Source organism: Gymnoscopelus braueri, assembly GCF_963280865.1.
Source record: "Gymnoscopelus braueri genome assembly, chromosome: 20".
Taxonomy (NCBI): Eukaryota; Metazoa; Chordata; class Actinopteri; order Myctophiformes; family Myctophidae; genus Gymnoscopelus; species Gymnoscopelus braueri.
Window position 1 is genome coordinate 26987481 of NC_137622.1, and position 114592 is coordinate 27102072.

Sequence of the window (114592 nt, forward strand, 5' to 3'; positions counted from 1 at the left end):
AGTGTTGTTGTCTTAGTTTGAATACATAGGCATCTATTTTTGCTTGTGTGCGCGTGCATGTGTTCGTGTGCATGTTGTTGTTGCTGGGAGTAGGGTCGGGTGGTGAGTTTTGGTATCAATGTTCAAAAATATTCATCTCTGCTTTTAAGAATCATACTGCAGGAATACTGTGTGTGTGTGTGTGTGTGTGTGTGTGTGTGTGTGTGTGTGTGTGTGTGTGTGTGTGTGTGTGTGTGTGTGTGTGTGTGTGTGTGTGTGTGCGTGTGTGCGCGTGTGTGTGTGTGTGTGTGTTAAGGTAGAGCCTGTCTTTAATAATTTCCTGGCGGTCGAGACTCACCTGGTGGCGGCGATGGCGCCATGCCCACCTTCTGTTGATGTTTATTTCTAGACTGCACCCCCAACCCTTCCACCCCTTCCCCCATCACCCCCCACCCTCCCCCTTTCGTCATCACTCCCTCAATCTCTCCACCTTCGACCCATCCTCTTTCCTTACTCCCTCGTCTTTTGCCCTCTCTTTCATACCCCAGTCCAGAAGTCCTTCCCTTCACTCTCTGTTTCTCCTGTCTCGCTATCCCTGCCTCCTCTTTCCCTTTCCCTTGCTTCCTTCCTCCTTCTCTCTCTTCGCCCTATTGCCCAATTTTATCTTATCTATCTATCTATCTATCTATCTATCTATCTATCTATCTATCTATCTATCTATCTATCTATCTATCTATCTATCTATATCAATTTTCTACACATTCCACCCCCAACTCTCTATCTCTCTCTCACCATAAGTCATGTTGTGTCTGTCCCCCATATACAATGTCAGTATGCTGTACCTTGGCCTGGATATGTTGGGCTGCATGCCTGAGGGAGGATTCTGCTCACCATGAACACCTTCTGTTTCAACTGTAGCAGGATAGTTCATCTGTGGTGAAAATACAGGCACATAAATTAGCAAGTAAGGCAGTACATGTCAGAGTGAATTAATGCATGAAGGGAAATGAGCAAAAGAGAGAGGAAGTGAGAGATAGAGGCAGATAGAGAGTTGTTTTGAGTTAGTTTGCACATTTCCAGTGCAAATATACATTTCTGTGGCAGAACCGCGCACACAGCAGATTCCCAATCAGGAAATTAAAATGCAGGGAATTCTATCATGGCTTCATCTGCCGCTCTCGCTTTACATAGAACAAACATGTCATCTGCTTCTGTCTCATGACATCTGATAGAAATTTTAATTACATCCCTACTGTAAAGACAAAATCTCCTTAAATTCCCCACAGCTCCTGCAGCAACCGCCTCAGGGGCAATTTGTGGAAAGACATAAATGCACTGAGCATGTGTGGCGGGTCGTGTTTACATAACAATAACACAAAAGCTTGACTTAAGGCTGTATAAGCAGCACCACCACAAGCCACAATATTTAATTAGTCAGCGGCATTAGGCTGCAACAGCATATGTGCTTACACAGCAATAAATAAATACAAATCAGGCTGTGAATAAAGTTGTTTTTCTTTTAATTCAACTTAATTCAAAATTTGTTTCCTTAATCAAACCTTTTAAAGATAGAATCTGGAACTTATTTTAATAATTAAAATGTTCTTTTATCCAATCCAATCCACTTTATTTATAAAGCACATTTTACAAACACAAGGTTTCCAAAGTGCTAAGCATTCTGTATGGTAGAGCATGCTAATACAGTATACAGTAAGTAGAAAATCTGCAGTGGTTGGAGGTCATCTCCTTACTATTCCATAGAGAGTAGTTTGCAACTAGAAACTCAGTATAACCAGAAGCATACCCTTCCTTGTAATTAATAAAAGAAAATATGGGAGCATAATTTACAAAAACACATATCATGATAATTGATCATAATAATTGAAAGAAGACTTTAAACTAGCCACTGAAAACATGTAATATAGGTTATTCATGAAAATGTTTACTAAGGTAATAAAACCAAGTGTAAAGTCCGGTCAAATACCCATTGACTTTAATAGAATGAAAATGATTCTGCAACCAGCAGGATGGGAAATAGGTCCTTCAATGTGTGATTAAAATTTGGGGAAGGCATTCATGATTTCAGATAAGTTTTTTTAAATAGGCCCCTACCGCAAACTTTGGAAATCAATCATAGCCATTAAAGATTTGAATATGAAAAATCTGAATTAAGCCTATGAGTGTGTTCAGAAATGGGCATGGCCTATCTGGTGAGTTGTGTCATGATCTAGAGGTTACGAATGTAACCCCGGTTTTAGTAGGTTCGGAGTTTACTACTCACTATGGGATATCAGCGCCCTCAGGCGATGAGACAGAGCAACACACACGCTCCCGGTGCCAATACTGATTGGCTAAGGGTATGTCACGAGTCCGGAAGACCCGGGAGTATAAAGCTCCCTCGTGACGTAGGCTCTTCCTCTTAACATTCTCCTCTCTGCATGCCAAATGCGCACAGAAAGGGGTGTCTGGTGAGTAGTAAACTCCGAACCTACTAAAACCGGGGTTACATTCGTAACCTCTAGTTTTACCACGGTTCTCCGTTTACTACTCACTATGGGATTCATAAACCCCCCTTGAGGTAATGAGCCACACAACCCTGACAACCCCGCACGCCCCTCAGCTCCTAGGTCACGTCCCCCCCGGACGTGACCTAAGACCCCCAGGCCATAGGTCCACGACCTCACGGCCCCTGGGCGCCCCCCCAGCCCACCGGGCTGGGGTGCGGGATAGATAACAAGAGTAGGCCCTGACAGACTCTAGAGTCTGCCTTATTCACTAACAGGCAGACACAGTCCGCCTCATAATAATGAGGAGCAGGGCCCTATCCCCAAGACACAGCCCTGCTGGTCCCAAGGAAACCTAAAGAGGAAGTCGGAAGATACGGAGAAAAGGCCCCAAGCCTACTCCCTATCCTCCACTGACCTGGAGGCAGCAGCCACACCCAGGACAGCGTGCGCCATTGATGACGCCGCCACGTCCAGACTGTAAAAAGCCGCAAAAGTCGACGGTGACGACCAATTTGCAGCCGCACAAATCTCCTGGATCGAAGCTCCCTTGTAGAGAGCCCAGGACGTAGCCATGCCTCTAGTAGAGTGGGCCCTCAGACCCCCCGGGACAGGGACACCACTACTCACATAAGCCAGCTTAATGGCATCACGGATCCATCTAGAAAGCGTCGCTTTGGTGACCGCCTTCCTCTGAACCCCCACGCCAAAAGAGACAAAGAGTTGTGTCGATGAGCGACTGGCCGCCGTCCTCTGGCAATAGAGCTTCAAGGCTCTCACCGGGCAGAGGCAATGTAACCGCCTGTCCTCCGCCGAAGCGAAGGGAGGCGGATGAAAAGCCACCAATTCAACCGGATCTGGGGCCACCACCCCGGTCTTTGTAACGAACGCCAGGTTTGGTTTAAGCAAAACCCTCCTGTCGTTGTTCAGAAAATTCATGCACTCCGGGCTCACCGAGAGCGCATGCAAGTCACTGACCCGTTTAGCCGTGGACAGGGCCACCAAAAGGACCGTTTTTAGACTAATGACCTTCAGGTCCATAGACTCAAAAGGCTCGAACGGGTGACGGCACAGTGCCTCCAGCACCACCGTCAAATCCCAGACTGGGAACAGTGGCCTGTTGACCGGTCTAGCTCTTCTGGCGCCGTTCATAAATCGGCGCACGAAGTTATGCTGACCCACCGTCTTGCCATCGTCGAAACCTAGGTGGCAAGCCGAAATGGCAGCCAAATATACTTTCACCGTCGAGAAGGATAAACCCTGATTTAGCCTTCCCTGTAGAAAAGTAAGAATGCTGCCCACCGGGGCCTGGACAGCCACCACCACTGGTGACTGCTCCAGACACCAAGATGCGAACATATTCCATCTGACCTCGTAAGCTTCCCTTGTGGACATGGCCCTCGCACCCTGGATGGTAGCCACCACGTCAGGGGGGAAGCCACATGAATTCAAATTCGCCCTCTCACGGGCCAAACCCATAGGTCTAGGTCCTGAGGGCGCTCGTGGAACAGCTCGTTCCCTCCCTGCCTCACCAGGTCTGCCCTGGGAGGGAGGGGCAGAGGCGTATCGTAAAGGAGCGGAGCTATCTCCGACCTCCACGTGCCCCATGCTGGAGCCACCAGCAACACCGACAACCCCTGGAGCCTGACCCTCTCCAAGGTGGGGAGGATCAACTCCATTGGCGGGAAGGCATAAAGCAGTTCGCTCGGCCAACTGTGTGCCAAGGCGTCCATGCCCATGGAACGGTCCCCCCTCTTCACTGAGAAGAACCGATAACACTTCGCGTTCTCTTCGGAGGCAAACAAATCGACCCGTGGGTGACCGAATCTGCGCCAGATATCCTTCGCCACTACCGGGTGGAGTGACCATTCCCCGTACCGGAGACCGCCCCTGGACAGCAAGTCCGCTCCGAAGTTCAGGAGGCCCGGTACATGAGACGCCCGTATGGACGCGAGCCGTGACTCGCACCAAAACGTTATCTTGCGTGCTAGACCATCCAACACCAGGGAGGTCAAGCCTCCCTGCTTGTTGATAAAACACATGGTTGTCGTATTGTCCGTTCTGACCGCGACATGACAACCCAAGATCTGTGCCTCGAAATGTTTCAGAGCGAGGAAAACCGCCAGCAGTTCCAGGTAGTTGATGTGAGCCGACTGCAGTGTCGGATCCCACAGTCCCCTGGTCCACCTGCCCTCGTGGACGGCACCCCACCCAGTCAAACTGGCGTCCGTGGTGATGACTTTCCACGAAATCACAGCTCCTATACTGACCCCCTGGGACAGAAAGGCTGCCAGTGACCATGGTCTGAGTGCCTCCACACACCATGGAGACACCATCACAAGCCGACGACCTGAGGTGGGTGGGATCCGAAGGGCCCTCAGCCACCTCTGAGCGGGTCTCATGTAGAGCCTGCCTAAGCGGATTAAGTGAATGGCTGAGGCCATGAGACCTACTGCTTGCATGCATTGTTTGTAAGTAACCTTCCGCCCCAGGCGGAAAGATCTCACACAAGCCAAAACGCTGTCTGTCCTCTCCTTGGATAGACGTGCTCTGAGCGTGTTCGAGTCCAGCGAGATTCCCAGGAAGGTGGCCCGCTGGGACGGAAACAAAACGCTCTTCTTGACGTTGATTGTGAAACCCAGTGACGTCAGATGGGAGATGGCCACGGCCGTGTGCCGTGCCACCTCCTCCTCCGAGCCTGCGGCTATCAACCAGTCGTCGATGTAGGTCGACAGACGGATTCCCTGTCTCCGTAGTGGAGCAATGGCCGCGTTGGTACACTTCACAAACACCCGTGGGCTCAACGACATACCAAAAGGGAGAACCATGTACTCGTACACTTCCCCTTCGAAGCCGAAGCGCAGGAATTTTCTGTGCGGGGGATAAATTGGGATGTGGAAGTAAGCATCTTTCAGATCGATACTTGTCCACCAGTCGCCCTGACGCACCGTGCGTAATAACTTCACGGTCGTTAGCATTTGAAAATGAAAAACCTCCAGGAACCTGTTGAGTCCCTTCAGATTCAAAATGGGTCTTACGCCCCCCCCTTTCTTTTTCACCAGAAAATATTCCGAATAGAACCCCAGACGGTTCTGATCCGGAGATAATTTCTTTATCGCGCCCTTGTCTAGAAGGGAGGCTACCTCCTCTCTTAAGGTTTTGGCCGCTTGGCCCGACGCTCGAGTGTACAATACCTTGTCTGTCATGGGCGGCTTCCTGGCAAACTGCAGTCTGTAACCCTTGTGAACGGTGCGCAGCACCCAAGGGGACGGCTTGCAAAGTTTCCATTGATCCAAGCATTAAGCGAGAGGCTTGTTGCTGGATGCTGCCGTCGTTAGTTTCACTGGTCGTGAAACCGTGACCATGGGAACCGGAGACGCTAAAACTCTGCTCAGCGGAGCTACAGCTGTGGAGCTCGCTAGAGACAAAGGAGGTCGCGTCGATCCTGACGTTCTGCGTGAAGAGATCACGTGGCCTAGTGCGGAAGTGTTCCACACTATCCCCTTGTTGCCTACAAGGTCCGCCGCCATCTTGTCTAGGCCCCTCGGCCTGACTAAAGGAAGCGACGGATCCGCCTCTACTGACGGAGGCACTCTGTTGCCCTCCAGAGGCTGGCGTGACACGGTGCACGGCAGGCTGTAAACATTGGGGTGACCCTCGGCCCGCGCCGCCATTTTGTAAACCTTCCTTTTCACAGTGGGCCTCTGGCGCCCTCTGCTGGATGGATGGTAAAAATGGAAATTTTGGCGTGACCCTTGTACATTGGCGTTTAGAATTAGCAATGGATTTAATACCTTTGTCTTGTTCATAGCATGCACAATATTCATCCCAGCAGCGCTTGGACAGTCTCCAAAGGGACTGTCCAAGCGCTGTGGGCTTATGGTTGGAGGGCATTGATACGGAGGGGCCCCCCCAAGGGGGGTCCCTCCGCATCGCCGCTCTGAGGCGGGTGAAAGAATGAGAGGTTTTGTATTTTTCAGAACATTTATTTGAAACACACTTGACACACAAACACCCTGGCAAACAACATGTGGACAAGTTAAAACAGCAGAGGCCTGGCTCTGTAACACTGTTACTTTCTGTCGCTTGTTTTCCGTCGGGGCCATGAAAAGGCCAAGTCTTTTTCCCGAGGTGACCAGGGGGGCTAATCCCCCCCCACTCCATCCGTGTGGATGTGGGGGGGGCAGCCGAACAACCGGTAACACCGGGGGGCAAATGTCAAACACGCTGCCCGCGACCACGTCCTCTCCCGCCGCCGCGTCGAGTGGATCTGGGGGAAGAAGGGGGAGGGGGGGAGCGGAGGTCCTTGCGACGGACGTCGCCGACTCCCAGCGACATGGGCCCTTCCACTCTGGTGGGACGGGCTGAGGAGTTGCGGGAGCTGCCGCTGGCGCTGGATTGGCGAGGCGAGGAGAGTCTCCCCCTTAAGGCAGACCTCTCCTGGCGGGGTCTGCCAGGTTGGGGAGACCTCGGGGCCAAAAGACCCGCCGCTGCCTCTTTCCGGGCCCTCGCCGACTCCGTGGAGTCCTTCAGGTACTTTTCTGCCCCGCAGAAGAGGTTACCTGCTGTGAGTGGAAGGGCCAGCAGCTTCTTTTTTGCGTCGATTTTCTGCGCGACTTTTGTGAAGGTGGCGAGGTCGAGCCACCGCACCCTCTCGATGGTCGCGCAGTCGTCCAACACCCGGCCGGTCCAATTAATGGCGTGTTGGGTGCAGGAGATGGTGAGCTGGTTCAAGCGATGCAGCTCCTTCGCGTCATCGCCCCATTTTTCCTTCAGCTCCACGAGCCGCACGGCAGAGGAGCCCTGGAGGATGGTGACGGCGTTGAGGGTCTTTGCGACCTGTCCGGCCGCGGCGTAGGTCTTTTTCAACGCCGCGGAGGATTTTCTCAATTCTTCATTGTAGAAGGACGGTGTGGCGCCCCCAAGCACCACCGTACCTGACTGCATGTCCTCCAGTCCTTCTGCCAGCACCGGGTCCATCGGAGGGACTTCGATCAGCCCCAGGTCCCTGGCGGAGATTAGGTCGATGGGGAAGGCTAGCCTTTGCAGGTCTTGATGATCCCCCCAGGAGCTCATCAAGGCCGTCTTGAACCCCATTGCTTCAGGGAGCTTCTTGGACTCCACCACCCGTGTTGGTGGAGCCTCCAAGCCCTGGAAACCTACTGCAGTAGCGGTGGCGTTGCGGCTCTCCACGGGCTGCACCAAACCGCACCTGGCGATGGCCCGCTTGAACACCGCCGTTACCGGTTCGACGACCACTTCTTCGACTGTTTCGGGGTTTTTGCCTACCCCGTCGGCGCTCGCCATGGACACCTCTTGGACCTCCTGGTAAGACGCGAGGTCCAACTCGTCCTCCAGCTCCTCGAAGGCCAGTGACTCCTCGCTGTCGGCCAGCGAAGCAGCCCAGTCGTAGTGTCGACGGGGGGAGGTGGAGGCGCTGCTAGTTAGCTGCGGCGGCGATATATGCGCAGCGGCAGCGGCGGAGGGTGGCGTCAGCGTCGTCGCCGCTAGCCGCTTCATCTTCGGCGTCGGCACCGGTGGGGGTCCCATGAGTGTCTTCTCGGGCGGCACTCCTGGGGTCCCTGTGCCGGTGGCGGCGGAAGCTCCGGCTGAGTCTTCCCTGACCCAGCGGACCAGGGTCTCTACCCTGTCCAGCCGGGCGTCGAGCTGCTGGCTTGTGAAGGACGAGCACCCTTGGCACTCGTCCCTCTCGCCCTGGCGCTCCTTAGCGGTGAGCGCATGGTCGACCCCCAGGCAGTAGATACAGACGCGGTGGGGGTCGTCTGCGGCGACGAGGAGGCTACAGCTCGGTCGTCCGCAGGACCTCGGTGGTTCCATCTTGGTCCTCGGTCTGGGAAAACAACAGGCTAAAGCCTAGCCAGTAGCGTAGCCTAGTAGCTGCTAGTATTAGCCTAGCCACTGAATGAATGAATGAGCTAGTAGCTGCTAACCGGTGTTAGCAGCTAACCGGCTTTTTCAGCTAACCGGCTTTTCCAGAACAGACCAAGAATTAAGGAAAACTGAGAGGATAGGTAAATAAATAAATACTTAATAATAAGTTCCGGGAGAAAACTTATTTGCAAGGATTTTCCCGTGGGGATATACTCTGTATTCCCGCTTTGGGTTAAGTTGTAAAATGTCTTGCTTCTTGTGTGTGAATTTCTGCGCATTCGCTTGCAGAGTGGAGAAAAGAGGAAGAGCCTACGTCACGAGGGAGCTTTATACTCCGGGTCTTCCGGACTCGTGACATACCCTTAGCCAATCAGTATTGGCACCGGGAGCGTGTGTGTTGCTCTGTCTCATCGCCTGAGGGCGCTGATATCCCATAGTGAGTAGTAAACGGAGAACCGTGGTAAAACCAAGGAAAGGGAAAACATTTTGATTGTACGACCTATGGTTCAAGAAATTTGAGGTGTCTTCTTTGGTCTATACAGGGAGTGTGCATGCAAAGTTTGACACACGCGCACACGCACGCACGCACGCACGCACGCACGCACGCACGCATGCACACACACACACACACACACACACACACACACACACACACACACACACACACACACACACACACAGACGGACAGGGGTGATTACTTAATCTCTGCCTTGTGGCCCGGCGGAGATAATTGATTTATTTAATTCACAATTTATTTTCCAAATTTAAGCAATTGTAAATTGTACCAGGGACCCTGCGGTCTCCTGCATGAGAGACCAAATTTCTACCAATTATTCAAGAGGCTATCCCTGCTTGGTCAGGGGAGATTCTGGGCTTATGAGCTTGAGGCAGCTACAAGTACTACTGGTCAATGTAGGACATATGTGGGACATAAACATTACAGATTTCAGCTTTAAGTTTAAAATAGGCTAAAAGGAAAGTAGTTGAGGTCAGGCCAGGTCACCACTTGCTGAGGTCAGGCCAATAATCGATCTCCATGTGAAGGACAGCGTCAGGTTTCACTGTCACTGCTACACTACTCCAGACAGTCATCACATCATATACAAGTAAGACGCGCGAACGCGGTAAGCGAACGCAAAAATTTTTAAATAAATATGAAAAAGAATATTTAAAAAAAAGTAACCAATATTTTTTTTTTTCTAAATACAAAATAATTCTGCGTTAAAAGGAGCATCTTAGAAAAATACAAATTCACAAAAAAAATACTTTGAATGTTTTTGAACAATTCAACAAAGTGTTTGAAGTGCCTGTTTCACCCACTTCCGGGGGGCGGAGCCAAAATCCGAGCCCGAAGTATTTGTTCGTAGACCCCCACTTAGGGGGGGTAGAAAAAGTTTCGGAGCGATTCGGGCACTTTTCATTTAACATGGGGTTTCAATGGGGAGTTTTTAGGAGCCTTCTCCGGGGCGTGGCTTCCGGGGGAAGGGGCGGGCTTAAACGCAACCTTGACAGGTGTGTTCAGTTTTCAAAGACCTTTCATTTGATGTATGGTACGTCTATATTGGACATTTACTTGGCTGCACACAGGGCTGAGGATTAGTGCACACAGAGACACAGACAGAGAGATATGCACACAGAGACACAGAGACACAGAGAGACAGAGACACAACCCAGGCAGAGTTACATAGTAAGCTCCACTTGGTCGGAGGCGCGGCTTCGCCGCGCCTCCTCCCGCGTTCGCAATCATTTACTGACGGGAAGGGCTCCCCAAGTGGCCGGATGGAATAATTGCACCTTCATATTACTACTGTGATGTTGCACAACTTTTGTTAGCTGAGGTAAGCCTGATTTATACTTCATCGTATGACGGAGTCACACACCCAACATGGCTGATCTACAAGCTTACAACGCATTGCATCGCGATGTGTTGTGAACTTGTAGATCTTTTTTTCATTCATTAAGCAGTACTCAAACTCAGATTTTGGCGATTTTCCCCTGTATCTCATAACTGAATGCAGGATGCTAAACTCTGCTTACAAAATTGTGCTGTTCAGGGGTTCCATGTCTTTTTTTCTGTGCATAAAAATGATATACCCAGTGGTTCTCAACGTGGGGTCCAGGGACTCCCAGGAGTCCTTGAGGGTTACCAGGAGGTCCCTTGCAGCCAAATGTGTTAATATAGCATCAAAGTCAGTTTAACAACTTTAACCCTATTTTAAACTTTGGCTCTTTGAAAATAGCTGATTCTGAATAATTATGTTTTTAACAACCCAAATCTTCTCTTATGGCGGTCCCTGGTACAAAATATTTTCAGATGGGGTTCCGGCGCGGCCAAATATATCAGTTTGGGGGTCCACGATATGAAAATGTTTGAGAATCACTGATATACCACAGTATTTCCAAACTCTTCTGTTTTACTGTCAAACATCCAAGCTCTCAGCAGAGTACTGGGGAGGAGTATTTCCCAATCTTACCAGGATAGAGGCATCAAGCATGTTATCTCAATACAGGTACACACGCACACACACACACACACACACACACACACACACACACACACACACACACACACACACACACACACACACTCACACTCACACGCTGGTTGTACTGTCCTGGCGTAGGCCCAAAGGCCCCAGCCTATGGGGAAGACAAGGGGGAGGGTGCATGTAGCCCACAATCTGTGCATGTGTGTGTGTGTGTGTGTGTGTGTGTGTGTGTGTGTGTGTGTGTGTGTGTGTGTGTGTGTGTGTGTGTGTGTGTGTGTGTGTGTGTGTGTGTGTGTGTGTGTGTGTGTGTGTTTTTGGGGAAGAGAAGGAGGGACAGTGTGTGAGAAGTGGGAGGAGATGGTACGGCTGAGAGAGTGTGTGAGGTGTCTCTCCAGCATTTTGGTTCAGAGCCTCTGAAAGGAATGCTAAGTCAAGTCAGTGGCAGCTAACACACTACAAATACACTGCATGTGTGTGTGTGTTGTGTAGAAGTTACGCTAAACAACCATGGGAATTCCATGTTTGTCACACTCCTGTCAAAGGAATTACAACGTTCCTGAAGCCTAGGAGGAAAGGCGAGAGAGGACACAGAGAGAAAGACATACAGAGAGGAATACCTGGCTGGAAGAGTAACTGAAAGGACCTCAGGTAGGGAAAATAACTAATGACTTTTGAGTGTCATTGCACTGGCTGTGGAATTAAGCTGCTTTACTGGCTACTACTGGTGGAAAATAAGCTTAAATCCTAGACTAAACATAGAACTAAATACAACTTAATAGTATAGTGGGAAATTGCATTGTGCTGCAATTGTAGTAAGTATAATGGCTGTGTGTAAGAGATGGCCATTGCTTAATGTTCAATTATCATCATATGTTTTATTGAAGTGATTATTCAGCATTGACTTTTGACAGTCTCCTGTCAGTTTGGAGGGTTTTCATGGGGAAGGTGAGGTGCAGTTGGAAGCTGCTGTACATGTCAATGCATGCAGCTGAGCTGTTGAAGTTTTGACTCTGTGAGTCACAGAGGACAGAGGAGTGCCGCCCCCCTTGCCCCATCTCCAAGCTTTGATATCTGAGTCACAGCATCGCCGTGAAGTTGTTTCAACGTGTAAATGCTGTGTGCATCGCCATACCTTACTTGTGAACAAATAATGAATACATGGTTAAGACAGGAGTCTATAGTTGTAAGAGTCACCATACTGTGAAAACATAAGAAACGGCTCCCAGGTTCAATTCCTCTGGCAACCACGTGTTCTGAGGAAGTGATTGAGCAAGACCTCTATACCTGCATACTCAGAGCAAGTCACTCCAGATAAGAGCATTAGATGCCAAATGCCTTGGAATGGATGTAAATGTAATGTAGGATATATCAGAATAATCTGCATCGCTGTATACTGTAGTATGTTTTACAGCACATCATTCATTACTTTTTAAGAATACCACACAAGCTGCAGAACCACAATTGCCAGTGGGTCGGGTCAAGTGATAGTCCCCTCTGTTTAAGTTTGACCCCTGTGCCATCGGTCATGTCAGTAACATATCGCAGAACCAGATTAACACCTGCCTGCCCTGCGATGCTGTTTAACTTAAAAGATTGCCTGTGTGATGGGTGTGCGCAAAGATAACCTTTAGGAACTGACAAATTCATTATTATAAAGTTGACTTTTCATGCCAACAGACCTTCATAAAATAGTATTGGCATTTCATTCTACACAATGAGGTGGTTGTTCAGATGGACGTGTGGTACAAAACAACATATTCATCTTCTTGAACCATGAGCTAATGAGACATCGAAGAAGACAAATAGGAGGACGGAGTGCACTGGTGGGGTCTGATCTTAAGTCAGTTAAGGGTGTGTGAGGCCTGGAGGCGGAGGTCTTCACCAGTCCATGTCTCCCCCCCAGTTTTTTGTTGTAGTTTTGTTCGTTTTTTTATGAAAGATGGGATGCTCTGCAGTACACAGATAAAGTATAACGTGAATCATGTGATTCATTACCTACTCTCTGGTCTGTGGTTCCGTCATTATTTGATTCATTTACAAACATCCTGAGCTGCATGGAAATGATGTTAAATTGCTTGATGACCGATGCAAATGTTTACCATAGAGGATGCACAAAATGCCCCTCAAAACTGAAAATATTTGCATTTTGAGGTGACTGACTGACTGACTGACTGACTGACTGACTGACTGACTGACTGACAAACCAATTGATTTAACGAGTGTAGAGGGCCTCAAAAGATATAGGGTGCAAGGAGAAATGGCCACATATGTGCACATCCTAAACAAAGCTCTTACAGCCGATTAGATGTTTTTCATATGCAAAATAGACCAATAGCAAACAATTAATGTGGTGATAAGGCCAAAGTAAAGCAGTAGTTCAGCAAACATTCATTAGAATCTGTGACTACAGACAGACTACAGAAGCTGTACATACCATACAACCAGGCCCCAAGAAAACGCACATAAATGGTGCATTTATATAGTGCCTTGGCTTTACAATGATTGTGCATTACATTCACCCATTCACCCACACATTCATACACCGATGGCAGAGGAAACCATGCAAGGCACCAACCTGCTCATCGGGAGCAATTAGGGGTTCAGCGTCTTGCCGAAGGACACTTCGACACTAACTCTGGGGGAGCCCGGGATCGAACTGGGAACCTCCCGTTTCCCAAGCGGCCACTGAGCCACTGCCGCCCACACATGAATGACTGATGGGCGGTGAATAGTTATACTGGTCAGCTATTACGGACCTGCCCGGTAATTATGGTAATTTAGTGAGGCTTGTGTGACTCACTAGGTGGGGGGAGGCCTGCAGGATCACTCCCCATTTTCTGCTGCAGTCTGGGGAAAAAGAGGAAGAAAAGTCTCACCTTTTCAGACTCCACCTCCACCCCTAGCACTCCCCTTTCCTTGTATCCCTTCTTGTCACCTATTTTGATAGATGCTAGTTATACTATGCAGATGTATGTTGGTTGATTGCTGACACAATGATATTTAAATAGACTTACTGTCAGGGGCGTGCTGGGACCAAAATTAAGCTCTGGGATTTTCCGAACCGGCCCACCGTTTTATTTTGTCAACGGGGGGGGGCGGGGGGGGGGGGGGTTGCGGCGTTTTAACCCAGCAACCCTATGTAAATTGCGCCACTGCTGATAAACGTCCCAGCCCAACAGTAATGTAACTAATAATTGGGCCGCGCGACCCGGAAATTACCGTAATAATCCTAAAACGGGGGCAAAATTTTTTTTTTATAAAAAAAAAAATATATATATATATATATATATATATATATTTTTTTTTTTTTTGGGTGGCCCACCGGCCGTCTGGCGGCCCGTAAATGGCGCGGCCGTTCTGGAATTTTCCCGAATTTCCCAGTGGCCAGCACGTCCCTGCTTACTGTATACTGGTTGCTTGACCACTTAGTGCTAATAATGTTATCCAGATACCTTTTTTGTTCGTTTTGTAGACCGTATTAAATTCAGTTTTAGCTCCATCCAGCTGATGGCTGCCCAGATGGGCATGATGAGTGATGGTCGGGTGGGGGGGAAGCCGTTAGGGGTTAAGTGTCTTGCTCTGGGACATTTCGACACATATTACTGGGCGGGCCGAGAGGCGAACCAGTGACGTTTTGTTTACCAGACGGTCTCTCTACCCAGTAAGATACGGCCGCCTCTAAGACGTTACGCTAGGTTGGTCCATGTTTCTTTGAAGCACTAAATAGTTTTTCTTTGCGCTCTACTTATGTGACCATTTTACCCTGTCATTTGGATAAGGGTGTCTGCTAAATGTCTAAAATGTAAATTGTAATTGTAAATTGTAATGACCTAACCCTGCCCATACATCAGAGCAGAATGGAGTGCAGTAGAGCATGCAGAGAAAAAAAAACAGATCAGTGGCCTTGCGTCCGCCCTGAGACTGGGAGGTCAATCCTCAGCCTAGTCTTACCAATGGCTAAACCAATGGTACCCAATGCCTCCATGCTTGGCTCTCAGCATCAAGGGCTGTACTGGGGGTAAGTCTCTGCGATATACTAGCCTCATGTCCAGCCGGTGTACTTGTACATCAAGCTGCCTCACACTATAGGAAATTAATTGATTGATTGAATACAGTTTGCAAAAAAAGTACAGCAAAGTAAAGTTCAATACAAGGTCTGCTAAGAGGATTTTAAACCCAAGAAAGCTTGTTTCCATTGGGGTCCTTTGTACTCAATTCATCGAAACATTTAATGACAGACAAATGACAAACCTATATGCCACACCATTGCTCAGGCTTACTACACAGAGCAAAGAAATATAAAGCAAAGATGACTGAAATTAAGTGAATTAGCATAGTATACCACAATCATTTTCTCTGAGAATTATTATTCAAAATGAAACAAAAATCACATGAAATCCCAAACAGTAACCTACATTAACCTAATTCACTTTTTGCTAGTCTTTATAGTCATCATTAATAAGTATAAGGCCAGCATGTATTTGCATTCATGCTATCCCTGGCCATATAATTTATGTGATTGCTCAGAAGAATTCTGGATTTGTGTTTGCTGTCAAAGCATGCTGGTAAGGTTAAACGGCGAGTAACTTCAAAAGGAGAGTAATAGGAGAGTGGAATCCTGATTTAGCTTAACAATATAGCTTAACAACTTCTGTCAAGGGATAAATCAAGGGGTAACCAGTCCGACCAGGGTCCTGGCCTGAGGTTGTGGGAAAGGTGAGATTTGAGGTCACACACCCTGCTTAACCTTAGCCCTCTACAGCAATGTCCAGTTGTTCCAGTGTAACATTACCCCAGCTGCTAGGGTAAGGTTATGTTAGGGCCTAAAATAATTTATTGAAGTCTTGGCTGGAATTTGTACCAATATAGCAGTAAACCTCTGTGTATAGTAAACCAGATTAACTGGTCAGAAGGGAGAAATATGCTGAAAGTTTCACACTTGAACTAACCCACAGTGCAAAAACGAGAGGCTAAACATATCTCAGAATATCTTCATATGCTTCAATATACGCAAAAATGCCAAACATTTAAAAGTAAATAAACAAATAAAAATGATGGCAATTTTATTACAAGCAAGGATGTATTTTAAGTGCCTGTGATATATCTATTTTAATAATAATAATAATAATCATCATCATCATCATCATAATCATAATAATATAATAATAATCATAATAATAATTCCACAATACCTCTGACACAGTAAAGTGCTGAGTGTTAAACCCACTCGAAGACTATACAAATGGAACCAAATGGACCCTGGGTCCAAATGGACCATTTGTACACTCTTTGAGTTAAATTCACTCTCAGTATTGTAGAGTGTACCACTGGTTGTAAAGCTTCTGGCATCTGGAAAAAGAAGCATCAGCTAAACAGTATGTAAAAAAGTAGAAATATTATTATCAAAATGCAATGGCAAATGTGAACTTCAGTAGATGTACTGTATATTATTGGACTTGTGCATTTACTGCGTGGTGACTGTTGCAACATAGACATGTTGGATCATGGACCCTGATAGCTGTCGATCTGGCTTCATAAACCCTCCAGCACTTTGTGAGCAACAAGGCAGGAAATGCGGTTAGGTTTGCATGAGTCGTCCGCGCACAAGGCTCTTTTTTTTGTTTTTTTCCTGAGCCTAGTGGTGTTTTTTGCCTGGGCCTAGTGCTGTTCCAGTAGTAAATAGACGGTTGGTGAGTCAATATTGATTAGGAATCTGGTTTTTGGGGTGGGATGCATGTTCAAACTTTTGTTTATTAAATTTGAATGTTAAAACACGTGGGCGTAAAGTATATGTCCAGAGAGATACTGTTGTGTTAAGACCCTCGTCCCTGGAACCATAAACAGCACTGAACTCTCAGCTTGAATCCTGTCATGCAGTGTGCCTTCTCTCGTCTCATATGCTGCCTCAATGTATGCTTTACACTTAAAGCATACTTTATACACCACGGCAGGGTATAGTGCCAGTATAGTGCCAACTAGAACAGATTTTCAAGTTGTTTTTATCTTGAAAATCGATAAGCGAGTATAAAGTATTAAGCATAATCTGTCTCTATGAAGAAAAAACGTCCTCCTACACATGCACACTGTCTCCTACCCCCGCACGGCAAAATCCAAAAGCACTACGTCAACTCTGCAGGTATAAAAATTTACCGGTCAGTCTAGTTTTATGCTTAACGCTCAGGATGTGCACTTAATTCATCCCTCTCCATCGGTGTTTCCTGCTTTTTGTGTCCTGAATCAGGCCTGGCGCTTGTCTTGTGTTCTCCTTTTCAATGCCTCTATACCTGCTCTTGGAGGTATAGGATTTCAGGGTACGGGGTAGAAAGAGGGCCTTGTGGGACCGTTGCACACAGCGGCAATGAAAAGAATAAAAACAATGAAAAGGGCTGCCGATTTTGCAAAAAAAAGAAAAGAAAAGAAAGCCTGTACTGTGAGTCGCGGGTGCATTGTTGAAACGTGATCTGGGGAACAGGACTTGAGCGTGTGCCTACAGGTCGCCGTACTGATACCTTGAGGGTTCGACTGAGGCAAAGACAAGGACACACTCAGGGGGGGATGTGCACTGTATGTACAGTACGTATGTATAGTTTAAGAGTGTGTGTGTGTGTGTGTGTGTGTGTGTGTGTGTGTGTGTGTGTGTGTGTGTGTGTGTGTGTGTGTGTGTGTGTGTGTGTGTGTGTGTGTGTGTGTGTGTGTGTGTGTGTGTGTGTGTGTGTGTGTGTGTGTGTTCATGGGTTATTTGGGGGGCAGGGGGAGGTGTGTAGCCTGCTGTAGGTGTATTTACATTGTATATACACTATATGTTTGTGGAGGACTTGACTGTACAGGTATGTGTCTCTGTGTGCACTGCAGCATTCATGAAAATGTGTTTCACATGTCTATGTGAATGTGTGCGTGTATGTATGTATGTTTGTGTGTCTGTGCAAATGTATGTGTTTACTAAGCATAATTATTGTCATGGTTGCATTATTTTGTGAAGAGACATATTAACAACTTAACCACTTACAATTTGGTGTCCCTATTTTTGGCATGTCATAATATGCGAAAGTTTTCCCCCAAATAAATAAAATAATAATAATAATACAAATAAATAATAATAATTTAAAAAAAGTAATTGTGAGCTTGCACATTATTTTTCTATCTACAATGAAGTATATATATACCTGTAGGGCTTAGGTGGTTAAAGTTTGATGCTTTATAGTGACACATTGTTGTGACAGCATGGCTTAGTGGTAAGAGGGACCTTTCCTTAGCACTCACATGTTTAATTCCAACAACCATGTTAAGCTTAGTACTATGTAATGTAATGTACCGTATAGAGCTGTGTCCATTTGGTTGGTGTCCTCACACATGTTGTTGGAGTGTCCTTGAAATACCAGACAATGAATCCCTACCGGCTCATATTTGGTTAAAATCCTCAAGCTAAAGTCATGAAATGTAAATGTAATCTGTGCTCTTGTGTTGTAGTCTGTATGTAAAAGAGGGAACAAGGACAACATACATACATACGTGCATGCATACATACGTACATAGATGCATACATGCATACATTCATTGCAAAAGGAAAGAAGAAGAGAAGTGGCAGGCAGAAGTTTACAATACATACAACTGGTAACTCTAGAGCTATGGGGTATAGTGTTATTATCACATACATTAAATCTACAAGCTTTATGAACAAACTGCCTAATTGCACTTTTAGTGTTATGAGAATGGGAAAACAAACTACTTTATCTTCATTAAGTAGTACTGTGTGCTACATTACAAGGTTTTGTGTCATTGTGAATAGATGCAGATTATTGTAAATGACTGCTGTAGGTAATTTCACTAAGTAGCACAGTTGATTTATTTTTTTACAGTTGATTTATTTTTTGTGCACATACCGAAACAAAATGTGCAGCACTAAACAGCATTATTATTATTATTGTATGATCAGTGGAATTGTGAGAATTAAGTGGGCTAACCGGAGGATGTGGTTTGGTTTTAAATTACTGAGCTGCACTTTGTACAGTAACTTTTTTATAAAATTCAAATTAGAGCAAAAGAATATAGCTAAACCTCCGACAAAACAAACTGTAATGAGCATCTCATCAACGTCCAAGGCAGGGTCAAAACTCTCAAGATATTTGGAGGAAAGTGCACCCTGAAGCAGAGCATTACAAATTATATTATAGAGCCCCATTAAAAAAAGTAAGTGTACTGTAAATGTATACTGTATATGTGAAAAAAATTATGGAGGAAGTTCTGTGGCTTACTGGTAGAGTGCATACAAAGTTTAAGGTTAAGAATGGATGGTCCCATTTGATATGACATGCCCCTACTGCGTTCATTTCCAGTAATGCCACTTATGCCAGACATGTAATTAGATGGTAATTACACCGTCTTCCCCAACATTCCTCATGTACAGCTCAATACTGTAACTCTAAATAAAAGTTAAAACTGAAAACAAAAGTTGATAGTTTAAATAGTTTTTGGTCAGATCAGTGAACCATTGGATACGAATTTCTATTTAATGAATTTCTATTCAATTCAGGCATTAGAATAGTGTTGATCCTGCCTAAGAGTTAATTTAACATTCCGGATTTCAGCAAAACTGACAGTGCCGAAAATTTGCATAGAGTTGGATTAGCAACTTTTTCTTGTGGCTTAATTACATGTACTCAATATTGTCCATTTATTTCAGAATCTGGATGAACATTTTCTATTCTATCGTCCAGGATCAAAAATGTATTTAGCTTATTCTTATAGACTCAATATGTGGGCTATTGCAATAATAAATATGGAAAATATCAATAGATTCTTTTGACTCATTTGGATCTTTTTGTACTCAGAGTTACAAATGCATAATAAATGAACACTGAGTTTTTTACTGTGTATAGGTTACATCCTACTGTAAGTAGACTAATTAAGCTCATGCTAGCGGATAAGAGAGGCAGAAAGATGACTGAAAATTAGAGAAGATTGTACTATGCGTAAATCCCCTTCCTCAAACCCAGACAGTGACCAGATTACTGATGTAATCTCATTATGTATGACCAAGATGTAGAAGTTAAGATAATACCACACATACCTGTCACCCTCCACTGAGACCTCAAGCCCTCAAACCTCTCCGGAGATGTGAAAATACATCCCATACATGGGGATGATGTTTCCATAAGCCCCTATCAATTATGAGATAAGTTATGCACACAGGTATTCATAACTTTTTACCGCTTACGTGAAATCATGCTTTGCCTATATATTCTTTTAGCTTCACTGTGATTTCCATTTGTCCGACATGCCTCCAGCAGCTTAGAAGAATGGCGATTTAGTATAATGTTTATTCCATAATCGGCTTTAGGAATATTTATAGGACTGTCTCACGTGTTCAGACAAGCAACTACTTCCAGCGTTCATTTCTTAAAGGGGGGAAGTTTAGTGGATGTGACAAGAAGTGATTAGCATCTCTCGTCACCTATCTAGTGGAAAAGAAAAAAGATGTCTTGCCATTGATAACGGACACGTTTGTTTGCCGTGGATGGCGGTGACAGATGCGGATAAGAGCAAAGTGTTCTGCTAGAATAGGGTCTTTTCAAATTGAGAGGGCGTGTGCCCCTCAGATCTGTATTAGCACCTTATGATTGTAATTGTGTGATGGTTTATACCGCATACCATAAGACACCCCTCCTGCCTTGTGTTCATGTATTTTCCATTTACAATGCAGCTATCTTTAACATGGCAACTCCATGTGGTCATCTGTCCTCTCTAATGACGCTTGAACCTTTTCCTCCAATTATTTCTCCATAGTTGTTGTCACATTTAACAAACTGTGAGCTTGTAGATATTCTATTTTCAGCCCTGAGATTTTGTGTAGGCCTGTAGGGGAATAAAATGAGGGGTCCATGGATAGAGCCCTGAAGGCCAACGAAGTATGTAGGGTGTAAGTGGTTAAGCAACCATTGGGCAGCAATAGATCAACTGTGCTCTTTCACATGTTGATGGATTCCATGTTCCTGTACAAGGGCTGATTACGGGTAGCCTGGTAAACCCTCCCTCCGGAAATCTTCTATTCTATTTGATTCCAGGAGTGAGTCTGGCCTGATCGCCCATTCTGCAATATTGGCTGCAGGCTGAGTTGGGCGGAAGTAATACCGTTGACTGACAACCCCTTCAGCCAATGATATTTTTTCCCCTTCAGCCAATCAGCAGTTCACCAGTCTAATGTGACGTCAACGGGACTTTTGAGACAGCCAAGCCCAAAATGGGTTGCCTTATTCGGGTACATGGGTGTCACTGCCCACCCCTACCGGTTCTCTAAATTTTTATTTTTAAATAGGCTTTGTCATGATTAATTGACCACATATATGAAGTTAAACAACTAAATTCTATCCAAACGATATCTTATAAGTAAATTCCGTGCCTCAAAATAGAAGTTAGAGAGCTTTTTGAAGTCAAAAAATCGCGGAGATTATAGCGGACAGAAAAAGATGGCTGCCGTTCGTGTTTTGGGCTCACTCGAACTCGCCACCTGATTGGCCAACTGTCGCTGTCAATCACAGAACGATGTGCGACGACGCTGATAGGCTCGGTTAGCTGGTAATTCCACTAGAAACCCCCACAATGGGCTATCAGGCCAGACTCACTCCTGGAATCAAATAGAATAGAAGATTTCCGGAGGGAGGGTTTACCAGGCTAGATTACGGGTTCCCACTTCAGAAAATGAAACTGCAGCAAACCATTTATTAGAGCTTATCAACAGTAAAAAATAGCACCCTAAAGGCACACGGATAACAAAACCTCAACATTGTATGCAAAGCACATTGACATATTCAATTTACATACGGTGGTGGAATTAAATTCAGAAAATCAAAACATGCGGATGTCAAACTGGAGACACATGAATGGCCAATTAATTACAGTACATTACAGTAACATGTAAAGATTTCAGTGAGTTGTGTATGTAAAACTATACTGAAATGGCTCAAAAGTTGCAATGAAGTAAAAAAAATATATATACATTTTTTGATGTATTTCCTTCTTGCAATGTTTCTTTTTGAGAAATTGTGGAAATGAACGACAGATTCACAGCCTTATAACATAAAGGGAACAGTATATAAAGGTCCAGGGGCTTGTTTTTGTTTTCCATCACTGTACTAGTGATGTAAGCTCGCCTATATCTTTCATACCACTCTAACATGTACTGTTCATTATCCCTTGAAAGCCTAGCAAACCTGTACAAATCTCACATGAAAATAGGTCAATTTAAAATCAAAGCAGAGAGTCCCCGGGAGACATAGTTTGATCATATCAAAAATGTCATGGTTGCTAGCATGGAAATATGTGAGGGGCTATATATATATATATATATATATATATATATATATATATATATATATAAGTTAAGATACAAATAGTAAGCCTAAAGCGGAGATAAAGTTGTACTTTCACTGGTCACATTATAATGAGAGTAAGAGAGTACTGTACAGTATAGTAGACAGCAGTGGTGGTTCCCAAACTTTTTAGCTCAAGACCCAAAAGAGAAATCAGATGCCCGGGACCCAAACTAGTGAATATAGCAGATCTACAAGCTCACAACGCGTTGCTTCGCGCCGCGTTGCAAGCTTGCAGATCTGCTATTTTCACTACTTCTTAAACATGTGTTTTCTACTTTAGGGAATTTCTTTGATTATTTTTAGTTTATTCATGAAATTATTTTTTTAAAACGTTTGAATTTGTTTTCAACGACATGAAAATGTGTGATTTTTGTGGAAATCTTTAGAAAATATTAGTAATAGTAATAATTAATTATTTAATTAATTAATTTAGAAACTTGAAAATAAAGGAATATTTACTGGCGACCCACGAAAATGGATCCACGACCCACAAATGGGTCCCAACCCACTGTTTGGGAAACAGTGGGTCTACAGTATGGAAATGATTTGTGATTGGGCTGGACATTTCTTGAGTTGGAACCCGAACAATTAAAATGGATCATACCCTTCATCATGTGAATTATGCTTGCATGCATTCAGACAGCATACACAAGGATTGTGAAAGCGACTGGTTGGTGGATTATGCCTTTAGGGACAGCAACACAGTTAAAGCCATCAGCAGAACAGACATACAGACATACAGTTGCATCCATTTACAATTGGATCAACACTGAACCGCCCATGATCATCAGAATAATACTAAGTCATGGAACTACAAATCCGTCTTTATCGCCCCATGCTGACAAAGGCTTATTTTGATTAGTAATTGTTATAGTATTCTTCAAAGGAGTAATTATGGGTATATAAGGGTTTGGTTTCCACCTGTCTACAACAAAAAAACCTCAGGGCCAGCTCTCAAGTGCTTTGCTTGGTTTTACTTTGGTCAAAAGCATGTCAGGACAGGAGACAAATACCTCTCTTGTTAGCTTTCACTCCACTGTTGTGTCATTGCGTTGTTGTGTGTCCATATTGCATCAGGAACTTGGACTATGCAGAAAATGAATAGGCTATTCACAACCTAGTAGGGGGGCTAGATAATATCAGATTCAGCTTTATTGTCCTATCACAGGTTAAAAGATGGGTGAAAAAGGAAACAAACACACAAACATGGAAAACATCTATCTCAGATGTGTCAAAGTATTTCTAATATAATATGAGTAATGTCAAATATATATATAATGTCCATGTTTAAATAGTTTATTTTCAAATAAAAAAATAGCAGTTCAATTGCAATAAAACAAGGCAGTTAAAATAGCAGCAGATAGACAAACACAGTCTCTTGTGTGTATAGTCTATCGTGCAGGTGAGACAACACTTAACTGCAGATAATATATATATATAAGTGCAACCGCCGTAATATACACAAAATGTGTGTATATTGGTTCTTGTGTGGTGTACAGTGTGTGAACAGGTGTCAGAGTTACAACAGAAACATGTAAAAGTTAAAAAAAATTATCAAAAGAATGAAGCTATTCATAATTTGTATTTCATTGAGTAATATTGTCTCTTTCTCTCACTCTCTCTAACCCTCCCACAGTTTCTGAGGATCCTCATGGACATACTGAAGATGGCTGCCTCCAAAGCAGCCCTCTTGCTCACAACAGCTGTGCTCCTTATAAATCTGTGCAGATGTCAAGGGGGAAAGCACAGCACACCGCTGAGGTTTACGCACCATCTTTACAATGTCACCATCTATGAGAACTCAGCTCCACGGACATACGTCGAGACTCCCGTTAAAATGGGCATTGAGGTGGCCGATGCCTACTGGGATATCAAGTTCGACCTAGTCTCGGGTGATGAAGATGGGCTCTTCCAAGCAGAAATGGTCAGCGTTGGAGATTTCTGTTTCCTGCGGATCAGAACGCGTAGCAGCAACTCTGCGCAACTCAACAGGGAGGTGAGAGACAGTTACATGCTCACTGTTGAAGCCACCGAGAGCACTTATTTCTTTCAGGCAAAGACCAAGGTGTCAATCCAGGTTCTTGACACCAATGACCTTAAACCTCTCTTCTACCCTGCCTCGTACAATGTGGCAATCAGGGAAGATGCACCGTTGAAATCGAGTGTGGTCAGAGTGAGTGCTACTGATGCAGATGTTGGCAGCAATGCTGAATTCTATTACTTGTTCACCAGCAGAACTCATCCTTTTGCAGTGGATCCTTTCACGGGCACCGTGGATCTGATTAAGAAGCTCAATCACACCCGAAATGACAGATATGACCTCACCATCTTAGCAGAGGACAGGACAAAAAAGATATCTGGTGTTCAGAAGTTCGGCAACGTTGCGAGAGTTGTTGTGAACGTGCAAAAGATGCCCTCGGCCTCTCCGGTTGTCACGCCCCCCATGAGTGCCATAGTTTCTGAGGATGGCAGTAAAATAACCATGATAGTCAATGTGGAAGCAGGTGTTAAGTCGGTGGAATCCTTGAGTATTGTTGGAGGGGATCCCCACAAGTGCTTTGAGATCATCCCCTCAGGCATAAGTGGCAGCGACTTCCAATTGATCTCTACCAAGAGGATTATCTGGCCTCAGGGCCTGTTTGGCTTTAACCTGTCCGTCCGAGCCAAAGACAGGAGCACCCCACCTCTACTCTCTCCGGTTACTCAAATACACGTTCCCTCACAACATTATAGTCCATTACGATTTCTGGAGGACACTTACATTGTTTCACTCAGTGAGTTTTCACCCGTTAAAACTCACGTGATCAGGGTTTCTGTGACATCGGTCCCCTTTAATGTTACCTTTGCGTTCATAAATAACCCTGACAGCACTCAGTTCAAGATAAACTCTAAAACAGGAGTGATCACAACCGCAGCGGCATTCGATTATGAGCAAAAGAATCGGTATGAGTTTGATGTAATGGCCAACCAAGGTGAAGCAGAGACTCACATAGTTGTTGAGATAATAGATGAAAATGACAACAGCCCCAAATTCACCAAAGCCTCTTACCAGGCCACGCTGGAAGAAAACACCCCGGTAGGTAGTGCTGTCTTGACGGTAACAGCCATAGATATTGATAAAGATAATAACGGCTATGTAACGTATTCCATTGCCAATGCTGGTCCCTTGCCATTCACCATTGACCCGTTCTCTGGGGTGATCTCCACTTCTGAGCACTTGGACTACGAGCTGATGAAACGTTGGTACCACCTCAGGGTTTGGGCCTCGGACAGTGGGAGCCCGTTCAGTCGTGTCAGTGAGTGCACCGTAACGATTACCATGAGCAATATCAATGACAATGTCCCTTTGTTTGAGAGGGTGGAATGCAACGCCACAGTACCACTGGATTTTCCCATAGGGCAAAACATTGTCGAGCTGAATGCCATTGACCTGGATGAGCTGCAGCAGCTGAGCTACACCATTGAGTCCGGGAATGAGCTGCAACTGTTTGCAATCAACTCAACAGGTGCTGTCACTCTCAAGCAACAGATACCCCCTGTGGTTTTAGCAGACAACAAGGTGGTTACATACACTTTAAGGATCACTGCTACAGATGGGAAGCATCACTCCGACCCATCTTATGTCACCATAATTGTCATGGACAGAGGCAACGATGCCAAAGTACATTGCAGAGAGACAGGGATTTTCAAACAACTGACGGACAAACTCATAGAGTCAATCAAACCCGCATTGACAGTCCAGGACGAAGAGTCCTTCTCCGATCTTCACATAATTAACCGACACTCTCCCAAGTTTAACGTGGGCATCTCTGGCTCTATTGATCTTGCAGAGGACTACCCTCTAAATTCCACAATCATTCATTTCAAGGCCGTAGATCAGGATTCTGGTTACAATGGCAAACTTGTCTACGCTATATCCAGCGGGAATGAGGATGGATGTTTCTCCATTGATATCTTCACTGGGGAACTTCAGTTAGTTTGCTCCTTAGACAGAGAGGTCAAAGAATTCTACATATTGAATATCACGGTTTATGACTTAGGGATACCTCAAACATCTGCATGGAAATTCATTGCAGTGAATGTCATGGATATCAATGACAATCCACCTGTTTTTGAGCAACCTAGATATGTCATACGCATCCCTGAAAGCACAGAGGTGGACAGCATCATATTCAAAGCTGACGCGGTAGATCGGGATGCAGAGGATAACGGCAATGTTCAATACTCTTTGCTTACATCCACAGAGATGTTCAAGATTGATCCATTCACTGGGGATGTGATGGTGGCCAGTCAATTGGATAGAGAAGTCTCACCCAGACATGATATCCGGATCGAAGCGCGAGACCAGGCCAAAGCCGGTCCTCAGTTGTTCTCCACCGCTGATGTGGTGGTGATTCTGCGAGATGTCAATGACAACTCTCCTAAATTCATTCCCAGGTCCTACAAAGTGAAAGTCCCAGAGGACGTTCCAGTGGGCACTGTGTTACTGTGGGTGGAGAGTGTTGATTTAGACCTGGGCAGTGGGGGCCTCATTACCTACAACCTCAAGAACACAGAAGGTGGGATCTTTAACCTCGATACCTCCACCGGCTCCCTGACGCTGGAGAGGGAGTTGGACTTTGAGCGGCGGTCGTCGTACAACCTGACGGTCCGCGCTGTCGACCACGGCCTCCCTCGCTCTCTCTCCTCCTCCTGCTATGTGGAAGTCGAAGTTCTGGACGTGAATGAGAACCTACACCGGCCATTGTTCTCGGAGTTTGTATACAAGGCAGCTGTGATGGAGGACGCTGTGGTTGGGAAGTCGGTAGTGACCCTGAAAGCATCAGACAAGGACCTGGGCAGAGATGGAGTGGTCCGGTATCACATCCATGATGGGTCCGGTCTGGGAGTCTTCGCCATTGATGAGGAAACAGGTAAGAGATACTAGGCTATGATCTGTGAGAGTAGTTTCATTGTTACTGTTGGTGATAGTCGTAGTAGTTAGTAGTCAGTGCAGGCATTTGGAATTCATTAGACCCCCAAGATTAGATTACATACTAAACTATAAAGAATTACATCTTTTACAGCTGCTGTCAGTCAAGGATCCATCTAATCTAAACTTTTCACCCCTAAGCTCACTGCACTCTTGGCAATGATAGTAGTTGGACATGCAGCACTGACATTATATTATTGTTAGCAAGGATTATCTGAATCAGGTACTAAGATCTTTTCTTCATATTTTGTCATATACTTTAGCTGTTGATAATACAGTTTCATTGTAGCATAAGTTAATCCTTTAATATCACTGTCAAAGTAGATAACACTTTTCTGGTAATAATTCCTTTAAATTGTTTACCTTTCACTTGTACCGACACCCAGTGACATGGTTACGCTGCATGATCAGCTCTAGGGGTGTTTGCGGCAGTTGTATATTTTCTTTTACTTTGTAAGTTATATGGTCATGAATTCTTGTAGCGTGCTGCTGCACTTAAGTATAGATAATATCTGAGCAGATAGTTGACAGGGGTACTTTAAGTGGCTCTCAAACCTTTCCTCAGGGGATGTACTGTATATTTCAATAAAAATCTTGACATTCAAAAACACTCACTCAACACAACAGCAAAAAATAAAAAGAAAGGTGGCATGATAATATTATGTTGAATTTCAATGACCATATTGACATCACATAGCAGCCATTTTACCCTACTACCCCCCCCCCCCCGCCCCCGATTATGACATAAGAGCAAAATGGTCACAGTGTACTGTGAATATGTATTATTATTCTGATTATAATACATTGTGTTAGAATTGTCTAATTGATTGTTATCCTCAGGCGTAATCCGCACAACAGAGATGTTGGACCGCGAGACGGTCCCCCACTACTGGCTGTCTGTCTACGCAACAGACCTGGGAACTGAACCTCTGCTCTCTTGGACACACGTTTTCATCGAAGTCCTGGATGTGAACGACAATCCTCCAGAACTCTCCCAGCCCATTTACTTTGCCTCTGTCCCGGAGAATGCGCCTAAGGATCGGTCAGTAGTCCACGTGGAGGCAAAAGATGCTGACACGTCATCAGACGACAAGCTGTCCTTCTCCTTGCCTGAGTCGCAGCGCACATACTTTAACGTCGACCCCAAGACAGGTAATATTGAAAGCTAATCATACATGTCCTCTTGTGGCCGACTGAATGGTTGACCGATGACTATGTTAAATCCTGTCATGAAAGTAGAACCAACTTTTATTTAAAGACGTTTTCTTACTGAATTGTGCCCATTTAAGATGACATGTTGTATTGCTGAAATTACGACATACTGTATGTTTTCCCACCTAACTGCAGTGTTTTTGAATTAGCCTTTTCACATTCTGTGGGTTGCTTCAGTCAGTTTGGAATTTTGGAATTTGATACAAGTGACATGGCAAATGAAGACACATTACAGTCGAATGAAATGTCATCATGGAGATATACATAGTGTATGATATAGCTCTAGGATATGTAATTGGGCATGAGAGGCATGTAATCTTCTGCTTTCATAACCTACTGTACACACTCAGTGAAATCCTAAATGTTCATTTAACTCTGAGAGACAGTACATGCCTCCACTCTCCACTCTCCACACCCCCCACCATATTTACATTTTGATTCAAACTTGAGCCATTGGCAGGCAGTATCGATGTACATTTGCTTCTGAAATTGCTCTATGTGACAGCATCATTACCTTTCCCATAGGCAATTTTAGCCTCTGTCAGGAGGGGCGGCAAGATTTTGTCTTGGAACTCTGACTGGTATTATTTTATGGAAATAATACCAGTCAGAGAATCCTTTATACCAGAGAGTTGCATAAGGAACTGAGTCGAGCAAAGGCTACAGTTAAGGAGGCAGTTATATCTGTAAATAGCAGGTGGGCTGGGCTCACAGATCAACAGATTGTCAAGAGACAACACTATTAATCTACTGTCACCAGTATGGCTAATACAGTACAGTACAAATACATCATCCTATAAACATATTATGAACACTGAATAAAAACGGTACTCCATCTGCAAAGCAGCCTACTTAAGCCAATAAAACAATTATACCAGCAGACAGTTGCAAAGTAAGCAAAACAAGCAATGTAACTAATAATGTAACATTCCATGTACAGTAAGTGTCACAGCTTGCTTACATGTTATATCCTGCTGCACGTACAGGAACTACGTATGTAGTTTGATCGATTTTCAGAGGAAACAACTAAACAACTATGCTCGTTAACTCCTGCAGGGCAGAGCAGAGATCAAAGGGAGAGAGCTCATTTCATGGTGGTCACTTCATTAACGCCTTGTTATAAGTACCTAGCAGGCTTTCATTTCATACACATCTGTTTACAATGCCTAATGCCACTTGTATGCAAATGACAAATCCATATGAGAACTCAACAAATAGGTAGATTAATCAATTAATCAATCGAAAAAAATATATATATACAAAATATTTTTTCATTATGATTCATTTTTATTTTTATTGATCAATAGATCAGAACTGGGCTGGCCAGTTAGGGGGGGGGGGGGCCTGCCCCCGGCCTGCCCCCCCCCCTATAAAATCACCACTAACCTTTCCTATGTCAGATTTACAATTTGATTCAAACATTATGCTGTCACTGACCAACCTGAGAGCATGCATGTTATTTCCAGCAAATTGGATTGTAAAAGTGGCTGCTATCTTTCAATTCACTGGGAAATATCTGAGCAGCACCATGCATAGCAGCCCCTGGGTATGTTGCCAGCACACCAAGCAGTCGTCCTGTCCAAGCTGAAACTCAAACTTCGTGCCATAAATCTCTCCCTACAGACACAAAGCCACTCAACCGTGTTCTAGGAAGTGAGGCTGGTATTAAAGGGAAAACTAACACACCACCCAGATTAGGAAAAGGAGTCTGACAACCCCCCCCCCCCACACACACACACACACACACACACACACACACACACACACACACACACACACACACACACACACACACACACACACACACACACACACACACACACACACACACACACACACACACACACACACAGGTAAGGCATCTAAATGCTCTTTATGACAGTTGCAGTTGAGTGTCAGTCACTTGCTTTGGGCTTTGATGTTCAGGCAAATCAGGGTTGCATCTGCCTTTCTCACTGCAAGCTAGCACAGGCCCTGTCGTCTACATATAATCTCTAGGTAGTTGGAACAGTTGTCCACACCCCAAGGCCAATACGCCAGTGGATTACTGAGAGAGATGACTTACATTATAGCACCAGGAGGACAACAAATAATGCGGGGGAGGGTATCGAAAGAGTCAGAGAAATAAGATGAAGCATGTTTTATGAGTCAAATAGTCTTTTTTCAAATAGTCTGTCAAATAGAGCGGATGTAGCCTATTCGATATTGACTTCCAACACACAGATACACTCTCACAGACACAAACACGAAGCTATGTTTCATGTTATGTACACGGAGCCACTGTGCCTAGAATAGTTTTACCAGTATTGAGTTGTGTCTTTAACATTCTGAAGGTCTGTGTAAGCCCTTGTTTCCGGCCCCTATTGCTCTGTTATTGCTGTTTTAAATCTACTTTCAGGAAATTGTTTTGACAACAAACAGTCATATTTTACTATTTTGAATATAGATAACAAAGATCCATGTATTATAAAAAGACACTCATCGCTAGTAGGGCTGATATGAGTCGAGGAAGTGAATCAATGGAAGCTAAACTTAAATGTAAAGTATTGAATACATTGAATAATGTTAGATCCTTTGGGTATACTCTTATCACAACACAAGTATAGTATGTATTTTACAACTTTGCATATAGATGATAAAGAATTAATGTGCAAAAAAATGAAAAGTGAAATTGATTTGAACCTCGTACAGTATCGAGTAGGGTGACTGTTTGCTGTGGGACTCTGTCATGTCTGAGCAAGACTAAAATGACTCATGGCCTATACAAGTGTCTGACTAAGCTTTCGTTTCTCTGACAAACGCAGAATGTATTGGATACAACCTAGGGGTGTTGGCAAATGTCCCCCTTGAATATTAGATATGTATTTCAACATGACTTATGCCTGGTGAAATTAAGACTTAAATAAAATCTGCAGACCTTGTTGTTATTGATGGGAAACAGTCTCTGGTTCCCATGTATTTGTTAATGGCAAAAGCACACTTTCTAATGCACCCCCACCTGTCTTAATAATGTCCTCCCAGCGGGGTTTGTTTATATAGGACTGTGGTAAAAGGCAGACAGTGACCCTCGTTTGGGATCCCACACTATTTTACGAGCCTCTCTGCCACCCTCTGGTCTCAGTACTCATTCCCTATACCCCCGTACAGTTGCCCATCTCCCTAGATGGCTAATGACACTGAACCACTTCCTCCAACCACCCCTGGCTGGCTGGTAATTTAACTGACGAGACTACACAGTTTTGTCATGGTGTCAGTGCGGTAGTGCTGGAGCCATACCAGGCCTGCAATGAATATCGTCGCTGTCGGGCAGAAACGTATATCCTTATATCTCCATATATTTTTTCACAAATGAATGCCCTACTGTCATGAACTGGCTCACATCATGACAAAAAGGCAGACGACACACAGTATTAAATTTAACGTTCTTTTCTCTCCTCCTACACAGGAATAGACAACACAATTAGAACACAAACCAATACACACACGCAAATAGGATGGGTCATCACACCTACTTTATACTTTGTCATTTGACAGTGTCATGCAAAAGGAGCGATAATAGCCGATCTAGCTTGTAGATTATATATAGTTATTTTAGCTTTTTTTTTAAACGTTTGAAAAAACGCCAGGCTGAAAGTCTGTCTGTGGGCATACTAAATATTTGACCAATGAAAAGTATTAAGAAGAGCTTGTGACTAAATAATACATTGGATCCATTGGAACAGGATATGTTTTTCATTTCCTGAAAAGTAATGGTATTAGACATACAACTCCGACCGCGACAATAAGTAATCAATATACATTTCGAATATACTTGCGAGACAAAAGAAATGTCCAGTGAAGGAATGGAAGAATCAGGGTAGAGATTACTTTATGCAACACCATCTATTGTCCATATAGCTACAATGTGTACCTAAACCAAACCCTGATCCTTTCCCCATTATCGCCACTTTCTTACCATATGGTGTTTGTGTAAATTAACCTCGCCGCCAAGTTGACCTAAGCCAGACACTTTATTGCCCCATGTAACTTTTACTGCTCTGAACTTATCGCCTCTCTACCCCCCACTCCCACTCCCACCCCCCTTCTTACGCTAACCTTACTCCTTAATCTACTCTCTTGATCTACTTCACCCCAGACCCCCACTACAGACTTCTCTTTCAATATTTAAAGCCCCGGGATACACACACTATCTACATAACTACCCTATAACTTCCCCCAGCCCCAGAGGTTTGTCCAGGAGTATACTGTACATAGAGTCATTACTATCATGGTCGTCAGAGTCTGTCTGCTGACACTGCAAGAGGCATAATACAGTATAATACCTCCCATGAAATTATAAGAACATTATTATAAATTATTGATTATTACATGTAATGCAATCTATCTCCCAGGTTGTTAATTTTTATCTAAAGTTCCATGAGTCTGCAAATTGAATTTCTGTTTGTGTTGCTCTGTGTACTGAGCTACACCGTGAAAGAAACCACCCTCACCCTAGCAGTGTCAGCATTGTACCTACTGGCTTGATCCCTTCGTGTTCTGATTATAATCCCAGTCTATATTTATGATACAAAGACAAATCTCCAGAAAGCCATAAAGAAAGAAAATCAATACGTTCTGATGCATCAGAAAATAAATCCTGGATAGGTTCAGTGACAGTGAATGCACACGTGGTCATGTGATTAAATTGTTACCGTACAGTACAGGACGTCACAGTGATGTCATTTAATGCACCTTTTGAAAAACACACACACACACACACACACACACACACACACACACACACACACACACACACACACACACACACACACACACACACACACACACACACACACACACACACACACAGGGGCCAATTCGTTCAATTTCAGTGAAGCTGCAGATACTGTAATAGGTTTTGTTATGAGACGAGAGAGACATGGATCCTGTTTTAAGGCCATTTTCCTGCTTTAAATCCCAGAAGCCACAGCCAACTTTTCACACAGCTGCCAAAAAGCCTATATCGTAAACCTGTTCTGTAGGGTGTTTTTTCATCTCTCTCTCTCTCTCTCTCACGCACACAGACACACATGCATGCACGCACACTCACATGCACACACGCACGCATTATACACATGCTCTGTCTCTCTCTGGAATAAACATAAACCTGCCAACGTACAGGTCCTTAGGAATAGTAACTAGTAGTAGATGGAGCCAGAGTCAGGGGAGCTTAGCCAATATATTGCATTCCCTGTTGTATAAAAGTTGCGTATTCCAAAGAGACCTTGGTAGTTGACCAATTTGCCATTCAATATCTGCACTACATGAGGGACAAACAAAAGAACCTCATTGTGTCATTTATGTGTACTCGGATGTTTGAAACGCGATAGGTGCACACTCCACAGCAATTTTCTACAGAATAGGCAATTGGTGAATTGTTTCCCTTTGGGTGTTTGTTTTGTGAGAGCAAAGACATAAAGGTGAAGACGGTGGTTAATTTCACTGCAAGGAGGAAGAGTGAAGCAGCTGTGACAGGTGTGGCGTCCATGGGATTAAAGCAGACAAACACATGTGTGAGACGAGCATACAAACACACACCACCTCCACCCGCTAGAACAACAACAGCCATGACCACAACGACATCCCTAACTGTGTGTGTGTGTGTGTGTGTGTGTGTGTGTGTGTGTGTGTGTGTGTGTGTGTGTGTGTGTGTGTGTGTGTGTGTGTGTGTGTGTGTGTGTGTGTGTGTGTGTGTGTGTGTGTGTGTGTGTGTGTGTGTGTGTGTGTGTGTGTGTGTGTGTGTTTAGGTGTGATCCGCACTCTCACTGTCTTGGATCGAGAGGAGAAGTCAGAGCACACCATTGAGGTGAGACCTCTCAGTTTCAAAACAACCCGTCCGCTTCCCTTTTGGAACTGTTGATGTTTAAACTTTGTTGCAAAAATTTCTTGTTTATACAAACAAAAAATAATCTAAACAATGACACAACCACTAATTCCCCTTTCTCAATATTTAACTCGCTCCAATCTCCCTCTCCCCATACTTTCCACCAATCCCTCTCTTCTGTTGCTATCTTGCTCCCTCCATCCCCCTCAAATCCACTCAGGTCATAGTATCAGATAACGGTACGCCTCAGCTACGCTCCACGGCCTCCGTAGTGATCCAGGTGCTCGATGACAATGACAACAAGCCACGGTTCACCGACAAGCTCTTCCATGTCAAGCTGCCGGCCCAGCGAGGCCCCGGTGCCAGTCAGGATGTCTGTCGCATGGTCGCCCGCGACGACGACCTCGGACCCAACGCCAAGGTCACCTACAGTCTGCAGGACACCCAGGACGGGAAGTTTGATATCGACCCAGTGAGCGGCGTGGTTATGTCCCGGGGAGACTTCTGGCCTGGAAACTACAGTATTGTCACAGTACGGAGCTCTTGTACTTATTCTTTGGTAGATATTGTACATGCCTGTAGCTCAGTTTATTAGGATTAGGGTCTATAGAGGGGAGTTTGCTGCAGGTCCTCAGGTTGGCCTACAAATCATATTTTGCATTGGGTTTGGGATGAATTGAGACAATACTCTGTAACAAACAATGGCTTATGACAATCATGTTTTTTGTTTGTTCGTTTGTTTTAACAAGATGGTCTCAAATCACACATTAAACACACGTTTTAAACCACACAGGTAATTAACAGAAGTAAAAGAAAACAAAAAAAACACACATAACAGGTTCAGAATTCACAGTTGAGTCATTAATGTTGTTGTACAAAACATGAAACTCTCTACGGCTTATGTTAACCACAGACAAACTTTCTGCATAAGTGTAAAACCCATGTGAATCGTTTGAAATCTGGTGAGGGAACCCATTATAAACTTACTTCCAGGTTTTAGGGCTATAAGACTATAATGAAGCACTACTCTGAATTATTTCCAGTGGCTTTGTTATGATATACCACCTGCATAATTTTGAATTAGAAAAAAGATACAACACAGATAGAACTGTATAAAGCTGTGCATATTATGCAGACTCAAGGTTACCAGAATCCTCTCATGAATGCTACCAGTATGGTACAGTACAGTACAGTATTGTATGTAGATAATAAGTGCTTGTGCCCAGATCTTCATTATACATTATTAATCTAATATTCAATAACAATAAAATAGTTTGGGTTCCTGGTGGCTCAACAAGTTAGTGCAGACCATATCGCCTGTGCATTAACTTATTAATTCATGAAAAAAAGTTTTCTGCCCGGCAGCGAAAAAACGTTCCTTGTTAGTATCCGGACCCGGTTTAAATTCCGGCCCATGTCTTGTCTTGAAAAAACTATTTTGGTTTATAGTGATACTCTGGCCTGAGGGTGGTACTATAGAAAAGATAATGGGGTCGCTCTAATGGTCAGGTCTCATAATCTGGGGAGCATGAATGTGCTCAGCTAGTTTCATGGCAATCCACCCGTTAGAATATGAGAATTCTTGTGTATAACTGGACATTGGCTTAAGGGTGGCGCTAGAGGAGAGTTCTTTGGGTCAACAAAAAGCATTCCTCCTTTTATGAAGGTGCACAGCAAATTCCATGACAATCCAGCCAAATGGATTTTGAGATGTCTTGTTTGGGACAAAGGTGGAGAACCGACAGACATACCAACATAACAAACCTTATAGCTCTGTGGCTAGCGGGGCTTAACACCAGGCTCATAGCACCAGTCAAATGGAAAGATATCCTAACATTATTCTACTCAATCATTACTTAGGACTTACTGTAGCAGTTGCAAATAGCCAATCACAATGCCCCCGTATTTTTGGTTTTGATTTCTCTGCTCCAAATTAGCATGTATTTGAACAGGTTTCAGGTAAACAGTCCTTTAACAGGCTCTGGAATGCTTGAGTCGGGCTTCATTTGCGTGACTCTTTAGAAGTAGTGGAGACTTTCAAACGTTGCTCCTGCCCACCAGCTATGCTTAAGAAGTTAAATTACCCGTACTTTAAGAGCTTAAAAGTATTTCAATAGGGCCGCACCCTCGGCTTGGTAACAACATGGCATATGTTACGTTTCCTTGTCATCACTCTCTTCTATATGTAGCAAAGGCTGACCTATGGTGTAATTAAGTAGAGAATAAGTAACTCCATCACCCTTTGAAATGACATGCTGTTACTGGTGTCAGTATTGCAACAGAGCAAAATGTATAGTGTTTTTGAGAGACATGCATGCGTGTGTGTGTGTGTGTGTGTGTGTGCGTGTGCGTGTGCGTGCGTGCGTGCACGTGCGTGTGTGTATTTATATTACTTAGTGTCAGTGAGGCTGAGGGTGCATAACAGTGTGTGTAAGCCTCAGTGTGAGAGGCTCTGTGTGTGCCAGTTATTGTCCGCAAAAGTTTAAAGTTCGTCTTCATAGCTATAAGCCATTCGGTCGGTCGGCCTGTCGGTCGGTTTGTCGCTCAGTCGGTCAGTCAGTCCGTTCATCTATCCGTCCACCGACCCAACAATCTCAATGCAAGGGCAAACCGTTTGCAGCTTATCGTGGATTACGTGTGTGTTTCAACATAAAAGGCAGTGAATGAGGCAAAAGAATGGAATGTTGGCTTTTGAATTAAAATATATCTAGGCTGACAGTGTAGGTATATCCTGGGAAAGTTTACTTAGTGAGTGTTACTGCTAGTAGGTCACTGGTAGGTAACCAGGCTGTAGTTTAACCCATTTAGACCTTCTAAATCCTTACCAAAATGTTCTGATTTTTATTTTATTTTGCTATATAGCAACATCTAAAATGACACATATACTTTCCCGGATTGAAGACTTTCCAGGTCTAAATGGGTTACAAATAAAACCCATATTTGGGGAAAATATTTGAATTAATAATTAATAATAATTTGAAAAAAATGTTAAAGGGGTATTTCACTTTAAAACACTTCAACACATAATTTTAACATGTCTTTTGTGTGCACCCCAGGCAGTTTTTGAGTTGCTTGATATACAACTTTGATATTTAGGCAAACTACAGTGCACTAACTGGCTGAGCAACTGCAACACCTTCATAATCAGTATTGGAAGAAGTACTCAGATTTTTTATCTAAGTAAAAGTAGCAACGCCACAATATAAAAATACTAATACTAAGTAAAAGGCCTGTATTAAAACATTATTGGCAACACAAGATATATTTACAGTACCAAAGTAAAAGTACAAAAATGTTTCAACATTTGGCAAACTATTTCTAAAATAGCCAGATATACCTGTACAAGCTCACAATGTGTTGCATTTTGACGTGTTGCGAGCTTGTAGATCGGCCCAGTTTCGAATAGCTGAAGTATAAAGTAGGGCTGAATGTATATGTTTTGTAAAAATAAATGCTACAAAGTAAATGAAGTTTTCAATTAATGGTAGTGGAGTAACCCTTTGAGATGTAGTGGAGTAGAAGTATAAAGTATTGAAAAATGGACATACTTAAGTAAAGTAAAAGTACCTCACAATTGTACTTGCAGTACTTGAGAGTAATGTTACTTTCTAACACTGCCTCTGTCCTCCATCAGATTAAGGCGACGGACCAGGGCACACCTCCACACTCCTTCACCTCCAGACTGGACATCGAGTGGGTGGCCAAGCCGACGCCCACCGCAGAACCCCTGATATTTGAAGAGCCGCATTTCACCTTTGCTGTCATGGAAACTGAGCCTGTCACTCATATGGTGGGGATCATCATGACGGAGATGCAGAGGCTGAGGTGGTTCTATATCACAGGTGAGAGAGAGACACACACGCACGCACACGCTCACGCACACGCACACGCACACGCACACGCACACGCACACGCACACACGTGCAGCCACACTCAGTTAGATGAAAATTCCATGCAGAGATTTTAGAGGATGGATATAACATCCATTCATGATGGAGACACAGCTGCATACAGACATACGCACACACGCACGCACACGCGTGTGCACACACACACACACACACACACACACACACACACACACACACACACACACACACACACACACACACACACACCAACACACACCAACACACACGCACACGCACCCGCGCACGCACACACACACACACGCACACACACGCACACACACACCCCTGTCTCATTATATTATTATATTGTACATTACAATTTATTTCGATAATTCAAACTAATAAACAGAAGAATAGACTGCTCCTTGAACTACTACTGACTTATTTGTCTCTGGGTAGCGGCCCCTCATTGGTGCTGAAACTGGGCCTGAAAGGGCCAGTTTCCAGAGGAAGATCACATCTGACATTTACTTTATTAGCACTTAGTGCTCCCTCGTGTCAGGGAATACAAAATGTTGCAAGCACCATCCAGCCGTGGTGGGCACTCACACAAGTTTATTTTCTAAAGGTCAGCAAAAGTCCTATAAAAGAGAATAATGCTGGAGGAGTAGGACATGCTGCTGCACATATCGGGGTGTGATGATGCCTGCAGGAACCTTTAGCGTCTTTGGAAAATGCTAACAGTGCAAAGACGGGACATAGCACCTGAGACTACTTCAACAATGATAATATATAGGGCCATAAGGAGCAACGTCCTAGTGATAAAACGCATGTACTGCCGGCAGGAGGCATTTCCCCTGCGGCGATTAGACTCACTGCAGATATTCTGTTGTACCAGATAGTTAATTGCAGCATTTGTTAAGTTTGCCCCAGGCCTACATTAAGCCACAATTAGATTGATGGCATGGAAATGGGCAGTATATCCTTGGCTCCACTGGGCCGGAGAGTTGTACAGGAGGACTCACATTGGCCACTATATATATGTAAAGCTCAACAAAATTAAAAGAAAATCACCTTGCAAATTAGCCTTATCAACACATCATTGCACAATCATGAATTTTCGGGAGACTTAATGACCGAGGAAGCAGGGAAAAATTAGGGATGTTGGGGGCAAGGGGGGGGGAGAGTTATGGGAGTCAGCTATAGTCATCAGCAGGAGGTGTATTCCCAGCCGGCAGAGATCAGCACTACTCATCCTTTCATCCGCTGCCAAGTCACTGCAGGAAGGACAACTGTCACTTTATCCCCTCCTCCTCTCTCTCTTTCCCTATTTTCTAGCCCTTCACTCTCTCCTGCTCTGTCCCCCTCTCTCTTTTGTCTCTTTGCTTCTCCCCTTTTCTACCTCACTTGTTCCTTCCCTGTATACTGCCACCCTCTATACTTGCTTGTCCTGGCCTGGTCTCGTATTTCCTGAATAATTAACATATTTCAACATCTCTCCGTAAGGCCCTTCTCTCTCCATTGTGTTTGTACCTATCTCACCTTTTGATTGGTCTGTGACTACAGGATCAGATCTGACGGATAATAATAATAGCTAACTGAAAGACTGAGATTATGTTTTTAACCACTTAAGCCCCTATACCTCATTGTACGTCAAATAGCAAAAATAGCCAATCTACAAGCTTTGAGCATAAAAATGCAGAATGTTCGTCCATTTTTGCTGTTCATCTGTTTTGGCTCAATGTTCTTCTGTTTTTGCTGAACGTTCACCTATTATGACCTGCCCAGAATAAGGTCACTACGGTTCATGTGGTTTAATGAAATCTGCGTTTCATCAGCCAACATAATTGAACGAGAAGGGGAACAAAACATTTGAGCAAGACGGTGCCAATGTCACTGGGGCCCTGAGCCAGATCACTATGGTGCACATAGTGCTCTCACCAGTTCAGGCTAGCCTGGTAAACCTGGTAAACCACCCCGGTCGCGGAAATCTCATTTGGTTTACCAGGCTAAGTTCAGACCCAAGGCAGGGTGCCCACGTTTGACTCATTGTGTCAACTGAGAAAGTGTTCGTCTGTTATCCTGAGAGATCACATTGTCATGGAAGGAATCACAGAGAGAGATATTCATCTGCCTGCTTCTGAAGAGAAAGGAGGAATATAAATATAGGATCATATCACTGTGGGAGAGGAATTCCTTCATAAAACAACATTCCCTCACTCTGTCTTGGAAATCAGTGGTACGGCGCAATAGAATAGACTCGAACACTGTGGGGTGGATCAGATACTAACATAGATTATAAACAATTATTCACCTAGTTATAGTTTTCGGTCTGCTAGAATAGATTCTTTCTTTATTTTATTCTTCTTGGCTAGATGTCACTGCATGGCTAAGAAGTCATGGACGTTTGAATTTCATTCATAAATCAATCTGTATGGACTATTTTCAGCTAGACCTTTCAAATCTGGACTTGACACATGATAATAATGTAACTTTGATTAAAAATAATGGCACAGTGGGGTTTGTGTGTGTGTTGATTACTTATCTCAAGCAAGTCTCTGTAAGTAGATTTTTTAATCTTTTTTTGAATGAACGAAATACAATGGCTTCTATGAAAATACTAAAACCAAAGCTTTGGAAAATGGTTGCAGTAATGTCAAGTAGGCTATACTGTGGAGTCGTAGTCAATGAGCTAAACATGCCAGACCGCCAGTATGTTTTTTACCTTATGGCAGATGAGCGTGTAAACCAAAAAAAGAGGCTTGGTGCAATATTAGGGCGGAGAGAATGAAGGCATGCATGAAAAGGAGGAGGGGAGCAGTTTCCCACCTTTTCCAACAACACGTACCAGAAAAGGTGGGAAAGGGAACAGGAAGGCGGGGATCACAAGCCTACATTGTAGGCCACTGTTACTGTACCCTTGATGTACAGAACCCATAAAGAATGTTTCCCGTGCCAGAATTAGTTCAGTAAAAAGACCATCTTTAGCAGAAAGACCATCAAACGATAACGTTCTACTCGTACTTTCTGTTTTGAGATGTGAGATATGAGTCACTTTCCCAAGGTGAGTGGAAAGTTTAAGCCATGAAACTATGGCACAATATCCATCGATGGATGTCGATGCGTGTCGTTGTAACAACAGTGGCTGAGGATCAAATCTGCCAGTGCCTCTGTGTCGTTTCTCTGCCAGCCTTCCTACTGTCTTACCAAAGAACAAAAGGTACAAAGGAATGTGGACCTTCCTATTTCCTATCAAACAAATGAAGCAGACACCGGTCTCCAACCGTCAAGACAGCCAGGTAGCGATGAGTGTTACCGACTGAAATAAGAGGAAGTCAAAGAAGGGAGCTGTGTCGTGTGTGTGTGTGTGTGTGTGTGTGTGTGTGTGTGTGTGTGTGTGTGTGTGTGTGTGTGTGTGTGTGTGTGTGTGTGTGTGTGTGTGTGTGTGTGTGTGTGTGTGTGTGTGTGTGTGTGTGTGTGTGTGTGTGTGTGTGAGAAAGAAAGACAGATACAAAAGATGATGAGTGAGAGAAACAGAGATGAAGAGACCTAGTAAAAGGAAAAACCTCACTCTCTCAAACCTCTAGGTCTACGTCAATAATTTCTAATTCAAGAACTGAACGTCATTACATTTTGTTCCACTTCCCTGGTCAATTTGACACAAATCTGGCGGCCATATCGGTATTACATATATTATGTACAAAGAGTAGATTAGTAGGAGCTCTGAGAGGCTTCAAAAGGTGGATTTCTTAATAAACACCATCTGGTTCAGCAAGCGTGAGTTTTACCCATGCTGGGTTAGCATTCTGTTCAAAATGCGTCACAGCCAAATGTCTCCCCAAATATACAACACTGTGTCAGGGACAGTGATATAGGGAGAGAGAGAGAGAGAGAGAGAGAGAGAGAGAGGAGAGAGAGAGAGAGAGAGAGAGAGAGAGAGAGAGAGAGAGAGAGAGAGAGAGAGAGAGAGAGAGAGAGAGAGAGAGAGAGAGAGAGAGAGAGAGAGAGAGAGAGAGAGAGAGAGAGAGAGAGAGAGAGAGAGAGAGAGAGAGAGAGAGAGAGAGAGAGAGAGAGAGAGAGAGAGAGAGAGAGAGAGAGAGAGCAGGAGGGAGAGAGAGGGAGATAAAACCGGAAGAGAGGGAGGGGGCAGAGAATAAAAGAGAATAAGACATACAAACAGACAGTTAGGTAAGGAGATGGAGAAAGAGAGTCACAGTGGAAGAGAGATTGCCTAATAGGCAGTTATATTTGTGTATAGAATGGAGATCGTGACCCAGGTTACACTCATTATGACATAATTGCTGAATCAGAAATGGCGTAGGGTGCACCAACTGGCAAAAAGATGGGTACTGCTTTGTGCTTTGGGTGCAGTTAAAGTCCACATTCTTGCCTTGTCCACATTCCTTTGCACAAATTTCTATTTAGAGTGGCCCTATTCCAGTGTATTAAGCAGTGTATTAACCTATTTAAATAAGTACATACGTAACACCTTTACGGGGATGTTACAGCACAATATAAAACACCAAAAAATGAATTGTATAATTTTCTCTGTCATTACACTATCTGAGTATAATACTGTAGGTGTTTATTGTCATGATCTGTCTCTCCACCTGTCTGTTTCTCTCTCTCTGTCTTTCTCTCCCTGCTTAGACTCTATATATCAGCCCTGCAGTTGCTTGACAATAACTCACCTGTGTCCACTTCACTAATCAGCCTGCAGGCTATAAAAGTGACTCATTCTGTTCATTCACAGCCAGATCCTTGTAGCTACACTGTAGGTGTTGCATTGTGTGTTATGTCTTTGTATGCCCTGCTGTTTGCCTGCCTCAGCTGCTGTAAGCCTGTTCTTTGTTTATTAAAGTATCACTGGGCTTGATCTGCCTTGCTTGTCGTCTGCTTCTGGGTCCTCACCTGACACAACGTGACAGTTTACAGCAGGTTAATGCACAGGTTAATACATTGGAGTAAGGCCATTGTCAATTGTTACTTTAGATCAAGTTTACATTCAAAATCTGTTCATCTTGGCTCGTTCCCCATAGCGCTCTTAAACTCTGTCGTTTTATGATATAATTACTTCAGACTCAAGCTGCTTTCCTTCCAACTGTAAACCCTCAAGCATTCACCATATCACCTGTGAAGAGAAAAAAGGTCAATCGAGGTTGAACTACTCCTTTCAACTTTTATTGTATCTGGGAAACCAGAGGCTGTGATCTGTATTCTGTACAGCCTGCTTAATTACAGCTAGCCAGCCAGTCAGCCAGTACAAATTAGAACAGTTTCTTTAACTCTGTCTGTCTATCTGTCTGTCTGTCTGTCTGTCTGTGATTCTCTTTCTCCCCCTCTTCTCTGTGTCAGGTGGTGATGAGGAAAAGGACTTTGACATCCAGAGGAACTCAGGGACCATAGTGATTGCCAGGCGTCTAGATGCAGCCAGACGTTCTAACTACAACCTGACCATCACAGTTACAGATGGACACCAGAATGCAACCGCACAGGTTAGACATCAATGATAACTAAAACAACTAGATTGTTTCAAGAAATTGTGATGCAAAAACTTTCTGCCAAAACGAGTCCAATGAGGTGAGCTACAAAACTGTACATGTAGTTCAGAAGTTATGAAAACACAGACAAGTTTCCCACAGACAAGTAAGGGAATCACAGAGGGAGTTTGGGTAAAACACATAAAACTAATTCAAATGTAATGAATAAAGACAAAATAATTTAAACAGCCATACTCAGCACTTGAAAGTGTTCAAGTGATTCTCTTATCCTAAGAATGGGTCTTTAAGTGTTTACTAGATTTAACATAATTTAAATGCTGCACTTATCCAGGGAGACTTAAAATGAATACAACCGTAGAATGAGTTTCAATTTCTTGGACCATTTGTTCACAAATAGTTCCTTCTTAAATAGTTCCTTCTTTCTGATTCCATCTCCACAACTACAGGCCTATATCAAAGTGCTGGACATGAACGAGCACCGGCCTGTCTTCCTGAAGCCACTGTATGAGGTAAGAGCAATCTCTGTTTGCAGAATTGTGCTGATTCACTTTAATGAAGGTATATTATGTTACATATTATATTGGGTTTGATAGTCATTGTAAAATGTTGTTCCAAGTGCACAAGCATCATGAGGATCACTGCTCTGAAATATAGAAGCACAGTGTGGTGGAGGTATAGTTAAGATCCCTATCTTTGGACCTGCATGTACCCTTTCCTGGCCTAGGATCAAATCTCACCAAAGCATTTTTCTTGCCTGCATGTGCTTCCCCTATGCTGTCTTTCTCTCAACTGTACAATTCAGCCATTTGTACGCTCATCCAGAGCAATTTAAAAGAAGAGCAAGTTCAGAGTAAGTGCCATGAACATTTGTCACGCAAAAAGGCAACAGTCCGTGGTATTAGAGTGCTATTAGAAAACAGATATGCTACAGAAGTAATTTAGGATATTCAGTAACCAACATTCCTAACATCTAATCTACATACAGATGAAACTAAATGCAGACGCAAACACAGCGTAGAGGCATGATAGGATGGAGGTAGATTGGATTGAACGCTGGCCAGAGTTGAGGGGGGTAAGCTTGAAATTAGGTTAAATATTAAGGTTTTCAAGACTGTGGCAGAAAATAGGAAGTGACTCTGCAGTCCTGACCAAAGGAAGGAGGCAATTCACAGCTTGGTAGCCAGGAGTCAGAAGAGTCTAGACCGGCAGGGAAGGAAGGTTCATGCCACTTGCCGTAGATTATCACAGTATGCAAAATGGAGTACAGGGTTGGATTATGGCCTGTAAGTAGTGGAGTACCATGCCCTTGGCTACCTTGTATAGGTCATCACAGAGAGCTAGTGGAGAAACGTCCCTGCTGTGTTTCTCAGGAAAGACAAATACCTGAGACTTGAGAGATAAAGAGAAAATAAAATTAAAGAAATGTTCAAAGTGGGTTATTGATTATACAACATACAAGTATAAGACATGAGTTTGTTCAGTTTACTCATTCCTAACTCAAGGTGTCTTTATTTTAATCCAAATTCCCTGCTGCTGCATCTCTCTTTTCCGAGGCTACAATTAAGCTTTTAATGTGTTTCAAGGTTGTGGAGGCTCAGATTTTTGTGTGCTTTGGGAAACTATTGTCCTTTGGAAAGCTTAATCACTCAGTCGTGGAAAGTAACTTTACTGAAGTACTGTACCAATTTTGAGGTACATTTACTTGAGTATTTCCTTTCTTATATTTTAACTTCTATTCCAATACGTCTCTGAGGCAAATATTGTATGTTTTACTCCACTACAATTATTTGACAGCTTTGGTTACTTGTTACTTTGTAGCTTTAGATTATTGATACTAAAATGCATAACCACTTAAGCCCTATTTTATACTTCAGCTATTCGAAAGTAGTTGATCTACAAGCTCACAATGCGGCACATCACAACACATTGTGAGCTTGTAGATCATCTATTTTCAGAAAAGTTTGGATTTTTTTAAAACTTTTACTTTGGTACTGTAAGTACATTTTGATGCCAGAATACAGGCCTACGACTACATTTGTAATGGAGAAGTACTGGATAAGGGCATCATGTAAATGTCAATATAATGCTGTACTCTACCTAGGTGAGGGTTCCGGAGGATACAGCCCCGTGGAAGGACATCCTGCAGATCAGTGCCCAGGACGCAGACATCAACAGCAGGCTGGTCTACTCCATCCACAGCAGCCTCCACCCTGACAGTACCAAGTACTTCCACCTCGACCCCAAGAGTGCAGTGCTGGTCATAACAGAGAAACTGGACTATGAGGAGATCTCTGTTCATACGCTCATTATCATGGTATGATAACAGTTAGGTACTTATAGAGCATGAGATTATTTGTGAGAGGAGAGGACAAAATGGCCCTACAAATGTGGTATTATTGTCAACCCATCAACCCATCATAGCAAAATGTATGAATTTTCTGTGTAAAAAATACACTTCATACATACTGAACTGGCTCAACTATTAGAATACCCTAACCACATATCAGCCCAGTACATTGAATGGAATGGAAACATTTGGAGCTGCAGCAGGGGTCATCAATATGTCCGTACACGGACATGTGTCCGTGGCAAGACTTGGCCTTGTCTGTGCCAAATGTTTGATTTTGTTTTTACACACCATTATAATGTTCTTATTTTGATCTCCAGGTTTTCTTCAGAATATGTATGACACTGATTTACTATGACACTATGTATTGTATGGCACATTAGCTAATGAGTCCACTGGTGCAGTGGATTATTTTCACCCCCATAACTCTGAGTGTGTACAAATGAAATGAAACCAAATGGACCCGTAAAGGTCCATTTGGTTCCATTTGTACACACTCAGAGTTACAGACCTGTAATGGTCATTTAGGGCTAGCTCTTTATGTGTTTATCTATATTGTATGTCCATGGCAAAAATAACATTTTGTCAAATAATGTCCACCACAAGCCAGCATGGCGATGACCCCTGAGCTGCAGAATGTGAAATGCTGGGGACTAGATGCCAAATATGGGACTTGTAACAATGGCTGTCAGAGGAAATCACAATTTCATTATAAGAATCGATCAGGACAGAGAAATGTCCAGTGAAGAACTGAAGAATCACGGTTGAGATTACTTTTTGCAGAACCATCAATTGTCCACACAGATACAATGTGTACCTCGGGCATTAAACCGCACCCTGATCCTTTGCCCATTATCCCCCTATCTTGCCATGTGCCGTTATTTATGGCCACTTGCCATAAATAAACCAGGCACTTTATTGCCCTTTGTAACTTACGACTCCGAACTCTTCTCTACGCTAACCACACTCTCTTCATCTATTCCACCCCAGAACCTCACTGCTATCTTCTCCTTCAATATTTAAAGCCCTAGGAGATACTCAGAAACTTTGTTTCTGAAATAAGTGCGCTTTTAACAAACGTATAACTTTCTTAAAACTTTCTCTCATCAGGTGCGTGACCAGGAAATCCCTGTTAAGCGGAACTTTGTGAAGGCGGTGGTGTATGTGGAGGATTGTAACGACCACTCCCCCGCCTTCCTCAGCCCGCGCTATGAGGTCCGCATCTCCAACCTGACCCCCAAGGGGACCGAGGTCCTTAGGGTGAAGGCCCTGGACAAGGACATGGGCAGCAATGCTCACATCAGCTACTCCCTGCACTCTGGTAGGTGGAATGATGGAAATGACAGCTTGGCTATTAGATTGTATTTTCTCCTTTGTACCTCCTCTTTAGAGCAGACGGCCCATTTGAAAGAAAATATACAGTAACCGCACGGCTCATGTTTTTTTTTGCTGTCTCTTTAATAATTCTGTCAAATAAAACTGAATCAAGACGATACATTACAATGGGAGTTCTCTACCTCTCTACTTTCCTTTAAAACAAGCCCTGCCGTGCCAGAATGCACCCTGATGAAAACAGATAAAACATGAGCTCACATACTGTGGATAAAAATGTGTTGATTTCTCCTCTGTATTTTCACTGATTCTGTGTGTGCGTTATTCTTCAGGGTGTGAGCTTCTTGAGTTTCAAAAGGGTAACTTTGAAAATGTTTAACTTAAAGTGAATTAATGTATGATGGATTCTTCCGTTGGAACTCTTTGACTTTGTGGGTCAGAATTCTTTTAATAAAACATTCTCTACCCAATTATATATAGTATTGTCAGTTAAGTAACGTTGGCCCCTGGGTAACCTTTTTTAACTTGAACTTGAACTTTAGGGAAATAAACTAAACTTCAACTCGTAAGTGAGAGCAACTAATTTTTTTTTACTTTCTTTCTTCTCCCACAGGGAACATTGACCACATCTTCTCCATAGACTCCGAGCTGGGCTCCATCAGTTTATCCAAACCACTGGATCTTCAGCCCCAGGACCAGTTTCACTTGACGGTGAAGGCCACCGACCAGGGCTTCCCTCAACGCAGCGACCTCTGTTCTGTCAATGTCCACATCCGCATCTCTGAACAAACGCCACCCACCTTCCCCTCAGAAGAGTACTTTGCAGAGATCAGTGAATCAAGCCTGCCCGGGACCCCCGTGGTCACTGTTTCAGCCTCTAGCCCATCTGCCGTGCATTATAGCATTGGAAAAGGTGACCCCCATGGGACATTTTACATCAACTCCTACACTGGGTTCGTCTCCATCCAAGAACCGCTGGATTTTGAAACACATCCCTCCTACGAGCTCAGAGTGTTGGCCTTCACTATGACAGGAGCCTCGTCTGAGACTGTTGTTCATGTCTATGTGATCGATGAGAACGATAACGCCCCCGTCTTTCAGCAGCAGGAGTATGTGGGACAGATAAGTGAGTCAGCTCATGTAAACAGCATGGTGATGGGGGAGAGGAACGCACCTTTGGTTATCCAAGCCTCAGATGCAGACAGAGACTCAAACTCTTTGTTGGCCTATCACATTCTAGAGCCAGAGGCTCTTCAAGTCTTCAAGATAGACTCAAACATGGGCACCCTTTCTTTGGTGTCACCTGTCGATTTTGAGGCCAAGTCTGAGTATCGCTTCACCGTTCAGGTGAGGGACTCAGGGGAGCCCTGGCTGTATGCAGCAGAGTCTGCGAAAGTCACCATCCACATCTTAGACCTCAACGACTGCCCACCAATATTCGCTGTGCCAGTGTATGAGCCTTTTGTCTTCTTCCCAGCAGTCCAAGGTACAGAGGTTGTGCGGGTGACAGCACATGATGCTGACTCGGCAGTGTCATACAGCATCATCGAGGGGAATCTACACAACGAGTTTTTGATTCACCCTGACACTGGTGTCATCACCGTGAACAGTTTCTCTGAGTTTATGCCCTTTCACCAGCTGCTTGTCAAAGCCTCCGATGGCCTCTACAAAGACACGGCTATCGTCAAGATGAACATCACCAATGTAACTGCAAGTGATCTCAGGTTTGAGCTGAAAGTGTACTCGGCTAGTGTCGTAGAGAATCTCAGCTCTGTCAAAACCTTAGCAGCGCTCAGAGCCAAGGGCAGCTACCTGAACGAGCCTCTAATATACTCTGTTCTAAACCCTATGGGCAGGTTTGCCATATCCCAGACATCAGGGGTTCTGGAAACCACTGGTGTTCCTTTTGACAGAGAGGAGCAGGATGTGTATGATGTTATGGTAGAGGTAAGAGACATGAGGATGCCCCAGAGGAGAGCTGTAACCCAGGTTAAGGTCTACATAGATGATGTCAATGACAGCCCGCCACAGTTTCTCAACCTGCCATTTTTCATGATGATAAATGAAGATTCTGAGCCTGGAGATGTTTTGTATCAAGTGACTGCAAGTGACAGCGACATCGCCCAGAGTGCATCGATCATGTACTTATTAGAGGAGGATTATGATCTTTTCAGAATAGACCCGTATGTTGGTGATGTGTCCCTCCAAAGGCCTCTTGACTTTGAAGCCCTAAGTAGGTATGTGTTGACCGTTCTGGCTACAGATGAGGGTAATCCCAGCCTGACCACTTCGGCACAACTCAGCATCCAAGTGAGAAACCGAACCAACCCAGTGTTCCAGACCCTGCTCTACCCACTGAAGGTCCCCGAAAATGTGCCCCCTTTCACCACCATTTTGCATGTCCAGGCAAGGAACCCAGAGGGATACAGGCTTATTTACAACCTACAGGAGGAAAATGCATCGAAACATTTTCACATTGATTTCAAATCGGGGGTGTTGACTGTCATTAACCCCTTGGACTATGAGAGCCAGTTCATGCACGTGTTAACAGTGCGGGCAACTGACTCTGTGACTGGAGCTTTTTCTGAGGCCACAGTTGAAATAGAAGTAGAGGATGTGAATGACAATGCTCCTGTTTTCTCAAACCTGACTCACACAGTGGACCTACCAGAGGGACTTCCTGTGGGCACTTCCGTCATACAACTATCTGCGTCAGATAAAGACTCAGGGAGAAATAAAGACCTGACCTTCCTGATAGTGAAAACAGAATGGAACGAAACCAATTTCTTTGAGATCAACCCTCAGAGTGGGTTGATTGTCACATCACAGGTGCTGGATCACGAAATACACACACACTTTAATTTGAAAATCCGTGTCACAGACAATGGAACAGTCCCACTCAGTACTGAGGCCTATATTGTTGTTAACATTACTGACATCAATGACAACCCACCAAACTTCATGGAAGCCCAATACCAAGCCACACTGGATGAAATGGCTAAATGTGGCCACATAGTCATCAAAATCCAAGCCTCAGACCCTGACACCAAGGATCTGAGCAACCTCCAGTATAAGATTCTCTCAGGGAATGAAGGCAGGTATTTCAACATCAATGAATCATCGGGGATCATCTCATTCTCCAACGTATGCAAGAGGAATCTGGATCCCTACTATAACCTGACAGTGGCAGTTTCAGATGGAGTGTTCCAGAATACAGCCCCAGTGAACATCGACATGATGGGCAGCAACAGACACAGCCCCCTCTTCAAGCAGAGCATCTATGAAGCAGAGCTGGCCGAGAATGCCGATGCTGGAACCCGGGTTATCCGACTGGCGGCTATAGACCCAGACGATGGTCCATATGGTAGTGTGGACTACACCATCATAAACAAACTAGCTGACGAGACATTCGCCATCGACAAAAACGGGCAGATAATCACAACACAGCCTCTGGACAGGGAAAACCCCACTCAGAGAGTTATAGCCATCAAAGTAATGGCCAAAGATGGTGGAGGGAGAGTGGCATTCTGCACGGTCAAGATTATCCTCACAGACGAGAATGACAATGCTCCCCAGTTCAAGGCGACAGAATACCATGTTGCTATCCAGTCGACTGTAAATAAAGGTTCGCCTGTGATCCAGATCGTAGCGTACGACGCAGATGAAGGCAAAAATGCAGACGTGACGTACACTGTGGATGAAGTAGAGGAGGAGATCACAGAAGACGTCATCGAGATCAACCCATTCACTGGCATTGTGACCGTCAAGGAGAGCTTGGCCAGCATGGAGAACAAGATCTTCAACTTCAAGGTCAAGGCACGTGACGGAGGTCTACCGTTCAGGAACACCACTGTTCCCGTTCAGGTCAAGGTGGTCCCGCCCGAGGTTCCCCTCCCGAAGTTCTCAGAACCTCTGTACTCCTTCACAGCATCCGAGGATGTGGTGGTTGGCACGGAGATAGGCTCGGTGAGGGCAGACTCTGACATGCCACTCATATACAGCCTGGTGGATGGCAACACAGTGGAGAGCAACCAAGACAGAGTGTTCAGCCTGGACAAAGAGAGTGGGACACTGCTGGTTCAGAAGACCATGGACCATGAGAAGACCAAGTGGTACCAGATAGACGTGATCGCCCAGGGGAACCACAATGGGACAGATGTGGCCTCACTGGTGTCCGTCAGCATTCAGGTCCAAGACGTGAACGATAACGAGCCGGTGTTTGAGGCCAGCCCCTACAAGGCATTCCTGGCTGAGAACATGCCTGCTGGAACCACTGTCATACAGGTGAGGGGGGGGGGGGGAATGGTGAGCACATTAGTAGGGAGTGAGAGGGAGCAAGGGATGGAAGGGAGGAGTGAATGAATGAGTGAAGCAGAGAAGGAGGGAGCAAGCGAGAGAAGAGTGAGTGAAGGAGCATGGGTGGAATGTGGTATTAAGAGCAGGAAAGAGGGCTGAGTCTGAGTGAAAGTGAGTGAACAAACAAGGACACTCTTTATTTCCCCACAGAAAGTAAAGAACACAGAAATAAAAAATCACACCCAGTGTGAAGTGGGCGGTGTGGTCACAGTGGTCATCACAGTGATGGAAGTTCACTTAAAGAAAAGTAATATTGTGGACCAACACCCCTAACTTAAAAAAAAAACATAAATGTGTTTTGTTTTTTTTAAACCATAAATGTGTTTTTTTTAAGTGCATAGTCCTATTTATAGGGCTATGCACAATTGTCATGTTTCCCTAGCCAATCACAGTCATGAATAGACTGTGATTGGCCAATCACGGTGCAGGGTTAGGGGGGTACACTGGTGGCCAATCACAGCGCAGGATTTGGTGTGCAAATATCCAAACCTCACATATAGGGGCGGTTTCACCGCCCAAAAATCCTCTTACAGTCACAATACTAGTCATAGTAGCAAACAGTAGTCAGAACAGTACCATCTAAATCTAAAGTGAAGCCTAACTTTAACCTGAAAACCCAAACCTATAACCAACAATGAAATAGAGTTATAAACAACAATGAAGAACCAGATCATTAGGACTGTGTGCAATGCACATTGCCTCTCTCCATCTGATCTTCAAAAGCCCAAGCCTTTGCCAGAAGCCAAATGTTTTCCCTCTCCCCACAGGTCACCGCCAATGACGCGGACGCAGACGTAAATGGTCAGGTGACCTACAGCTTGGCGTCGCTTCCTGACGACATCACTAGTGAGAACATCGCTGACGTTTTCGCCATTGACGCGGAGGATGGCTGGATAACAACAGTGCGCGAAACAGACTGCGAGGAGCGGCGGCTGTACCGCTTCCAGGTGGTGGCCTGGGACCGGGGTGGGGATGCCAGGCTCTCGTCGTCAGTGGTGGTGGAAGTGACGGTAACGGACGAGAACGATAACACGCCGAGCTTCACCGAGACGTCGTACCGCGGCTCGGTGGTCGAGAACAGCTGGCCCGGTGATGTCATCGTCTCCATGACCACCTCTGATGCCGACATGGCGCTGGAGAACCGCCTGGTCACCTGCTACATCACAGGTGGTGTGTGTGTGTGTGTGTGTGTGTGTGTGTGTGTGTGTGTGTGTGTGTGTGTGTGTGTGTGTGTGTGTGTGTGTGTGTGTGTGTGTGTGTGTGTGTGTGTGTGTGTGTGTGTGTGTGTGTGTACAGATCATCCATAGTAACAGAAGAGTTGTTCCTCTGTTTATCAGACCCTTAATACGGTTAAACTACATCCTTAAAATCACAAACCCAAGCTAACTGGCAGGTAGACAGCAGCACCAGAATACTAACTCAACACCCTGGAGCCAAAAGCAACAACAAATCTGAATGCACATGAATCCTGTATTTTTCGTCAGACAACAAAGTCCTGATGCCGCTAATGGAGTCAGCTTTGCTTTCAAAACATCTCTTTTGTAATGTCCAATGGAGGATTATTTGCATTTGGGTTATGGTGGCATGACCTCATCTTTTGGTTGTGCTTCTGTGTGTTTTTGTTTGAAAGTCTCTTTTAGTGTTCTGACAGGACCTGTCATAATGGATCTACAGTCTTTTCAAATACTGTTTTTATTCGTCCAGCTAGCTAGCTATACTAGTTACTGTATCTATGTATCTGTATGTCTGCCTGTATCTCAAAGACAAACATCCAGATCAATAGTGTGGGTGGAGGTACTGTAAGCCTAGAAGAGAGGTTTATTAGTGGGTTTATTACTGTTAGGAGAAGTTCAGCAGTTTTAATTCCTTGGAGTGGCTGAGAAAATACTGTGCAGGGTTATTGGGTTAAGGCGAGGAAAATAAATGAAAAAGTTTCACCCTCAGCAACTACTATTGATCTGCGCTTGAGCAAGGTGTTTAACCCCCAATGACAGTGGTTAACAGTACGAGATTCCAGTTGTAATCGGCAGCTCCTAAGTGCGAAGTTGTGCAACTGAAGTGAGTTCTATGAAGCATGGCATTTCTGTTAAAGAGCATTTGTTCACTGCTGAATCTCCCAAAATAATGAAAAGTAGCCTACAGCATTTTCAGCCCGATCTATACTACTTTGTATGTCAGTGTCATGTGTTAAAACTGAAAACAGCTGATCGACAAGCTATTACCAGTGGAGCATAACGAAGCGTGAATTGGGCATTGCGCTACCCTTGCAGATGGAGACCCACTGGGCCAGTTTGCCATAGTGCAGGAGGACGAGGGCGAGTGGGGGCTCATCCTGAAGGAAGCCCTGGACCGCGAGGTCAAAGACAGGTACATCCTGACGGTCACAGCCACTGACGGAAAGTTCCAGGCCCCGGCCACCGTTGAGATTCACGTGCTGGACGTCAACGATAACAGTCCCCTTTGTGAGCAGGTGAGTCTGGTCACATTTTGGCAGATGACATGAGGTATAGGAACTGTACTATAATCAGAAGGTCATAGTTATTCAAATATGCAATTACACATTTTATGATTATTTATCTTTTTAGCGTTGTGGGTATTTTTTGTTGTTTGTTTGTATTTTTATTTGTATCTGTTAGTTATTATATAACTAAATACTGGACCGCTGGCGTAGCGGTCCAGGCACCGAGGCTCAATGTAGCCTGACAGCGTGTTGCGGGTTCGACTCCCGACCCAGACGGCCTTTGCTACATGTCACTCCCCTCCCTCTCGCCCCATTTCCTGTCAACCTACTGTCCTGTCAAATAAAAGCCCCCCAAAAAATACTGGAGGAGCAGTAGTCTACAACAATAATAATACAATAAATAAATATTGTTATTATGATTAGCAGACGCTCTGGATTAAGAGCGTCTGCTAAATGCCTAAGTTGTAAATTGTAAATTGATTATTATTAATATTATTATTACCGGTACTTTCCCATGTGTTGTAGTTGGTGTACACAGAAGTGGTGATGGAGAACTCACCTTCCAATCAGTTCATTCTGAAGGTGTCTGCCTCTGACCCAGACACGGGCGCCAACGGCCAGGTCTCCTACACCCTCCATGGGCCCCATGCTGACAAGTTCCATCTCAACCACAAGACAGGTAATACGGCGTCTGTTTGGGGTCAAAACACAAGCCACCCCCACTAAGTTGAGCTCAGCTGTTTGTTTGAGTTGGAGATAGGATTAAAGCTTGAACAAATACCTGTGGCCTGTTACGCTGTTGAGAGAACGAGAGAGCCCTGAGCCACAGTAAGTGGCAGCGCATTTTCTATTCCCATGTTTCCATTTCTCAGTGTACTTCCTCCACTTCACCTTCATCCATCATACTTCTGTGTCATAGCACCATTATCATTCTTTTTCATGATTGTCAGCCAATCGCATTTGTGATCTAGCGGGTCTTTCCCCCCCCCAATCCTATCATATTACCAAGGTTAGGGTATGTTTAGATTTTCGGCGGGGTAACCCTAAACTAAGGTATGGGAGGGCGCTGAATGACAAAAATGAAAACAGATTAGCCTCTGCTTGAATTCCAGCGGGTATACTATATTGCCATTGCAGTGCACCTCTGCTCTTGTTGTGTTTTTACATTTTCTTGTTGCTTTCAAGTACTAGTCACCAGGTACACATTGCAATTCCTTAGTCTACCTCCGCCTTCCAGTCACTGTTTTTGTAATGACACATTTCTGCTCATGTTCCTCTATCATCTTTTGTTTTATGCATCCTCATGTCATTTTATAATTGTGTTTCCTTTGCTTGATGTGCTGTGTAAAGCACATTGAATTGCCTCGTTGTTGAAATGTAGCCTCGTAAACCCCCCCCCCCCCTCCCGGAAATCGAATGCATTTTCAGCAATACGATTTCCGGGGGGGGGGGGGGGGGTGTTTACGAGGCTAGTTGAAATGTGCTATACAAATAAAATTGCCTTAATTGCCTATCATACTGGCATGCTGAGCGGCGCATATTGGTACAGTATCTCATCTTAGGTACTTGTCTGCTCTATGCATTTTTCAGACCCATTGGCCTGCATTTACTGTAAACGTCACAGTGCTATTGTAACAAAACAGAGGTCTGTCACAGAATGATTGCAGAGTGGCTAACAGTGGTTATGAGGAACATGACTGATGTTATCGCCTCTTCCTTCCTGACGAAACAAAGAACATGCCTTAAATCTGTGCAGTGGTTGGGCGTGTTGGTCTGAGTATAATAATAACAACAGTAATAATAATTATAATGATGATAATAATAATATTTTTTACATCCACCATGTTGGAGAAATGACAATAAGTGGGAGGCCACCCTTCAAACCCTGAGGCAGACTACACGTCAAAACGTTGGTTGTTTGTGCCCTTTTAAGATAAAAGAAGGTATTTTAAACACGGTTTGCAGTTATGGTGGTCAGCACCTACATAGTATTGGTGTGCGCTCCGTCTCCTTTGTTTGTCTGACAGACCCTTCAGTCATAGGGAATGGGTTTAAGATCCCATATTGACAAGGCTCTGCCCAGCGGAAGTGTCTTTGAGCAAGGCATTAAAATGCCTTAGTTCAGAGAATTACCCGAAGGGGATTAGTATCAAGGATATTACTTTAGTAACAGCCTCTGCTAAAATGTCTAAAACGTTAAGAATTTACTCGATTCGTTTTATCGAGGGGGGGGGGGGGGTGCTAGTGAAAGTTACAGGTATTGTGTGTGTGATATCAAATGTGAGCTTACCAAAATCACAGTAATCCTTAATCATATTCCATCATATTCAAGGGCTTTTGGAGAGAAATGAGACAGACTCCATAGAGCACTGCAGAGTGTGTCTGTGTCCAGCTGAGCAGTGTGTGTTTGTGGGCCACACACACATTTTCAAGATTCTCAAGTGGGCCCTGATCCACTGACTTAAATTCTCACATCCCATTGTGTTTCCATTCTCTTTTATCTGCACACCTGCTCCAGGTGAGCTGTTCACGATGGCTGTGTTGGACCGGGAGAGGGAGGGGGAGCACAACCTGGTCGCCAAGGCCACGGATGGCGGCGGGCGTTCGTGCCAGGCGGACATCTTGCTGATGATCCAGGACATGAACGACAACCCTCCGCGTTTCTCCGCCAGCCACTACGACGTCTCGGTGTTCGATAACACGACCGTTCGAACCCCCGTCGCCGTCATATATGCCAAGGACCCCGATTTGGGTGAGTGTTTTGGTTTTCATAACTATATGGTAAACCACTTTAAACCCTGGCATCCCCAATTTTGGGCATGTCTTTATAGGTGAAAATAAAACAAAACATTTAGTCAAATTTAAATTGTTTCAAAAATAGCCTTTTTTTTACCTCTTTTTTTTTACCACTGAAGCTGGGCACATCTACTCTTTTAAAATATTGTGCTGGATCACATTTAGAGTTAGACATATTTACACCATGAAGCTGCCCAGTTCAACCACAATCTTCTGCTGCTGTGCACTGAGCAGCTCCACAGCAACTACTGGATGTTAACAGTCTTGCCCATGGGGCATTTCTCATCCCACCTGGTCCAGTTATTAGTTCCAGTCACAAGCCCTTCACTTCTTGGTTAGTGCTGTAAAGCACATCTGGTTGTGCCAGATGACTCCGTCATTAAGATAACTGGTGACAACCAGGGCACCAGTTAGATCATTTTGAATTTATAGTAGAGAAAGTGGGCAACATGTAACATGTTTTGGTCCGGATTCAGTGAAGGATGATGTGATAAGTCAGCTTTAACCAGGTTTCGTCAGGCCCCAGGGATGGCTTTATCCGATCTCTCTTGGTTTTAGTTGTTTTATGTGTGTATACTTAATTGAAGAAAAATTATATCAGTAAGCACACATGCAAGATTTCATATAGAAGCCATAGAAAACTTGTGGGTGTTCTATGGGTAATTATAGGTTCCATATAGGATTCCATATATCACTAACCCATAATCACAGAAAAGAAGGCCATGCCCAGGTGTTAAAAATGTGACAGCCACCCAGTGAGCCCCCCTACGTAGCTGTATACTGTATGTCAAATGTTCTGAAATTTTTAGGTTAGTATGCTGCCCTTCAATGCAGCTACTCTGTGTAGTACTTAAATTAACATGAACAAAAAACACAGTACGTTTTGCTATAATTTCCATGGACCAGTGCAGGCCTGTACCGTGTAATTTCTTGTCATTATGTAATCTTTATACATACAGTACTTCACCAATAACAACAAAAGTGTTTTTTACATACATAGATTTTCAACTATAGCCCAATTCTCACACTCTTTACTTTTACTTTTACTTCACCAGGCCCTTCAGGAGGTTTTCCACATGTGCTTCTGTTTCACGACGTCATGCACGTAGCAGCATGAGCTGCTTTTGAGGGGATTTACAATACATGCAGACAAACCCTGTTCTTGGCCTATGGCCACGCTGTAAAATTATAGGATTTTACAAGCTGTGACAAATCCCATGCTCCAACTTGTCCATCCAATAATTTTCAACAGACGCATCTATTTACTGTATCCAGCTCCGCTAGTCATTGTTGATAGATTTTATGACCGAAATGTGCCGTTTCTGGCTATCAGGCAGCAAATAAATCTTATCAACGCCTTCGGAAAGATGAAAAGACATGTAGTAGCCTAATGGCTGAAGTTAATTTAGAGTCAATTTCCATCGAATCAGCAGCCCACACACAATGTTGTACTCTAGCCTCACTTTCACTTTTCACCCAGGATCAGATTCCGGCTCAAACATGTAAACGAATGCCTGATTTATATACTTTTACACTCTTATCAGTAAAAATCAGGCATAACATCCCTGAAAGCATTGGTTTGACTTACCCTATTCTAAACCACAGCTAATGCCACACAGTGGTGGAAGAAGTACTGAGATATTTGATTTAAGTAAAAGTAGCAATACCACAATATAAAAATACTCTGTTACAAGTAAAAGGCCTGTGTTCAAAATGTTACTTGAGTAAAAGTACAAAAGTATTGGTGTCAAAATGTACTTAAAGTACCAAAAGTAAAAGTACTAAAATGTTTGAAAATAGCCGATCTACAAGCTCACAACGCGTCGCGATGCAACGCGTTGTGAGCTTGTAGATCTGCTATTTTCAAATAGCCTAGGTATAAAATAGGGCTAAAGTGGTTAATGTATGTTTTATAATGTAATATATTTATATCTGCAAAGTAACTAGTAACTAAAGTTCTCAAATAATTGTAGTGGAGTAAAAGTACAATATTTGCCTCTGAGATGTAGTGGAGTAGAAGTAAAAGTACTGAAAATTGGAAATACTCCAGTAAAGTAAAAGTAAAAGTACTATGACATTCATTTTCACTTTTTTTATTTTTTACGTTTTTTTGGGGGTTTTATGACCTCAATTACACCCAAAAAATCTGAACTTTGAACATTCAGTGGATTTTCTGTGGTCTGGGGTTTTCTGAATAATTAAAAGTAATCTGAGTTTGGCCCTTCGGCAGTGAGGTCACAGCCGATTAATCCCGCCCACTCTCCTCCTCGCCCCTCCCCTCCCCTATCGTTTCTTTTGGGGAGGGAGCAGAGGCGATGATTGACAGGCAAAATCCCTCACCAGCGACACCCGCAGGCAAAGATTTCTTTTTTCATTGCAGTTGAAAAGGCTTTAGAAATGTGAGAGAAAAACACCTGCCATGGATCAATGGAGTGGAATTTTTTGTTAAAACTTTCTATACACGTTTGAAGGACCATGACAAATACTTTTAATGTGTGGTAAAACTGAACGTCATGAAAGCTTTAAGAACAGTACTTGAGTACATATGTACTTAGTTACTTTACACCACTGCTCACTTTCACTTTTCACTCAGGATCAGATTCCGGCTCAAACATGTAAAAACGAATGCCTGATTTATATACTTTTACACTCGTATACAAATATTTATCTACACGTATAAGTCATCAGTATAAATCAGGCATAACATCCCTGAAAGCACTGGTTTGACTTTACCCTATTCTATGAACCACAGCTAATGCTGCATAACAGAGTGCCATGAAGTTGAACGTGTGTCTTGCGTTCAGGCACGTTTGGATCAAAGGAGGTGAGAGGGTCACCTGTCAGTCTAAAATAAAAGAAAAAGGAAAAAGGAAACAAATGGTTTGTCCATGGGGAGTAAGACAAGGCTGTGAAATAATTCAACACAAATACATTTCTATTTTTTTCGATTTTAAGAAAACCGTTTCTTCGTGATGCTTCAAAATAAAATTGACAAACATAGCTAAATGTGACTCTTTTAAATTTCATGCAGTATTTACAGTAAATCAGTCATTGGTGCCGTAGTTAAATAGTTCATTATTTATCTATTTATCTTCTGTCAAGATTATACTTTTGAAGTTATGGGCTATTTTCCCATAGATTTTGGCCCATGTTTGCTGAAAAGGCGATACATTGGGCCCCCTTATGAGACGGCCCTCATGCAATACTTCTTTTGAATAAACACGTTCACAAGAATTCTTTTGTGGCTTTCTCGAATTTCAGAACTTGTTGTGACTACTCTGCTTACCTCGTCTCTTTAATCACGTCAACACTGTGTGTGTGTGGGTGTGTGTGTGGGTGTGGGTGTGGGTGTGGGTGTGTGTGTAGGGGTGTGTGTGTTTGTGTGTGCGCGCGCACAGTTTGTATGAGTGGGTATGGTGTAGGTGATTCTTAATAAAAAAAGATAATGGAAATGTTCTTGTGGGTGTGTGTGTAGCACGTGTGATTGATCTTCAACATAATAAAGATTAATAGAGAGACCTGTCCGAGCAGCTCTGATCTCTCACACCCACATAGAGCCATACCACAGCTGTGTTGACACATACTTTAATCTTTTCTATGCCTTGAATATGACGTTATGCTGCTAAATCCTGAGAGTTGAATTAACTTACCATGTCTTGGTCAGGATTTTGTAACGTACTGTCCGCAACGAGCCAGCCTCAGTCCGCGATACACAGCGTGCAGCCAAGTATAAATCAGGTATTATACCACCACTGCTGGGCATCAGTGACCCTCAACTGATCTTAGATCAGATCCTGGAGTGCATTCCTCCCGCTTCTCCCCTTCACTGTCTAGCTCGATGTTTAAAGTGCTGTCTAAAGTTGGAGTGCATCATCATCCTCTGAACCATTTCCTTTGAAAAGGAATAATTTAAGAAGCTATTTGATATTCTGTTCACTGCTGTGCCAATGTTCAACAACACAGATAATTATGAAGACATGCTGGCAGTACAACTAATTAATAAAATACTATCTACAGTATGAGTCTGCACGTCTGTCTTCAACTCCCTTTGGGAATTGGAGAAGTGGATTGAATTCCACATATTTTATTTAAAAAAAGAAATGGCTGCGCACAACAGTTAGAGCTACATTTATTCACACAACAATGTTTCAGCATTAAACCTTGACAAGGCGTGAAATTAGTCACTAGCGATGAGGAGTGTGGTTATTTCTTTGTGTATTTTCAATAGCAAGCACCTCATTAGATGTGCATTCTACCTGCATGCCATTGACGAGACAGTAGTGGCATAATTAGTTAATTAATTATTCTGAGAGCATTAACCTCCGATTGTACAGGGGCTGAAATGCAAAAGATTCTCTCAACTCTCTTGAATGAATCCGTCAGTTCCGCTGACAGTTTGCCCGGCATGTTGAAAATTGTGTGAAACTAATTTCTAAGCTCTCTCCTTAGTCCTTTCATGTTCTTCTCTCCCTTTCCTCTTCTCTATTTGACGTGAAACAGCTGTGTGGCAATAGTTTAGGTGTGGTGTTTGATCTGGGATTGAAAGGACAGTTTTGCACCCTCATAGACGAGACTCACACACCGGTATGCACACACACACACGAACAAACACGTGCATTCACAGACAGGTAGGCACATGTACATTATACCCTCTAACGCACAGGCACACAGACGCACATGATCCCTCATATACAGTACAGTGCTGTAGAAGCTCATGGACCTGGACAGACACACACACACACGCACGCGCACGCGCACGCGCACGCGCGCGCACACACACGCACGCACACAAGAAAAGCAAGAAAAGTCCTTCATACAAATGGACACACACACACTTAGGTAGGCAGGCGTCATAACTGAGCAGGACAAGACAGAGCGGAGCAGCGGTGAGCCACTCCTTGAAATGTGCAGGAGCATGCCCTCTGCACCTCAACAGGAGGCCTCTTCCAGGAGCAAGCCCTCCACTGTGCACCTCCATGGGAGGCCTGTTGAAGGAGCATGCCCGCTGCACCTCAGCAGGAGGCCTCTTTACAGGAACAAGCCCTCTGCACCTCCTCCGCAGCAAGCATCTTACAGGTGGCCTCTTACAGGTGGCCTGTAAGCTACCTTACTTTCATTGTCAACCTTAGCATGGACTTCCAAAAATCCATCTGACAAACAATGGTACAGGTATCCTCAAAATCTTCAATGTACAACATGTATATTAAAGTAAGAGGAATGAGATGCCCAAAGTACAATCTGGGAACCCATCGGCAATACAATTCTTTAGGTAATCTTAAGAGATTGCCTAGGACTAGGCGTGTGCTTGTTTATGTATGCATACTGTGTGTGTGTGTGTGTGTGTGTGTGTGTGTGTGTGTGTGTGTGTGTGTGTGTGTGTGTGTGTGTGTGTGTGTGTGTGTGTGTGTGTGTGTGTGTGTGTGTGTGTGTGTGTGTGTGTGTGTGTGTGTGTGTGTGTGTGTGTGTGTGTGTGTGTGTGTGTGTGTGTGTGTGTCCAAATTTGACAGTAATTGAGACTAATGGAAATACATGTCCCAGCAGCTCTGAAGCATCCAGCAAATACACACACACACACACACACACACACACACACACACACACACACACACACATCCAGATGTTTAACACACAATTGTGGTGTGTGTCGTGTTGCTGTTGCTTCACTTCTGTCATAAACAGCAAACAGGTGACAAGATGTGGCTTTGAATGTGTCAGGTGTCTGAATGACACAAATAGGTAATGGTTTGTATCCTCTATTAATAAACATATAAGCCTTTTGGTTTTTTATCTCCTTAAGTGAATGTGTGTGACCGTGAGGCGCGTCTGTGCAAATGGTCCGGCCCTCGTCAAGTCACGTTTGGCCTAGTGTGACCCTCACCCTGAAATGAGTTTGACAGCCCTGATTTTAATTTTCTTTCTCCTCCCACCTCCCTTTTCCTCCACTCCTTCCTGCGCCTCCAGGTATAAACTCAGAGGTCAAGTACAGTCTCCTGGCGGGAGACGGGGGCTACTTCTCACTGGACGAGTTCTCAGGGATCCTCCGACTGGAGCGACCCCTCACCTCCGAGACCCCGCCCGCCTTTGAGCTCAAGTTGAAGGCCACCGACCGTGGTCTGCCACGCCAACTCTACTCTGTTGCCACGGTGACGGTGAACGTGGTCTCCCTGGACGACTACCAGCCTGTGTTCCTGAGCTCGGAGCACACGGCCCAGGTCCCAGAATCCCTTGCGGTTGGGGTGGAGGTGCTGAGCATGTCTGCCCTCACCAGAGATGGCGGCTTGGAGCCCGTCGCATACAAGATAGTCTCTGGGAACGAAGGCGCGAGGTTCCTGCTGGACTCTCAAGGTGAGTGCTTTTTCTCTTGACTGTGTCACTCAAATGTATCACTCACTTTTTCTTGACTATCTGTCTTGGGCTCTTTTTACTCTGTCTCTGTCTGTCTCTCTCAATTTTCTCTTCCTCCTGTTTCTGTCTTTCTTGTTGTGAGCGTGTGAGACAGAGAGGGAAAGAGAAACAAACTGAGTGAACCAGTGAGAAAGGGAGATAGTAACATTTTGTTATGAAGTGAGTTTTATAACTTTAGAATTAATATTTTGACAGTTGGTTAGATCACACAGCTTTACCACTCAGTGAAATGCTTCAGGCTACCTTCTGTGACTGCAGTCTGTTAAGCCGTCAATCTATTTTGTTGGGGGCAAAAAAGGGGTATTATGAATGTATAGAATCTAACAACAAAACAACAGCAGCTGTCATCTAAACAGAATACCACTAGACAGATGCTGATCCTGTTGTTACACATCATACCTTTGATCAGAAAACAGGCATGCCATGTAAAAGCAATAAAGCATACACATTGAACGGCTTTGTTTGGCTCTGTGTAAGAAAGCAAAGCCTGCATTACTGTCCAGTGTTCTTTATGACACAATTTTGGGATAGAAAGAGTTCCAGAGTTGGGGATTGAAACCCCCAGCCTGCCCTTTAGACTGTGCCAGACAAGGATCTCTCTCACTGGTCAGTCTCTGCAGTCTATTCTCCACTTTATTTCATTATGTATGGAATAAACATTTGGAAGTCTGACAGTTTGAAAGACCAAGAGGCCGCAATCACAAAAAAAAACAAGGAAAAGACGAGGAGGGCAATTTTAGCAGCAGAACAGTTGTTTGTATGCTCAGTCAGTACTCATTTGGTGACAAACGGATATGTATTCATGAGAGAGCTCTTTTCAATCATTCCATGTCAAGCTCTGTAGTCTCTCACAGTTGAAACAGTTAACAGGTTTCTCAAACAAGGCAAACACCTTTGGCAAGGTTGTCATACCTCCTGTAATTCTGCAATCAATGTTCATGCTGAGATGACATGATTTTGCTCTCTGTCGTTAACATCCCACCAACAGCACCACCGCTGCCACCTCTAGTGAGACAGAGTCATCGAGCACTGACAGCCAGAGGGAGTATCAGGTGTTACTTTTGTAAAACAGCCCATATTGACACAGCTTTGCATCCAGGATAGATTTTCCTCTAAATGGCATTTTTATCTTGCTAAAAGCATTGTGAGGTGATAATGACTTAAGCGCGGGTGGGTGTGGGGGTGGTAGTGGGGGGTTCGACTACGTGTGCCAACTTGTCTATTGACGGCATTCATACAGTGGCCATTTCACTCTTATTTCATACTCAAGGGGAGTGAGTATTGTTGTGGAAAAATCATAACTGTCCATGAGAAGGTAGTCTCGCGAGCTAGACTGTTACTTCCCACAATTTTCAAACGCTTCCGTCATGCAGTCTGGAGCACGGAAGCTCTGAAAATGATCATAGGATAAAGCGGATGTAGCGCCTCCTCCCCGCTTCTGTTTCTTCTTTACAGTCGCGCAAATTTGTCCTAATATTAATACAAATAATCGAAGCATTTATAGCTTGCTGCTTATCAGAAATGGAAATACTAAAATATTTTTGTGTATGGAAATGACGAACAGATTACAGCTTCCGTTCTTGGCTTTCGGGAGGTGTAGTTCCAGACTATATATAGTATTCGGAGATTGTGGAATAGTTGTCTGGCTACGCAAGACTAATGAGAAGGTGGATACAAATAGATGTTTATTAAAAATTATGCAGCAAAGAGACATCATCTTCTCCTGGCAAGGCTTCATTCTAGCTTGTCCTCTCTCCTCGGCCCATTCCATCCAAAGACCTCCTACATGTTACAGAGTTCACCCATTTATACAGGAAGAAGGGTGTTGCCATAAAGCCAGGAATTCACACAAAAGAAGTGTCAAAATATTTGATCTCCTTTAAAAAAAGCACTTTTTTAACAAAAGGAGTGAATGCCGACTTAGCCTTAGGCTCAAACACAGCTGCATCAGATATAACATAATAACATATTTGCCATTATAGTATGACGTAAAAGTAAAAGTAAGTACGTTTTTTAAATAAAAAAATGTTAAGTAATCATTGCCATAGAGGTTCGGTAACAGCTGTCTCCCCATCACTCCAGCTCTTTAGTAAACAGAAAATACATTTTCAGGAGGGTCACCAATTTCATCCAATCAGGAGAGAGAACCCATTTATCAGCTTAAATTTTATAGTGTTCCAGTTCCAATTTTGTCTGCTAATTTTTTTTATGATTCAATGTTTATTCATTTTTAACAGCTTGTGTGAAGCGCAAGCTGGTCTATATTCAGTCGCTGCATTAGTAGTGACCTTTTCATCACTTTCTCAGAACTTTCTCCTCATTGGCTGTCCTTTAAGCCAATGGGGAGTCCGCAATGCCTTCCCATACTCTGAACGGGCATAAGAGCGTCGTCACTGACTGACTGTATCAGTCAGCGCAACACGTTCACCTAAACGTCCTCTCAGGCTATGTCATCACAACTGCCAGCGCTAGGCCTACATAAAGAGGGAAATGTGCATCAGTTGGTTCAATAATGTAAATATGTTTTATTTGACTGATGAATGGCCCAAACAACACAGTTTAGCGAGAGCACCCCTCCCCCATCTGACGACGTTGTCAGCGGTCTGTCTGATACAATAGCCTAGTTAAATGATTAGATCATTATATAGTTGCTATATAGTTGTTATATATGTTTTGGTAATGTTTAGGAAGATGCAAGAGTCATGACTTTTCAAGGGTTTTAGCTTGCCACAAGCTGGTATAATATGACTGTGTGATTTTTTGTTTTGTTTCATTACTTCCAATTTCTCTTTTCTCTCCCTTATTTCTTGCCAAACAACCTCGCTTCTCAGGAATGCTGTGCCAAGTCAGAATCTACTGTATGTGGAGTGTCCTGATAGAAATCCATTTGTGGTTCAGTCACAAGCACACACACACGCGCACGCACACACACACACACACACACACACACACACACACACACACACGTGCAGAGAGAGAGAGATGCATTTGTGGCAAACTTCCCAATTCCATGCCCAGCTTTTTAATTTATGCCAGTTTTTTATTATGCTACTCAAGTTTAAGCATGTCGGTTTATTGTGTGTGTGTGTGTGTGTGTGTGTGTGTGTGTGTGTGTGTGTGTGTGTGTGTGCGTGTGCGTGTGCGAGTGCGTGTGTGTGTTGCATGCACTGATATAAAGAGGACCTCTCTCATGGGTCTTAGAGTGTTTTATCTTTGCAGACAGTCTGTTTAACACTCCACTGTTTCTGTCTCCCCCCTCCCTCTCTCTCTGTCTCTTCATCCCTCTATTTCTCTTCCTGTCTTGGTCTGGTGTAATACAAAGACAGATAAGACAATGTGAAGACTGATGCATGGCTTTGAAACAATGTTCACTTTATATGCACACATTGTTGTTTTTATTATGCCTTTGTAAATCTTCCTCTTTTACTGGCTCCAGGCTTAATGTAGGGTAATTTTTCATGTGTCGTGTTGAGTTCCTATGATCATCTTGATGTATAATTACTACTACTGCCATTTGATCTCTGGAAAATGATTGAATATAACATCTCAGATTCTTGGGTGTCTTCGTCATAAAGTTTTGGTGTTGTAATAACAAACACACACGCACAGTCGCACACGCACTAGACATGTTTCAAACTGCAGGGCATGACTATTGATCGATCGGTCTACCTGCCTGACAGTCATCCGCCTGTCAGTCTATAGATTGATTTATACTTGTTTGCGCGCCAGTGTTGCATGACAAAGATAGCTGATCTACAAACTCAGATCTCTGTCACGATGTGATGCATAATGAGCTTGTAGATCTGCTATTTTCGTTGCACGACACAACGTGCAACCAAGAATAAATGTATAAAAAGATTTTCGGAAATGTTGGGACTGTTCAGTAGGGTTCATTTTGGTTTGCCACAGATTGAGTGCATTATCTGTGACATTTGGCACAGTATGTGTGTCAACTGTAATAAGCAACACCTCTATCGTTGCTGTTGGGCAGAAACCTCTTACCTCCATATTCTAACTTTTTGTGTTTTTTTCGTAAATGAACGCCCTACTTGATCACCCTACAGCGTCACACAAAAGTATAAAAAGTAGCAGATCTGCAAGTCGATCTGCTACTTTTTGTAGTCTGCCCGGTAAGTATAAACACCAGGTAATAAAATATCAAAGTGTGGTTTAGTCTCCGACTGTGCAAAGAACTGGATCTTGGCTGATCAATAAACAAACATCTGTTGGTAAACCAGCGCACAAGATCGTGCTTGTTGAAACCCGACTGTGCCGCTTGCATAAAAATGCTTGGTGGGTTATTATTGTTGGATGGTGTCTCGTCTTATCTTAATGAAGTGTATGGGCTCCTAGACTGGCAGGCAGCCCAGGAGCATACGGTACTGATGTGTGACTTTCTACTACACACGCTGCTGGTTCCAGCTCAGTCAGCAGACGCACGCAGACCACTGGGGACACATCCTCAGTGTTATTTTAACTCTGAGGAAAAAGTTGTCCCTGGCACTCAATCTGTGCCAAGCCAAAATGAACCCTACTGAACAGTCCCAACATTTCCAAAAATCTATTTATACTTCATTTATTCTTGGTTGCGCGTTGGTGTCGTGCAACAAAAACAAGCTCATTATGCATCACATCGTGACGGAGATCTGAGTTTGTAGATCAGCTGTCTTTGTCATGCAACACTCACGCGCAAACAAGTATAAATCAATCTATAGACAGACAGACTGACAGGCGGATGACTGTCAGGCAGGTAGACCGATTGATCAATAGTCATGCCCTGCAGTTTGAAACATGTCTAGTGCATGTGTGTGTGAGCGTGTGCGTGCGCGCGTGCGTGCGCGCGTGCGTGCGTGCGTGCGTGCGTGCGTGCGTGCGTGCGTGCGTGCGTGCGTGCGTGCGTGCGTGCGTGCGTGCGTGCGTGCGTGCGTGCGTGCGTGCGTGCGTAAACAGTTTACTTTGTGCTTACCTTAGTGGCTCGCGTAAATACTCTATGTAACGACAATATATTTTGTGGAAGGATGTCCCTTCAGTTCAGGAACAGTTAAGAAAACAGCAGGGATAGACAGAAAGACAGAGAGGTAAAGGGAAGAGGAAGAAAGGATGAATGCACGATGAGAGAGAGAACAAGAATGACATCATTGCGCACATGGTAATAAAACATGCTGATCTACAAGCTCATAACTCATCGCACCATGCCACAGTGTGCAACCAAGTATGAATCAGGCATTATAAGACAAATCACACTGTGTGTGTGTGTGTGTGTGTGTGTGTGCGTGTGCGTGTGTGCAAATATATGATCACTGTCGGGTGGAAACCTTGTATGTCCAAAACCGTTACTTTTCAGGAAATGGAAAAAAAGGATCTGTGTTCCAAAGAATCCAATGCAGTTATTATTTTGTCACAAACTCTTTCTTTGTTTTTTTTTCCTACAATCTACAAAATCTCAACACATTATGGTTCGACGTGTTGTGAGCTTGTAGAGTGTCACTCTTGTACGATGATGAAGGGATTTACCCAAAAAATATAAAAAAAAGTTGAAACATCGATGAAGATTTTTCCCGACGGCAACGCTGTGAAGCTTTAAAGGCCATTGTCCTGCCCTGTGTGTGTGTAGGTGGGTTGATGCTGATCTCAGCGCTGGACTTTGAGCTGTGCAGGGAGTACTACCTGTCAGTGGAGGGCAGCCGAGGGAAGTCCACGCTGACCGATGTTACCATGGTGGTAATCAATGTGACGGACGTGAATGACAACGCGCCGGTGTTTGGCCGCGGAGACTACAGCATCGACATATCCGAGGCGCTGACCCCTGGGAGCCCCGTTATACAGGTATGCACACACACACACACACACACACACACACACACACACACACACACACACACACACACACACACACACACACACACACACACACACACACACACACACAGCATAAGGTTCTGACACTTGGCAGGTACAAAAAGATTATACACACACATCACACGACACGCAGACACACGTGCACACAGTTATCTGTGTGAACATGTCACTTGTCACCTGTCAGCTCAGAAACACATGGAGATAACATACTGTACCAATATCACGGCTGACTGCTCTCCCAGTCACTCGCCAATACTTTGTTATCACATCATTTCTGTGTGTGGAATCGAATATAGAAACCTTGCTTGTCACATCCCTCACCAGGATATGATAAATATAACTACAGTACATCCTGTGTATGAAATATGTGTATGACATATAATATATATAATATACTAGCACACTAAAAGCAGTATCCTCCTCTCCTCTCCTCTCCTCTCCTCTCCTCTCCTCTCCTCTCCTCTCCTCTCCTCTCCTCTCCTCTCCTCTCCTCTCCTCTCCTCTCCTCTCCTCTCCCCTAGGTACCAGCCAGTGATCTTGATGGTCCAGTGAACAACTTGCTTCGTTACTCCATAGTGAGCGGAGACCCTGAGCAGCAGTTCACCATCGACTATCGCAGTGGAGAAATCACTGTCCGCACAGCGCTGGATAGAGAAGAGGTCAGTGTGTGTTGCCCATTGGACTTGGTAGAGGGCATTAATTATTTTGGAGGAGGTGCTTAAAATGCACTTGATTTCACTGCTTGGAACTTGAGCAAAATAAGGGAACTTGAGCGAATTATCACATCAGCGTACAGTACATTGGCAAAATTACAAAACGAAAAACAATAATGACAGTTTGAGGTAGATGTCAAAAATAATAAAGACAGGCTAAAAAGGTTTTACAAAAAAATAAAAATAAAATAAAACAAACAACAAAGAAGATAATGAATGATCTCTAACCCCTCTCCTCCATTTCCCAGATACCCCATTACTCCTTGACGGTGAAGGCAGCTGATGAGGGCAGCCCCCCGCTCCAGACAGCTGTCCTGGTGACGGTCACCGTTGCAGACATCAATGACAACCCGCCTCTCTTCTCACAGGTCAACCACAATCTGCTACTGCAGGTAGGCTTGATTAAAGGGATGCAGGTTAGAAGTTCAATCCACCCCTTTCCCTGGCTGATCCCTGAAGACAGCTGAAGGCATCATTGTCCCATTGCACTTTTTCCCCCCAGTTGGCCTCTATGAGAACATTTTGCATTTTAGGACAGAAAAGCCATGTAGACCACTGCATTTAAATCAAATTCAAAACATGAGCATTGAGCAAGAGAACTATGATACCCAGCATCAGCTCTGATCTGAATGTCGATGGAATTTTATGACAATGAGATTGTCATAAAACTGTGTGTGTGTGTGTGTGTGTGTGTGTGTGTGTGTGTGTGTGTGTGTGTGTGTGTGTGTGTGTGTGTGTGTGTGTGTGTGTGTGTGTGTGTGTGTGTGTGTGTGTGTGTGTGTGTGTGTGTGTGTGTGTGTGTGTGTGTGTGTGTGCGTGCGTGTGCGTGCGGGGATATACAGCATAGACAGGCATTGAGAGTGTGATAGAAAAAGAGAAATCTAGCAGCCCCTAGAGGTCATATTTCTCCTCACAGCCAACATAATCAACAGGGGATTTGTCATTTCCCTAAGAAGACTTTCAAAGCTAGACTGGTGATTCCAACCCCAATAACCTTCATACCTGCTGTATCTAATTCTCTAGCTATGTGTGGCTTGTACTGTCTTTTCAACTTTCTATCTCTTCTTCCATCTCTACCCATTTCCATCGCTTGCTCTCTCTTCCTCTACATCTCTATCTGACCCGTACACACGCGTGCACACACACACACACACACACACACATCCACTCTAACACACCTTTACACACAATGAAAACGTTGCTGACCCCAAAGAGACTGCCCCTCCCCTCGTTATTATTTAACCCTTTAAGACCGAGAACGCATCGGTGTCATTTTAAGATTTAACAGATATACAAGCTCATAGCGCGGCACTCGACCTGCTATTTTTTCGAAAAATCGTGAAAATTTGTGCAAATCATTGAATATATATATTTTTACAGCAAACATTTGTAACTCAAGTCTTTGCTTCTGGGGGTCCCTGGAACAAAATGTTTTCAGATGGGGGTCCGCAGGCCAAATACATATCATTTTGGGGGTCCTTGATATGAAAAAGTTATATCACTGATTATAACAACCATTTTTTTTTTTTTTAAACTGTTAGGATTTAGAATACATTTGTAGAATCCCCCAGAAACAAAGATGTGAGTAAAAAATGTTCGCTTTAAAAATGTATATATTCAAAGATTTGCACAAAATGTTCATGATTTTTTTTAAACATTGCCAAAATAAATCTTAAAATGGCATACAGATGCGTTCCCGGTCTAAATGGGTTAAAGTGTGGCGAGATGAGATGGAGACGTGGGCAGAATTGGGATGCAGGGGTTCTGAACAGAGGAGATCAAAGGGCTCATGGGTGCTAGTTAATTCAGCTGTGGGTCTCGCTGTTGTTACGCAGCTGGCTCCAGGACTAGTAGCAAATGAGAGAGAACAAAAATTGCAAGGTGAAAAAGGGATTAAACTAAGCGTAACAACCCATGATGAAATAATGGGAATGATGGGCATCAGTGGAATAAAACCCATGGTTCTCAAACGTTCTCATGTCAAGGACCGCTGAATTTGGCCCCCATCTGAAAATATTTTGTGTCAGGGACCCCCCCATACAAAATTTGTGTTGTTAAAATGTTTCAAAAATATTCACAACATTTTCATAACGCGTCGGCGCGTTGTGAGCTTCTAGATCGACTATTTTCAAGTAGCCTATGTATATAGGGTTAAAGGAGTAGTTCACCCCAAAATTTTTTTTATATTCTATCAATTTCACACCCCATGAAGCCTTGAATTCATAGAGATTCTTTTTATGTCACATTCCTAAGCCAATAATCACATTCCTAAGCCAAGAATTTGATGACCTCCGGCCGGTCATCAAATTATTGGCTTAGGAATGTGACAAAAACTAAAAAGTCTCCATGAATTCAAGGCTTCATGGGGTGTGTGATATAAAATAAGTCGTTTTTTGGATGAATTACTCCTTTAAGCTGATTTTGATGCTATATTGTTGGGGACACCGTGGAACCCTCTCAAGAACCCCTGGGGCTCCCCGGGCACCACTTTGAGAACCACTGGTTTAAAGCGTGTGTATGGAGCATAGACTGTAAAAAAATATGGACGAAGGGAGCCCCATTGGTTTCTACAGACCCGTTTTGAAGCCACTTTTTCGGCTAATTCAAATCACCATCTTGGAACTTCTGGTCCCGAAAAGCAAACGGAAACTAATGCTATTGGCTGGAACGGCAGTGAGGGCGGGTCTTCACTCGGTAGAACCAGTAGAAGCCATAGAATCTAGTATTTATGAGAATGTTTACTAAAGGTAATAAAATAAAGTGTAAAGTCCAGACAAAAGGTTAAGACTTAGACAGGGGGCCATTTTCGAATTGCAGCCTCCTGAAGGTGTATCTTTAGGGCAGTTTTGAAAGTGAGTAGGGTTTTACACTCCTTTACTCCTTTTGGTAGGGCATTCCACATTTTTGTTGAATAGCATGAGAACGAGTTCATTCCCTTTGTTGAGCCAAATATGGGTTGAACATGATTCGTGGAGCTGCCTCTGGTGTTATGATCGTGGACTTCATTAACGTTTTGGAAGTATTTTGACAAATACAGGGGGATACCAATGTTGTGGTGTATCTTGAAGACCAGGCCCATTGTAAGTTGCTGTACTCTGTCCTCAACCCTAAGCCATCCAATCCTAGCAAAATGAGCAGGGGTTAGATGGGTTATGTGATTGAGGCCAAGAAGTAGCATTACTAGTTTGTTTTGGGATGTGGGGGAGTGAAGTGTGAGTTGAGGAAATAAAGTAAAGTACTAAAAGCAAACTCATCTAAACTTTAAAGTAAAGTCCATATGGAAGGCATCCTGGCTGCGCAGCAGGACGGCAGCCTTTTTATCCTTTTATCTCCTTTGTCCACTTCCTCTTCAGGTGACGGACTGTTGAACACTGGAGAGAACTAGAGAGAGATAGAGAGATCTCACAGTCATGATGCAACTGTGTGTGTGTGTGTGTGTGTGTGTGTGTGTGTGTGTGTGTGTGTGTGTGTGTGTGTGTGTGTGTGTGTGTGTGTGTGTGTGTGTGTGTGTGTGTGTGTGTGTGTGTGTGTGTGTGTGTGTGTGTGTGTTAATGACTTCACGTGCAGTGTGTTAATGCCTTCACGTGCATCTGGCACAGCTTTTAGAAAGCTGTTCTAACTAATCAGCCGTCAGTCGCCAACAATTAAATGTCCTTCTGCCAGTCCACGTCCTCCCCCTCACTCTCTCTCTCTCTCTCTCTCCCTCCCTCCCTCTCTCTCTCTCTCTACCTGCTGTGGCGTGCCAGCTCTAATAAGTGCGTCTCCCTCAGTCCCAGCCAGTGTAGAAATGACTATTTGCTGAGCCAAACACTGACAGTGGTGTGTTGATAAATGCAGACCCCAGTGATCTGGGCCCCATCTGCTACCAGTAGCCCCCTCCTCTCTGCCGTTTGAGACCAGGAAGATGCCTCTGCTTGCAGAAAAGCAGACGGATCGGTTGTAAAACCACTGTCTGTCAATATCACATGCCTTTGTATGACTTTGTAAACGCATATTCAAATACTTGACTACTTTATTAGATGACATTATTGTAGAGCAACATTTTGCAGAGAAAATAATGTATTTTTGAGTGGCACTTGTTGAGAGAAAAAAAAGTTTAATTTAGCCTATAGCCTATTTTCTTGAAGTGATTTATTATATTTGTAGGATTTTAGCATTATGTTTTTCAAATATGTCCTCGCATAGAAATCCATCATTTTACATCTATACGTCCTGGACTAATGTGCGTCTTTGATCCAGCGTGTGAGGTAATGATGTGAGAATAAGACATGTGTATGTATGACAACCCCCCCTCCCGAGACTCTAATTGATAGTAGCTGACAAAGATGCTCAAATACTAAATTGGAATGCATTTAAATGAGCTTTCTTTTCTTTTTCTTCCCGGCCTTTTTCTTTTTAGCTTAATTTGTTAATAGAAAGATGCCTTTGGAGCTGCCCTGTACAACCAGTGTGGTTGTACTAATTGGCCAGTGGAAACTGTCCAATGCAGCTGTAGTCACCTTTGGCCATGGAGCAGTTCCATTGGAGCAGTTGGAGGTTACGCGTGTTTCCCATTAACTTTGTCCATTTTGAATTTTCCCCGTCGATCCAATAATCTAATTCACGGACCAGCTCCTCTAAACTGTGCTGCTGCTATGCCCAACATCGAATTTTTTTCCAATACACATTTTGTGACAGTCATCGTGGTAATGTGTGGTACAGTATGGTATCAGTATGGGTAGAAGCATGCTTTTCAGGAAATGGAATGGATCCAATGCAGTTATTATTTAGTCACAAGCTGTTGCTAATACTTGTCATTGGTTCAATATTTATTTAACCCACAGGCATACTTAACCACTTTCACGTTTAAAATGTACGATGAAGTAGGGCATTGGATCTCAAAGTGGGGTCCGGGGACCCCCAGGGGTCCTTGAGGGGGCACCAGGAGGTCCCCAGCAAAATTAGTTAATATTAGCATCACAATCATTTCAACCACTTTAACCGTATTTTATATTTTGGCTTTAAAAAATAGCAGATATACAAGCATAGATCTGCTATTTTTTTTTATATAAATCTTGAACATTTTTGCAAATCTTTGTATATATATATTTTTTAAAGCAAACATTTGTAATTCAAATCTTTGCTTCTGGGGGTCCCTGGAACAAAATGCTTTGAGATGGGGGTCCGCGGCCAAATACATTTTGGGGGTCCTTGACGTAAAAAGGTTTGAGAACCATTCTGTGAGAAAAAAAATATGAAATAGAAATATGGAGATACAAAGTTTCTGCCCGACAGCAACGGTATAATCTCCTGATAATATGATGTGATCCCATCTCTGTCTTCCAGGAGGGCGAGTCAGTAGGCAGCAGCGTCCTGCAGCTAGTGGTGAGTGACAGGGACACCCCCCAGAACGGGCCCCCCTTCTCCTTCCACATCGTCAGTGGCAACGAGGACCGCCGTTTCCACGTGGACCAGGGTGGCCTGCTCTCGCTCTCGTCTCAGCTCAGGAAGAGAGTGAAGCCGCAGCATCAGCTCAAAATACAAGTAAGCAGAGCAATGCCACGCTCCCGTTCAGAGTGGAAAACACGCTCAATAGTGTTAAGAAGTTTACTTTAATTGCCACATGGACATTTTGGCCGAGGTGCCCTTCTTCAGTGTGGCTACTGTCAAATTTCCGTGAAATAGTTTGTTGAAACAGTGGTATTATAATGATTATCATTATGTACTGTATGTATTGTAATAGGTGACAGACAGCGGGCACCCACCCCTCTCGTCCATCTGTGTGGTCAACATAAACGTCACCGAGCAGAGCAAGTATCCTCCCTCCGTGGTGCCTTTGGAAGTCTTCATCACCACCACCACATCCGCCAGCAGCGAGCTGTTCGCCAACCGCGTCATCGGCAAGCTCCACGCCTCCGACCAGGACCTCCAAGACGTCCTGGTCTACAGCCTGGTCTCGGAAACCCCCGAGGGTCGCAGCCGGTTCTCCGTAGACGCGGCGGACGGTAAGATCTGGGCCGACGAAACCCTGGAGGCGGGCTCTTACTCTCTCAACATCAGCGTGAGCGACGGGAAGTTCGGCGTCTGGACGGCGGTCAGAGTGCACGTGTGGGCGGCGGAGCAGAGGGCGCTGGACTCCGGGCTGACGCTGCGGCTCGTCGGGATGTCCCCCCAGGAGTTTCTGGGGGATCACTGGAGGGGCCTGCAACGCACCCTGGGGCTTTCCCTGGGCATACCGAGGCAGGAGCTGCACCTGGCCAGCCTACAGCAGCAGCTAGCCAGCTCCCAGGCCTTGGAGGCCTTGCTGATATGGAGGCCTCCCTCCGGGGTGGCTCAGCCACTCCCTACCACCCGACTGGCAGGTGAGCCATTTAGCTCCTTTTTCCACCCCTTACTTTTTTCAGAAAAAGCTGTAATAGTCAAGTTGGATAGCTTTGACAGATTAGGGGAGGCACAGCAGGAAGGATTTGATAGGATCAGCAAGGATACATGGATCCAGAGAGTGGATGTCACTATTTCATCACCAAACACTGACCATAAAAGATATACCCAGTGCTTTGTATAAATACTTTTGTACAACCCTACTTTTATACTTCTACACTTCTATTCTGTCATATTCCATTGCACTTCCCTCGATTTATCAGTAAAATTATCACAGTAGTCATAACGATGTAAAGAACTCACGGAATAATTAGATTTTAGACATTGCTACTGTACTGTCCTTATTTTTGAAATATTGAGCGATAAACATCATCTATAGGCACATGTGCATGCATGTGTTACACAATAATGTGAACAATCCAATAAGCCAAAGGCTTCGGTTCTAAAGAGTGACCATAAATGGGGAGACACCACACAAAACCACAGAGTGAGGCAAGAAGTCAATGTTCTTTTATTCAACCTAATACTAATAAAAGTAGAGCAGTGGAATGGGGCAGGGGCGTAGGAGGGGAATGCATAAATCCAATGTTCAATGGGTGAAGCGTCCAGAGCCGTCCAGTGTTAAAAGCCATGTAAAACTGTAAGATGCAGTCATTAAATGCCATAGGTTCCAGTATCTAAAATCCAATCACAGCAGAATAAGTGTCTTGTGCATCTACTTCCCTATCCAATGGGGGGGGGGGGGGGTTTCTGTTTGGGTCCAAGTTCTTCCTCCTCTGTTCTTGTGGAGGTCTGCTTTTCCGTGTCTAGGCCTACACTACCTCACTTTCCAACAGTGGCCTTTAAATAGGGAGAGCCTTCCAGCCCAGCACCAATAGCAGCCTGCAATAGAGTAATTAGCTCATGCCCTGCACCTGTTCAACTCACTTGTCCAAATGAAGTCCTCAATGCTGAACTGCTTGCACTGCCACTGTAGACTGCTTCCAAAACACTGCTTACTAACATAAAATGAAATAATAAAGAAAAGCATGCATGCACACAACATCTAAAGGAATCAACACAAAGCCAGCTATAATACAAATGAATAAGCTGTCTGTCAGCATGACACACGCACGCACAGACGCATGTACACCCATTCCAGTAAATATGTTCTGCCGCTGTTGTTGCAGGCATTATGTCTGACATGGAGGACTCCCTGGGCCTGAGCATCCAGAGGGTCAGTCATAATGGCTGCGTGGACGCTGGCTGTCCCCCTCGGGGCTGCAGGAACGTTGTGCGGCTGACAGGGGAGAGGCTGAACCACTATGCAACAGCCAGAGCTGGCTACATCACCCCGCAACACGCCTGGGAGAGCGTCTGTCCTTGTAATGGTACGTGTGTGTGTGTGTGTGTGTGTGTGTGCGTGCGTGCGTGTGTGCGTGCGTGCGTGTACTTCTCCATATGCTCCTATGTGTCATGTCATTGTGGGCTCATGTGAATGCCACTGTCTTTGCCAATAACTGACTAGATGTTCCGCCACCACACATGTTTGGATGACCACTCCTATGATCAAACCAGCTGGAAAGCATTTATGCCTCAATTCAGAGTCCGACCAATGACAACACAATGTCTTACATCTGACATTCCAAATTGACATGGAGCTCACGGTATTTTCAACTGAACCACCATACCGTATGCAGACATCTGTCTCTTCCCCTTTTCTAAGCGTCTTCAGGGATTTTGTTCTGACATTCCTATGGGGATTAGGCACAACAGAAGTACAAAAGGTACTCAGACATCTTCTACGGGCCCTGCATGGCATTATCTGCTTTACCCGGAGTTGTTCTCATGGAAGTAGATGTATTCAAGAGATGTTCCGTTCACCTAAGTTATCGCCTCTGTATTTTGACTATGCCGGATACTTCTCAGGCCTTAAGAGACTTAATGAATATTTGATAAGGAGCTACTCTGCGTGATATACAAGTCACGGGGGGGGGACGGACGGACAGACAGACAGACGGACAGATTTGGAGAAGGAGTAGAAGTCTACACACTCATTCTGAAAGTCATTATTCATTTAATTCAATCCACAAACCAGAAACAAACTGAGAGGCAAGTGCATTTCTAATTCGGCCCCCCTCCTTTTTCCCCTCTACACCAAATGTCTTTTGCGTTGTGAGCTCATGGATGGACCACAAAGTTCATGTTATTAAGCGGAATCACATGAACTAGTGGTAGCTGGCCAAGAAGATGCAATAAGCAACTTTTGAGAAACTTTTTGAGAAAACTTTGTAGTGTGAGCTGTAGGTGATTAATTTGGCCTTTTCCAGGAAAAGATCAAACAAAACAGGAGAAACATATATTTATGTATTTTTCCTCCAGTGCTTTGACTGCGTGGCTTTGAGATCTGGAATCACACATTAGGTTTAATTTACTCTGTGTTTCATCTCCAGACTCGGCTGTCAGATTTTTTTTTTTGTTCAAGGTTTTTTTATTTTATATTTTCACATACAGGTCTATAATAATGAGTATACAAAAAACAGTGAATGTATGTTAACCCTCCCACCCCCCAAAAGTTCCCGCTCCGAAAGAGCCACAACCCTGTTTTCTCCTTGTACCATTAAAACAAAAGACAATACAGAAAAATAAGACACAATTGCAATGAAAAATGAAAACAAGTCAGAAAATAAATAAAATAAAAATAAAGTGTACACAGTAGAATATATATATTATTAAAGAAGGATTTTAAATGAAGTAAAAAAAGAAATATATATATATATACACAAAAAATATAATACAAAAACAAATTCAGTGGGGTCAATTTATGGGTCATTAATGTCAGCAGCTTTCAGTCTCTCTATATATGTTAAAAAAGGTTGCCAGATGGTGTAAAATTTCAGAGCACACCCCCTTGTGGAGTAGCGAATTTTCTCCAAAGTCAAATGATGCATAACATCATTAACCCATGATTTGAAAGTTGGTGGGAGTTTTTCTTTCCATTTAAGCAGTATCAGACGCCTAGCCAAAAGGGATGCAAAGGCTATCATATTTCTTTCTTGGTGACTAAGTTGTACATCATCTCTTTCTTGTGGAACAACTCCAAACACTGCAATAGAAGCAGAAGGTTCTATGGGCACTTCTAACACTTCTGAGAAGGTTTTAAATATTAATTGCCAGAATGTGAATAACTTTGGACAAAACCAGAATGCATGTGCAAGGGTGGCTTGATCATGTCTGCAACGATCACATATTGGATCCATGTCAGGCACAAATTTAGCTAGTTTTACTTTGGACCAGTGGAGGCGATGCAGAACCTTAAACTGGATGATAGTATGTCTTAAACAAATTGAAGAGGAGTGTATTCTATCCAAGGCCTCCCTCCAAACATCATTAGAGATATCTGTCCCCAAGTCTCCCTCCCATTGATTTTTTAATAAGGTTAGTGGTTCCAAATTCGGCTGTCAGATTTGACGGAAATAGAATATAGACAAGGGTGGTTTCTCTAAAGGTTTACTCGGCCAGGATTTGCCAGTGGAAAGATTGAAAAAGTTATTTCAGATACCCTGTCTGCTTCAAAAACCACAGAATGGCGAGCTAAGTCTAATTTTTTATCAGTCCAAGCCCTCTAAGCAACTTTCAACTCAACACGTTGGCTACATTTAACAAAAGAATGACACATGTCAAAAGTAAGTCCGGTTGCACACTGAGTTTTGAGTCACGTGAAAATAATTCTTAAGGGAACAGCTTGAAGGGAAGAGCTGCCGTCCTTAACCTTTGTATTTGCTGTCCTTAACCTTTTTGTATTTATTTGAAAAGGTAGATTTCCGTGCGTTGGCTGAAACTTCTATTCCATTTCAGAGTCGGCAGTGCGTTTGGATGGTCAGGGCTACTTGAAGTACCTCCACCACATGGACGAGGACAGTCAGAGTTTCAGGCTGTCCCTGAGGTTCAGAACCTTTCAGGATCAGGGCCTCATCGTGACGGCCAACGGCTCCACAGACTGGGGAACCTTACAGGTATGTCTCCTATGCATGACGAAAGGTTGTTTTTATTGTATTAAACATAGCCCTGAAATCTGACAATTACACAACAGCCATTTTCATCTGGGTCGTTGCTGCTGTGAGGAGTATTATGCCCAATTTATGCTCTGTCGTACAGAGGTGTCACGTGTCGAAAGTCGGGCTTTAATGGGAGCATGATATGACATGTGACACATTGGTCATATACAGGATTCAGAAGTCAACTGGGTCTGGTTACAATATCTGAAAAGGTCACAAATTGTTTAAACTACCAAGAAGACACATAAAGACTCTCTTAATTGCCATGCTGCACATTAAAATCCTGTGTTAATTTAGCTCCAATCATTTAAAAAGTAAGGGTCCATTCTGGTCACTGCATTCTCAGAGTTAAATTAAGAAAAAAGCAATCCCCTTTTTCTAATCACTGCTGTAATGCCAAGTAATGAAAAGTGACAGCTTTGGAAAAGTACCACAAAGTCACAACAACTAAAGCTGCTGTCTTCAAATATCCCACAACCCTGATGGTTCTCTCTTGCCAAGTCCTGCAGATCACCACAAGGAAATATATCATGCATGCATCTCTGGGCAGCGTAGTGTTTCATGTGGTTATTTTTTTTACGCGTAAATGTCTGATTGCATATCAGACATCCCGGCTAATCCCTGCTTGTCTGGAAAAGGTGGAACATTCCTGGACAGATTATAAAAAAACCCAATGATACCTCTCTCTTATCAAATAATTTGCCCCTATTTGAAGTTAATCAGCTCATCGGTGACCTTTTTACTTATGTTGTGCCGAGTGCTGGCTCTACGTGCGTGTGTGCCCTTTTCATCAAAATCCACGGCAACGGTGGGAAAGGCACTTCTCCTAGAGTCTAAATGAAAAGCTTGCGGCCTTTGCAGATTCATCAATGTCTTTCTTTTTCTTCCCCCAATCACTGAGGGAAGAGAGGACAGTGCAGGGTCTTCTATACCACATTAAAGGGGCCTAGTTTAAACAGAATAATGAATCATTGTATTCTCTGAGAGGCATGAATAATTCTCCAAACGGATGAAAAAAGAAAGAAAGGCCGATCTGGACTTGAAATTGCGTGCAATGTCTCCCCTAGGGTTTTTCTCATTTTGCGACATCCAGGCACTCCCCCGATAGATAGAATGTTCAATGGTTTTGACGCTGAGAAGCATCAAAAGTGGCATTCACTATACCCCCCACCCCCCGCCCCCTCAAGGTTCTACCTCTTGGGAGTTTTGAATCTTGGTTTACCATGTGCGTGTATGTGAAAGTGTCCCCGTCTGTTTCTTTGCGGAGGGAAAATTGCTTCAAAAGGAATGGCTAAACATGGTCATCTGAGAACCCCCCCCCCCCCCCCCCATCCCCAACCTTTTCTTTTCAATCACTTCATAGTGACTTCCTCGTGATACGTGCCACAATCCATGCCCCCCCCCCCTCCCTCCCTTGAGAGGAAGGCCCATGCGCACCTTAATGCCTTATCAACTCCCGCATCTCATCAATATGCAAAGTTTATAAAGAGTAACAAAAGAGAGCGCAAAATTAAGCCCAGACCTGTTTGCAGCTGCTAATTCGTTTTTTTGCGTCTGCACACATCTTCCATCACGTTATCACCTTTGAAATGGAAATCGCGAAGCCATGTGAACGAATGAGGCGTTGTGGCAAGCTGTGCAGAAGAAAAGGTTACAAAAAGGGAAACACCATTCTCTATATGGAGTGACGGCTCAGATGTGGAATCATCAAGGGAGGAGAGCAGCTCGAAGACGTGGCGGCGAATGCAGATGCAAATACCCTATACTGTTAGCTGTCCGAGTTTACATACTGACTACGCACACATCACAGCATCTTTAGTCGGCATCATCACTGCTACCTCCTCAGCCGCCTTCTACAAACACGACTTGCATTTCATTTGTTTAGATTTAATCATTGAACAGACACTCTTACCCAGACTGAGTTACAATGAGCAACTAGGGCTTGCTTGGTCTGTGCAAGGACATTAATACAGGACACAATCCTTGTGTGGATTGAAGCTGTGGCCTTCTATTTACTGAACAGTCTCTCTAACCTCTGGTGCACCATGCTGTCCCATTCCACTGTCCCAATGCGTGCCTGTGACAGCAGGGGTGTGTGAAGCGCTGTGTTTGATCATATATAGTGCAAAGCTGTTTGCTAGTCTTACACATACACCAGTTGTCTCAGTGAATCAACTCAGACATTACTAATTGATACCACCAAGTAAAGGTTTGACCAGAACGGAGGCTTTTTGCTTCCCTGAAGCTTTCCCCACTGTTTGTGTACATTTTGTGTGCAGCCGCACAGTATGTGCGCCTATACAGTACATTAAACGTCGGCTTACATGGACATGCATGTGGACGCAATTGATGATCCAACACGATACAAATCTATTTATAGCGCATCTCTGCTTCATGGGCTCTGCTACATCTCTGCTACACCCGTGAATAATTGAACATTAAAAAGAACATAGAGAGAGGAGAGGATTTGGGACACTGGTCATGACCGGCATTTGAACCCATGAGCCACCAACGTATAACCGGAGTTGGACTTCGTTACTCGTACAGTGTTTGGAGTAGACGCCACTAGCCTTGAACCACTGACGCAGTTGAAAGGAGTCCACTTGAAAGCATCCAGCGGGACTCAGACACGACAGGCCCTCTCCCCACCCTGTGCCCGAATCAGACCCCAATTTCACACCACATCATGTAAAATGAAGTGAAATGTGAAAAAGTTGTGTGGAACGAGGGGCCAGACGTACCCCAGTCCTGTCATCTTTGAGATGTGAAATTTACAGTAAATGTTGAATTTTTAGTTTTTCCCACTGCCGGTGGCCGCTCTTCTCTGAGGCAACTTAATCCCTTACTGTAGGTCCTACATATGCCTACTTTGTTGCATGAAGAATAGCTGATCTAAAAGTTCACTATGCACAGCAAGATGCCGAAGCTTGTTGATCTGCAGTTTTTGCTATTTTTAAAATATATTTTTGGGGCTTTTCTGCCTTTATTGATAGTATACAGTGTAGATAGACAGGAAACAGGGAGAGAGAGAGATGGGGAAAGACACGCAGCAAAGGTCGTCGGGAACGGGATTCGAACCCACGACGCGCTGTCAGGCTACATTAGAGCCTATAAGTGGTATGCGCCTGAACAGCTAAGCCAGCGGGTGGCCCGTTATTGCAATTTTGACAATTTTGTAAAACTCTTAAAAAAAAATGTTCGCCTTTAATTGTTTTTAAAGACCTGAACCCTATTTTTAGACAATTTCTTTGGAACGCGAACGAAGGCTGAGTGTAAATATTACTGGAACTGGTCCATTTGTCCTTGTTTGTTTTTTTGCCAAATAACTAGAGGTTCAGAGATCTCTGTACCTGTCTGTATACCTCTGGGTCCCTTCTATGCCCATATAGGGAGATTTCTGTATCTGTCAGTCCTTGTCCCTTTTATGCCCATATATGGAGATCCCTGATCTCATTAGTATCTGCCCATATATTGGCATGCCGGCGGTTGTTCAGCGGTTCTGGAAAACCACATTACTGAACTACTCGACGGCAGGCACCGCACTCCCTTTAGTCCTTGCTGATACACGCACCAATATATGGTCGGATCTGTCATCTCTGTACAACCGGATCTCCATATACAGTATGCCTATATATGGGTATATCGGGTTTGTTAATGGTTATGTGTGAGGCATAGTGACATGCCTACAGTATATTTCGCCGTATCAGGTTTGTTTATGGTTGGTTATGTCTGAGTCAGAGTGCTGTGGTCCACCTGCCGGCCGGCCTGCCCTCCCATTACCCAATTTTTAAGTAATTGCAAGCAGCGTCGCTTTGTCCTCTTTGCTATTATTCATCCTCTCCTGGAAACTCACCAAACTCATTCATCACCCCAGCGGTTTGTAAAAGTCATCTCAACAGTAGTGAAGACTCAAATAGCACACTCTGGCAGAGACAGTAAAAACACCCTGCTGGTTCCTCTGGCTACTTTAAGTACTTCTGAAAATTTTGAAAAATGTTCAAAATAATGACACCAAGAATTGACTTTGTAGATCATCTAGCTTTGCTATTTTTGCATTAAAAACAAAATAATAACATGCACAAAATAGGAACGCCATGTTGAAAAAAGTGGTTAAACTCTGACACACACACACACACACACACACACACACATACACACACACAGCCTCGCCTACTGTATACCTTGCACCCTCTCACTCTCTCGCCTCTTCCCTCCTTATGTTTTCTATCCTGCCTTTCTCTCCTTTGCATCCTTCCTCCAAACCCTGACGCCCCCAGCTCCTCCCTCCTCCTCCTCCTCTTTCTAGGAGTGAGGAGGGAGAAGGACAGAGTGACTAGGACGGAGGCTCACCCTCCTGCAGCAATTAAAGTGAATAGAACCAAGCATTATCAATAATGCATGGAGAGGGGGGGGGGGGTACGGTAATGCACAACAGGGTCACGCTTGCCAATTTGCTGTATATATGCTGCGTGTGTATTTTTAATGGGGGTGGGGGGGGTTTGCAGTACATGAAAAAATATTTGAATACATGAGAGGAGAGTGAAATTCTGCTGGGAGGATGTGTGTGTGTGTGTGTGTGTGTGTGTGTGTGTGTGTGTGTGTGTGTGTGTGTGTGTGTGTGTGTGTGTGTGTGTGTGTGTGTGTGTGTGTGTGTGTGTGTGTGTGTGTGTGTGTGTGTGTGTGTGTGTGTGTGTGTGTGTGTGTGTGTGTGTGTGTGGGCGCGTGCGTGCGTGCGTGCGTGTGTGTGTGTGTGTACTGTAAATATAACATGCAGCACTACTAGACAGTGTCAATATTGAATGAGATGGTGACACTGACCGGTGCTATGGTAAAGTTTTTACTGTGCGTGAGAGAATGTCGGACAAGACTTTTACAGTATTAAGAACGTACTCAACGTTTAATAATGCATGTACGGATGCTTTTGTTTACTTATCGCTTTTATTTCCTCCATCTGTGTGCACATTTTCTGAAAGCTTACGGATATGAAAATTACATTATCTGTTAGCTGCCACTTGACTAAAGCAACGCCACTTGCAATGCCACTTGCGTTTTAAACGTATACATACACAAAAGTTTAAAATGGCTGTATAAATGGGACGTTAGACAGAGATGAGGCAGCCCATTACAATAATGGGCCCTATGGCAGCAAAACGCACTGGAGCCCTATTATCTATTAAAGCCCTCCTATCTATTAAACAATAAAATCTATGAACCTTGGCATCTTTTGAGGGGGCCCCTGTCAAGCCAAGGCCCTTGGGATCTCCCTAACATATCACACCTGCTTGCAGCTGTACGACAAATGAAGAAGAGAACATAATACGTGTGCCCCCGTTGCTTAGCCAGTCGGCATGCATAGCACATACTGCAGCAGACCTTCTGCTGTAGCAATGTCATGCATTTGAATCCGGCTCATGAACTGCACTTTCACTCGGCTCTTCTTTCATCATTTGTAATGAAGCAGAAATGCCACAAGAAGATGTATTATGCAGTATATAAACCAATGTGTAAAATTTACCTTTTTTTTGTCTCCCCGCTTCCTCTTTAAATTCAACCACTCAGAAGTGGAAACAGTGTCATCAATTCTGCTTTATAAAATACATTTTTTTTGGGTGTGTTTTAAAGGTCACAGCCACAGGTAATGATTGACTTGGGTTTTGAATTCATGTCAACAAAAAATTATACCCATAACTGGTATTAAACGATATGCCATCCACTATACTTTTGGTAGACCAGGATACATTTTTTCTTTAAAAGTGTTTATTCTGAGTTTCTCTCATTCAGGCAGTACTGTATGTAGGGCAGTAATGGAGGCTGACACTGACTTTCTTGAGAAACTGATGACTGATAATGGGTGGGAGGAAGGGGTCGTGTCTTGGAAGCTTACTGTAAATGAAAAATCTTGATGCAGCAGAGGAATGTTGCAGAGCCAACACGTTTAATAAATGTCAGTAAATGCATCAATTGGATGATATGAACTGGGAATTGGGTCATTACAGATTCAGGAGGTAACCTTCAGGTTTAGATACAAAATGCTTTGTTTCTCTGTTTAATTGACCATACTGTAACACATTAATCAATGGATAATTTCCCACTATTTCCTCCCTCAGCTGACCAATGGTGAGTTGCGGTTCAGGTATCTCTGTGGCAACGGCCCTACTGGTTCCTTGCTGGTGAGGGCTGCTCCTGTGTCAGATGGTCGCTGGCATCACGTCCTCCTGGAAGTGAACTCAACCTCCCTGAAGCTGACCATGGACCAGCAGCACCCTGCCTTGGCTGTCCTCAGCCAGCCCTGCCGCATGATGCGCTCCCACGCCGCTTTGCTCTTCGCCTCCCCGGCCCAGGACTCGGACGGAAATTCGGTCCGACTCGACGCCCAAGGGTCCCCGGCCAACTTCATTGGCTGTCTGGAGGGCCTGGAATTCAACGGCGAGCCAATCAGAGTGGGAGATGCCGGCGAGTGGGCGGGGTCTGGGAGCAGGAGGGTGTTTGGCGTGTACCAGTGCTGTGGCCAGGCAGACACCTGCACCCACAGCCCCTGTCAGAATGGCGGCGACTGCGAAGAGGACGTAAATGGAGGTGAGTGTAGCGTAAATCATTGAGGGCCCTCAAATTGCTTTTGTGATTTCAAATTTCTTTAGTGTAATTCATACTTAAATACATATTAGTTACTGATTCCCTAAATAAAAAGCAAGTCTTTTGCACACCTACAAAGGCGGCAGGTGCGTAGGAGAAGACCAAACAAGGGCCCCAACGTACTGAAAGAAAAAAATCCTCTTCAAATGCAATTAAAAAGTTAAATGGGAATAACGTTTCGATCTGAACCGGAACGTTGTTATTCCCATTAAAACTTTTTAATTGCATTTGAAGACGTGTGCGGGAGTTTTTTCTTTCAGTAGCTGATTCCCAAAATTTGTTATTTTCAGCAAGCGATGCTATCATATGACGAAGTATAGCTTAGGCTTCATTCACAAATAATCACAAATATATTCTTAAGATGTATCTATTTCTTGACTGTAAATTATCTATTTCTTGAGAATATTACCATATTTTGTTATTTGTTAAATATTGCTAAACTACCTCATCTCTTTATACTGCAGTAAGACGCATCCTAGATGTGTATACTAGAGGCTGTGCATTAGCCAGTACAGCACAGTAGTAATATTTTGCTGGTTAATCCGATGACATCAATCAGAACTGTAGAAGATAGAAAGAAAAACCACACAGACACACACACACACACACACACACACACACACACACACACACACACACACACACACACACACACACACACACACACACACACACACACACACACACACACACACACACACACACACACACTTTCAGTTACACCTCAGGCACAGTTGCACAATACACTGCTGAACAACAAATGCATATATTATTTCCCCAATGATAAATTCCCGTAAGGAAAATGCAATCCGTATCTGTTGCGCATCACACCTAAGGTTTGGATTAGGACTTTCTTTTTTCCATTCATTGGGGTGTTGTTTCTTTCACACAAACACACACACACACACACACACACACACACACACACACACACACACACCACACCACACCACACCACACCACATCACACACACACACACACACACACACACACACACACACACACACTCAATGGTGCACTGTTATAAAGGACTTCGATTTTAACTCATAGCAAGCAGCAGACCCAAGGTTGGGCCACATATAGCCTGAAAAATATTGAACTCGGGTTGGGAAGGTCAAATCACGGTGGAAAGCTCGGTTAGAACTCTCGTGTTGATCCAATAATAGTGTTATTTATTCAAGGTGTGTGTGTGCGTGTGCGTGTGCGTGTGCGCGTGTGCGTGTGCGGGGGGGGGGGGGGTGTTATGGGGGTGCTTGAAATTGAAATGTCTGAGAACCACTGATCTACCCGTTTACATTATAGAGTATTAGGAGTGAGCCATGTGTTGTGTTTCCTCTCCAGAAGCACGCTGCAGGTGTCCAGGGAACTACCATGGTTCCCACTGTGAGCTGGTTGATAACCCGTGCCTCTCTCAGCCCTGTACACACGGAGAAGTGTGTGTGCCCAAGGCTCAAGGTTACATCTGCAACTGCACGCAGGACGTAGCTGACGCTAGGTAAGGCATGCACAAACATGAATGTACACATGATTACAAATTAACCTGTGCTCACACGCGCATGCATGTGTGTGCGTACGCACACACACACACACACACACACACACACTCAGACACACGCGCGTGCGCTTGATAGATATTAGATTAGATACACACAAGAATACAGAGACATGGACATGTTTTCAAAATAACGAATTCAGACACAGACACACACACACACACACACACACACACACACACAACCTCGCGATGACCCAAGGGTTTCCCGCTCACATCACAAACAAAGTCCACTCATCGTAGAGTGGAATTATTGTCCATTCACATATCCCCCTTTTGCTCCAATAACATTGCACAATCAGGACCACTGCGATTAGTTCTCTATATGTGGGTTTCTGATTAACTCTGAGCATAAAGAATGATGTCAGGTGGACCGCACAGGAGTGTGTGTGTGTGTGTGTGTGTGTGTGTGTGTGTGTGTGTGTGTGTGTGTGTGTGTGTGTGTGTGTGTGTGTGTGTGTGTGTGTGTGTGTGTGTGTGTGTGTGTGTGTGTGTGTGTGTGTGTGTGTGTGTGTGTGTGTGTGTGTGTGTGTGTGTGTGTGCGTGCGTGCGTGCGCGCGCGTGTGGAAAGACAGATGTATTTTCCATTTTGTTACGGTACCGTATGTTAATCTTCAGAATTCATGTTTTGTCACACAATAGTGGTGCTGTGCATTGGTGCCATGGCCTTCCGCCAATAAACGCCTCTTAACCCCTGGGTCACGCGTTGAGCATGCAACACAGAGAAGGTCACACGTGATGGTCTGTTAGAGCACTGTTTCTCAACCTGTGGGCCGGGGCCCACTGCTGGGCCATGAGGATATTGAATATTTTAATAATAATATAATTGATGTAAAAAAAAAAGCGAAAAAGAAAACAATATATACATATGGGATCGGCTCTTTTGTCACGGTTACGCTCCCAACCAGTGGGTGGACTTAGCTTTAGGGTTACAGAGTATACACATTCACACACAACGCCACACGCAGAGAAGAACGGTAGCAGTACAGAGTACAGACGGCACTAAAGTTATAAAGGACTTTGATTTTGGGGCCGTGTCCACACAATGCGTTTTATGCACGGGGGACCGCTTTGGAGATCCATAGCGCTCGCACAGAGCATTTATTCACCAGCGCAATGTTCACACGTACGCCGTTGTTATTTGCACAAATAGCTTAGCTGTGTGAAACAATGTAAGCATGGACTTCTTATGGTTGTGGTAACGACTTACGTCTCGATGTCAATGTCCGTCTGTGTTATTAAAAAATAAATGTCATTGTAATGTTTTCTTTAAAACTTTGGAAAACTAGTTTTGATCCAAGCCGCAACACATTAGATCATAAAATAAACATGCTTTGAAACTGAACGATTGATCATAAAATAAACATTCTTTGAAACTGAACGATTGATCATAAAATAAACATGCTTTGAAAATGCACGATTGATCATAAAATAAACATGCTTTGAAAATGCACGATGGTCAGGCCCCGAACACTTTAAAGATTTTCAAGTGAGTGAGGAGGATCAACAGGAGAATGGCGCACACCAGTATTGATGAGGGGCTGCTGACCTTGGTAAATACGTCTAAAAGTGAAGAAAGGGCTGCACACTCATAGCCACGATGCAGGGCAATTTATTGATACTAACGTTTCGACCTGGAAAGGTCTTCTTCAGGGAGTAACAAGAGTATCATGGGCAGTATCATGGTCGGTACCATGGTCAATATCATGGTCAATATCATGGTCAGTATCATGGTCAGTATCATGTCAGTGACCATCCATCAAACTTACCTCAATAACTTCATCAACCTGTGTTTCGAGGCTTTATAGTCCCCAATAGGAAATTTTTAACATCAGGCTCATGGTACACAACAAAATGTCCAGTCTAATTTTCTTCTGTAAATTGCCATATATTATACCCTAAGCCTCAATATAAAATGTAAGTTATGGACAAACTTTAGTTTTATATTGAGGCTGCTTTGTTGGCCAGGATGTTGGCTAATATAACATAAAACGTTAATTATACCGCAAAGGCCTGTTAGTGTTACTGCAGGACAGCTATAGTCAGAAGTACATTAAATGGAAGTACAATAAATGGAAAACAGTATGCCAACAGTATTTGATCTATCACTGCAAAACGCCCAAGTGAATCTGAATAAGGTCACTTTGCAATTCACACAGCAGTGCAGCAGTGCAGATATGCAACTGCAATTCACAGTATCCTGCCTACTGCAGGCTCATTATACAACACAGTACTGTACTTTGCTATGCATCACCTGGTGCAATTAATCTTCTATGCCATATCTCATGGGACAAAAGCGGGGGGAAAATAGTGTAATGTTGAAAACCAGCATGCATCTACAACATGCATGCTGAAAAAAACAAAACACCTAAAGGCTTTTCCTGCGGCAAAATAAATGTGGTATGCAGCGTTCCATGTGCGAACCATCAAAAGCATAATGCAAAAGCATAATGAAAATGCATACAGTATCTCATAAGAAATTACACATAAATGCATGTCAAGTATTCAAAAAGAAAAAAAAGAAAACAAAATAATAATAAACCACTGGTCTCATATTACACATGACATTTCTACACCCTGGAGACCACCAGAAATAATCCCCTCTGCTCTCTGCTCTGTCAGGTGCCATAACCTGGTTGATGCCTGTACCCCCAACTCCTGTCCAGGACAATTTGACTGCAAGTTCTCTGAGGGCTTGATCCACTGCGACCCACTGCCACAGGTGAGTTCAGTCCACCAGAACGGAGACATGCCTCATGCCATGGAGAGTTATCCATTTGAACCCAAGCATCCATATTCCAGGGGAACATTAGCCAAAAATAGCCGATCTGCAAGCTCATAACGTGTCATTGTGATGTATTAATTGTGAGCTTGCAGATATCTGATCAAGATATGGTGTGACTGTGTAGGCAGGAAAAAGCGGTCCAATTGCAGTTGGAACTCTGCAGTCTTGAATCAAATAAAATGTGTTATCCAGTGTCTGTCAGTCAGTCACTCAATCAATCAATCAATCAATCAATCAGTGTGTCAATTCATTATCCAATCAATCAATATGTCTGCCTCTCAGGTGTCTCCAGTGATTGGATATGTGGAAATCATGGAGATATCGGCCAGTGTTCTAGGTTTACTCCTCCTGGTGGGTGTGTTTGTCTGCATCAGGAAACGTTACGTCCAACAGAACAAGAAGAAACCAGTGTGTGTCCAGGACTCCAATGGGTAAGAGCAGAAAGCACAGATCACAGAACAATGTGGCAAACCTACGTTTCTCTGTGGGATTAGTCTTTATAACCAGGAACTCAAATCAGAGTCTTTTTGTTCTTTCTTTCACTGCAGCTTTCCCTTCATATCATCTTTCAGGTGAATTGAATTCACACATAGGAACTGAAATGCAAAAAAAAAAGCGTACTGTATTTATAAAAAAAAAAAAAAAAATACAAGGAATAGAATTAAATAAACATATGGCAAACAACAATAAAAAATAATACACAATAAATCTTAAATTGAATCTTATTCATATTCACAGCTATTTCCAGCCCAATCTGACCAAGGGCATCATGGTCAACAACCAGCAATTGAATCCCATTGAGATGAACTCACTTGGCTCCATCAACGACCTGGACAACACACCGTTTCGCTCACTCCGCCCCCGTAGTCAGGTCGGCCCGCCGAGAGGGGGAGGGGGAGGGGTCATCTCCCCGAAGACGCAGTGTCCAGTTGTGTGCAGTGTGGCCCCCAACCTTCCTGCACGACCTCCCTCCAGCTCTGATAATGACTCCATCAGGAAGAATCACTGGGACTATGAAGGTAGGATACAATAGGAGAATGTGAGATACTCGCCAGCGAATATTTCGCTATTCATATAGTTGACGGCGACGCCTCATTCATACAGTTTGATGCCAGAAAAAAAACACTACTCGCTGCGTAATATTTTGTGTGAATTAATTGCAAAAACTTGTGTGTAAAAGGCCTGAGGCTCTCAGATTTCGTGGCTGAGACCAGTATGTGCAAAACTCACCTGCCAGGGTTCTCACCCACACCAAGCCCTGGCAGCACATCACCCCCACCTGTATGCACCTGCACTGGCTCCCGGGTTATTTTCCACATCACCTAGAAATCTCTCCATGCCCTTGCCCCCCAGTAGCTGTCTGATCTCCTACATCATACTTCTACAGTCATCTCTCCACCAGCATGCAAACTTTTGGTGCCTTCAGTGTGGCAGAGACCCACCCTCTGGAACACTCTCCCGATAGAGAGTTGTAACACGCCAACACAGGTTTAAGTCTGCCCTAAAAAGGCATCTGTTCCCCAAGGCCTTTGACTGTTAGTTTTGTTCAGTTTTCTTTGTTTTGGTGTTAAGCGTCCTTGGGTTAGTGGAAAGGCGATATATAAATCTAAGTTATTATTATTAAAGTGCCCTTGAGCCAGTACGAAAACAAGACTAAACAAGCCTAGTTTGGTGGGACCCTGGTTACGGCTGGTATTGGAACATTCTCTGAAAATGATACTACTTCCCTCTTATTTGTGATCTAATCTTTGTTCTGTTCTCGAATTCCCAAATGTTCTGTTCCCAAATGAGTGTGTAGGGTGGGTGATGGCTGATTTAAGCAATCACACCTGGCCTGAGTCAAACTAGACTCTGAGCACAGTGTACTAACACCTATATTAAGCCAATTGATACACACAGGATAAAACAAGCAATCCCCGCACAGACTTGACAGAGAGCCTCCGTCATGACAGTTAGTTTCATCTATTCTTGTCATTATTCTTTTTTTCTGTGTGGGGATAACTACCTTGAGGTTAATTTCTGTGTGGGGATAAATACCTTGAGGTTACATCTAAGCTGAGTTTATATTATCTTGTTTTGCTGGAAATAGACTTTGAATGGAAATCCTGTCATGACAGTGTCTCTCCATCTCTCTGTTTGTGTGTGGGACTGGGGATGGCTGATTTATCCTGTGTGCATTGATTAGCTTTATACATTTGTGTAGTCACACCCAGCTCAGAATCTATTTGTTTAAATCAGGCCAGGTGTGACTGCTTAAAACGGCCATCATCCACCCTACAGAGTTAATTCCAGACCCCTACTGTACCTGTTTTTTCTTTCACGCACGCACACACTTTTTGTCCAGTTACTTTATTGGACATCATTTGGTTTGAATACAAGAACACAGCTTTCACATGGCTGGTGTGGGATAAAGGACATGCATAGGTTTCTGTGTGTCTGAGTTTGTTAGGAAATCAGAATGAGGAAATGGGAGAGAGGCACATTGCTGTCTGTTCGCACAGGGTCATGCCTGTAGAACCCCCGTCCCCCACCATAGAAAGGCCCGTGCAAACAGAGTCCTATGTTTTCATCATCTTGCACACCACCTCTGAAATTGCCGTCCGACGAGTGGCTTTGATTTTTTCAATCAGCCCAGTTTGATTCCTGTGTTGTTTTTTTGATGCGTTAAAAACTGATTGACCAATAAGAAATTGCATTGGACAATAGTTTGCTCACTGCACGAGTGAGTGATTGTCGCGCATGTGTGGAGTCAATCAGTTGAGTGGAGCTACAATATAAGTTTCACAATTCCCCCCGCTATTGTTTGCTGGCTGCGTAGGACAACTGTAGCTCAAGGTCATTTGTGGGCATTTAACGTAGCTATGCACGCATAGCAGCTCATCATGGAAACACAAGACATTGATTAAATTCTTGCACACGCTCACAGATCAAGGCGTGCGAGTCCTGATACGGTCAGGAAATAACAAAGACATTCCTCTTTGTTTCATCTTCCCTGTATATATTTGCCTTTATGTGTCACTCTCTGTCTCACTCTTTTTCTCTTTGTCATATTCCGTTTCTATCCATCTCTCCTTCCTTAATTTAATTTTCAGATGTAACTGCATATTTCCCTTGCTCTGTCTCTCTCTCTCTCTCTCTCGCTCCGCTCTCTCGCTCTCTCTCTCTCTCTCTCTCTCTCTCTCTTTCTCTCTCTCTCTCTCCATTTCTCTCTCTCGTATCGGTGTCTGTCTCTAATTGTTCTGTCACTGTCTCTTGTCTCAGTATGTCTCTCTTGTTCCTCTCACCCGCCTTTTCACTGAAGCTTTTCACATGCCAAATCACCTGAGGGAACAATCACTTGTACAAACAGATAATATTAATAATTCCCTCTGCGCACACACACACACACACACACACACACACACACACACACACACACACACACACACACACACACACACACACACACACACACACACAAATTGTACATGCTGAGTGTCAGTCATCATGCCGTCCCCATGCACTGCCTGCATAACAGATTCATCATGTCAAAGTAATCGGAACCCATGGACTTATTAGTAACGAAAAATGATATTGTTATTCTAGTTACTATTAAAAAACAACAGTCTCCAGTCCATTGATGCTGTCTTTGGATCCATGTACCTCTACTTGGTTTTAGAATAGAAGATTCATTTTCATTTGAGTCTATAAGCCACACTGTCCATGATACTGACATGATACTGACCATGATACTAACATGATACTGATCATGATAATAACATGATGATACTGACCATGATACTGACATGATACTGACATGATACTGACATGATGATACTGACAAGATACTGACATGATGATACTGACATGATACTGACCATGATACTAACATGATGATACTGACCATGATACTGACATGATACTGACATGATGATACTGAGATGATGATACTGACCAAGATACTGACATGATGATACTGACATGATACTGACATGATGATACTGACATGATACTGACATGATGATACTGACCATGATACTGGCATGATGATACTGACCATGATACTGAACATGATACTGGCATGATGATACTGACATGATACTGACATGATGATACTGACATGATACTGACATGATACTGACCATGATACTGACATGATACTGTCATGATACTGATAAGCATGGAAGGGCTGTGAGTTAGGGTTCATCCTCCGGGGGTCATGAAGACACGCATCAAATGCCATGGCAATCTAGTACTTTTTGAGATTTTCTGTTTGGATGGAGCAACATTGCCATCCTTAATATCCTTTGTTGTGGGGCTAAAAACAGGAGCCATAAATACATAATTATAATAAAAAAAACATGACCATTTAACTCTTTGACTGCCAGAGTATTTTCATAAAGTACTCCCCCAGTGCCAGCAATTTTCGTGTTTTTTTATTTTTATATTTTGAATTTTTCTCATGAAAATAATTTAAGGACACATAATGTAAAGACCCAGCACAAATCCGCCACTAGAGGGCAGCACATGACAGCTTTGATCATGTCGTTGGGTCTCTCTCACCCTTCTTCATAGATTAGACAAGGAAAAACATGAAAACGGATGTGACGTCCCCCCCATTGTTTTGATCGGCGAAAATTACGTTGTGATATACGACGGCGATGACTGATCGTCACCCAGACCATAGATTATAGAAGAGAAACTGTCCGTTTGTCCGTCATACCGTGTGAAAGACCGTTTATTTACCTATTTTGGACGAAAATGACTGGGGAAAAGAATCAAAAACCGGAAACGGAATCCAGGTCATGAAACCGGATGCAGATGTCCGTGAAGTAAGTGGAACTCGAGAATAACATTGAATATTAAGCAGCATAGCGCAATCAGAGATTAAACAATGAACGCGCGTCCAGCGCGTCGAGCGCGTCGACGGCCAACTGGACAAAGTAGCACTTGACGCGTTATCGCGTCGTCCGCAGTCAAAGAGTTAATATAAAATGCAAAAGGTATTTTTTTCTTCTTAAGGCCAGTCCACACCAATGATTCGCGATGCAACTCCTTGCAACATGCAACTATTTGCAACCATTATCCCCAATGGCAGTTGCAAGAAGTTGCATTGGTGTGGACTGGCCTTTAAACCCACAGCTGCTTTCAATCAACAAAATCAAAACGAATGAAACAAACCAAAAAGATTATTGGAGGATTGTGTTGAGTGCTGTAAAAAGCTAATGTCCTGTATCTCTCTCCTCTCAGTCTACCCAGCAGACCCTGATTACTACGGCCGCCCCTGCGTCCGAGAGTTCCCCCAGTTCGACATCGTGGAGGACATCCCTCACTCCGCCACCTCCACCATGGACTCGCGCAGGAACTCCCGCTTCGGCGGCTTCCCGTTCCCCTTGGAGCGGTGTGACCGGCGCGCACCCCTGCCACCCTGCTACAGCAACCAGAACCTCGATGACTTCCTGGGTCCCGACGGGCACCCGCTGCCCAGCACCCAGTGCCCCAACGAGTACACCGCCATCAGCTACTACCCTGCCAAGCGGCAGCATACCCGCAGTATGGACAACGTGTCCGGAGGCTACAAGAGACTCAGCATGCGTCTGAGCGTGGCTATGCCATCCTACGCCGAGCAGACCGGGCCTCCGCCGGTGACCAATGACACCGACCCCGGCCAGGCCCAAGCGGCGGTCGGGGCGGTACGGAAGCCGCTGAGCTACGCTGGCTCGGACATGGTAGAGAGCGACTATGGGAGCAGCGAGGAGGTCATGTTTTAAAAAGGTTTGTTTTGTGTGGTTTGTGTGCAGAGCAGAGTTGCCCCCGACAAACATTTAGTGCAAGAAATACCACACAGACACACCCCTTTGTTGTGTGACGTAACTTCAAATCTGGTTAGCCTGTATCGCATGTCATCCCCACCTTTCTCCATCCTGTCTTTAATTTACGGTGCGATAAAGCAGAAACGGACCCAAAGCAAATCTATAAAAGAAAGAAGGAAAAAAGCAACAACCTGATACTAAAACTTTGACACACTTAGTTGTCGCTTTGGTTTCGTTGCTCTCACCTTGCATGCATTTCATCATTTTTGTTGGGAGTCACTTTGTGCTGTGAACGCAGACACCATCTGCTTCCCCACTCTAATGCAGCTTGTGTGTACAAGCACACTCACAAAGACAGAGAACTTTGATACTGGTGGCTATCTTTGAAGCAGTCCCACAGAGCCTCCGAATTGCTCCCCTCAGTCTGGTGGATGTCTCGAGCGGAGGATAAAAGATACAGAGTTATTAATGAACGCAGTCTCGCAGACACACAGACTGGGGGCAGTTGTGATACGGGGGAGAAGGGGGTGGTGGGGGGGCACTCAGGATACGTTGGTTATCTCTGCAGTAAGATGAAGATGAACAGGAGAAGTTCATTGTCTCAAAGACACTGGAAGCACTAGCTGATTACGTTGTGAATTGTTTGTACACAGTATTACAGAATGTGAAACAAAAAAAAGAAAACAACGAAGGTTTATCTGTGAACGAATAAAGACCACATCTTCAGCACCGGGGAAAAAACATCAACCTCTCGGAGGACGGCCGACCTGTTCATAATAATGTGACACGCAGAACGTTGGCTTACTGTTTGGCAATATGTTTCTACTCCATTTGTTCTGTCAAACATTAGCCCGTCAGGCCAAAGCCACTCTCTAGACAACTTTTTAAGCACTGTCAGACGGAATAGGAAACCTTTTATCTCCATATTTCATCTCACAACACGTAGATGGACATGTCGTAGGCTCTGTACCCTGTTTATTTTTTTTTACATGAAGTGCTTATATTTATTAAAAAGGTGGGGGCAGGATCAGATTGAATTAGAGCCAACGGCAAGATGAAGACTACAAAAGTCAAACTACTAAATTATAAAGATGACCTTGAAGAACTTGGATCTACCAATTTATGACTCATGATGTGAGATTATTCCCCAAAAAATCCCTTTCTTTTCTCTTTTTTGTTTTTCACATATAATGACATGCCTAAAATGGGGATGCCAAGTTGAAAGGTGTTGAGTCCTTCTGTGGGTTTCATGAATATTTAACCAACGTATTAACAAGAGCCTGTGACTTAATAATAGATACATTGGATCCATTGGAAAACAGGTAATTTTTTTCCATTTCCTGAAAAGTAACGGTTTTGGATATACAAGGTTTCCACCCGACAGTGACGATATGGTTGCTGGATTGGAGATGGAGATGTACAAAGTGAAAGCACTGCTGCCAGTGAAGTATCGTGATATTCTAACTGCAGCGTCATTAAGAAATGTCACATTGATTTATTACTGACACGCACCTTTCACCAGAGCTGTTGTATTACATCAAAGACTTGGTACCATGACAACGTGTCATGTTCTCAAGTTCACATTACATCTATTTCATTCATGAAATAGATGAAGAGGCCCATAGCCTCTGAATCAAATTCAGCAATCGCACACAGGATGTGTATCCTGTGTATAGCGTTTTGTTGTCCAAATATTTCAAATCCAAACCTGCATTTCCTGCAGGCTAAACATTACATGGACATCAGACTTTGCTCAGTTCATCTACAGTATAGTTGTAATGAAAGAGGGCTGGAACCTCGGAATCAAAATGAAAGCCATAAACAACTAAACAAATACCGACAATAATATGTTTGTGGTGAAATGTGTTTTTATATTTGAACCCTTAACCGTTAATTGTTGGTAGATAGTATTTCCTTTGAAGGGATCTTAGCATTTGTGAACAAACTGTGGTGTTGACTAGTGATAAAAGGAAAACCTAATTTGGTGTAGTTTGCATCAGTAAAGAAATGTCTATGCAGCCATTTTAAATGGTGTGTGAATATGCAAGTTACTGTACAGTATAATAATAAAAAATATATCAAAGTTTGTTTTTATAAGATGTTTATGTACAGTATACAGTGCAGTTAAATCATGAATGTGTTGTTTTAGATAGTACTTAGTCCTCCAAAAAAAGAGAAAGAAAGTGTACAGTACAGTCAGAATTATAAGAAACAAATGGAAAAGGTCGCCTTTATTCATATTTAAGTAGTGTTTACCATTTATCTTTAAACAAACTAATTGATAAAGAAAAAATAGCCAAGCGGGAAAACTGAGACTGGAAAGGCCTGGGTCAAACAGTACATACAAAGTATGTACAAATACAAATAGTATACAAATACAAAGTGTTTGTAGTTGTTTTACCCTGTGGGGAATACCAGAGTGGTGGGGTTTACGACAGTGGCATGTTTCGGTGTTGCGAAATGTACTGGCTCTAACACAGAAACATGGACTAAACTGATGTTCAGATGTTTCTTTTAATTAACTGAACTCATTCTGCTGCCATAGGTAGAAAACCCACCCATCTGTTACCTAAACAACAAACCATAAAAACATATTTGTTTTTGTTATTGAGTAGACACTCAAACTTCAATGTTTATTTTTCTCTCACAATACATCTGTCAGACTCCCACTGGCCTCAATGTATAGGGACTACTTTAACCACATGAACCCTAAAGCATCTCGTCTCTATTCTGGGGTGAACATTCAATATAGGGTACCAGGATATTGACAATGTATAAGGGTTAAGTGGTTAACTTGCCTCTCTTGCAGCTGCAACACAAACACACACACACACACACACACACACACACACACACACACACACACACACACACACACACACACACACACACACACAGGCACACACCGAAAGACTTGAAAGAGATAGGATAATGAAAACATTTGATCTGGTCTTTGTGTCATTTCAGTTCTCACTTTATTTGTAGCCTAATATCCCTGAATGCCTAGCCAGTATGACGCAAGGCAGCCCCGCGGTTGGAATATCCCAACATCGCTATGCTTCTATTGTGTTTGTGGCTCACTGTACTGAATGCAGAATGTCAGTTGCTGGTTGTCTCAACTGTCACCACTTTCCATGTTGTGGTTTGTCTGTGAAGAGAATCGTCTGTCTTTGTACAGTATTTCGTTTTCAATCGTGTACAAAACGACAGACTGTAATCTCTCTTAACATCTACTCATAGATAAAATATCTGTATCTGGGTTTTGCTGTTGTAAAGTTGTTGTCTATGTGTTACATGAGTTAACTTGTATGAATGTATTGAATGTATCGGACTTAGTTTTTGTTTTTGAGATTCATTTCAGTTGTACATTTATTTTTGTATCAATGTGGGTCCACTCCCATGTTTTGCTGTGTTGTTTCTCTGTGAGAGATTTTTAATACGATGTCGTATTAAATTTTGCTTTTCCATATTGTAAAGAGAATATGAATAAAGGTATGATCTTATATAATTAATGTGAGTGTGATATAAAAGTTTTGGCTGCCTGTGTTATTAATGTGCCTGAAAACCCATGCAGTGAAAAGGCGAGTGATGGACAGTAACAAAGTACATTTACTTGAGTACCACACTGTTAGCAGTATATTACATGTATTTGAAATACGTATTAGTCAGTCATATTTCAAATACTATATTTTGTATTTTGCATTTGGCTGGGACGGAAAGAATGAGATGTAATTTGTATCAAGATACTTTCAGATCTTGTATTTTCTGTATTTTAAATACATAAAATATAGATGTTATGAAATTATCTCCGCCAGGCCGAAGGCGTGGGCTGTCCGTCCGTCCGTCCGAACCTCTGCCTCCACTGTTCGCGATGCGACCCGTTGTGAGCTTGTAGATCTGCGATTTTCACTATTATTTATTTAATTCTTTATTTCTGGAAAAGCTTTGAATTATACATACACACACACACACACACACACACACACACACAAAGATATGTACACTCCCCTATATAAAGTGAGATATGTATGTGCTGGCGTGCATAAATACATATTGTAAATGGGCATGCCTGCACATACATGAACAGATTAAACCCAAACAAACATGACATGTTTTCCCACAGGGATGGAGGCAGACACACACACACACACACACACACACACACACACACACACACACACACACACACACACACACACACACACACACACACACACACACACACACACACACACACACACACACACACACACTGAACAGAACATAATGATTTGTTTATCTCTATATGGAACAACAGTGAGATAATGTACTTTTCATTCTGCAAAGGTTACAAAATGATAGGCACATAGGCCACTCAATGGCGCATAGGCTGGCTATAGAGTGGTGTGTGTGTGCTTGTATGTGTGTTAGCGTGCGTGTGTGTCTACCTCCATCCCTCCATGCATTGAACCAACAACCCAGAGGTTGCAAGGCCTGTATCTTAACCACTGCTCCACCATGGTTCATACTTTTGCTAGTCTGAAAGATTAGATAAAGGTGCAAGAGTCAGGTAAAAGTTGGAAAAATGTCCTGATCAGATTTGAACTTGGGTCCTTCTGGTTGCAAACCCTGTATCTAAACCACAGCACCACAGATTCTTATTTGTTCTGTTAACTTGTGTGATATTCACTGAAAGATTAGATAAAGGTAAAAGCCCCAGGTAAAAGTTGGAAAGATGTCTATGCTGGATTTGAACTCAGGACCTTCTGTGTGCAAGGCCTGTATCTTAACCACTGCTACACCATGGTTCATACTTCACTTGGTCTCTTGCACGGTCTTCAGTGAAAGATTAGATAAAGGTGCAAGAGTCAGGTAAAAGTTGGAAAAATGTCCTGGTTGGATTTGAACTGAGAACCTTCTGATTACAAGCCCTGTATCTAAACCACTGCACTACAGTGGTTCTTACTGATACTGTTCACTTGCATCTTCTTGGTTAAAATATTAGATAAAGGTAAAATGTCAATAGCTCACTAGCGCATCTCTCACTGATTCATAGCATATGTCTCTTAGTACTATTGGAGTGCTCTTTTGTTTATTGTCTCCGCCAGGCCGAAAGGCATGGCGAGAGAGTATGTTTTGCCCCCTGTCCGTCCGTGTGTCCGTCCGTCCTTCTGTCTGCGACCAGCTAATCTCCGCCACCATTGGCCCGGCCGCTGTGAAACTGCGCACACACACTCCCTGGATGCCACAGCAGAACCTCTGCCCCATATTTTTCAGATCAGCCTGTCATAGCGCCACCATGAGGCCGACTTTTGCAAAACACATTTTTGGATATAACTCCTACAGATTTTGTCCAAACAACACACGAATCGGTACACAGTATCTCTATAGTCATGTGAGATCAACACGGATCTGTCCGATTGACTATATTCCATCCTGATTGGTTAAGATTGGCTTCCAAAGTTTGCAGGATTGGTTCGTTTTGAACAAAATGCCTCAAATCATGAACGCAGCATGCGATTTCCGTGAAATCTTCCACGTAGATTCCCACTTGGCCCATGAAGAAATGCCACTGGAAAACGTTCAAATCAGCCTCATGGTGGTGCTATAACAGGCCGATTCACGTTTTTACCTATAACTGCACCAATCTGCGTGAAACTTTGCACGCACACTCCCTAGAGGCCAAGGAAACACCTTTGCCCTGCATTTTTCACATATGCCTATTAGAGTGCCACCAGGAGGCTGACTTTTGTAAAACATTTGTTTTGCTCTTACTCCTTCAGATTCTGTCCAAAAAACTAAAAAGCAAGTCAAAACCACGGAGAGACATGTGAAAGGGGTGGCTGAGAGATGGTGTAGTGGTCTAAAAGTCGGGCTCTCAGCACAGAGGTTCAAATCCCAGTCGTCCCATACTTCAAAGTTGTAGTACTTTGAAATTTTCAAGGCCAAAATACAAAAAAGCTAGTCAAAAGCACAAAGAGACATGTGAAGGGAGTGGCTGAGAGATGGTGTAGCGGTCTAAAGATCAGACTCTCAGCATGGACATGCCATGTTCAAATCCAAGTCATTCTATGATTCATTGCTTTTCAACTTTCTACTAACTGAAGGCTGACATATTACATTACATTACATTACATTACAGTCATTTAGCAGACGCTTTTATCCAAAGCGACTTACAATAAGTGTATTCAACATAGGTAGGGAACGAAAACTACTAATCACCAGAAGTCTTTAGTGCATTTTCTGCAAAAACAAGCAACCAAGAGTATACCTAGCGCTAAGGTAAAAGTGCAATATATCAGCTACCTATTTCGTTAAACACTTATATAAACACTTATATAAACACTTCAAGACTACGGAGAGATATACGATGGGAGTGGCTGAGAGATAGTGGTCTAAAGATCGGACTCTCAGCACAGAGGTTCCATGTTCAAATCCCAGTCGTTTCATACTTCAGTGTTGTAGTACTTTGAAATTTTCAAGGCTAAAATACAGAAAAGCAAGTCAAAGGCACAAAGAGATATGGGAAGGGAGTAGACTGCCCCAACCCTCCTGATTTCGTGTATAGAGGGGTGGGTGTATAGAGCCGGCGAGAGATTGCGCCTGATCCCATTGGTTCACCGATCTGTCCGTCAACCCCCGCCCCGTTAACACAACATTACGAGCGACGCCCACTGCACTCTGGTTGGTTGGGAAATGAAACACTTCCTCACACCGACGTGCTGGGCCAGGCTTTTATTTTTTAGCAAAACTAAACAATAAAAGCCTGGAGATCGAGGCTAGGAAGGGACTGACTGAGAGATGGTGTAGTGGTCTGAAGGTCGGACTCTCAGCACAGAGGTTCCATGTTCAAATCCCAGTCGTCCCATACTTCAAAGTACTTTGAAGTTTTCAAGGCCAAAAAGAAAGTCAAATGCACAAAGAGACATGTGAAGGGAGTGGCTAAGAGATTGGGTAGTGGTCTAAAGGTCGGACTCTCAGCACAGAGGTTCCATGTTCAAGTCCCATACTTCAAAATTGTAGTACTTTGACATTTTCAAGGCCAAAATACAAAAATGCAAGTCAAAATCACAGAGAGACATGCGAAGGGAGTGGCTGGGAGATGGGTTATGGTCTAAAGGTCGGACTCTCAGTACAGAGGTTCCATGTTCAAATCCCAGTCGTCCCATACTTCAAAGTTGTAGTACTTTGACATTTTCAAGGCCAAAATACAAAAAAGCAAGTCAAATCCACAAAGAGACATGTGAAAGAAGTGGCTAAGAGATGGTGTAGTGGTCTGAAGGTAGGACTCTCAGGACAGAGATTCCATGTTCAAATCCCAGTCGTCCCATACTTCAAAAAATGTTCAAGGCCAAAAAGAAAGTCAAATCCATGAAGAGACATGTGAAGGGAGTGTCTGAGAGATGGGGTAGTGGTCTGAAGGTCGGACTCTCAGCACAGAAGTTCCATGTTCAAATACAAGTCGTCCTATACTTCAAATTTGTAGTACTTTGAAATTTTCAAGGCCAAAATACAGAAAAGCAAGTCAAAGGCACGAAGAGATATGGGAAGGCAGTGACTGAGAGATGGTGTAGTGGTCTGAAGGTCGGACTCTCAGCACAGAGGTGCCATGTTCAAATCCCAGTCGTCCCATACTTCAAAGTTGTAGTACTTTGAAGTTTTCAAGGCCAAAATACAAAAAAGCAAGTGAAATACACAAAGAGACATGTGAAGGGAATGGCTGAGAGATGGGGTAGTGGTCTAAAGGTGGGACTCTCAGCACAGAGGTTTCATGTTCAAATCCCAGTTTTCCCATACTTCAAAGTTGTCGTACTTTGACATTTTCAAGGCCAAAATACGAAAAAGCAAGTCAAAAGCACAAAGAGACACCTGCTGAGGGCCTGAAGGTGTGTTGGCGCAGTGGTGTGGTGTGCTTGATCGGTTGCCTCTGCTACATACAGTTGGCAGGTTCAAGTCCCATGCCATCAACGTACTGGAGGACCATCGGGGGGACTGCGTCCCTCCCCTGTTTCCTGATAGTTAAAGGTGGGGGGTTATGTCTGAAAGAACTCTGCCCAGCTAAGTTTTTACAGAAGGACACTCCAACTCATTCAGTACCATCGAGGTCCTCCACGTGAGGCTCCGAGTGCCTCTGAGGTGTTTTCTGTGTTTTTGGCGGTTTCAGTGCTCCCAGTGATTATCCACCAGATGGCCCTGTTCGCAGACCAGCGATACCATACGAGTCCTTCAGAGGCACCGAGGCAGCAAAAACATGTGATCCCCAAAAAACGCCCTGCTGAGCCTCTACGGAAGCGGTCGGGAGTGTAATGAGCCCAATGAGTTCACAGGACCTAAAATTTGTTTCTGTAAAACCTTAGCTGGGCAGAGTTCTTTCAGACATAACCACCCACCTTTAACTATCAGGAAACAGGGGAGGGACGCAGTCCCCCCGATGGTCCTCCAGTACATTGATGGCATGGGACTTGAACCTGCCAACTGTCTGTAGCAGAGGCAACCGATCAAGCACACCACACCACTGCGCCAACGCACCTTTGGGCCCTCAGCAGGTGTCTCTTCGTGCTTTTGACTTGCTTTTTTGTATTTTGGCCTTGAAAACTTCAAAGTACTACAACTTTGAAGTATGGGACGACTGGGATTTGAACATGGAACCTCTGTGCTGAGAGTCCGACCTTCAGACCACTACACCATCTCTTAGCCACTTCCTTCACATGTCTCTTTGTGATTTTGACTTGCTTTTTTGTATTTTGGCCTTGAAAATGTCAAAGTACTAGAACTTTGAAGTATGGGACAACTGGGATTTGAACATGGAACCTCTGTGCTGAGAGTCCGACCTTTAGACCATAACCCATCTCCCAGCCACTCCCTTCACATGTCTCTCTGTGATTTTGACTTGCATTTTTGTATTTTGGCCTTGAAAATGTCAAAGTACTACAATTTTTAGTTACAGGCTAATGGGATTTGAACATGGAACCTCTGTGCTGAGAGTCTGACCTTTAGACCACTACCCAATCTCTCAGCCACTCCCTTCACATGTCTCTTTGTGCATTTGACTTTCTTTTTGGCCTTGAAAATTTCAAAGTACTTTGAAGTATGGGACGACTGGGATTTGAACATGGAACCTCTGTGCTGAGAGTCCGACCTTTAGACCACTACCCAATCTCTCAGCCACTGAGAGTTTAAGCATTAGTCCACTACACGTTTAACGTATAGATGTAGTCTTCTAGCGCTTTAAAGTGTTCTTTTGGACTGACCAGCAAAGCCCAGCTTCCCAGCTTGGCTTTGCTGGTCATTCCAGCCAGCCAGCTAGTTACTTTACACCACTGTTGTTCTTTAAATCTAATTATTGTCTCCGCCAGGCCGAAAGGCATGGCGAGAGAGTATGTTTTGCCCCTGTCCGTCCGTCCATCCGTCCGTCAAATCATGAACGCAGCATGCGATTTCCGTGAAATCTTCCACGTAGATTCCCACTTGGCCCATGAAGAAATGCCACTGGAAAACTTTCAAATCAGCCTCATGGTGGCGCTATAACAGGCCGATTCACGTTTTTACCTATAACTGCACCAATCTGCGTGAAACTTTGCAGGCACACTCCCTAGAGGCCAAGGAAAAACCTTTTGCCATTTTTACCATTTTTCACATATGCCTGTTAGAGCGCCTCCAGGAGGCTGACTTTTGTAAAACATTTGTTTTGCTCTTACTCCTTCAGATTCTGTCCAAAAAAATTAACAATTTAGAAATTTTGCACGCATATTCCCACTAGGCCGAGGAAGAAATTCCCCCCTTTTCACATTGGCCTGTTATATCGCCACCAGCAGGTCTAATTTAGCAAACCAGATTTTTCAAAACAAAATGCCTCAAATCATGAATGCAGTGTCCGATTGCTGTGAAAGGCCTAAGAAGAAATGGGACCCTTTTCACATTGGCCTAATATAGCGCCACCAGGAGGCCATAATAACCTACCTGAACTAGCGGAGACTTGTGCTCCGAGGAGCACTTTTTCTAGTTAGCCTTCAGTTACATAAAGTTGAAAAGCAATGAACTATAGAAGGACTGAGATTTGAACATGGAATATGTGTACTGAGTGTCTGATGATTAGACCACTACACCGTCATTCAATATCTTTATGCAAATGTCTCTTAGTACTGTTGAAGCGTTCTTTTGTACATTAGCCCTCAGTTAGGAAAAGTTGAATAGCAATGAACTATAGGAGGACTGGGATTTGAACATGGTATTTCTGTGCTGAGAGTTTGATGAATAGACCACTAGACCATCTCTCACTTATTACTTTTGAAGCGTTTTATTGTATATTAGCCTTCAGTTAGTAAAGTTAAGTTTAAATACCCCCACTTTTCAGATGGGGGTCTGTGGCCAAATACATGTTGCATACATAGCTTGAAATGAAAATGTTTGAAGAGTAACATCCAGAAGAACACTTGAAAAAGGTGGAAAACCATAATCAACCACAGAGAGCGGGGGCCTATTTCACGAAAACAGAATTAGGGGTTAAGCCTGGATTTAACACCTATCCTGGCTTAATTCAGCCAGGATTAGTAATCAATCGGTTTCATGAAAGCTGAATTATCTTGCCAGATTAGCTTAGTCAGAGCACCCTGGATAAGTTTATCCATGACTCGATTTCACGAAAGAAACTTTACGCAATCCTACCTTAGTTACCATGGAAATTTAGCTGTGAAGTTAGTCTGGTAGGGACCAGGCTAGGCACGTGACAAAATAATATTTGCTGGGGACCGCTTTTTGAAAGTCCTGAAAAAAAAAACAAGACTCGCGCAAAACAAAAATCGGCAAGACACACCATCTCCGGTTTCCTTCCCGTATCTGCATAGTCTCGCGTCTCGCGTAGCTATCTGCGTGAAGTGGGCGGACACCTTTTTAGGAGACTGGAAGCAGGTTGGCGTCCGCCCACTTCACGCAGATAGCTACGCGAGACGCGAGACTATGCAGCTACGGGAAGTAAACCGGAGATGGTGTGTCTTGCCAAATTATGTTGCGTGAGTCTTGTTTTTTTTGTCGATCTGCTGTTTTTAGAATGTTTATGCTGAAAAGTAAAAATTTTGGCCATAATGAGGTTTCCGCCAGACAATATATTTATATTTATATTGTACATGCAAAATTGCTGCTATACGAAAACGTATTGTTACTGCACTGTTTCTTATTTTTATTTTCACTTGTAATAAAATGTCACTGACATCACAAGGTATTCTTATGTATGTATATTTTATGTATGGTCCAGTATATTATTAATTCATATCAGTCACTGTATTCCAGTGGGGCAAGGCAGCCTACTGTAAGTCTTAAACAAAATATATAAAACATAACCCTAACCCTCAACAGTGGGATAAAATCAATATGGTAACGTCTTATGCAAATGAGCCATGCGGTCGAATGTAAACAAATCGCTAGTGCAGTCTGGATCTGTCATGACTTTCATGGATGAACTTCAACCTGGTGTTTGCACTTTCTCCATTTTTGACCCATTCATTCATCTACATAAACGTTCGGGTTTCAAATATAAAGTTTTTGACCCTGGCGAGGGTGGGAGTTGAAATTGTGACTTCTGCTAATAATGCGGCTGCTCGCTTGTCTATTTGTATGTCTGCTTCATTTTCCTTTTGTTTATCTTCTACTTTTTGTGTATAACTGAAAAATGAATAAACATCATAAAATCATTTAAAAAAAAGATGCGGCTGCTCTATCCATAGCTCAGTCGGAAGAGCTCTTGACTTCAGACCACAAGATCATGGGATCAAATCCCAGCACAGGAATATCGGCATCTGAGCAATCTGGCTCCCACGGGTCTATTATCATAAAGGTTGCTGGACAATATATAGAGGATGAAATGCATAATTTATTAAATAATATAAAGGTAATATCAAATACATTGTAAAAAATGAGAGACATGACGCTTTATTAGCAAGACAGTCTTTTATTACATTATTCCTCATTTTGCTGGTTTCCCCTGAAATCCCTTTACTGTTACAGAGTAGAACTGCGTTAGAATCTCTACTGGTGATGTGGCCATAGCTGAATGGTTAGAGAGCCTGCCTGGCAAGCCATATATCCCAGGTGCAATCCCAGGCCTCAGCAATGCGTCAAAGTGTCCTTAAATAAAACACTTAAAAGAATAGTGCACCCAATAATTACTTATTTTCTATCAATTACACACTCCATGAAGCCTTTAATTATTTTTTTTGTTTTATTTTTTTTGTTTTTGACACATTCCTGAGCACAGACATATTGTTTGGATCGGCGGTGCCACGTAGGTGTGAGGGTAGCGTAGCGGCCAGAACCTGAGTCTAGTAGAACATAATCACGATTCAAAGAACCACTTTTAGCACTATTTAGCACAATTTTTGTTTAGTGTGAAATAATGGTAGATCATGTGTTTACCTGTAGACTACAGGTAAACACATTTGAAATTTGAACATGAAGTTGATGATCAAAGTGACAGCTTCTGTAACCTAAATGGAGACTGGGGTTCTATTCCTCCACAGTACCTCTGGCTTGGCCGCGTGCACTGGGTAAATAAATATATTTATTTCCCTTCAAGGTGAAGCAAGGTGAAGCAAGGTGATTCAAGCTAAGAACAAAGTTTATTGTGAAATCCAACAGCAAACACATTTGGATAAAGAGGGCAGACTCCTTGGTAAAGAAGTGTGAGGGAGTGTGATCCTCCAGATATTGTACAGCACACACCTACTGGCTCGAGTGATTGCTGCAATGTGTGCATTGAAGGCCAGCTGACTGTCCATGACACAGGCTTCTTGGCAGTTGGAAAAGGAGCCACCAGGGTGTTGTCATGTGTTGTCACATCATGGAAAGAACCTGCAGGGGGCAGGACTTTCCAGGGAACAAGAGAAGCTTGTCTTGTCCACTGTGAGACATCAGCAATGCTAACTTCAACCTGTGTGACAAAAGGTAGGAGAAAAACAGTTCAGCATCGTCGGCACAACAATAATTCACCATCAAGGACAACACCATCAGTCAGGACGCGTTTAACTGGTTTATTATGAGAAATGAAACAAATGAAACGAAACAAACGAATGTGTGCGAGACTTGATTAATGTAGTTCTTCCGTTTGCCGAAGGCGCTGTGGAGAAGCTCCATAGGGAGTCCACTGTAACACCCGGGCATGACGATCCCCTCAGGGCCCTATGGAGAGATGGGAGTAGAAACAAGAAGACAAGCAGGGCGGGAGGGAAGGCTTGGTGCAGAATGTGAGAGCGAAAGGGAAGGGAGAAGCGTCTAATCATACAAAAACATTTGTATTGAGGTGTGATTGAGGTGTGGTCCTGCCCCTGAAATGCTGTTAATACACTGGTTCTCAATGTCTCAAATGGACCCTTACAGAAGACACGGAAGCGCCATAGGAAGCCCCATAGAAGACAGGGAAGCACCATAGGAAGCACCATAGATGACAGGGAAGCACCATAGGAAGCACCATAGATGACAGGGAAGCACCATAGGAAGCACCATAGGAAGCACCATACCATAGGAAGCACCATAGATGACAGGGAAGCACCATAGGAAGAACTATAGCTATAGAACTCAGGGACTGCAATCTACACTGTAAAATCCATGATGTTCATTTAACATCCATTTGTACTCGCTATTTGTACTCGAGTATCAGACCTGTAAGGGTCCCCGGACCCAACGTGGAGAACCAGTGAGTTACTGTAATACATCTTGTGAGCAGGGATGACAGAGTCAAGTTATCCAACAATCCAATCCAATCCACTTCATTTAGAGCACATTTAAAACAACAGTGTTGAACCAAAGTGCTGTACATTTGTTGCTGCAAAGTGGTGCCAATCCACCACTCTGCAAGCATCAGCACAAGGCAAGCACATGTTTGAATGTACTGTACGTTTGTTTCAGCCAGTGAATGAATGCATGAATACATAAATAAATATTGTATACGGTATACACACACACACACACACACACTACTCTCTCTCTCTCACACACACACACACACACACACACACACACACACACACACACACACACACACACACACACACACACACACACACACACACACACACACACACACACACACACACATGGTGTGTTTATTTGTATCAACGTAATCTTCTCTGCTAGCGGGCATGCTGTAATTTGGATGCCTGCAGCCAGGAGGGACGCAAGCCTTCTGGAAGTGAATAATGAAAGGAGTTAGACAGAGGAAAGAGACAAACGGAGATCACCCTGCCACAGGCTAGATTGTGTGTGTGTGCGTGCGCGTGCGTGTGCGTGTGTGTGTGTGTGTGTGTGTGCATGGTGGCGTGCGTCTTGTTTTGTAATAGAATGGTGAAAAGCAAAAGCTGGCTCTTGGGCATGTGTGTTCCCTTAATGTGTGTGGATGTGCCTACCTCCCTGTGTGTGTGTGTGTGTGTGTGTGTGTGTGTGTGTGTGTGTGTGTGTGTGTGTGTGTGTGTGTGTGTGTGTGTGTGTGTGTGTGTGTGTGTGTGTGTGTGTGTGTGTGTGTGTGTGTGTGTGTGTGTGTGTGAGTGTGTGTGTGTGGGGGGGGAGATTGCGTGTGAGTGACTCAGCTTTCAACTCTCAGTAAGAGGTCTCATCTCAGAGAATCTGCAGCATTTCCAGACAACACATATTGATATGGTATCTGTGATTGTACGTACTGAGCATGGCAAATTTGTGGGACCTGTCAAATGAATGATGACATCATGCACTTTATCTGCCATTGGGCGGCACATGTCAGCTGAATGATCATTCATATCATTCAAATGTGAAAAGGAAGGTTAAACTTGGGCTTGACTCACCCTAGAGTTGCTCTCTCTCTCTCTCTCTCTCTCTCTCTCTCTCTCTCTCTCTCTCTCTCTCTCTCTCTCTCTCTCTCTCTCTCTCACACACACACACACACACACACACACACACAGTGAGTATCACAAGTAAGACGCGCGAACGCTGGAAGCGAACGCAGCTCGAAAATATTGTGTATTTACGGACTTGTGACGTGTGTGTGTGTGTGTGTGTGTGTGTGTGTGTGTGTGTGTGTGTGTGTGTGTGTGTGTGTGTGTGTGTGTGTGTGTGTGTGTGTGTGTGTGTGTGTGTGTGTGTGTGTTTTGCAGGCTGTGTCTAAATTCCTGCACTCTGGCGCCCTCTGGCCCTCTACTAGGCAGTGCATGAACACAGAGACACAGATGGAGACACACACACACACACACACACACACACACAACCCAAGCACAGTTACATAGTAAGCTCCACTTGGTCGGAGGCGCGCCGCGCCTCCTTCCGCGTTCGCAACTATTTAACCGGCCAAGTGAGCGCTTCCACTTGGTTAGCCCGAGTCAGAGGGAATAATTCAGCACCACGGCCGGTGCCGGCCCCTTGGCCAGCTCATTGAGGAAAGGTATGTGCCGATTTCTGACAAGCAAGAGCTGACAGCATGCTCTGCATTGGTTCTGATTAAGCTTTTTACTGTGTATATTGCTGAGTGTTCCTCAGACTCTGCTGGCTCTCCACAATGGAAGCTCACAGTGCTTGGGCCGTAAGCGAAAGCTGCTGAGTTAATACAAAACTGACGTTTTCCTTGTCTCTTGTTTTATAGGCAACGTGGGACCTAAACTTTTGCCCTTGCTCTTGCGTTAATGGACAGATACCCCAGACAGGGAAGAACTTGTGTTGAAGTTTTTGTTTGATTTGTTCCCCCCACCCTGCTGTTGTAACCAAACCCCCAATTAACTGTTACATTGTGCACTTGAACAGTCTTCAACTGAACTTCAACTTCATGTTCTACCCTGGGTCAGCATTTCAAAAACCTACATCCTTACATTCCTACATATATCCTACCATACTATTTGAACGGCAAATAGAATACATTACATTACATTACAGTCATTTAGCAGACGCTTTTATCCAAAGCGACTTACAATAAGTGCATTCAACATAGGTAGGCAAGGAAACTACTAATCACCAGAAGATCAGATCTTTTGACACATGAGGGCCAAGGAACTGAAAACTGTCTGCTGCTCCACCTCTGTCCCCTTGATGGTGAGGGGTCACAGTGTGGGAGGTCCCCTCTTGAAAAACTGCCAGTAAAGTAAAAGGTACTTTACTGGTGTATTTCCAATTGTCTATACTTTTACTTCTACTCCACTACATCCTAGAGGCAAATATTGTACTTTTACTCCTCTACAATTATTTGAAAACTTTAGTTACTAGTTACTTTGCAGATATAAATTATTACATTATAATTATATTACATTAACCACTTCAGCCCTATATATTTTATACCTAGGCTATTTGAAAATAGCCGATCTACAAGCTCACAACGTGTCGCATCGCGACGCGTTGTGAGCTTGTAGATCTCTATTTTCAAACATTTTAGTACTTTTACTTTTGGTACTTTAAGTACATTTTGATACCAATACTTTTGTACTTTAACTCAATTTAATTTTGAATTCCGGACTTTTACTTGTAACAGAGTACTTCTAGATTGCAGTATTGATACTTTTACTTAAGTAAAACATTACAGTACTTTTTCCACCACTGCTCCCCATCCGGTTATTAAAGTGGCCCGGGGCGCAGTCTGATTGGGAGAGGAAATAAAATAAAAAAATAGGACAAGACAGAGAAGACTATAGAGTAGGACAACAAGAACACACAACCCACAAAACAGCAAGTGAACCTAGTAGTCCTCTACTGTCAAAAGGTGGGTCGTAAGCATGTTTTTAAAAGTCCTATAGGGTGGGGGCAGCTTTGATCCACACACACACATACACAATTCTGTCTGTCTGTCTGTCTGTCTGTCTGTGTGGTTGTGTGTGAAGACCAGGGAGTAAGAATTATTGAGATATCAGTTTCAATTATTTCAGCATTCCACTTGTATCCACGTACAAGCACCGCAGGGCTTGAGTGAGTGAGTCATCCTTTCTGACCATTCACAATGGTTAATAAAGTGACTGAGCGTGTGTGTGAGCGTGTGTGAGCGTGTGTGTGTGAGCGTGCATGTGCGTGCGTGTGTGTGTGTGTGCGCGCGCGCACACGCGCATGCCATGCTCTATCTCTCTGCCTGCATGTTTCAAAAATAGTATTTGTCTGAAAGTGTACATCTGAATGTGTGTGTTCAATTATGTCTGTGTATCCGTCTATGTACATGTTTACCATGCAGCACAAAACCAACCTGACCTGCAACAATATGGAGGTTAAAAATTATGGGCCATGCATTATCAGAGAAAAACAGAGGTACACTACGTCAATGCTTGTGCTCACATCTCTGTGTGTGTGTGCATGCACGTGTGTGTGTGTGTGTGTGTGTGTGTGTGTGTGTGTGTGTGTGTGTGTGTGTGTGTGTGTGTGTGTGTGTGTGTGTGTGTGTGTGTGTGTGCGTGTGTGCGTGTGTGCGTGTGTGTGTTTGAGTCAGGTCTCAGCTGTTTGGACACCAGAACACGTGTGTTCCTCTGCCTTGCACGTGTGTCTGCAGGCAGGGTGTGCTGGTTGTCTAGTAATTGGAACGGATGAAGAATGATAATGCCAGGTCCATTCACATACACATCGTTCTGTC

The 114592-nt window shown here is 43.7% G+C and overlaps 1 protein-coding gene across 3 annotated transcripts; it reads left to right on the top strand.

Annotated features, from left to right (window-relative positions):
* Positions 1 to 11283: 11283 nt before the first annotated feature.
* fat2 (FAT atypical cadherin 2) lies at positions 11284 to 100568 on the top strand. Of its 3 annotated transcripts, none has more exons than XM_080416770.1 (30): positions 11284 to 11513; positions 23871 to 27147; positions 28047 to 28358; positions 34205 to 34263; positions 34502 to 34813; positions 37916 to 38123; positions 43488 to 43627; positions 44080 to 44142; positions 45735 to 45947; positions 47091 to 47301; positions 47926 to 51596; positions 52436 to 52835; positions 53939 to 54138; positions 54655 to 54808; positions 56648 to 56881; positions 62887 to 63270; positions 68945 to 69156; positions 69711 to 69848; positions 70151 to 70294; positions 75228 to 75425; positions 75625 to 76243; positions 77432 to 77632; positions 80100 to 80257; positions 86407 to 86875; positions 88275 to 88428; positions 91108 to 91207; positions 91553 to 91701; positions 91819 to 91842; positions 92009 to 92289; positions 96500 to 100568. In XM_080416770.1, the coding sequence occupies exons 2-30, from the start codon at positions 23886 to 23888 to the stop codon at positions 97018 to 97020; spliced, it is 13191 nt and encodes a 4396-aa protein (XP_080272896.1). In that variant the 5' UTR covers positions 11284 to 11513; positions 23871 to 23885; the 3' UTR covers positions 97021 to 100568. The 3 variants fall into 3 exon arrangements, with proteins under 3 accessions (XP_080272896.1, XP_080272897.1, XP_080272898.1); XM_080416771.1 differs by having other exon boundaries at positions 88278 to 88428; XM_080416772.1 differs by lacking the exon at positions 91819 to 91842.
* The last annotated feature ends 14024 nt before the right edge of the window (positions 100569 to 114592 follow it).

Bases quoted from the DNA above. Each gene is read 5' to 3' on its own strand.
- fat2 (XM_080416770.1), top strand. From the start codon at position 23,886: ATGGACATACTGAAGATGGCTGCCTCCAAAGCAGCCCTCTTGCTCACA. The intron at 44,143-45,734 runs GTAAGAGCAATC...TACTCTACCTAG, and splicing joins TCCTGAAGCCACTGTATGAG to GTGAGGGTTCCGGAGGATAC. The intron at 47,302-47,925 runs GTAGGTGGAATG...CTTCTCCCACAG, and splicing joins CAGCTACTCCCTGCACTCTG to GGAACATTGACCACATCTTC.